Source organism: Equus asinus, chromosome 9 (genome assembly GCF_041296235.1).
Source record: "Equus asinus isolate D_3611 breed Donkey chromosome 9, EquAss-T2T_v2, whole genome shotgun sequence".
NCBI classification, from domain to species: domain Eukaryota; kingdom Metazoa; phylum Chordata; class Mammalia; order Perissodactyla; family Equidae; genus Equus; species Equus asinus.
Window position 1 is genome coordinate 74,727,222 of NC_091798.1, and position 130,301 is coordinate 74,857,522.

The window sequence follows — 130,301 nt, forward strand, 5'->3', positions numbered from 1 at the left end:
CCATGAATATGACACTGTAAATTTATCCTGAAGCTCATGCTCAACCAGGTGGGGACCACAAAGAGACCCACCCGGCATCATACAGGTGTCCATAAAGGCTTTATATTCAGTTACTTGCTAAAAATGGGCAAAGTTCTTTGACTCCTTTGAGGGTTGCCCAACCAAAGTCTGGAGGACAGGACGACCTCAATACATCCCTCTCCTTTGGTTTTTTACCAGTAGGCCCCTTGAGCCAGTCTTTTGACTTAAGACTCTTAGGAGGGAGACAGTTGCCAGGCCCTATATCCCCTAAATTTCCAGTGCCATATGTGAAGTTCTCTAAATGCTTCTTTTCAAGGCCCCATCACTCAACTTGAGGTAGAGGCCAGCACCACTCTCCTCTTCACAGCAAAGGTGGGAGAGGAAACATCATAAAACACTGACATCTGTCTCCCAAGAAATACTCAATACCGGCCTCCATCTTTCAATCCTCAATAATCCCCAGACTTCTTACATAGGAAGAAGGTAAGTGATAGGTTAATCAGAGAAGAACTGAGTTTTGGAAGCCCCCTTTTCCAACCTTGCACAGAAAGGCTAATGCTTAAGTTTAGAATGTAGATACTCTATGTTCTAGCATCTATGAGTGTTGGCCTCTAGAACCTCCTTTGAAATTCCAAGTCATCAGAAAAATATTCACTTAAAATTCTATCTGTATTAGTTAGGGTATGAACCAATCTTTTGTAACAAAAGATCCCTAAATACAGTAGCTCAAATAAGGTAGAGTTTATTGCTCCCTCATGTAACATTCAGAGGTAGGCAGGTGGAGCAAAATGGAAGGCAGCCTGCTCCTTGGGGTCACCCAGAAACCAGGGCCTTTCCATCTTGTTTTTTAGATATCTGCTCAGAGTACTGCCCTCATCTGCATGGTTGAAGCTGGCTCACTGCCACAATGGTCAAGGTCCAGCCCAAGGATAATGGAACAAAATAGAGGGATCTGCACACCCAATTTGTTTAAAGGTAAGACTCAGAAGGTGCATTTATAATTTCTACTCACATGCCATAGGTAAAAACTTAGACATATAACCACATCGAACTCTAACAAGACTGAGAAATATAGTCTCTAACTCAAGGACATGTGCCCAGCTGGAGATTAGCAGCTTCTATCGCTAAAAGGAAAGAATGGACATTGGGGATAATTAGCAGATTCTGCTAACAATCATGTAGAAATAAGTTCAAAACTTAAAGTGAATATTGAAAAAGAAATTACCGAAAAAGTTGAACATGACACGCTACATCAGAATATACTTTTAAAAATAAAAATGGTTTTCTTTAAAATTTTAGTCCTAAAATATCTTAAACATACATAAACTATACTCTATCTTGACATTTAAGAAACTAACATTGTTATCTACTTTCAGTGATCTAGAGAAATAGGGAAAACAATGGGAAAAAAGATCCTTAGATAACCCAGAACCCTCAATCTAATGCCTTCACCCTCTTAAGAAACATTTTATCAGAGCCAATAAAATAAAAACAACAATAAAAACAGCATAGTTTTCATTTCACCTTACTTTCTTTTATCCACTTACCGAGTTAAACAGGTAGGAAAACGCCTAGAGCAGGAACCATGAGGAAAAACCCAAGAAAGGGGTTCAGTTTATTCACAAACTATTCCTCCAGTGACTGGAAAGAGGCCATATATTAAGTACTAGAGGACACCGCCTTTAATATTTTTAGAAATAGTGCAAGTTCTAAAAATTACCAGCCAACAGGTTATTTTTGGCTAAACTACATTGTGTGAGCTTTATTCCACAGGCTTAACATACATTAGGTATGTTCAGAAAAACAAATCAGTTCAACGTGAATATTCAGGCGGCAGATACAGAACAATTAAAGCCAACTTCTAACTTCCTTGACGAGAACTCCCTAGTAGGCTAATAAATGAGTTTGGAGTACCAGAGTATTAGTGAGTATGGTAACCGCAGTCTCTTTTTTAAAAGCTAATTCCAACATTTCCAGATGTCCTCTGACTATAAGATGGCATCTTAACAAAGTTGAGAATTCTAAAAAAAAAACAAACAATCTTATTCTTGGGAGACCTGTTTGAAAAGGGACACCTGCCATAATAAAAGAACCATTGGAACATGTCTCGAGAACAGTGGCTTCCCAGAACCAGGATGAAAGAATCCAGTGTACGAACTGCTCTGTTCAGGTTGGACTTTCAGCAAGCACGTAGAGATATTTATAAATTTACCCGTGGAAAAGAATTTGCTGTATTTGGGGGTCTGGCATGGTTACTCCCTTTCATTAAGCTTAACTAGAACTCATTTTCACAATTTGGATCTTAGAGAATGCGTATTTTTGGACCATCACATACATTTATATGGAAAATAAATTTTTTTCATAGATGATTCTTTATAAGAAAGTTTCAACTGATAAACACAAGTGACCAACTACATTTTCATACGTTTGTTAGTTTATATCAACAGACATTTTTAAGTACTCTTCAGCTACTCACCATTCCACTTTGAACACCTCATTTTTAATATTCTCTATTTATTTGACCATTTCCTACTGAAAGTTTAATACCACATTTTATATAAAGTCTACTTTCATAAGAAGTCCTCGTGAGCAAATAATATTTTCATGTTAAAGAGAAGCACATTAACCATGTTAAAAGGGGAATAAGAAGAACGTTTAACCAAGTTTGGAAGTCAGGCAGTAGCTTAGATTAACAAGGCTGTTCTAACAGAGGGCCAGTTAAATACCCCAGAGGCTGGGGAATATTTTTAAAGCCCAGATTTATTATTCAAAGAAAGAAATCATAAAACTATGTAAAAGTTAATGTGTGGAAACATTTGAATTCCAGCATTTGAAAGAGTAACATGGAATAATATGCCAAGTGTCTTAATTTGTAACCAGGACAATTGCACACACTATTTTAGGCAATTCGAAAGCCCTTATTCAATAAAAATCTCTAACAAAATAATGGGATTATTTTTAACTCTTGTAAACAACAAGTATAACAACAATAACAAAAAGAACAAAGCGAGCACAGGACTAAAATAGGTACATTCATTCATTCAAGTAAGGCCAGGGAGTAGAAGATCAAAAATCTGAAACAAGTTATTTACTCTCTGAATCAAGGCACATACAAAGAAAACATCTCAAAAGAAGACAAACCATAAAGATTCTTACTCAATACCCTGTGCAGATCTAATACGCAGACAAACAGAATCTTAAAGCTCAAAAAACTCTTAAAGATTGTGCCAGTTATTAAGCTACTGTCTCTTAGCTCTAAAACAGACTTGTACACTTCACTTTCTGTTGCAAGGGCTGGGACCCTATAAAGCACATTTCTGCTTTGCCAAGCTGGTTCCATGTTGAACTCTGTGGAAAACGAATCCTAGAAGAAGTAATAATCAGCCTGTTCCTTCTGTCTGCTCCCTGCTTGCTTCCTCCAGGCTTCCTGGGTATGCCATTTTTGTTAGCACTGTCCCAACACTTTTTCAGGCCAGCAGCAGCATTGTCCTTCTATGGCAGCAGCTGATTCTAGTTTGCCGTTTTCCCAACACTTGCCAAACCAATCTTATGTCCTCCTGCCCCAGAGCTATCAGCACCAACGTGACAGTGCCTCCTCCTCAAAGATCTGGGTCTCAGATCTGTGAGGCCTCTTTTCCAAGCTCCTAAATTTTAGTCACTTCAATCTGTTATTTTTGTTGCTCTAACCTTAGTAGTGGCAGTTGTGGTGCCTTAGTATTCTCCTTTCCCCTTCTCAGTCTTCTAGTTAGCTTTATGCCAAATTCCTAATTCTTAATATTAAATTCTCTGTTTAAGCAACTAATATGGTTTCTGTCCCTGACTGGACCCAGCCTGACTGATCACCTGTCCAGTAGTTCCTAAGGTGAACGGTGCTATCAAAATCACCAAGGTCTTGGGGGGTACAGTTTGAAAAGGCATATCTAATACTCTCAATTTTCTATTCGCAAAACGAAAATACTATTTTCAAAAAACAAATCTTAACCAAATATTCTTGGTTCCCAGGGATACACCAGAAGAGCATGATTCTCAACTAGAATGGAATGAAGGTTATGAGGCCTGAGAGGGGACTTAAGTTGACAAAAGATTTAGAAACACCAATTCAAGTCCTACCCTTTCATAGCATAAATAAAGAACTTAAGATCCAAGAGACCTATAAGCTGCTTGAGGAAAGGACTTGAGTTTTGTCTACCAAAATGTGTTGTATAGTAAACATTCAAAATAAAAACTTGTATGAACGAGAGAAGTTAAGAGTTGACCCAAGGTCAAAAAACTGGTGAGTGGCAAAATTAAGCCAACGACCTATCTCTCAGTTGGAGGTCTTATACTGACTATCCCATTTTTACGGCAGGGTCCCATTAACACTAAGTTGAGGGCCCAGAAAAATGTTAATGAAGGCTGAGTTCCCCAGGAAGCAGACCGTGTACCCTATTCGCAGTATTAATTGGGAGTGCTCTTATGGTCAACCCCTGGAGGAAAACAGAGAAAGAAACAGGATTAAGCAAAGAAAGAGGTTGAACTGTGACACAGTAGCAAAGGAGGCCTCAGTTGATTCTAGGGAGTTCTAAAGATAGGATGATCCTTCAGAGTTATGCTGAGTTTGGGCAAAGAGGTTGAGCCATTAGACGTTCATGTCCACTCATTGGATCTGGGCAAACCCAAAAAGGAAGTGTGACCTTGAGTGAGGTGGCTACATTCAGTCTATGCAATCCAAGTGGAGGCTGACAGCCGAGTACTTTCTGCGGGCAGCACTCCCAGTATCTGGAGGAGTAAGGCCTTCATTCTGAAGGGGAATGGCTGGGTGGTACATCACAGTGTCCACCACAGTCCAATCTTTGTGCTGCTTGGAGCCACTTCTTTGTTTAAGGTCTGGAAGCAGCTCCTTCAGGATTCCAGTGAGCCTCTCTTCCTGGGGGAATCTTAGAAGAGGAAGGAAATGGGGAAAACCCCATCATTGCAGCTAGTCTTGGGCTATAAGTGATATTCATCATTACCCTTCATTTACTATCCATTCTGGATTCCTCTCACCCTTAGCTGGCACAAATGCTAATCTCCATGACTTATCTGATGACGGTGTAATTCAGATCCTCATCCCAAGGTCTGTATGCCCTCTTATGTCATGTCTCCTCGAAACAAGTGGTCTGAAGAGCAGGTAGCAGCCACAGTTCATTGCTCAATTGAACTCTGATTGTGACCCTTGGTGGAAATATTTCCTTTGAAAACCAAAATTTCCAAACTCTCAGAGCCCAGAGTTACTGAGACAGAAATTTCATAAGTGGATTATTGAGAACGACAGCAGGTGGAGCGAATACTATTTCCACCCCTTGATTCTTCGACCCATGTATTCTACCTGTTCGGGACCATATATAAGTTATTGATCTCTCAGAGGATGGCCACCCAAAATCACAGGATATTACCTCTGAGCTGACACTTCAGCCGTGCCTCCAACAGCTGTTCCTTCAATAGACTTTCCCATCATTCTATCAATCCAGCAGTTTCTGAATGGTGTGGTATGTGATATGAGCGGGGATCCCACAGTCATCCGCATACTGCTATATCTCCTCTGCAGTAAAGTACAATCCTGTGCTGTTAGAGCAAACATTCTGTAAGCCTTATAATCCTGGTGCAAGCTGAGACCTTGCAGCTAAGAAAGGCAAATCCATGCCCACATCTATTACTATCATATATATCTCTGGCTCTGGCCCTTTTATGGTAGAAGGGGCCCAATGTAGTCAATTTGACAGCAAGTGACTAATTAATCTCTTCAAGTGATGGTATCATACTGGCAACTCAGTCAGCATTGGTGTCTACTGGAGGCCAACTAAGTGTTCAGGAAGCTCGTTTAGCCCTGGAATTTGGAGCCCACGTTGTCAGGCCCATTCATGGCCTCCTCCCTCCCTGCTACTATCACTAATTCATTTGTGTACCAATTGTGGCTTCATTAGGGTGGCAGGTTGCAATGACAAAGGCTGGCTTTTGCCAACTGACAAGGTTTTAGTCTACCCAGTTGTTTAGTGCCTTTTCTGTGTTAGATACTTTCTGGTGGGTATTAATATGCAATCCAAAGATCCTCACACTTCTTATCCACTCCCATATCCATTCTCATACCTCTATCTCAGAATTCCTTGTCCCTAATATAACCATTTTTCTCCTTCCAGGCCCTGGAGCAACCACCCAAGCTATTCATCCCTGCCCCTGAATCCATGTATATTCTAACCTTGGGCTATTTCTCCTGCTGCACAAAGTGGAGGACCAGGTGCACCTCCCAAGGCTCTGCCCATTGGAAGGATATTCTCTGATCACTTCTCTTTCAAGGCCACCCAAGTGGGGGAAGGGTTCAACCACAATACCAAACTGACTCATCATGAACCAAATGTGGGCTTTTTTTCCTTTGCTAGCTGATCATAAGAGATCAACCACGGTAGTACGAGCTGAAGAAGAGGCATCTGGACAGCAGTAGTGAATGACATGGAGTCCAGGGTACCTACTCACGCAGCTTGTTTGTACCCTCTGTTTCTGCTTGTGTTCAGTCCCGAATGCACCACTTGCACATTATGATGGATTGTTGCTAAACTTGTCCAACCTTATAACATGGTTGATCCGACGGAAACCAGTCCACAAAAGACAGTTGTGGCTACAGTACCACTTGGTACCTCAGTGCCTGGTTCTTCATCTCTCTCAGGGATCTGCACCATGCCAGGAGCTGTTTTTCAAAAAGGTGTATCATTTTCTGCTGCATATTCTGCCATGCTCCAGAACTCCACAAGTCTGCATTGTGAGTCTTTCATCGGAACTTGCCATAAACTCCACATATCCTTATAGTCCATATCATGTCTTTTCCCACCACTGATATCTCTAATACTCAAATGTATGGCATTATATGCTATGTACAGTAAAGTCAACTACAATTTTTCCGAGTTTTAGCTGGTATCATATCTTAAACACAAATATATCATTTTTCTTTTTCTTGACTCTAAACTTTTTTATTCAATCTCTTTGTTCAAATTTTTCCATAATTCATCTAATTTATGGGCTAGTGGAGGAGGTTAAAAAGAGGATAGAATCATTAAAGAAAAAGGGCTACAGAAGATTAGAAGAGGGAGAATTTACTTTCCTTTGGGATTGTGATAGGTTGAATAATGTCCCCACCCCCCCCACCCCCGCAAAATATATCCATGTTATAATCCTTAGAACCTATGAATTTACTCTCTAAGGCAAAAGAAAAAAGAAAAAGACTTTGCAGATGTGATCAAGGATCTGGATGAGCCCCAAATGCAATCACATATATTTTTATAAGATAGAGACAGAGGGAGAAACAGACAGAAGTGAGAAAGTCAATGTGACCATGGAGGCAGAGACTGGAGTGACACAACCACAAGTCAAGAAATGCCAGCAGTCACCAAATGCTGGCAGAAGCTGGAAGAGGCAAGAAACAGAATGTCCCTTAGAGCCTCCAGAGGGAGCATGGCCTAGAACTGTGAAAGAACAAATTTCTATTGTTTGAAGCCAGCAAGTTTGTGGTAATTCGTTACAGCAGCCCTAGGAAACCAATACAGGGATAATAAAGGCAAGCTTATGGGGTGCATAGAATTTGAAAAATGGTAAGTTGGATTTACATATATGGTGATTGGAAAGAAGAAAAACGAAAAGGCAAGGTGAGCATTACAGATAGAGGGAAAAGGCAGTGAGGCAGGTAATCAAGGGAGTTGTACGAGCAAAAAACAAAGTAGTTCAATCATCCAAGATTATACACTACTTGAGAACAAGTAATAATACCGATTGTTGAAGATCTTGAATGCCAGCCTAAGAAGTTTGAACTTTAATCTGCAGACAGGCAAGATCCTCTGCAGCTTGTGAGGACAAGCTGTGTGTGTGTGTGAAGGGAGTGAGGGTTTGGGAGGAGGAAATAATAATATGATAAATCTTTTGTGTAACTCTGTCATACTATTCTCTAATTTTTTATTTATCTCCTTCTACCACAAGGCTTAAGGTTTGGGATTGAGTTTCCCCAGGACCAAGTAAAAATTCTGGCATATATGTTTGATAAAAAGTAAATGAGTGAATGAAGAATATTGTGCACGTTTTGTTTTAACCATTATTAAGCATAGTATAACAGAGTAGAACAGAATATTGAACAATATTTGAATCACTTTTCGAGGGTCTGATAGATGATTTTATTAATATATATATTAATATTGAAGTATAAGAGATTTGGGCTCAGTGTGATTAACCCCAGGGAATACGCCAGAACCAAGACAGCAATTCTAGCCAAATCCAATCAATTAGTGGTGGTTGTCTGGAGGAGAGTTGAGAAGTAAAGCAAGGTTTGTGCCATAACAGATTAGCAATGCCTGCTACAGAATTGGGTTAGGAGTAGACACCCAAATGACTGTTTCCCACGCCATTCTTGCTCCAGAAGTTAGTCATTTGGTTTCTTGAAAAACTTTTCATTTTTATGTCTTCTTATGAGAAGTACAGAAAGAAAATTTTCATTTCAATGGAAGTTCCATTAGTTGAGCATGGTTAATCAAAGATTACTGCATTCAAGTGAAAAAGAAGCCAAAGGTCGTAGTGTAAAGGGGATAGGGGGTTCTGCTTTCTGTATTCTGTGATTTCAGAGAACTAGGTATTCTGGCTGGAAAGACAGGGCAGATTTAACTGCCTGCCTTCGAACTCCAGTGCATATTTTATGAAAGGGTTAGCTCCGTGTTTGAACAGAGTTTCAGGGCCATTGTGGCTAGCTCTCCTAAAGCCCTTATCGTGCTTCGGCTCTCCATATCCAACCCGCGTATGTCCGCTCCGAACCACCAAAACGCTCACTTTCTTTGGAAAAGCACAGAAGAACGCAACAGCTCCACTCTCCACACATCACCCTAAACCCCACCCCCACGAAGCGCAGGCGCACTCCGGAGTCTCGAGTACAACCTTAAAGCCGTACTGAGCAGGCGCGGGAGAGTTGCCATTAACCACGCCTTCCCCCCTCCGGAGCAGGCGCAGTTAGGAGAGGGACTGCTTGTGTGACTACGGTTGTTTTTGTCTTTAACGGCTGTGATTGTCGGGAGTCGCGCTCAGGTTCACTTTCCCCCTCTCTTGTTGGAGTTCATATTGCCTAAAGTAGGAGTTGCTGTTTGGGGTTAAAACTTGATCAAAGTTATCACTTCTCAGAGGCGGGTCGCGTCGTTTAAGCAGCCAGTCTTGACAGATACGAAAAATTCAATGACATGTTGTAGCGAATGCTTAGAGTCCGCCAACTCAGTCACACGACAAAATCACTTTACAAAAAAATACTCTGCTTTTTTCTATACTATACGCTTCATAAAACTCACAAGATATTTTATTTTCCCATGGCAGTGAGAATAGCACTTCTGCTTACGACAAGGACCTGCAGTCAGGAGCCGCGCATGCGCGAGCCACCAGCGCTTCTGGGACACGTGAGAGGCTGGGCCGGGACCTGATCTGCGCTCTGGGTGGTGGTGGAGGGGCTTCTGGGCTCCGGGCGCGGCCGCCATGGGGAAGGTGAACGTGGCCAAGTTGCGTTACATGAGTCGGGATGACTTCAGGGTCCTGACCGCGGTGAGTACTTCGTCGCCCCCTCTGTCCTCTGTCCTTTCCCACCGCGCGTCCTCTTCCTGTTTCTCCAAGTTTGCCGGGAGCCGAGCGCGCTCTGGGCCCCGAGCGCGGCCGCCCGAGCCTGGAAGGAGGGGAGCACATGGAGAGTGGGGTTTTTCAGAAGCCTTTGTTCGGAAGCTGTCATCTTCCCCCAGACACAGCAAAGGCCCCTCTTCTGATCATTTCCTCCCCTTGTGCCCCCGTTCCTTGTGCTCCAGAGCGCCGCTCGCATCTCTGCGGCCTGGGCAGCGTCGCAGACCGGGCTCCGAGCCGCTGAGAGGGCGGAGGCTCCCGAGGAGCATTGGTGGCCTTGAATTCCCCACTCACAGACCCAGTCACACAGCATTCCTGCAGTTTCATTCAATCCACACCTTGTCGGGGGTTAGTAGCCGTTTTAGGGACTTGAGCAGGGTACAAGACAGACAAGGCGGGGGAGACATTACCATCAAGTAAACGAGTAAATAAAGAAGATGATGATATCAGGCAGTAAGTACTGTGAAGATGATAAAGAGGAAGAGAAGCGGATAACGAACTAGAAACGATGTGCATGGTGGGGCCGGGGGCATGAATGCTATCTTTAAATTATGTAGTCGGAGAAGATGGCCAGAGTACAAGGATCTTGTCTGTTTACTGTTATAACGAAAATGTTGAGGCCTATTTTAAAGGTTCCTGGCACTTGGTAGGCACTGAATACATATTTGCTAAGTAAAAGACAGAATGGGGGGAGAATAATAGGAGGTAAATGAGAAGGAGCCTGCCCACTGAAGTCCTTGGAAAGAGTTGGAGGCAGAGGAAACAGCAGTAGTAAGTGCAAAGGCCCTGAGACAGGAACAGTTTTTGAAAGAACAGTGTGGCTGGAATACAGTGAGCAAGAAACCAAATGGTTGGAGATGTAACTGGAAAAGGTGAGAACCAGGTCATGTGCAGTACATCCTTGCAGGCTTGGTAAAGAGTTTGAAATGTATTCTAAACACAGGGGAGCCACTGAGTGTTTTTAAGCAGGGAAGTGACAGAAACTAACTTTATGGTCGTAGTCTTATGGCACAAAGATCAACACACAGATTAAGCATTTGTAGAATAAAACTATAAATTGATTTAGGAGCTATTATGTTTTCCTTAAATAGGCAGTACTTAAGGATTAACCTATCAACTGCAAATTCAGCATGAAATTTGGAAGACACTTTTTCTTTCTCCTCTGATTCAGTTCAGCTAGACTTTCTCGAAATACCTACTGTTACTTCTGAAAGGTATCTTTCTTCTCTGCTTCCTCGGCACATTCACTCATCCCTTGATGCCTTTGACAGAAGTAGGGAAGCCAAGAGAAAGAATGGTAGAGGCTGGGAGAGACAGAACAAAGCATGGAAGATGAGTTAAGTTGAAAGTGTGAGGTTTGGGTTGGGACATCAAAAAGATGCCAAAGTTATCTTCCAAACCTTTGTCTCTGAAATATTTAAGTTCTTTTTTGAAACTTACCAAGGAATGACCTACTCATTAAAAAGAGTGTTTCCATCTCAGTTGAGTCTGCCCAGCCTTGGTATCGATGGGCACCTCTCCCTGACCCCTTCTTCCCTTTCCTTCTCTGATGCCTCCCAGATCAATAATCATGCTTTGACCGGCTGCCCTTACCTTTCAGTATGAAGTTCCCCCCAAATTCTGTCTGTCAGCCCTCCTTTTTCTTCCATTACTTCTTGCTTGATGATCACATCCACTTCATGGCTTCATCTCTTCCCTCTATCACATAGCTGACAATTTTTTCTTTCTAATTGTGACTTCATTCCTGAGTATAGATCTGCCTTTCCAGTTTTCCTTAAATGTCTTCATTTGAAGGACCTTCCATCACCTCAGACTCAGTGTGCTCAAGTCGAATTCCCTCGCTCCTTTCCCAAACTCCATTAAGATAATATATGTAATAGAACATATATAATATATATAAAATATATATATAATAGAATAATTATTGTGTATTATTATATATATTATTATTTTAAAACCTGCTCTTCGTCTTCACTTCAGCTTTAACTCTTCACTCTCTCTGCCCTCCCATATCACTGCCAGTCCCTCCCATACTGTTTTCTAAAGATCTTTAATTTCTTCCTCCCGTTACCACCACCTCTTCCCTCTTCTGGTTTCCGTTTCTTCTGGCCTGAACTGTCATCTGCCTCCCCCCACGTCACCTCCAGTTTTTGCCTTCTCTAAACCACTTTGCGTATTCCTGCGAGATTAATGTCCTTAAAACAACCTGTGTTCATATAGCCCCCTTGCCTAAACATCTTCAAGGGTTTTGTACTGTCCTCAGTATAAAATTTAAAACTCATTGGTCTGTATTTCAAGGCCTTCCATATCTTACTCAGAAGCGTTTTCGAGCCTTCTTTTCACGAACTCTGCATGCCATCCCATCTGAGCTACCACTGTACTAGCTGCTCATGTGCTCTGTACTTTCTTACATATGTGCCATGCCCAAATCTTTTTTGGTCTTTCCCTGATCCCTTGTCTACTTTTTCTGTATTCCTCTATCTCTCAGTCAGTCCGAAGTGCCACTCCTTCATTAAAACTGATCCCTCAGCTAGAAGTATTCTTGTTTTGCCCTGAGCCACCTATTTTTTTAGCACCTATTTCTTTTTTTTCTTTTTCCTGTGAGGAAGATTGGCCCTGAGCTAACATCTGTTGCCAGTCTTCCTCTATTTTACATGGGATTTCATGGCTTGACAGGCAGTGCTAGGTCCACGCCCAGAATCTGAACCTGCGAGCTGCTGAAGCAGACTGCACAAACTTAACCACTACACCACCAGGCCAGCCCCTATCATTTCTTATCTTCTACTAGAATTAGATGTGTACATTCTCATTTCCACAATAAGACAGTAAATTCTCCAGAGGTAGAGAGTATTTTTACTTTTTTTTTAAGTCTCCGCAATGCCAACATATAGTACTTTGTCAGTAAATACCTTGTAATAAATACCTAGAGTATCTGTTTTTTAAAGACAAATATTTAGTAGATGTCAATAAATATTTTCGTATGTACCACCTGTCAGTAACTATGTTAAGCACTCACAAGTCTCACCCTTTGAAGTGCATGTAGTTTAGTAGAGAGACAGAATATGAGTATCAAATGTGATTACATATCAAATTGTCATTAAAAATATGTCCAGAGAAGGTAGTAATTATGTCTTAGAATCGGTTGGGCAACTATGTGGTCAGCAAAGTGTGAAGGAGAAGGTAATTTCTTAGCAGGGTCTTATAGACCACAGCTGTGTGTTGATTGTGATTACATAATGATGCCTTTGATTGCAGGTTGAGATGGGCATGAAGAACCATGAGATAGTGCCCTGCAGTTTGGTTGCGTCCATAGCCAGCCTTAAACATGGTGGCTGCAATAAAGTGTTAAGAGAATTAGTGAAACATAAGCTCATAGCTTGGGAGCGTACCAAAAGTAAGTATTTGTGGTATCATTGGTGGGTTTTGATGCAACTGGCAGCCCCCAGAGTCAATTTTCCAGAAGGCAGGAAGTGGAAGTTGCCCGACCAGGAAAGTTCTAGACCTGGAACTGACACAGCAGAGCAGTCACAGAGCCAACGCAGATCACAGAGGTGGGGCAGTGGCCCCCCTCCGCAGAGGGGATTAGCAAGCTCTAACCGCAGAAGAGCAAGTAGGGTAGAGATACCTTTCCTGTGTCTTCGGAAAATACAATCTGCCCCTGGACGCGAGAGCTTTACTTCTCAGGTCACCAGAGGTGAGGGATGAGTTTCTTTTTTTCAACCTATCACAGGTCCATACTTTTATAAAATATCAATAAAAAAGTAATTACTAGAAAAATGAAAAAAACCCTGATAAACAAAATATAGGCAGAAATTCCTTACTATTGGAATAAAGTAACAAAATATAGTTAAAATAACGGGCAAATTGATATAAAAATTTTGTAGTTTAGCCACTTCATTTCAGTTTTTCTGTCTTGTCACAAACTGGTAACAAACATTTATAGACTGGTATTAGTCAGTGGGGTCACACCTCGAGTAACATGCTCTAGGGAAGAAATACAAATTAGAGGAAGAAATGTCAGACTTGTAAGACTGGGTAGCTAGTCTTTTTCCATCTAAGACTTCCCATGACTTGAGCTGATGTGGTTTGGTGGTACAATGTAACTAAGGGTTTTTCTCATTCGTTTTTGTCTAGCTGTCCAGGGCTATCGGTTGACAAATGCAGGCTATGATTACCTGGCTTTGAAAACACTTTCTTCTAGACAGGTAGTTGAGTCTGTCGGAAACCAGATGGGTGTTGGCAAAGAATCTGGTAAGTGCTAACAGTACTATTCAACGCATTTTCTTTCTTTTAGTTTATATTTCCCCTTGAGAAAGCATTCATCGTTTAATTTTTCCAACTATACAGTAAATTGAAAAGTTGCTTGGAAGCAATACATGTTATGAAATTGCCATTTAAGTTTAGGAGATAATTGTTTTTTCGTAAGTCTATCACTGAAAATTCAGTATACTGAGAAATTAATTTCCCTCTGATAGCTGAAAGCTTTGGCAAACTTTTTATTTGCTCTTATTTTACATCTGATAAATTTGACATTAGTAATAGTTAAAATGTCTAATACAAAGAAGTATTAGAAAACACTGAATATCTAAAAACCACAAACACATTTTTCCATCACAGCAGTATGATCAAGTCAAGATTAGATATGTATAGAACACAGGAAAAAACATTGTCAAATAGCATTGAGCAAATAATCTTCTATGTGGAAGACAGAAATAAAGAACAGGACATGATTTTCTCTCTGCCGTGCCCTCTGATACTCTGCTTTTATTTTATATAGTTTATCCTATGTAGTTACATTATTTATCTAAACTGAAGAAGTACAATTAAAATTGGAAGTAATAGAATTATTAGGAAGCCTACCCCAGAGGAGGTTGCTGTGGTCCTTCATATGGTTTGTGTGTCTTTTGTATTAATATCCATTAATATGATGTATATTTAATAACTAATGTAGGAGTGCTAAATACACCTCTCTGTGTGTAAAGTGTATAAAATGAGGGAATGAAATGCCTTTTGAAATATGCTCCCTCTTAATTTTTTTATGTCCAATTTTTTTCAATTTAAAAAAAATGGCTATTTTTATTTTCAAGAACTTCATTGCATGCAAAACGATAAATAGTATAAAAGAGAGTACAGTAAAAAGTAAATCTTACTCCTAACCCAGATGTCAATCTCCTGTTACTACTTCCCAAAGCTATCACTATTTACTGATGTCTTACATATCCTTCTATTCTATGTGAATACAAGTATATCATGTACTGAGGATATATGTATATACATTCACATATTTTTTTAATCACCAGTGAAAGCAAACAGTACTTAGTATTCTACACCTTGATTTTTTTCCCCTTGATGCATCCCTGATACCATTTCATAGGAGCAGGTATGTCTTTCTCATAGTTGCAGAGTATTACATTGTATTGATGCTCTGTAATTGATTTTACCAGTCCCAGTTGTTGTGGACATTTAAGTTACTTCCATTCTGTTTCTGTAAGTAGTGATGAGGTGAACATCCTTGTGCAGATGCCTCTGTGGCAGATGTGCAAAAAGAAAATGATAAATGCATTCTTAGAAATTAAATTATTACAGCAAAAATTGTATGCATTTAAAATTTTGATATTACCAAATTTCCCTCCAAAAAGTTTGCACCAATTTATAATCCCACCAAAGTGAGAGAGAGAGGCTGATTATCAATAGAAATGTAGTGATTAAAATTTCTCATGAATAATTAGAATGTGTTCTCGTGTCAATATTACAAGCAGCAACTTGTTTTGATGGTTGGAATACTGTTTCATTCTGATTATTATCCAACAACTGAGTGTTTTCATTGAGGCCATTGAAGAATTGAACTTCATGTTGTTGGAAAGGAAGATAGTATCAAATCACTTCTCATACGCACAGGACACCAGGGAACAGCTAGATGTTTCCCCACTAAATTGTGTTGAGCATTGCGCACTTTGGGGAGCGATAACCTATATTGCATCCCTAGTTTCTTTTGTAGTAGATATTAATGCATGTCATCCTAACTTTTTGGATTGTAATTAAAATAAAGCATTTTGCTGAATGGTAAGTGTTCCTGGTTATTAGGAAACAAAATTTGATACAAATAAAATCAGACAAAGTTGGAATTGTTTTTCAGTTTTTGGGAATAAAAGTATAATAATGATCCTTTTAAAATCTGGGCTCTAGATATTTACATTGTTGCAAATGAAGAAGGGCAGCAGTTTGCATTGAAGCTTCACAGACTGGGAAGAACCTCCTTTCGAAATCTGAAGAACAAGCGTGATTACCATAAACACAGGCGTAACATGTCGTGGCTTTATTTATCTCGTCTCTCTGCCATGAAAGAATTTGCCTACATGAAGGTATTTTTAAAATAATTCTACATTTTTTAACCAAATAATACAAGTAGCAGAAAGGCTGTAGTGCCAAGCATCAGTCTGTTGCCCCACATCTCCCTACCCCCAATCCCAATCCTTAGACTTTTAACTCTCGATTATTTCTGTTATTTGTTTTTATGGTGATTTCCTTCTATGTGAAGGTTTTTTAATTGTTATAAATAAAGGCAACATGTATTCTGCAATATTAATAAGATAGAGTAGCCTGAAATAATTACTGATGTAATTGCTTTACAAATGTGTATGTGTGAATGTTTATTCAATGTATATAACTATACATATGCCTATCTGTAATTGAAAACAGTAGATAATTACCATCTGTAGAAACTTTAGTGTCTCAGATAAGTTGACTCGTATTTTTCTTTCACATAATGGAAGAAATGTCAGTTTATAAATTTGTATTTATATTAGAAACGGTAAAACTGTTTAGTTTTTGACCATTCACCTTCAAAATTGAGTTCAGCATAGATTTGTTAAATATCTTTAATAGGAACCAAATTAACTTCAATAATATTTAAATTGAACAAAAAATAACATTGCTTTTTTATTCTCTCCATAGGATTTATTTGTTATAACTTCATTTTTTTTTATTTGAATTATTGAAAGTCGCTCCAGTGTATAACCAGTCGTTTCTTGGGAGTTTCAGTGTGGTATTCTTTGAGTAGGTTATTTTAATTCATGTGCTTAACTTTTTAGTGATCATGGGGGAAGAATTCTCGAAGCAGTCCAAATAAGTGATATTGATGCTATGCGTGTTATGTATTTCTTGTCTTATACTGATGGTTTGTATCCTATGATAGTCAGTCAGTAAGAAGGCAGTTTGGTAGGGATTGTTACACATTTTCCCAAAACTGTATCAGGTGTTTTCTCAGGGCATTTATATGAAAGTACAGGAATAGAACCTGGTTGTGCATAAATATGCTCCTTAAATACATTGATATTTTCCTAAGAGAGAATAAGATTGAGCTATAGCTTAAGGGCTAAGCTATGGCACAAGGGCTAGACCACTATGACAGTAGTTAGGGTTATCATATGCTATTGACCTGCCAACGCATGTTCAAAATCACTTACATTGAAAAATATCTTAAAGCCGAGCAAACAGAAATCTTTGGAGAGTGGGAGGTAGTTCAGTTCCTGTCCAAAGAAGATGGGAAGTAGACAGCCTTTTAAAATTAACCCTGTTAGTGAGTATATATTGAGTATCAGCTGTGCATCTACCACTGTATTAAGCACTGGCATAGGGTAGGGTGAAGGGGTGGATACCAGAGGAATGACAATGCAGTCTGTGTCTTAAAGTTGGGAAGATAACACAAGCACACATAAAACAAAGAAGAGTTTAAAAATCAAATTATATGTTGAGTTTAGAGAAATTTCTATAGAGTAGAATGGTTGATGAAGGAGATTTCACCAAGTGAGTGGGAGTAAGTAGAGTCATAAAGTGTGCGTATGATTTGGCTGTGAGAAGAAGACAGTAAGACAGTGTACTTTGCAGGGGAGCCAGTATGGGCAAAGACATGAATCTGGGGGTGAGCCCTGTGTCTATAGGTGACAGTCACCTCAGTACTTATTGGAGAGAGTATTGAGAGAACTAGGAATGGATAAGTGGATTACAGAGTTTTGAAGACTAGGAAAAGTTGTCCAGACTAAAATTAATATTTACGGCCATTGTAGATTTCTTTAAATGGAGCATTGGCATAGCATTTTAGTTTGATATTGTCACACTAATAAAGGGTAATGTGGTGGCAAAAAGCTGGAACTGGTGTTAGAGTACTCAGGTATAAATGACAGTGCCTACTTAGAAATGGTAGCATTCCAAATGGCAGAGGGCATAAATCTAAGATACTTTGAAGGAAGTAATAAGAGGACTTTATAAGCAATAGGGAAGAAAAAGTTAAGCATAGAGAAAAAGATTTATGGATGATCTGAAGTGACATTTGACTCAGGTTACTACAGTGTGTGTATTTGTCACATAATAGATTTATATCATATATTTTAGTTTGAAGAAAAAGCCCAGTGCTCTATAAACCAAAATGCCTAATCTATTGGAATATTTCATTTTCTAATATGGCAGAAGGCAGAGTATTTCTTAAATCACAGTTTATTTCCATTTGAATTTTTTAAGCACACTCCAATAAATGGTGAAACTTAGAACATAGACGAGGATATATCCTGAGAGACTGTAAGCTTCTTGAAGGCAGAGACTTTCTTACACTCATTTTTGTAACCCCAGAACAGTATGTATAACATTTAATAAATATTTAGTAAATGAATGTTTGGTGAAACAAGTGAATTAAACTGGTTTAAAGTTTTGTTTTTGTGTATAGCTCATTCTATGCAGTGCATAAGCCATAATGTAAATAATCATGTATTAACTGTAATTTTGTAAAAGCTTGTATGTTCTTTTTCTGGTTGTGGTCAGGTACATTTACTTTTATTGTTCCCCTAAAAATTAATGACCTTTTCATCAGTTTATACCTGTTTCGCTATATTTTAGGCATTGTATGAGAGGAAATTTCCAGTTCCAAAGCCAATTGATTATAATCGCCATGCAGTAGTCATGGAACTCATAAATGGCTATCCTCTGTAAGTATTTATTATTCTTGAAACCATGGGTCCTAATAAATAAATGAAGGTTCAGTTTTTAAAAGTAAAAATTTTTTTAATTAAATAGAATATTGCTTCTAAGAGGTTCGAAACTAACATAAAGCAGTAGACTCAAAGGCAAATTGAAAATTCAATTTCATTCTGACATCATGGATTTTGTAATCTCTGTGATTCATTCAGCAAATATTTGTTAGCAGTTTAATACCTGCCATGCACTGTTCTAGGCTCAGCAGTAGACAAAACAAAGTCCCTGCCCTCGTAGAGCTTACATTCTGGTGGAAGGAGACGTGCAATAAATAGCTAAACAAGGAAATAGATATCAGATGGCAGTAAATGCTGTGGATAAAAATAACGCAGGGTAAGGGAGACCAGAAGTACTGAGGTGAGTATAGGAGGCTGCTACTTTATATGGGATAGTCAGGACAAGTCACATTTATAAGGTGATTTTTTAGCAGAATCCTGAAAGAAGTGAGAGGAAACCATGCAGATATCTAAGGGAACATTCCAGGCAGAGGGAACAGCAAGTGCATAAATCCTGGGATGGGAGCATGCCCACATGTTCAGAAAACAGTGAGGAGGCCAGTGTGGCTGGAGCTGAGTGAAATAGGGGAGAAATTGTAAGTGAAGTGATCGGAGAGGCAGCAGGGGACCATGTCAGTTAGGGTTTGTAGGCCACTGCAAGGGCTTTTTAATTTTTTTTAATTGAAATATATTTGCCATATAACATTGTGTAAATTTAAGGTGTACAACATGTTGATTGGATACATTTATATATTGTAATGTGATTGCCATTGTAGCAGTAATTAACACAAGGACTTTTTTATTTTGATTGAGATAGGAAGCCATTGGAGGATTTTGAACTAAGAGACATGATCTGACTGATGTTTTAATAGGATCCTTCTGGCTGCTGTATTGAGAATGGACTGAAAGGAGACAAGGACAGAATTAGGGAGGCAAATTAGGAGATTACTGCAATAATCCAGGCAAGAGATGATGATAGTTTAGATCAGAGTGGTAGATGTGAAGATTTTGAAAAGTGGTCAGATTCTAGATATGTACTACAGGTAGAGCCAACATGATTTGTTTGGAATTGGATATTGATATGAAGGAAGGGGCGAATCAAGGATAATGCCGCAGTTTGGGACCTGAATGACGAATTAATTGGCAGGGTAAAGTTGCCATTTACAGAGAGGAAAGTACCACAGGAAGAGCATTTGGAGTTAGAGGGGCAGAATCAGAGGTTCAGTGTGGGACAAGGTAAGTTTGAGTTGCCTAGGGATTTGGAGAAGAAATCTAGATTGAATTCAGTGTATATATGGTCTTTGAAGACATAAGCCTGGATGAGATCACCAAGAATGATTCTAAATAAGACAAGAGGTCCTAGGATTAACCTTTGAGGAGCTCCAAAATTTAAAAGTCAGGAAGAAGATGAAAAACTAGCAAAAAAAACCTAAGAAAGAGTGATCAGTGTGGAAAGAGGATAGCCTGAAGAGTTGGTGTACCAAGAGTCAAGTGAAGGGAGTGTTTTAAGAAGAGGGAAGAAGTTAACTGACAGACCAGAGAGGATGAAGACCAAGAGTTGACCATTGGTTTTAGCAACGTGGAAGTCACTGGTAGTCTTGACAGGAGCTATTTCATTGGAACAAGGTGGCTGGAAGCCTGTTGAAATGGGTTCATTACAGTGGGAGGAAAAAAATTGGAGAAAGCACACGTAGAGGACTTTGGCTGTAAAGAAGATGAAAGAAAGGATGTAGTGGAAAGGATACAGAAGTGAGGCAGGGTGTGGCTTTTTTTTGGTTAGATTTTTAATGAGATGTTACATCGTATCTATATTCTGATGAGTGTGAAGGGAAAACTAGGGAGACAAGGAGTGGAAATAATATATATTTACACACGCTTTCACTAAAATCGTAAGTGGAAATAATATATATTTACACACGCTTTCACTAAAATCGTAAGTGGAAATAATATATATTTACACACACTGTCATTAAAATCGTAAGTGGAAATAATGTATATTTACACACGCTGTCATTAAAATCGTAAGTGGAAATAATGTATATTTACACACGCTTTCATTAAAATCATAAGTGAGTACAAATAACCTATTTTCATACTTAAAATACTTTCAGATGTCAGATACACCATGTTGAAGATCCTGCATCAGTATATGATGAAGCTATGGAACTAATTGTCAGACTTGCAAATCATGGACTGATTCATGGAGATTTCAATGAATTCAATCTCATTTTGGATAAAGATGACCACATCACCATGATTGATTTTCCACAAATGGTTTCAACTTCTCATCCCAATGCCGAATGGTATATGCTGAAATTGATTCTGGATGTGGATGTGTTTATGTGTGATGCAATCATTTTTTACTTATAATTTTTCAATTTTGTGATACTGTCAGTTGGGTCAATAACTGGTTTAAGGCGGCTGATGTTAATAGTCTAAAAATTTGGTTTTTTATTAAAGGATGTCAAACTACTGTTTTCCCCCTAAGAGAATCGTTCTTATTCCTCATTTTTAGAGGGGAAAAAATACTCTTTGATCCAATTTTTGAAACCTATTCATTAAGCTTATTCTGTGTATTAGAAATCTGAAGAAGCTGCTTGCTTTTATAAACCATCAAAAGAATTGGAATTACTCTTGTAATCTGACAGGCTTTCAAAAGTTGAACTTTCATACTCATGGACCCTTTTATTCAAACAAACTTTTAGGCGTGGAGGCTCAATTTTTAAAACACATAAAAGCCTGCTCAGAAGTAGGGACACGGAGATGGAAACCCTAGAACCCCATCCTCTCTGCCTTTCCCTTTTTCTCTCGGCTCCACGGTTGCCTCCAAGAGAGTTTGACCAAGCATAGCTCGATAATCCCTGATGGCCTTAATGAGACGTCCTTTTCTCTTTCATATGAGGAGTGTAAGTGTCATAACAAATAATAAGGATGCTGTCATTGGCTAATAAGGAAAAAGATGAGCAACAAAGGCTACATCAAAACTCATTCTTGTTTTTGCAGGTATTTTGACAGAGATGTTAAATGCATTAGAGATTTCTTCATGAAACGTTTCAGCTATGAAAGTGAGCTTTATCCATCCTTTAGTGATGTCAGGTTTGTATTCTGCCTTGCCTAAAATGATAGAACTCTGTTTAAATACCTAATTTATTTAGTTCTAAGTTAACACTTCCATCTAAAAAGTTTCCAAATAGTGACCTTTGACACATTATTATAATTGCTAAGTATCATTGCTGCGTAGTATATGAATGAAACTTAAAAGCCAGAAAATATCTGCCTTTTATCCATTATGGCAAAGTTACTGAATTTGGGGGAAGAATATACCTAATTTCTTACAAATTCAAGAACTTTTATTCAATATAGGATGCTATGTGAATAACCCATTTGTAAGAAATCAAGCCAAATGTTTATCAGAGTTTGTGTTTTTCCTTTATTCAGAACAAGAGCCATCTTTGATTGATTTATGGAACATAACTATATGTACATTCTCAAAGCCAAATTTTCTCATTTGTTTTATATACTTAGTTAAGGTGTTGTTTTCTGATTTGGGATGATTGGCATAACTCAAAAGAAGTCATCTTTGGCCTTCTTTATTAAATTTATTAAGTCAATAAATATCAACTGAAGTTTTTTAACCTACAAATACATGTTGCTTTTCACAGTCATCATTTGTGAATGACCACCAGCATATATGTCTTTTAAATTTGTATATTTAAGTAATTTGAGTCTTACATTTTAAGCAAAGAAAAATATGTAAAATGTATAAACTATTAAATTTATTTGAGAATCATAATTTATCAGAATAATAAATATTTATTTGTGTCAGATGGATTCTTTCCTCTCTGAATGCTGGCTTTTTTTTGTGCTAGGAGGGAGGACTGTCTTGATGGAGAGGTTTCTGCCAGCGGCTACACCAAGGAGATGCAGGCAGATGATGAACTGCTTCATCCACTAGGTCCGGATGATAAAAATACTGAAACAGAGGAGAGATCTGAATGCTCATCTTCTGATGAAGAGGTGTCAGAAAAAGCAAAGGTTTGCAGATCAGAAAATGAAAGTGAACGGAACTCTGGAGATGAATTAGTTGACTGCTGTTGCAGATCAGCTGGAGACCTTGAACAAATAAAGGAAGACAATTTGTCAGAGGGCAGTGCTGATGCACACAATTTTGAAATGACTGAACTCAGTCAAGCTTTAGAAGAAATAAAAGGGCAGGTTGTTGAAAACAATTCTGTAACTGAGTTTTCTGGGGAGACAAACAGAACTGAAAATGACACCAGGCAAGACAGTAAGACAGGTCGCGGAGGAGTGCCCACAGGCTCTGTAGAGGGTGAAGATGAGTGCCCTCTTCTGATTGCCTTGTCGTCGTTGAACAGAGGCTTCAGGCCTTTCAGGTATGGATTTCTCTTGATTGATTTTTGGCTTTAATCGGGAGACCTATACTTTCTTGGATTCTGGTAAATGAATGTTTTTTTTAAAATGATGTGACAGCTGTATTCTGTACCTTTATGTGTAAAATGAAAGCAGATAACCCTTTTGTGGTATTCAGATTATCCTCTACAATTGACCTGATCCTAGACAGCCTATTGATTCAGTTTTAAGCAGTTCTGCCTTAAAATACAAACTGATTACTTTTAAAGAATTAATACAGATCTCTTGATAAATTGATCAGATTTTAGGTGGATGAATTGTTTGTATATTTTCTTAATTGTACATCTGATGTATGTTTGATTGTGTATAGTCTGGTAAACATGCAGTAAATATGCTCTCTTCATGAAATATCTACTTAAAGTGAATTTTCCCCGGTACTTCGAACCTTCTGTCCTTATTTGTTCATGCACAGTTAAAATTATATAGTGTTATGCTCTTATTTTTCTTTTAAGAATTTTTTTTCTTGCAAATATTAATGAACCAGCCTCAACTTAGATTAGCCAAAGATCTAAAATTTAATTTTTAGATTTTGGATTGTTTATCCAGAATCAAACAACTATGGTTTAATGAAATAATAGTTTTATTTGTTTTGAAATAGTAATATGGCAGTTAAAGCAAATCAACAGTATATTATCAGGCATTTCTCAATACATGTTCAGGCTTACATCCTAAGGCTTCCTTTATAAATCTTTAGAGTTTTATTGTGAAGCAAAACATGAGAATTTTGTTCCTTTTCCATATAACTCTATATTGAGACATAGGGCAATTACCACTTGAATAATAAACCTGTAAAATTAAGGGTGGCAGTGGCTTAGGATTTTGAGTAAGTAATAGAAGAAAATCTACATAGGTTAAATGGTCTTCTAAGCACAGAATTTGTTCTTACTCTGAACACGGGCAAAATTTTTATTATTCAAAGCAGGAACATAAGATAACATGTTGCTAAAAAATATAGATTGTTAGGAATTAATATTGTCTGAGTTTCTTATACATTGTATACGCTAAAACTTTGAGCAATGTGTGAAACAAGTTAGACAGTTTCCATCCTTGCAGTTTTTTCTGCCTTACCAAAGCAGAATTTACAGAGTGTTTTCTCTGTTCCTCTGACAATCTACTTTTGTTTGGGAAGATGACAAGCAAGTATCCCAAGGTTTTAGATTGTAAGAGGCAACTTTCTATATATAGTAAAGTGAAAGTGGAGGAAAGGATTAGTGGAAAAGAGACATGAATTGTGGGGAAGTGATAAATTTTGATGGCCAAAACATTCTACCATTTTGAAATTTTGATAGTGACTATCAGAATGCTGAAAAATGAAAATTGTTGCTATATTGGGCTGAATTACCTTCTCACAAATTTTAAATATAGTGAACTGTCTGAGGTGTTTTATCTCTTTAAGTTTTACTATCATGTAGGGAATGATATAAATTAGTCAAGCGTAACTAACTAAAAAAAATAGCTAAAAATTGTGATTTTCTTTTAATTTTAGAGATGAAGAAAATATTGAAGATATTAAGCAACATAGAACAAGAACACTGAGCGTTACTTCTGCGGGCAGTGTTGTAAGCTGTTCAACAATTCCACCGGTAACTATTTAGTCACCGTTTTCCAAATATTTATTAGGTCAGTCCTGTGGACAGATTCCTGAGCCAAGGCGCTGTGAGGATTACGTGATGTGCGAGATAGCCTCAACCGTTTGGACCTCATGTTCATAGTATAGAATTAGAACAAGTACAGATTTAGTAGTCTAGGAGAGCGGGTTCACTTCAGCTGGAGTTATCAGAGCTTTTGGGAAAGGGCAGCATGTAAACCGGCTTAAACTTGAAGGATAAAATCATGGAAATTTAGGTCTAGGGGGAACTGTAGATTCTCATATGGTCTAGTCTCTGCATTCTAACAATGAGGAAATTGAGGCCCAGATAGGGTACGTGACGCTCAGTTACCTGGCACTGCAGCTGAAGTGTCAAGATGCATCGGCTTCACTAGTCTTATATTTTATAAGAGAAAAATGGGTAATTTCTAAATTTTCTATCTCGGGTTTTTGTGGGACGTTTAGCAGCCATGTCCAAAAGAATTTCAAAGGGGCATTTTCTGGACCGGATAATAGTAGTCCAGTTCCTGCTGAGGAGTTTTTCTGCCTCTTGGCCTTCTCACCATAATGTAGCACACTTTTAGTAGCTCTGGGACCTTTACTTGATAATAGAAACATTTAGAGCTTGTCAGACTAAAATAAAAGAGTGGAATTCTAGAAATGTATTGGTTTTATGTACTCTTTTCTGTTGGCCTCATAATTTACCTGGTTTTTTGAACGTATGATTTTAAATCTATGACATCTTTGAAATATCTATTAATTATATTAAAACATAAAATCTACCTTTAAGTATTATATCACCTGTCTTTATTAAGAATTTCTCACACTTTATGATTGCCTGTCCACTCTTAGCTTTGGTATTTTCTATACTTATTGAGATTTATTACCCTTCTTGCCTGGTTTCTCAGATTCAAAATGTAAGTGCTTTTATATCTAATTACAGTGGTGTAAAATTGGCAGTTGCCTATAAAGAAAAGTTAGATTGATAATTCATGCTACCTCCTTAAATTCTCAGTTATGCTCTCTTCTGTATATAAAGATGATGGCTCTCATGTTGTCTTTAGTTTTTGACTTTATGCCATTTCCCTTATAGCTCACAGCATGAACGTACAGTTCATGGGATCAAGCCTATAGTGAATTGCATCATGAAATACAGATTTGCCTTCTAAGGGGAAAAAAGTTCTCTTTAGCTTAACTTGATTAGCAAAGTTTCCATTACTGGGAACAAATTGATCATCTTAATTCTATATTCTTTTGGAAATCCAGTTACAGTTTTCATTGAGGTCACTTTCATTTTGTTAGAAGGTCAGGAGAAAACAGTTACCTCCATTAATTTGAGGATTGTTGTTTTGGTGTCTGTGCAAAGGTAAAAGATTTTGTTCTTTGAAATTAGAATTGTAAGATTTGTTTTCCTCAAAAGACTTTTTTAGTTCCCTATTTATTGGCAAGTTATTGCCATTTTTGAACCCTGTTCTTTCTAGTATGTCACAGAATGAAATTGTAATTAAACGTTAAGGTGTATTGCTGTTTAATAAATATGTGGCCACCGTCAGTGACAACAAACAACAAAATTGTGATTTTTGTTAATTTTTTTATTATGCCCTGAAATAATGCACACCTATTTTAATTCACTTCATCATTTAAAAAAATTACTAAATGAGATTTTTCTCCCACTTTTTTTAACACGAGTAAAATTAACCTTGTAGGATTTGTAAATTGTCCAAGATTAAGGGGAGGTACATGCATAGTAATCCATTATCTCCTTGTTTTCTTTGGCTACTTGACATGATTTTCTCTCAGTCTCATCAAAGTAAAGAACCAAAGGACAATTCAGTCAGAATATATAAAAGAAATTGATTTTTTTCTTGGAAGCATTCTGGAGGCCTCCGTCTGAACTCCTCTAGTTTAAACGCACTGCGTGCTCTCTGTTGTCTTCCTGGGACTTTTCATCTCTTATCTCTTGGGTGCCATCTCTTCTTACCTAGTTTACTTCTTTCGTTGGCAGTATAGCTTCCACTAGTTATTTGAGTGAATTGGTGGGGGGGCTTTTTGTTACTAAAAATGTCTGGTTATTCTGTCCTCACATTTGATTGGGAGATTAAGTATTAGAGTTGTGGTTTGGAAATAATTTTCCTTCAGAATTCTGAAGGTATTGCTCCATTGATCTTTGTTGTGGTTGAGAAGATGCTGTTTGGATTCAGGATTCTGGTTCTCCTGCTGGAGTGGGGAGGCTGTGATAGTTGCCTGGCTTCCTGGCATAGGGAAGGGCCCTGGAAGCCTTTCATTCTTGTTTTAAGCTTTCAGCCAATCCTACTGCTTTCAGCTCTGAAACTTCTGAAAGACCAGGTCCTTCTAAGTCTCTAGTCTTTCTGGGTGGGGGGCCTGCATCTCACGGGGTGTCAGCCTCTGCAGGAACTTGAGTTCTGATTCTTCCACTCTTTCCCCCTCTCTTCTCTCACCTCTCCTCCCGGTGAGAATGGTGAGACTAAAGAGGGATAACTTGTTAAAGCCTGTTAATTGAATATGGTCTGCTTAACTACGTAAAATAATCCAAAGTTTGATTTAACTCCTCTGATCCAAAGTCTTATATTACACAATACGATCCAGGAAACAGTGTGTCCGGCAGACGAGTTCTTCTAGCCCCTTTTTACCTCTCAAATCCACTATTCTTTCATTTTTTAACTTGACAGATTTTTAGTAAATGGTTCTTTGTGCCTAGCGTAAAGTGGGGCATATTAAGAAGAGACCCTTGCTTCAACCCTTGCAGTGTTTATCTTTTCCAAGGAGACAAGTTAGATGATGCAACGTTATATACGGTTAAATAACAGGCCATATAGTGCTTCAGAGAAAGAAAAGATTATTGTAGACAGAATATTTAGATTTTTTATTCATCTAAGTTATGTGTGACATTGACAGCGTGTGTCTTAAGTGATAAGAAGTAATTTGAATTTATGCTTATTTATTATGAGAAAGCATTCTACATCTCCCAAAAACTGTATGAAGACTTTTCCATGGGTAACTGCGCCATCAGGCCGTTTCTATACCTGAAGCTATGAAGACACCCTTGGATATATTTTGACTAGTAGTGAGTGCTTTCAAACATGAGCTTCCGCCACAAAGCCATACCTGCTTTTACCTAGAAAGCAGAGGAACAAGCAGTTTTTAGCTTGTGGTTTTTCGGGGCGTTTTTTTTTTCAGTTTTCCTGATGGACACTAGGTGGCACTATGGTGACTTGTTATTCAAAGAATTGTGACTATACACTACTTTTTGCTATAATCTGTATTTCTTTTAGGAATTTATTTCTTCTATGTTATAACAATTTGGTGTTTTATTGTTGTTTCATAGAGCACTATCAGTGTTTGGAATTTTAAAAATTCGTGCTCTTAACAGAAATTTGAAAAATATTAGTAATATAAATCTTTGTTTTATTGAATGTTTACTCCTTATCAAAATGGTCAATTATCAGTGATAATAATTCATTAAATCTTTCCAGGAACTGGTGAAGCAGAAGGTGAAACGTCAATTGACAAAACAGCAAAAGTCAGCTGTCAGACGTCGATTGCAGAAAGGAGAAGCAAATATATTTACCAAGCAGCGGAGGGAAAACATGCAAAATATTAAATCCAGCTTGGAAGCAGCCAGCTTGTGGGGAGAGTAATATATTTAAGATCTTGAATGTTTTTCAAAAAGTTACAGTGATCCCTTTTAAGGCCACCTTTAGTCTTCTTCGGACGAAGGCAGATATATAAATAGATAAATAAACCTTTTTTTATCTCTGAATTTGACTCATTCAATGCATGTCTTCTAAAAGATAATTACAGTAATTCTGCTAAAGCACTCCAATTTTTCAGGTAATTTAGATGACTGATAAATCTGCCAAAAGCTATTTTGCAAAATAATTAGGGATATTTAAGTATTTTTTTAAATCTATTACTGCTGCTGTTCTCTACCGAAAACCAGTAGATTGCTTGGTTTCAAATCACAGCTTTTCCACTTACCGGTGGAAACAACCTTAGGCGAGTCGTAGTTCTCTCTCCCTATTTCTCTCCTCCACCTCAGTTTTCTTACTGTTAAAATTGGATTTATAACTACTTTGTAGGGTGGTTTTGAGGATTGCAAGACAGTGCACAGAAAGTACTTAGAAGAATGCCTCACATTTTGTAAGCATTCAGTAAAGTGTAGCTACTAGAGTGATAACTATAGTGATGTTTATCTTTCTGAAATTCTTCTAACAACTTGGTGGCGTTTTATTTAACCACTGGAAGAATTCCCTGCCATCTGTTTTTTTAGTCTTTAGTCTGGTTTTGTGGTCTGTGTTAAGGGTGGTTTTATTTTCTGCTTCTTAAATGGTAATGTGGTCATGGGAACAGAATCTTGAGATAGTCCCACCAGTTTTTAGTGTTGCCAGTTTTTACACAGGCCTGAGCAGAGGTTGAAGAGTTAGGGGTCAGGGGAGGTAGAAGATATGAGTGAAATGTTTTTTGTAATATTCTTAGCTGAGTGGGTCCAGAACATGTTTTCACTTCAACATTAACAAATACTGATTGCAGGGAAGAAAGAAAACACATGAGACATGGTTCCTCCCTCAAAGACTCTGTAATCCAGTGAGACGTGAAAATGGGTGCCTAAGTATATGGACCTGGTGATAGTCAAATCTCCCTCGCTCAATAGGCTGGAAGAGTAAGGATATCACCGCTCCGAGAAATGGCCACTAGATGGCAGTGTCACCCCCCAGTCACCAGATAGGATGTCCTTAAATTACTTGCATTTGTGATTATGATCTATCAAAGGAAATAACCACAGATTCTTTTCCAAGATTAAGACAGCAGATTCCCTTTCACCTTTGCAAAATTAATCTGGCTATTACAAGACTTGTCATTATCTAATTCACTTTAATAATACCGATGCAAGAAAATATCAAAGCCAGTTCTCTTGAAAATTACTAATTTGGGAAGTATTTACATAGCTTTGAATTTTAGGTATGTCTTTAAATTCAGGTATTCATTTTTTATAATCTATCTACTTTAAAGCATTTTAATAGTAAAATGTTGAAGGTAGCTTAATAGAATCATAGAATGTTTATTTTGGGAGAGATTTTCTAAGAGTCTCAAGCAAATTAGGAATGAAACTATATGGCTTCATCCTACTCAGCTTTACTCAGTTGACTCAGTCCTCTTTTGGGTGCCTACTACGTTGAAAACTTACTACTGTTTGAGGAGCTTACAAAGCAAATAAACATAGTTCTTATCCTTAATCACCTAAGATGTCCTATGGGTCACAGAACAAATTAGTCAAATGCACAAATCTGAACAAATTATTCAGGGTTTAATCACAAGAATTGTTTTTAAAAGATGCTTTTGAGTAACGATCAATTAGAAATTAGAAAGTTTACCCTGTCAGACAAGATGTACCCCTCACATTTTAAAACATCAATAGTGAACAATGAGCAAAAAACAAAACTTAAGTTTATTACTAATGTAGTGAAGCTGCGTATTGTGATTGTTAACAAAACACTTTGAGTCTGGGAGTTCCTAATTTAAATCCTGTTCTACCACTTCCCAAACCTTCTGTAGCCTCTCTAACCTCACTTTTTTGTAAAAGTGAGGACATTTAATAGTGCCTGTCTCAGGGTGGTTGTGAAGTTTAAATGAAATAACACCTGAAAGGAGCTTAGCACGGTGCCTGATACACACTGTATGCGTAGTAAATATTGCTCAAATGACTTAAGGTTACCAAAAGGAAGATTACAGAGGAAGTTTTCCTATTGTCGAGATCACTGATAGTTCAGCAGTGTTCCTTTTGGCGCCCTGTTTTTATCAAGATGCACGGATATTTTGCTTCTAGCTTTGGATCCGTCTCCTTGGTGTTCACATTAAATAAGCCTTTCTCACAAGATGTGCAGTTTATAGTTGTGCTAACTCTGCGGTGTTGGTAGCCATTGGTCTGTTCTTTGGCAAACAGCTGCCTATCTTTGAGCTTTCATCAGAACCATAAAGATCTTCAAAGGGTACAAACGGAAGGTTAGTACAGCTCAAGACAATCATTCTTTTAGTCAAGTGCTCAGTAAATTTTCTGACAAAACACATTGTTGACTAATTAAAGAACTCGGCAGGTAAAGCTGCTACCTTGTGGTTTATCAGCCACTTCCACAGGATGGAGGGAGGAGCTCATTAGGTTCTCAGGGAGAGCGCCGCCCTGAGGTCTAGGCTTATTTGAGGTCACAGATTCTGTACTCTGGGTGGGCTGAGGCTCACTGTCTTCCTTGTTCTTCATGCCTTCTCACAACATCTTTGAGAGCTTCAGGCCATATCTTAACTTGACCTTGATTCACTTTATTGAGTACGTGCTGGAACGTCTTTTGCAACTGTATAAGACAGGATGTGGTATAGTTCAGCCATGAGTTACATGGTTGAGTAATAACCAGGAGTGTGGGGATAACTCCAAAGCCTGCCACATTTGCGAAGGCTAATGTTACATTTTAAAGACTGAAAGTTTTTTTACCTTAATTTTGTAAATAATGACATTAATATTAATATTTTATATTACATTTAGAGTCAGATTATTGTAGGCTTAATTCCATAAACAGGAACGTGTCTCATAATACAAATAAAATAATATTATTTGGGACATGTGTCACAATATTATGTGCTTACATTTAAAAAAAAAAAGCACTTGAAATAAATGAATCAAAAAACAAACCATACTTGCTATAACTCTGCTATTGGTAAAAGGGATTTGACCTACATTAGGAAGAAAAATATATATGTTCACACATCAGTTGTCCAGGTGTTTGGTGGTATATAAAGCAATATCAGGGAAGGGAATACACAGATTTTTAAGATACAGTTTTCATGAGCAGAAAGCCTCTGCTGTATTTGGAGAGACGAGGAAACAACAATAACCTGACAGCACGAAGTAAACCATACTGAAGGGCCTGGTCCCGTTGATCTAGTGCTGAGGAAATTCCGAGGACAGTGGATCAGTGACAGGCCAGAGGGATTTGGTGAGTTCTGGGGAAGGGGGATTTGATTGGATAGATAGACTGAAAAGGATTTTGCAAAGAGAAAATCGTGCAGAAAATCCAAAAGACGAATGTACTGTGCTTGCTATACTATAGTGGGGAAAAGGGTGTTGTGCAGCAAAGGACCAAATTATAGATGATTTGGAAATATTTTTCAGCAAGTTTAACTTGATGTGTTAAGCAAAAGAGTGATTATAGGTTTTGGGCAGTGCAATAATTTGATTTTAGAGGGAGGCGGGAGGGGAACTAAGGGAAATTTGTCAGTGTTAGAGAATGGATTGGAAGGGATCTGGAATAGAATCCTATTATATTGTACTAGAGTTATAGAGTTTATGACCTTGTTTTTATTTTAGAGATGAGAAAACATCTTTAGATGTAAAATTACTTGCCCAAAGTCACATAGAGGGAATAAAGTTGGGAGTGAGTGGGAGGAAAAGATGGAGCTGCTACGTCCAGAAAGGTGAATATAGGAAAGCCAGTGTACTCAGGTGGTGTATCCAGCCCAGGGGTCTGTTCTGCAAGGTCACTAAGGACCACGAATGTTGACGTGTCTTCCTGGTGCCGTGGAGGTATGAGAGGAGACAGTCCTCACAACCAGGTCCAGGCTTGGAGTCCTGTCCTCCACAAAGTGTCCTCCCATTTTAGAAAACAAAGGGTTTTTTCCCATAATAAGCATTTTCATCTTCTCACAGGCCCAAGAAAACTTATCTCAATAGACCAGAGCCCTGAGTGGAACATTTCTGGCTTTTCATGGGGAGTGGGAGGGGAGCGGGGTGGTGCCGGGGGAGAGGTTCTTTTTCCTTGAGCTCAGGGCTGCAGAGGTACCTTGAGAGGATCAGAAACATCTATGATTCCCTAACTTGGTCTTTGTCCAGTTTTCAATTTGTGGAAAAGTAGACCCCCTTTCTATGCAGTTTCCTATTCTGCCTTCTTTAAACAAATTCTGAAAAGAAAGAATGTTTCTTCTGTGTCAGCAGCGTGCATGCTAAGGCGCAGTGCTCTGGTGATGACTGCATAGGAAATGAAATGGAAATTACAGTTTACAGTGTGAAATGGATGGCACAAGGCTTTTATCTTAATGTAAGCATATCCGCAAGTGCAGCCTGAATTGAATTGAGTATACTAATGATACAGCCTTTACAGGAAGCTTCATCTAAAATACATGGAGCTGTGAAATTACCGCCTTGCTTGAACCTAACAGCGCCTTCAACTAATCTCAGGTTTAAGTTAGTTGTTTATAACCAATAAATATTCTCCCTAGGTTTGTTTTCATCTAATATTATTAATTTCTTTCATGGTTTAGATTTTCATTTTAATTTGCTCATTATTGTTGCAAAGGTTTAAACATTCCATACAATTCATACCCTCAGAAAACGTGACTTTAAAGAAAAAAAGGTAGCTCCAGCCAGCGCGTGTCAGCCAGGCGTGTGTCCATCCCACAGCACGCCCCTTAGAGAAGACCTCATCTCTTCATTTGAGGAGTGGCTCAGAGATTCAACTGGAGTTCAGATCCCTCTCTTAGGATCAATCTGATCACTTTATAGCCACAACTTGTATAAAGTTTTTTCTGGAACACCCAACAAAACAAACACCTGCCCTGGACAGTTGGATCTGGTGGGGGCGGGGGAGGCGGTCTTGTGAGAAAATGCAAGGCGAGGGAGAGAAACCAATAGGTAGATAAACTTTTATGAAGGAGAAAATATTGTTGTAAAGGACATTGGCAAAATCCATTCCAAAAACAATCCTTTTCAAAATATATATTATGCTGGAAGTCAGCCAGCCACAGTTAAGCTAGTCAGTTCAGTTTTCACAGAACACATATCTTGTGACCCAAGGGCTTGGTGTAAATTTGAACATCCCAATTCTCCCTCCTAACTCTGAGTTTATCTGGAAGGTGTGAGAACTGTGAACTAGCAAAGCCTCCCCCCAGTGATACCTTTGGCCTCTCAAGTGTTTCTTGAAGAATCAATTTTACTTCTCTTTGGAGACCAAATTCCAATCAGGCCTGGGTAACTGGTTACATAAAACAGTCAAGATGACATGGGCTCATTTAGAATCCCAAATATATGCAAAAAAAACAGAAGGCCCAGATAAATGAGGAGTTTACTTTCATTGTGCTTTCTAGTAAGATTGTCCACTCTGACTGCCCTGGCAAGGATAAAGGGCAGCTCACTAGTGGTTTTTTCTGATGGGGAGGGAAGTTATTTCAGGAAAGCATTTTTTATAGGGTTCTATAACAATGATGAAATGTACATTCCTTTAATCTGTAGATGGGATATTAATTACTTTTCTAATTATTTGCTCCTGCAGTTCAACAGATTCATTCTTATTGATGATTTCCTAAATGTAGTGAAATATCGATGAACAAATATCTGAGATAAAGTTCTTTTATGTTGCCTGTGTTTTTAAACTTTTGTCTAGTAATAGGAAGTTGCCTTTCCAACTGACCCGCTCATAAGTACCTCGATTCCAACATCTCATTGGTCCCTTCCCAGCTGAGAGTAAACAAACTAACATTGAGCAGCCATTTCATTCCTGTTCCTTGTTCCTTCACAGTTGAGAGTAAACAAAGTTGATGCTAACCAGCCATTCATTCCTCCTCCTGGTCTCTTCGTAGTTAAGGCTTAAACAAAGCTGACACTGAACAGTCATCAGTCATTACCTCCGCAAAGTCAGTTTCCTCCTGGCCCTTGCCCTTCTTCGCCCTCCCACACACCCCCAGAAACCCTCTTGCACACAGCTCCAACCCTCTTCTGCCAATCCAGCGTTTAGGGCCTTCCAGGTCTCTCCACCCAGCTCCCATCAGAACCTGGAAGGAGCTGCTGTCAGTCATTTCCCATTGTTTTTATAAACCATTTGCTCTGTATTAATTTATTTAACTGCATGTCTCCAATTCTTTTTCATTTTATTTACTTTATCTTAAATTGTAAATTTTTAAGAAGGCATTAGCAGGTAAGTGAGGAAATTATTTCAGGGAAGATAATCTTCCTAAATCTGCATCAGCGTCCTCTCCCTCCCTCAGTCACCTGATTCCCTAGAAATGAGTATTTATAAGTTGGCTCAGGCTCAGTTACTGCAGGTCTAGTCCTTGGAGTCTGCATGCCTTGCACGGAAATCTTTCCGGACGTGGAGTCTGACCAACTTCACTGCAGCCTCACCTACAGGCCCGCTCTCCCCCTTCACCTCCCCAGCCTCCTCCTCCAGGGCAAGGCGGATTATGAAGTGGGGAGGCGAAGAGGGTGGTGGAGCTTCCTTCCTGTTTTCAACTAAAGATGATCCGTTGATGCATTTATGATGTTTTCCAACATTCTGGATGTTACTTCAATTGGTGGCCCCCGCCTCCTTATCATTTTTGTACCTGTAAAGAGCTGTTTAACAACAAAAATAACACTGGAATGCTAGGAATGAATTTCCTTTTCCTTACCAGCAAAATTATTGTTTCCATAGACTGTTTTGTCACTTTGTGCATGAAATGGTGCAAAATATACCACCTTGATTTCTTATCTTCTCCAAGAGTTCTGTGCTCCCTGGGAGCTTGGTATGTGTGCTGTTGGCACTGAGCCTTCCTCTTGTACCATTGGGTGGTAAGTTTTGATCACTGAATATGTCAGTTGGATGCAATTTCTCATATTTCTGAGTTGTACTCTGACAGGATTTGTAAAACATCGTTTTGGTTTCACTATAGTCATCTACCCTTGTTTCCATACTTTGATTTTGCTTTTGGCATGTGCCTACAGATGGTTGAGGTTGACAGTGAAATCTAACGTGTGAACTGTAGAATCTGCACTCAAATAGACACACCGCACCGGGGTTTCTCAGGATCTTCTATCTCCATCAGATGCTTTCTACATCAAAGAGAGAGAGAGTGGTGAGAAACCGCAGAGTTGTTTTTCTAGACTGTCTCACAACAGCTCTTTAAGGTGAGAAGTCTTTATAGGCGGACAAGGGAGAAATGCATAAGCAAAGGTTTCAGAGACCTGCTGAAGGATTGGGCCTAATGAGTAAGAGGAAAGTATACTATGAATCCAACTGGAATGTTGTATAATCCACCTTTCTAGAATTCTTTTTTTCATTTCTTAAAATATAACTCATTAAAGATGATGATTTTTTATGAAATTATCTTTGCAAAGCTGTTTTGGAGTTCTCTGAGCAGATGCTCATAATTTGCCTTCTTTAGAAAAGTCGTGTGTAGGTTGAAGATTAGTTTTCTTAACGAATTCTTACCTTTCATTTTGGTTAGCATTAGTGGTAGCTTTGAATTCACCCTATTAATTTTTCTCTCTCGTATTGATGAATGGATATAAGATTGTGGGAATAGAAGCAGTTTGTTTGAAGACCAGTCCAGCTTACAGGAAATAAATATATGACTTTTCAAAAGGCTAGAAAATGTGTGATAATATTTGTGCCCAATAGCCATAGAATCATAAATGTTAGATATGAAAGAGAGCATCCAGTTCAACCCCCTAGTTTTCTAGATGAGGACTCTGAGCCCAGAGAAGATGAGTGACTTCTTCAAAGTCATACAGATAACAAAACTCAAATCCTAGTTCCTACTAATCCCAAATTCAGTATTCCTTTGACCACATTACACAACCAAAATATTTTTATGTACCACTGGAATTAAATTTAAGCCCATAAAAAGTCCATTTATTGATCCTAGCATCAGATGATTCCATCAGATGGTTCAATCATTTCTAATTTTTCTGTTTTTATATTGAAAATTCCATATTATTTTTCTTGTTTCTTGAATGGGAACTTTAAATATCTTGGTTTCCAATTCAATATCACACTAAAAGTACTTGCATTCATTTCTACTTTGTGCCTAATCAGTGTATAATAGTTTTTTGGTCTACAAAGCATCTAGTTTCTCTTCTAAATTATAAACTCCTGGATGGCAAGGACATTGACGATTTCCTGTTTGGTACAGCCCATGTAAAGTACACTTTGGGACCCTAAATAAGTATCTTAACATGAAGGGCCGCTTCTTTCAAGTCCTTTTTTATAGTAATATCTTTGCATTCTGGGGCAGCCCCACGTCTCTGTTGTGTGCAGCACATACTCTCTGTGGGCATTTTCTAAGTGATAGTCGTTATAATAGGAATTATTATTACAGCCCCATTTCTTCTGTTTCCTTTTATTAATTCCACCATTCTACCAACTAGCTGAAGAAGCTCATCACATGGAAAATATTTTATTTTTATATAGTCTTTAAAGGACTGGTTTTAGTTAATCACATAATACAACATAATTATGGAATCTGACAATTGGAAAGCAACCTCTTGTGCCTACCCTGGAGAAATTTTTAAATAAAAATAAAGAAGTCCTCAACAAGCCTTCAACATCTAATGTAGGTTACAGCCATCGAAATCAGTTCTTTTATATCTGGTATAAATCTTTATGACTGCAGCAGAGTCCGGTGACTTACATTGACGTCTCCTGTGGAAAGGCCATCTAACGTTGCTGTGAGTGCTGTGAGTGCTGTAGGACATAGGTAGGACAAGAATCTCTGTTTTCTTAAGATCTTTTAATAACTCCTTACAGTCTTTTGAAAAATATATTTTTGCTTCTCTTGAAATTTTTAATACAAAGAATTATCATGAAAGCAAAGGAAGTGAATGATAATCAGAATTCATTAAAGTCAATCTTGGGAATGATTTGCCTTGAAGGATAAAAAGCGAAACAAATGTTCCCAGGCGAGGCGAAAGACAGTCTACGAGGTTTGCTTGCCACTGCCCATCAGAAGCGGGGGAAAAGATTTAAAACTTGGCTCCCAAAGAGATGCTCCTGAATCCAAATAGAAGGCACAATCTGATGCCTGGCTACATCCACAATCTTTATAGCACTTCTTTACCAAAGAAGAATTTAAACTATTCTGATTCTGAGCTTGAAACTCCTTTTTCACTAAGGAAATTTCCTTAAGAAATAACCTTCTTGACTTTATATACCCGAAGACAGTACATGTGAAGATGGGAAACCAAAAGAAATATCCAAGTCAAAGAGCAGTGCGCCATTCAGGCAGAATCTGGAGGAGAGGAAAGCTATTCCCTGATTAGCGAGCTTTCCCCGCTAGCCTGTAGGTGGGTGTATTTAACAGAAGAAAGCAATGGGAACCGCCTGTCAGCCAGCCTTTAGAGCTAATTAGCTCAGCATACAACAAAGATAAGTGAGCCGGGGAGGAGGGCCCCCTGAGGGGTCTTCAGATTCTGGGAAATGTCTGATTGGCAGATGTTAAAAGGGATTCTTCAGTAATCCTGTGCATCAATGAGCTGCACAAATTCAGTCCAGGACTGCAAGGATTCAGGCATGAGGACGCTGTGCAGCAGGCTCGCACAGGCAGACCCAAGATGGACAGAACCTTGGAATCCCTGAGACACATCATTGCCCAAGTGTTGCCTCACAGAGACCCGGCTCTAGTCTTCAAAGACTGTAAGTACTGAAGGGGAAAAAGTTTTTTGACTCTTTTAGAAACTAGTGCTAAACGTCTAGTCACATCCTATTTAAGTATGATTTCTCCTAAATCTCTGTAGTCGTGTGCCGCGGTCTAAGTGATATTTAACTTGCTCCTGACTTCAGTCAGGAGAATGATTGCATTTCACCTCCAGGCATTAGTCGCTGGGTTATTTTGTCAGTGATACATCTTGCTAATCGTTTAGAAGTCTCTTAAAATCTAGGACTCGCCCAAAACTTAATGAACTTTTCCAGAAGCTTTCTTAAATAAAGCAAGGTTGATTGGTACTCAGATCAAAACTAAAAGTAACTTGAATATGATAATAAAGTATATCTATGTTTTAACTTGTTTAATCCACCATAACGTATATTAATGTTAAATCAAGTATTGTGTTTGTCTGACAATTTTGGCTGTAAGCAAGTTAACAGTAAATGACCACTGAGCTCTTAAATTTTGATAAATTGTAACACTTTGGTTAAAAGGCCAATAAAATTAGATGTCTTTCACCTCTGCAATACCCTCCCCCACCAAAAATCTAAACAGCTTATGGCAAAAGTTATTTCAAAATCTTTTTTTTAGTGATTATGAAAAATAATTCAATCAGGCTTTCCAATTCTAGCAATACCATTAAACCATTTGTCATGTAACTTCGTTTCTGGAACCAATTTGATTTCCTGCTGCTGCAAAACAGACTATCTTCACGTTGTATCTTATCTACAGTGGGTTTCATATTACAAAGGGCTTCTGAAATAGAACTTTGCGAGGGAACTGCCCAAAAGGTAAAATGCACATGGCATTTTTTTCCACTTCAATAAGTTACAGCTTTCTTCTTTGTGAATCTCGTTATGTTTGTCTCCATCAAAACATCAATGGTTTGGATTTTTGCTTTCTGATTGCTGAATAATGTTAGTTTCCAGATGTCCTTTTAGTTTATATTTCTCATATGTATGATGAAGAAAAAGAAATGTTAGGCCATTTGATTCTATAAAATTTTCTTTATGGAAATTAAATTGTAAGCAATCTGCTCTCTAAGCATAAAATGAAAGCCCTTCTTTCTTTCTTTCTTTCTTTCTTTCAAATACTGTCTTCAAGCATGTGTCAATAACTATGTTAAAACTAATAAAAGTCGCTCCCTCCCCCGTCTGGCCTGGAGTCTATTGAGGTTTGGTATGTTTCTTTAAGTGAAAAGGGAAGGAAAGAATGTCTCTCTCCTACAATAGCGCTGAATTCACTGGTGGAGGGTGAAAGGGCTCCTGACCTCCCCAAGGCTTTGGATAAATTGCATAGGGCCAGGGGTCTTGTGCTGACGCTCTGGAGAGTGGGAGCAGTAAAAAGAAACAGAGGGGAAATTTTTCAGAGTTCATTGTGAATTTAAGAAGTTTAATCTGAAATCACATGGCCCACTCTTTAGGCTGAACTAAATCCCAGCAATTGTTTACAGTCTAGCAGAGAGAATAAAATAGAAAAAGGTTAAAATAAAGCATACATTGTGTTCTATTATCCAGACCTTTGCAGGAACTCTTTCATATGGAAAAACAAAGAGGTGCCAAATTTTATATATTTCATTCATTAACATAGAACCTAAATTTGATCAGATAGTGTTGCCTGCTTACCCCAGAATGGGTCGCCACTCACCAACTGCTTGCACGGCTTCCTAGGTGTGAATATTCAACTGCTGATCCTCTCCCTTCAGATGTTTCTAATCTGAAAAGTGACTAAATGAAAGTAAGCCAAATGGCAAATTTCTGTACCAGGGATTTTTAGAACATCAAAACATCCAATCCCTCACCATCTTCAAGGGGTAAATGGGAACAGGCTTACTTCCTTTCTGGGGCAGGGCATCAAAAGTCTGCCTGGGGGCTACGCCATGCCTTAGCAACCTGTCGTGCACTTGCCAGAGTTTAGCATGTGGACTCATTTTCCTTGGCACACCCATAAGTTGCTGCCACCACTCTCTGTTTTACACAGCCTGTAAAAAGCTGTCACTAGCCTCCTCTACTTTTAGTCACTCCTGGCTCCTCTTTCCCCACCTCAATCCAGTCTCTTCCCGGCACAAGGAAAGGTCTCAGCACTTGGGCACATCACTGCCAATTCCTTAGGAAAAACTGCTGCCTTGCTTTCCCGCAAGGTGAAAAGCCAATTCACGAATTTTTAAAACTCAGCACAGTTGAACAAAGGAAGATTAAAAAAACACTCAAAGTGTTTTTCTAAATTTTTCTTCTATAAATGCAAAGGCAGTTTTTTCTCTCTTCATTCTTTGGAAACCCGTAATACAGCGGATGTCAATAATCATTTGATTAATTTGTTCTCCTCAGTTGGCTTTTGATTTGTTTAAAAAGAAGCAATAGTAAATTGAATTTTTCTCTTCCAGTTGGTCAGGAAAAGCACCCAGAGAGTTTTCTGGTCTGAGACTGATGCGCATGGGGATAGTTACATTCATTTAAGAAAATAAGGTTTGAATGCTTTTCTCAGCCAAGGAGGCCCTCCAAGTGGTGTTTTGCAATGCATTAAATCCCTCATTTGTTTTAGACAAAGGTGTTCATCTGGCAACAGTTGGGATTTGTTTTTTATTTTCTTTCTTGGAGGGAAATGAATTCCATGACAATTTTTTTCCCTATTCCCTATTTCACATTTCAAACGAAAACTAATGGAAAGACATTTTAAGTAGGGTTGGCTCTCAATTTGAAGTTTGCTCATCTAAGCTGACACCGGACTGGTCTCTGCTAGCTAAACATCTCCATTTTGTAACAAGGGGTGCCGGGAGTCTCCACACCACCAGACAGGATCTCTCTGCAGAGAAATGAAGGCGCATCTCATGTGGCCTTCCATTCCTGGCTTTGTGCAGCATCCAATTTCTTCTCATGTGTCATGTGTCACAACCAAAGATGAGCTATCCTAAAAGCAGCCCCTGTCAGCTCTTCTGAGAGTACATGTGTGAGCTTACCATTTGTTTACCACTGTTTGACAGTTTCTCACATGCTTTCTCAAAGGAGATCACCACGTGATTTCAAGATGGCCACATTTCAGATTCCACTCTGAGTGTTAACGCTTCAAATTACAAGAGCATAATATGCTTATCTGCCGTCTTTGGCCTCGTCCTTCGTCCATTCATGGTTATGCAAGGATGCCAAATCCTCATCACGTGATGACAGACACTATGCTAGGAGCATTCATTCTTCACAGTAAGCCAGTAATGCAGGTACCATTGTTATTTACAGGTGAGGGGACCAAGGCTTATGGAGGTTAAGGTGACTTGCCAAGGTCACACAGCTAGTAAGTGATAGAGCCAGGTTTCAAATTCTATCTTCCAACTCCTCACCTTTAGCCACTACAAGACATTGCCTCTCAGAGGCGTTACATTACCATGTCATTCATGCTGTCATGGCAGTATCTGTTAGGAAAACAGAGGGAGATTGAAATTAACCCTTCTGGGAGTGTGGAGGGAACCTGTGAAATAGGCACATTTGAACAGCAGTGTGATAGGAGGGGGAGAGGGGAAGGGCATTTGTGAGGAGAGAGAATAGCTCGTCCAAACGCAGACCAGGCAACACAAGAATAACGCACAGGGGGAGGTGAAGACAAGGCTGAGAAGGCAGGTGGAGTCACGCTGAAGTGCAGGCAAGAGGGAGCCACTGGAGTTAACAGTGATCCTAGATTAGTTCTGGAAGTTTATGGCCTTATGTTGCATTGGGGAAAAGATTATATTGACATCTGTTGGAGGTACATTTCCTGATACTAAGTTGGGGAGAATTGCAGCTTTTTCACAGCAAGAATCCTTTTGCCCATTCAGGCAAGATGCAAGATTTGTGAATGTAAACAAGCCCATAGGGAGAAACCACTTTTGCTAACTGAAGTGCAAGATCAAGGCAAATTTTCTCAAACAGATTGTTAAAAACCTACCTTAGCTGTCACTAAAACCATGAGAATGTGTTGGTTTCTAGCATTGACTTATAAAGTGACATGTTAGATTTCACTAATATGTTCCCTCAAATTTTATAATTAAAAAAAAATATGGAAACTTTACTAAACATTGCATAAATAGAGGTAAATTTCTCACATATGTGAGGTGCATTAACTCTTCCATTTGGGGAAACATTTTTCTGCATCATCAGATAGGTGAATACTTCAAAAAGTACATTTTTACCTGTTGGAAATATTGGACCAGACTATACAGCTATTAAAAATATCTTAGTTATCATGAATGTGGCTGTATGCAATACGAGAGAGCAAAAATCCTCAAGAGTCAAGTATTTTCTCCATGCTTTTTAGTGCGGTTATCTGAAATCAATAAATTTGATGATACATTTATGGTTTTTGCTTTTCACAGAAAGGACTAGAGTAGGATGTAAGGGATGAAGGTACTTGTGCAGTGAAATCACTACACGCGCTGCATTGCAGTCCACCACGGAAAGTGGGCCTGACAGAATATGGTCAAAAAAACCTGCTGCTGCTCGATAGCTCATGTTGGATTAATGATTGCATCTTAATTACAATCATTTTAACTCTGATAATTTTAGCATCTAAACTGTGGATGTCTGCTCTGCTGAAGCCTATTCAAATGCTAATTTTACTTAATTTATCACAGGATACAACTATTTTTATTTGCATTTATACTAGGGGAAAAATGCAGATTTCTGTTCAGCTATCACTGGCATAAGCACTGTTCTCTTGTTTTTTCCAGTAAGTATACATTTGGCAGAGTTTAAATTCTGAAAGGCTCAGCCCCAGGGTAAAATTTTTCAAAATGGAAAAGAATAGATGGCTTCTTTTTTTTCTTTTTCTTTTCTTTCTTTTCTTTTTTTTTTTTTTTTGAGGAAGATTAGTTCTGAACTAACATCTGCCTCCAATCCTCCTCTTTTTGCTGTGGAAGACTGGCCCAGAGCTAACATCCATGCCCATCTTCCTCCACTTCATATGTGGGACGCCTGCCACAGCATGGCTTGACATGCAGTGTGTAGGTCTGCACCCAGGATCCGAACTGGCGAACCCGGGCCACCAAAGCGGAACGTGCAAACTAAACCCCTGAGAAAATAAGTGGCTTCTTGATCACTTAATGGCCATATCTGTCCTAACACGTTTATTCCCTAATGTATAAATAATATTTAAAACATCAAAATAAAATATGATTTATACCCCTCCTGTGATCAAATCTGATGCCTCTTCGTGGTCTGCTGTCTCATCTCACCATAGGCTTTTTTTTGATAGTTAAGATTTGTTAGCCTGAACCCAACTTTAACAACTTCTGAAACTCGTGTGTTAAGTTACAGCCCATAATAGGATACAGCTGCACAAGGGTGAGTTTTTAAGTTATGATTTTTCTGTTTAAATGATACGGTTTTACTGATTATGTGCTACAGATTGATTTAAGAAATATAAGACAACTTTAGAAGCCTTTCATAAAAGAATCTTCTTTATTTAATACATTTCACATTGAAGTTTTAACCCCAAAGGCTCTTCTTTCTTTTCCTCCATGTTCAAATGCTCACATAAGTTTAGTCTATCCAGGTGGTTAAAACAATCCTATTTTAAAAGAAAAAAAAAAAAGAATCCTATGGAAAGTTCAATATTGACAAAATAGGTCATTGTTACACTTCCTGTAGTTCTCTATATTCTCTCTCTGGTGTCCATGGAATGCTGTTTGAATTATGGTTTTGCTTTTTTTTTCCCTGCTGCGTTGATAATCACTTGATCCCCATTTTGATCTCATCTCTTTAGGCAGCTGTGGGAACCCGTCATTTAGTCACCACTCCTTTGGCAAGTATGGCCTGTACTATGTAGTTTACATTTCTCTCATGTGGCTCCACACTATGAATTATGGTTTCGTGGACATGTTTTTGTCCACACCTAAGTTGGAAGTCCCAGGAGGGCAAAGCCATACCTTGCACTTCTACGTAAGCCCCAGGGTGCCCCTGACAGCACCGGGCACCTAGCAGGTACACAACAGACGTTTCTTGATTGCTGATTGGTTGATTTTCTCCCTCACAAAAAGGGGGGAAGATTTTTCTCATTGTTAAGTGTTCTGCTTCAGGATGAAATAACCTGTACCGGGACCTTCTAAGCCATCATCCACTGACACCTTAATCACCACCTAATTGCATGCAGGGTTAAGTTGACAGCCAGATGAGACAGGAGGGAGCTTGGAGGAAGAAGGGGTTCTGAAAATAAACACAGCCCCGCAGGCAACCTCCCCAAAGCACTGCCTCCAGTTGGCCTTGGTGGACCAGCCTGAGTTATCCTGTACACCACTCTGGCACAGTGACTTAGATTGCCAGTCCTTATCCTCAGGTTCTACCCTCGACTCTGGCTCCCCAAAGGCCGTGTACCATGCTCTTTTGGGCCAGACTCTGTCTGTGCCTTGTATGTAAACCCTAGTGAGGTAGCTGTGGCAGGGCGGTGAAGAGCTTTCTTATGTTGACTGTTCCCAGGGACAGTGTGTTACATGCCTAAAGCCACATTGGCACAGATTTGACCCTTTTAAACAAACAGAGCTGGTCAGTAAAGCAACCGGTGTTTGCTTTTTCTTTTCGAATGCTTGGCTGGTTATCTAAAATCAACAGTCCTACAAAGTCTCTTCAATACAGTGCGATGTCTGTGCCCGGTGGAACGTGGGAAAGATACATATTTCCTGATTGGTTAAATAGACTACATCAGGTTTTTCTTTTACGTAGCTTTTGTGATTGGATGACATCGTCTGACCCGTGGTGAACACATATCCCACAGGGGAACTCGGGCGCGATGCTACTGCTGCTGCTGCTGTTTAATTTGGGTATACTTAATGACCCTTTATTTCCTTTTGTCTGTGTGATGCCCTCTTGCTCCTTGTATTCTCTGCCCTCTGCCTTCTTAAAAAAATGACCCTGTACTTCCAAAGATATAAAAAATAAGTGTTATTAAAGTTCTCCCCAAATGATTTACAGTTTAGCAATTTTAAATCGTAAGGGTGAAAATTAAACCAAAAAGCACGATACACTTTTGGCATATTTTGGAGAATCTCCCAAGAGGTAAACTTTGTAAAACAACTCAAAGGATCATAATTCCCTCAGGAAAAGTGTTCAGGGTAGAGGATGGGGACCAGACCCAAAGGGAAAAAAAGCAAACAAAAGAAGAAACGCAACCAGCTTCCCCCAAAAGCTGCTGAAGGAGCTAGACACTGACTCTGGAGCTTTACTAAAAGAAAGTTCCTCTACTGGGAACAAAGCAAGGCTCCAAGCTGTCTCAGGCCTGCTGTGCGGCTGTGGCTACCTTTGACAGAGTGTCTACACAAAAAGAAAAGAGGCCCAAGAGTCCTCCATATTGTACCCTACACACAGGCCATGTCAGCAAGGTTCTTAAATTAGCCTGATCAAAACTTGGCAAAGCCTGAGGATGGTTATAAATAATTAGACAGCTGGTTCTGTTGGTCAATGTCCTGGAGTTCGCCAAGCCAAGCATAAGACCCAAAGGTACCCCACTTTGCAACCCATTTTGCATGAATGGCAAATTGATATCATTCCTTGAGCTTGCCTCTTAAATTATTTGGGGGTCCTTTTCCTCAACAAAATTAGGAAATCACATTGGCAAGAACAAGTTGAACATGATTGAATTGCTAGAACAGAAAATATTAATTAACTTTATTTTAAAATATCACCTGTTAAGGCTAATTTATTTAAAGATTATATTAAAATATTATACAACATAAATCCATCTGTTTGGAGGCAGAGAATCTATTTGAAAATATGTTAATCATCTTGGAAGCCTCTTAATGATTTATTCTTACATGGTAGCCCTTCCAATTTGTCTTTAATTGTTTCTGGCAAAGGAAATTTTACCCAACTAGAATTTTTTTCTCATGTAAGGCATAAAGAAATTGGTTCTTTTTTTGATAGATTTATAACATACTTTTAAGATCTCCTTTGCTGACAAATGTCTCTCTTTCATTCGAGACTTTTCTCATATTAGATAATTGAACTGAGCAATGAACTACAACACTTCTATTTTCCTGAAGCATAAGCAGCCTTTAAACATTGATTTAAAATAAAAGTTAGCTCCTTTCTGTAGTTTTTGCTAGGTCTATTTCCTTTAGTATCCATTAGAAAGTGAAAAATTGGGACAAACATCCATGTTTCCAGATTTTGAGACATGTAGCATCTCATGCATTTATTTTCTGGCTGTTATGAAGCTTTGACTACCAGTGAATGATGTCAAAAGAGCTTTCTCTTTCCCATCACTGAACTCTTCATATATTTTGGAAATAAATTAAATAGCACAATGTGTACAATTAGAGAATTTTCAGATGCAGACTATTTTTAGAATGTTTAATGATATGGTTTCCAATCCAGGAGCAGTTTCAAAGATGCAATAAGCAAGCATATAATCATGCCTTTTCCTTTCTTCCTTCACCCTATCTAACCACAAATAATAGCTGGCACTTTAGTGCTTACTACGTGTGAAGCTCTAGTCTGAGCATTTTCCATTTTAAGCCTTACAGCAACCCTGTGGGGTAAGTGCTGTGTTTCACAGATAGCGCTGGAGCAGTCAGGTATGTATCTTACAGTGGTAGAGACAAGATTCAAACCTAGGCTTTCTGGCTCCAGAGTCCATGTTTTAACCAGTAAGTAAACTGAATGCCTGTTGATAAAATGTGGAGAGACAAGATACAATATACATTTTATTGTGTTTGAACCAGTGCCTGTGTTGGAGGACTCTTCTGTAACATACTATAATCCATGGGGCATTTACATCCTCTCCGTCTCAGAATTCCCATATGAAAACATAGATCACGTGTCCCTATTGGCAGCTCCATCATAGCCAATCTGTGAAAATGACAAGCTCTGACATTTTAGGATAAAAGCCCTCTCAGTGTCTAGGGGTTTTTTTGTTTTGTTTTGTTTTGTTTTGGGGGAGGAAGATTTGCCCTGAGCTAACATCTGTTGCCAATCTTCCTCTATTTTGCATGCGTGGGATGCCACCTCAGCATGGCTTGATGAGAGGTGTGTGAATCCCCAGCCACCAAAGCAGAGCACACAAACTTAACCACTACACCACCGGGCCGGCCCCAAGTATCCAGTTATTGATATCCTTCTCTGAAGGGGCTTAGTGCCACTTCCAGGCTACAGAAGGCGCACTCTCCTACGTGCTGCAGCTCCTACCCCCTTCTCATAGATTTTTCTTCCCCAGTTCCTCCCAAAGAAACATTCTCCTTGGGCTCACCCAGATGCACAAGGGCACCTGCACTTTCCCTCCAAGAGTCTGGGCCCTTCATTTTCATGGATGGAGCTACCACAGGCAGCATGGCACCTTAGGCAAGGACAAAGGATGAGGGGTTCTGAGCTCCTGCCCTTTTTTCCCACTTGGGTAAAGCTGGGGCACCAGGACAATGGGATTGATTTCCAATTATTAAAAGAAGCTCAGTCCCCTTACCCTGTCTCTTGTCAAATCATACTCCCTTCCTAACAGCACCTTTTCCTATGGCTCCCTTACACAATTCCATGGCTGAGGCATTGTCATCTTTCTTAGTCTTTTTGTCAAATGCCACCCTTACTCCTGTGGGAGCACAGCTTCTGTCCTTTCCCCCATCCCAGTCTAAATCTCACTCCTCTGAGGTGGCTCAGCTTAGACCCTTGCTGACTTGCAGATGACTGCCTTATTGCTGTATTCTCACGTGACCGAGAGAAGAAGTTCTGATGCCTCTTTCTGTTCTTATAAGGGCACTGATCCCTTCATGGGGGTCCACTCACATGACCTCAACTAAACCAAATTACCTCCCAAAGGCCCCACCTCCTAATAGCATCATATTGGAGATTAGGGTTTCGACATATGAACAGGGTGAGAGGACGACACAAATATTCAGCCCATAACAGGGTCTATCACTTGTGTTTGAGAAAGCAATCTGAGGCAATGAAATGGACTCAAAACTCTGATATGCAAAGTCAATTCAGAGGTTCAATTGCTTTCTTTACTCTCAGATGTTATAAACTGATAGAAGTCACAAAAATGAACTGGATTTCATGCTATTGTTCCTAGGATCTCGCCAACAGTTCTCTCTCCTTCTACTTCCTCCCACACCCCCAGCCTCAGCCATTTGATATTCTATTTCTTTATAGTAATTTTACCAGTTTAACATCGGTTGCCTTGACAAACGCAAGACCAATAGATGACCTGTGAGTGTTAGACCCTGGAAGGAGGGCTGCTCAGCCTGTCCTGACTCCAGCCTCAGCCAAATTGTTACCCATCTGCCTTCTCTGGGTCTCAAGCTGAGAGTTCACTACCTCTCTCACGTCTGGTGTCCAGATTCACTACAGATGACCAATTTATCTTGTCCTGGCTGTAGATAAAGCCCTTTTCCTTTAGTGTCCATTGAAACAAAGTAGAAACTTTTCAAAGAGGAGTTCACCACACTTTGGGAGAAATAATGCATAGTCAAACAGGATGTGTTCCGGACCATAGCTCCTAACCCTGATGGGGAGGGCACAATCAGGCAGAGAGACTTGACCTTGGCTTTTGCTTGCCCCTCTGCCCAAGAAGCCTGTTCCAAGCCCCTCCTCAGTCTTTTGTTGTTTCTTCTTGTTCCTCTTATGGTCTCTCCTTTAGCCATCTTTCCTTGAAAGAAGGAACTAGAATGGGAGGTCTAGTCAGAGCCCCCTCGGAGGCACACAATTGTTGGATATTACACCATTGCTTGAAACAAGAGCAAGTGTTGGCTAAAGATTGATCATCAGGAAACCTGTTCACATGGACACAGACTGCTCATTCAACATGACAATTCCAAGCTGGAAACGTGTTATATCACTTATCACTTGTATGAAAAAAATACAAATATTGGCCTTTGCTTTATTTGACTTTGTCAAGAGCAAATGTCAGAAAAATCACCTGTAGGAAAAGGTAGGTGAAGGAATCTTAGAGGAGAGCCTCCTACGCCTCCCCTGCCAACAGCCTCACAAATGCAGCGCATCTTCCACACCTGTGATGACATCCAAATGCTCAACTAATAGTTATTGTGCTCCTACTGTGTTCCAGACATTGTGGATAAAATGATATAATTTTTCCTCCAAAGAGCCTGTCTAGAGTAGAGGTAGACACACACATGCAAACAACTTAGATTCCACTGCAGAGAGTGTCTCAGGATGAACAGAGAGCGTAGACCGTGCACTCAGAACGAGGTTAAAATCCCAGGTCTAAGACTTAGTAGCTGTGTGATTGTACGCTGAGCATCTTTTATTTCTTATCTATAAGTTGTGGATGGTAATAGCTGTTCATAGGGGGTGTTGTAAGGACCAAATGAGACAACGCACAGTGCCCGATATATAATAGGTACATGATAAGGGAGTTGAGAAGAGCAACTTCTCCCTACAGCAGAGCTTCTTAAACGTCTTAAACGTGCATCAGATTGCCTGAGAATCTTGTTAAAAATGCATATTCTGGCTCAGTGGTTCCAAGGCAGGGCCTGAGATCCTGCACTGCTAGCAAGTCCCCAAGTGGTATCCATGATGTTTCTCAGAGGACTGCAGTTTCCGTAGCAAGAGTTTATTTTGGTTTTGTCTTTATTTTTAAGGTGCTAATGCTGGAGGTGAATCTTAAAAAATAAGTAAGTGCCATCCAGGAAGACAACAGACAGTGGAAAGAAGGGCATTCCAAGAGAAGGAATGGAAGTATGGGGCCTGCCAGCAGCGTAAGAAGCATGGGAGTGTGAGGGCCCTGGAGGGTGACTTGAGGAGACAAGTTTGGAGTGAGAGAGAGTATCAAGACAAGGAGTCATTGAGCCCGTAGATAATGAAGGACTCACAGAAGGGTTTTAAGAAGATGTGAGTGATTTGATCAGCTATGAGATTCAGAAAGATTATCCTGGAGACAACTGGAAGATAAGTTGGATGGGAGAATGTGGAGTCAGGAGGATATTGTAGTATACTTGGTGTATACTACCAATGCACCAATGAACCAATGCAGGGATGGCGATATGAACTGAGAGGAAGTGATGACTATCGGAGACATCAGGATATGTAACTGACAAATCTTGGGCATTTATTAGATATGGAAAGAGGAAATTAAATTTAAGGTTCCTTCCAGGTTTCTGATTTAGGTGATTGGGTAGAGGATATATCACTTTGTAAGTAATTCAGGAGGAAGAGAAGAGTTTATGGAAAACAAAATGAATTGAGTTTTGGAATATGTTGAATTTATGCGGCAACCAAATGCAAATACCTATTAGCAAAGTTGAAATTACAGGAGAATGGTTTGGGAACTGTCGGCGGCGTATATTATGGTAGATGGAGTCATGGAGGGAGATTCTGTCATTCAGGGAGAACAGCACAGAGAGAAACAAGAAAAGACAAGAACAAGATTCTCATGCAAATCAACATGAGGGGTGAGCAGAGGAAGAGAAACTCGCAAGAGAGACTGAGAAGAAATGATTACAAATAGAGAAGTAGAATCAGGAAGAATATTTTCAGAAAAGCCTAGAGATATGAGAGTTTCTAGAAGAAATTAATCAGCTGTGTCAAATGCAGTTAGAAGTCAAGTAATAAGAATTAGGAAATAAATAAAATTAGGAATTGGTGATATTTACCAGAGTAGTTTCAGTGGAATAATGCACAGGAAAGCCAGATTGTGGAGGGTTGAAAATGAATGGAACATAAGGAAGCAGAGATAGAAATGTAGAATATGCTTTCTAGAAGCTTGGCTATAACGGGAAACTTTTAATAACTAGTAGCCAGCAATAGTCCCAAGGCTGAGAGTTTCATTGAACTGATGATTGATTCATTCATTTATTCATTTGTCTTGAGCATACCTACAGCTGCTAAGAAGTGAGGAAAGAGGAAACATTTAAAAGGAGGAGGTCAAGAGAATCACTAATAGAACACTATCCAGGAGAAGCAATGCACACTCATTCGAGACTGGAGGAAATAAGCTGGAGCTGGGCACTTGTGCAGATGGGTCACTAGACGTAGGGATGCATGCGTTTGGTGGCCCAAGTTGGTTCTGAAATGTGGAAGGCAGGATCATTGGCTGAGCACTAAAAGTGCAACTGCAGCTAGAAACTAAACTGTGTAGTGAGGCCTAAGCTCAAACTTGGGTGGTTTTCTTCGGCAATACTTGATCCTCTGCTTGTATTTTCTTTGACATTGTCCATGAACCTTGTTGTTGCTACTTCAAAAAAATAAAGGAGCGCGTGTTTCATAAATAGAGCATCCTCCGATATGCTGACCTTTCGAATGCCAAACAGCAAGCTGGCCTTCTTCCCTCTGCACTCCATTCATCTGGTTTTCCAGTCGACAAGAGGAGATAGAGATAGAAAGATGGATTGTGTGTGTGCATGTCCATATGTTGCACTCTTTAGAGGTGATGACATGCATAAGACCATCAAAGAAATCTCCAAGGTTGCGGAATGAAGAATTTGAAGACTGCTACTTTTGTTCATGCAGAAATTTTACTTAGTGCATACCTTTGAACTCTTTAATCCATATAGCTTTACATGCCAAAATTCTTGTGTTCGTTTTACCTAGATAATCATGAGTCATCTTCCTACTCCAGTTCTCAGTTGAACATCATTCAACAACAAATTTAAAATAGCAGGCTGATGCGCCTTGTTGACTATCAGAGCAACAGGCCCCTGGCTTTGGTTTTCGGCTTCAGTCTTCAAGACACCTCTGCTGAATTCTGGAGGTCAACTGCAAGTAGAACCACAAATCAGCCAGCTCAAAAATCCTTGTGTTCTTGGAAACGTGAGGGAGGAGAGGATGGGGAGCAGAAATACAGTTCAGGAAATAAAAGCCCTAATTCTATTTTGGGTTACATCAACTGGTAGAAAATATGATTTCAAATATTTTTGAATGATCGCAAAAGCTCTGTAATGACCAATCTCACCTTGACCACTTCAACGTGTATTTTATGGATTAATTCAATTATCCCCTCTCATAGTCTTACATTTTCCCAGTTCCTTCCCCAAAATACTTCTTAAATACTAAACACTGCAGTTTTTAAAGATACACAGGCTTCAAATTCCCTAAGTGTCTCAAGGATTTGCCTGAACTACACACTGTGTGGCTGATGGGTGATCCAGAGAAGAGGTAAAGGAGGCGGGTGCTCCTAGTTAATGGCTTAGAAAGTGGTTGTTCACTGTTGCTGCCTCCAGGTCAAACTCTAAGACTGTCCGGACTCCCTGAAAAATATCAAAGCCTGGAATTTTGAAGCACATCTAGGAATGTATTCAGGAGAATACCAAAGGGCACAGACGCCATGTTACACAAAGAATGTTTGAAAGAACAAAAACTATTTCATCTAGAACGTGAGGAAACCTGAGAGTTGTCTGTATCAGTATGCTTCCATATACAAGTGAGAGATACCCGTTCAAAGTAGTTGAAGGAAAAAGCAGATAGGTTGGTTCAGAGGCTCAAACTATGTCATCAGGACTTCATCTTTCTTTCTCCATCTCTCGGTTCTACTTTCCTCAGTGTTGGCTTTCTTCTCAGCCGTGTTTCGCGTTTGCTTAGGCAACGCCACACTTACCTCCTATCACCGCCAACTATCCTAGTGAAAAAGGAGGAGCTCGTCTTCGACATTTCCAACAAAAGTCCTGGACTCATTGGCTCTGAATCACTCGGCTTTGGTCAAATCCCCACCCCTGAGCCCTGGAGAAGACCTGGTGGAAGGAAAGTGGTTCTTTAGGGAAAACTTTTGTGCTAGTCCCACAAAGAGGGGAAGTACATGCCGGGCAGACAAAAACTATGGATGCCCTGCACCGCCCTCAGGTATATGGTGGACTCTCGTGTGGACAAGGGGATAAAATTTTATGAGCCTCCAGAAATGAGAAGTAGACCACTTGGACAAACCTTACAGGAAAGCAGATTTCTGCTCACTCCCCAAAAGGACCTTTTCACAATTAGAACCATTAGCAGTTGAAACGGGCTGCCTTAAGATGTGCCAAGTGCCAGGTCCTTCCACGTGTTCAGCCGTGGGCCAGATGGGCAGCTGTCAATAGTGTTGTGCAAGGAATTCCTGCATTAGGCAGAGCTTTGCCTACGTGACCTGTAAGGTCTCTTTTGACTCTGCAATTCTATTATCCTTGTTAATTTCCACAATTCAATTTGCTGTACAGGATAAACAAACCAACCTAATTTGATCTGGAACTTCTGCAGGCTATCACAGGTCATTTAATCAAAAACACATGGCTATAGCCATTACTATGTTTTCTGAAGTCATCTAACAGACATGGTCCTTAACAAGGTCTCCACATTATTAGTTTCACTTATGGCTTTTTCCAGCCTTCTGCTTATTACACAATTACCTTTCGTTCTCCTTTAGATTGGAGGGGAGAGGAGCAGGAAAGAGTTTTCTTCTTGCTGCCTTTCTCCTCTTAAATCTTACAATGTAATTAAATTAAATGTAATTGTAATTAAAATTACGTTGCTCACATTTTTACCTCCAAATTTGGCTTTCATTTTTCAGGTTTAAGAATCTATGGGAAATGCAAGTGGGGGCCATAGATAATCATAGATCTGGACAAAGTTTATTAAAGAAAGTTTTCAAAGAAGGGAGAGAGAGATTTTTTAATTTGATATTAAAAATTAATTTGTAAGATAAATTTAATATACTGCAACATTGTTAGAACTGGGGTACTAAACCTGAGCCATACTCATGAAGAAATAAACACATTTTGGAAAGAAACACATTGGCTTCTTTCACAACCGAAGGCACCCCCCCACCCCCCGAGCACATACATACATACTCTGTTCTGCTTAAACTGGAGGTGACAAACTACACAATCCAGCCTGCAAATCAAACTGTTTTTGCTGAAGTATGTCCATCCTTAATAACTGATTGTGTTTCTTGTCTTTTTCAGTGAATGTAGTGTCAATGTTACAGGAATTTTGGGAAAGCAAGCAGGAGAGGGCTGCGTTCCCAAGTGAAGGAGTGGTGGTCTACGAGTCACTGCCATCTCCTGGGCCTCCCTTCGTGAGTTACGTGACCCTCCCAGGAGGAAGCTGCTTTGGCAACTTTCAGGTAAGAAGCAACTGTAGATTAGTCAGTGAATGTTAATTGGGTTAAAATAGAGTAAGCCTTTTTATAAAATGATAATATTATGTTGTCTTAGTTGTAGTGAAAAAAGTTGTGCCGTGTTCCATTATATATACAGAAAAATTTGTCAGACGTTCCGATTTTTTAAAATGAAAGTGTTTTATATTAGGGTATCCCCTCATAGTTCTTTATGGAAAATGAGTTTTATAGCATTTTATTTCCCCGATAGCTGCTGCTATTTCCCTCAACATATTTTGGAATAAAACTTAAAGAACAAGGGAATGTCAGCAAAGTCCTTCCCTCAGGGCCCTTTCATCAGTAGAAAGTCTTCACTTTCATGAATTTTGTAATCAAATACTAATCAATCTATTACACACCAAAGCATGGGCCAACAGCAAAGGCTGAGACTCACAGGGCTGGGGTCAGGCGCCCGTGTTAAGCCTGAGTTCTGCCTCTGAATAACTGAAGATACCCTTGGGAAATTTCTTTAACTTCTTGATTTCCCTGACTTTGAGATGGGGAATAATACCCACAGGGTTAGTTGGGAGTCATATGAAATATACATGCAGTGTGTTTATCTGGTACATAGTAGGTATTCCACGTATTGTTTTGATAATTATTATAAAGACTCTTCCAGTTGGTTAAATCTTTATTATGTTTACGATGGGTGTAAATGATGATACATTTCTAGTTGGACATCTACTCACACAAAAACATTTGCCTATACATTAACCATCAGCATGTGGTTATCCAGTATGTGTAACAAATATGCATTGAGTGCTAGGAAATATCAAGCATTGGGCCAAGTAATGAAGATATGGTCCATACCTTGAGGAAATCAATGTACAAAAAAATTATAGTAATTACATAGAGTTATATTGGAGAGTCAATGAAAGCATAAAGGAGCTTTTCAGTTCACCAGTCACCTTTATAAGTACCCCTTCAGTACAGTAAACTCTCTCTTAATTTTAAATAACTGGCACAAATGCCTTATTTATGGTTTATGAACAATGTGAAACTCACAAGCATTCAAGTGTCCCTCTTAACTTTGACAACTGGGAAGCCCGGAGGCAAATTTTCAGCATATGTCTTTGCAGTGTAAGTCTACAGAACTTAATGTCATGTAATTTTTAGGACTAACCTCATACTTGATATCGTTTATATTTCTACCCTTACTCTCCCTTTGAACTTAGTGTGCCTCACTCATTTATTTTATCCTGTTATTGTGTATCTATTTTCTGTTCTTTCAAATCCTTTGTGGAGTAAGGGGAGGATTTAGTTTAATAAATAGACCCACAAACCTATGTCTGCCTAAGGGAAATCAAAGAAGGATTCACAGGAAATGCAATCACGAGCTGACATGTGCACTTAAGGGTGTCTTTGCCAGCTGGTAAAGGGAAGATGACATTCTCAGCATTAGGAACAGTGTGAGCAAAGGCATGGAGCAAGCACTCCCAGAATTTGGGAAGCCTAACTGTGTCTGTGGCAGGGAAATGGTGAGAAATTATGGTGTGCTCATCAAACCATAAGGGACCTTCATGCCTTGCAAAAGAGAACAGGTTGTATTCTATATATCAGAACCCTGAAGGATTCTGAGCAGGAGAGTGATATATTCAAATCAGAAGGATTACTCTGGCAGGAGCAAGGGGTAATTTTAAAGAACTGCTTTCCAAATGTCTGACCCCCCCCCCCCCAGCCAATGAGGTCTTGCCTTCTCCCACCCTGCACAGTGACCAGCAGTGCATTTTGACCTCTGACTAATGAAAGTGAATTGTCTGATGAGGATGATTAGAAAGTGGGTCTAGAAGCCTCAGAACAGAACTTGATGGAACCCCAGACACTTCGACAAGGACGAGGGGCAGGGAAGGGGTGAGAAAGGCAGCAACAGGGGAAGGGGTCCCCTAATCCACGTGAGACTGCAGGTCCGTCATGGAGCGCTGTGAGGTGAAGGCTGCTCTCACAGAGCACCCATCAGACTCCCACTCAAGGGAGACCTCCCAGGCAAACAGACCCGCCCTGCCACAGAGCAAGGTCTTGCCAGCCACCTGAGCCAATCTGTTTCTCTGTCCATGAGTGCCACTGGACTAAAGATCACCAAACATTTGAGGAAAACCAAAAGCAAAAGAGAAAAAGCCAAGGCAAGCAAAGAAAAGAATAGAAATAATTCAAGCAGCAGAGGACAGAAGAGAGTATTACAGTGAGTTGCCTCAGAAAATTGTGGGAGGATATTTATCCCTAAAACAGCTTTAAAACAAGGAACAAGCAGGGAACAAGAAATTTAAAATTTGATTGCCAAACTGGAACAGAAAAAACAAAGAAAGAAAAGAGGATTAAATGGATGAGTGGACGTAGATCACAGCCAAATTAGTACAGGATAAAAAATAAATAGCAAAGTACATCTTCTGGAACTTAGAGCAAAAAGACAAGGAGGTGGAAAAAGATGGTGCAGGAGACAGGGGTATAAATCCTGGAGGTAAACATTGGTCTAATACAAGCTCTAGAAAGAGACAAAGGAAATAAAGGAGAGGAAACAAATAACAGAAGCAATTTTCTTTGAGTTGGAGAAAAGCACAAATTTTCATATTGAAATAGCCCACCATATGCCAAGCAGGATCAAGACAAAAGAATCACACAGCTCCGTGGCGGTGCGGGACTTAGGGACAGCACTCTGCTTAAAAGATGGATCAAGGGGCTCTTTTGACACTGCATTTGTACATTAATCTTGCTGGTTTGTTTTCTTTTTAATGTAGATTGAATTTATATGTGGGATAGCTTTGGGGGAGCCGATGAAACAGGGCAAAAACTGGCAAACCTGGTGAACAAAACCAAAACTATTTCTTTGAAAAGATAAATCTTTGGCATTTCTGAATCAGAAAAAACCAAGACATATTCTACAACAAGCATGAGAAAGGGAATACAATCATAGGAGTGTAATATAAGAATACTGCATAAACAATTATATTAAAAAACATGGGGACCAGCCCCGTGGCTGAGTGGTTAAGTTCACACACTCCACTTCTGCGGCCAGGGGCTCACCAGTTTGGATCCTGGGTGCAGACCTACACACTGCTCATCAAGCCATGCTGTGGTGGCGTCCCACATAGAAGAACTAGAATGAGCTACAACTAGGATATACAACTATGTACTGGGGCTTTGGGAAAAAAAGAAAAAAAAAGAGGAAGATTGGCAACAGGTGTTAGCTCAGGACGAAACTTCCTCACACACAAAAAAGCATACCTCAAAAGAAAAAAAAAAAGGAATTCATCTCCTTATTTAAAAAAATATGAAAATGTAGATGATATTGACTACTTTCTGGGAACTCTCTGTATTATCTTTGCAAGTCCTCTATAAGTCTAAAATTATTTCAAAATAAAAAGTAAAAAAAATAAATAAAAACCTTCCATGACTCCCTATTACCTTCTTGTTAAAGTCTAAATTCTTTATTCTAGTGATAAAATCTCTAGAACTAGCCCCAACTTTTCCTCCCAGCTTTATGTCCCTGAATTTCTCTTCTGACACCACGTGCTTCAGCCTAGCTGTTCCTTCTCACGCCTTGACTTCTTCCAGCCACTCTCACATTCACCCTGGGACCTACTCATGAAGTGCTGTTGCCACCCTCTCTTCGTGTGCAAACTCTGCCCATCTTCCAGGACTCCGCTCAAATGTCACATTCTCCACAAATTTTCTCTGAATCTCCCTGCTAGAAATACCTACCTCCCCTGATTTCCCAAAGCAGGTTTCTCTGTTTCTTCTCTAGTTTTTAATGTTTTGTACCTTATACTCTCACTACTTATGTGCGTGTTCTGTCTCTGTAATAAAATCTAAGGGCCTCAGGGACAGGGTCTGTGTCCTTATATGGCTATGACTCCAAGCACTGTGTTTGCATATAGTAAGTGCCTAATAAGTGTTGTTGAATGAATAACTAAGTGAATGAATAACAAATCCCAAGAATCAATGAAGTTTCTATTTGTCCATTTTTTTATATAATCACTGTTAATTGATATATAAAACAGCAGATACTATTATATAAATATATCAACTAAAGTGTTTCATCTAACTCTACGACATGGCAGGCTAGGAAGGAAAAGTCAGTAACATTAAAATCAGCCGATATTATGTTCATATCTGTGGTTAACGTTCTAAAGTGGATTGATTTGAAACTATTGATTTAAAAAACCTTCTAATTCTCTCTGAATTTAATTTATGCAGAGTAACTTTCCCTCCACCCTATATCCCTGACCTCAAATAACTAAGACTTGGCCATATTCACACCCAGGTATGCATTACGTTTGTTCATGTGTAACAAATACACTCATTATAATCAATCTAGAATATAATGCATTTGACAGATCAGTGAATGAATCTGGAGGATATGAGTCTAGGAAATTCTAACATTCTTGTTCTTGTTTTTATTTTTGCTACCTTGAGAATTATGAATTTCCCAATCATCTCATAAATTTTTGCCCCAAATGATAGGCCTTCCCTCAGGTAGTACCTTCAACAACCTCCTTGTGGTCTTTAAGAAACAGAAAACAAAGTGAAAAAGCTGAACTCTTCAGTGGGGAGGCCTCTTGGTAATCTCTGATCACTTTAGGGTTTCCTTTCCCTTATGTTTAAATCATCATATTTTAAGTTTCTCAGGAGGATTGTTAACATCCTTGCTTTAAAAGATCCAGAATTTCCTGAATCAAGTATGTTTTTAAAATGTGTTTGGGTGGTTGGCTGCCAAATCTGGCCTCTTAACCTATTTGGCTCTCCAAAATATGACTTGAGAAAGGAAAATCAGGAAGGAAAAAAAAAGCAAGAAAATTTCTACTGAAGCAATGTCCTTACACTTTTCTTTGTCAGTTCAGAAACCATCTTAAATGCTATTTTCACCATATAACATTTCATCACGTTTTTGCCAGCAGTTGGCCTGTAAGAGCCTACATGCTCATTCCTGCAATGCCTTTCACATAATCAAATGTCACCCTTGTGCATTGCAAATCATTTCACGATGGATTATTAATGCCAATACCATGTGCTGAGACATGGAGAAACCATTATGCCAGCAGAAGCCTTCTTACTGAGCCGTGGACGTCACCTCCAATGGTGCCAAGTAATTGAAAATACTTGAAGTGGAGTATGGGACTGGGTTGTGGGATTAAACCCTCTGGTTTCATGAAAGCTGTAAGAGATTAGGCTCATTCATTCTTTAGAAAAGTGGTATTCAGACTGAGCTTTAGTTTTCTGATTAATCAAAGGAAAGCAGCCAAAAGGCTCTGATGGACACAAACCACTGGTTTTATGCAAAGAAACCTCCCACTGAAGTAAATGGGAGGCTGGTGTCCAAGAGGACTAATTAAAGAATTTTCAGTTCGTCTTGACACCACAACTGCAAAAAACAAGAGAGCCAGAGGGAAAGAAAGCAGCCGCAAGCCTGTCTTTAAAGCATGTCTTCATAAACTACTGCAGTATAGAAAAAGAGAAGTGAAAGGATGATTCTGCTTTGAATTTCTAAACAGTAAACAAAATGATCTATTGATACTAAATTATCATATTGATAGATAAATTATTTCTAAATAAACTTAATTATAACTTTCAGAAAGTTATATTGAAACACATTAGTACTTCTTGTCTCTTTTATAAAAGAAACCATCTTCTAATGTTACAGGCATTAAGTAGGAATTCATGCTCTTCGGATGGTTTTTTTTACGCCATTTTTGTCTAGGCAGTTAATCCTTCCCCAGCCACATATCATGACCATGAAAACTGGCAGCAATTTCCATTTTTTACAATAAAAGCAACACAAGGGCCATCAGATCAACGTCTGATCCCCCTCTTGATCATCTCAGACAGAAAGCCATTCATTTCAGCAGCTGCTTTTGTTTCCAAATCTAAAAGGGGACATTAATTGAATATTTTATCTTATTTTATATTTTGATCAAAAGGTTTGTGATTCAAGTTTTGTTTTCAAACCAGTGACGTGGTCTTCCATATAGTCTGCTAGAATGATTCGGATTAATGAATTTCATTCCTATTTGGAATAAAAAGCAAAAATTCCTTTGCATATAGTCCTAGGCCATGCAATTATTATGTGTATAAATTACTAAAAAATGTATCCCCCTGGCTAAAACATTGATGTGATAGCTCGATTTATTTGAAGTGTAGGACACTAATTCGTTGGAGTATCCTATCTTTTTCACATAAATATTTTGTTGTTCCTGTTAAAATTGCTTCACAGAAAATACATACAAGTGTTGAACACTGGAGTGGGGAACTTTGCTGTTTGCGTAATGCCAGGCACCACATGAAATCGAGACATTTAATATTTCCATAGGCAAGCTGTTGGTTGTTTTTTTTTTATTTTCAAACAACATTTGGTGTTGCATAACAGGCTACACAGTTGGGAGAGGTAAGATGGAACATGCGGAGGAGATGAGCTCCTTGCAAAGATCTCTTTCTAAAAGGCCTTTCATTTTGTGCCACTTACTTTTCAAACTAAAGCCTTTGCCTATGAAGATATCTAGAAAAACTACTTTTGCAAAGCGCATACTGCCCAAAAGAAGGGTAAGGGTGTTTAATTTTGTTTTGTTTTAGTTACTTAAGACAGTAAGCACTCTTCATCTGGATTATCAGATATAAAACACAGGTTTCATACTTTCAGGCATTGAATGATTCCTCTCAAAGTTCAGGGAATTAAAAGTATATTTAAATCACAATAAACTATGTTTATAAAATTAATTTTTCCCAGGAGAGAAGAACTAAAAGAAAATGTGATTAATTCTTGACTTGACTAAATGGAATGGTAATGCTCTCTTTTTGCTGAGCGTTAAATAAGGCCTAGCCCTAACATTCCATGCCCCAAAGAGAGATTTAGTTCCTGCCATAAAATCAAGACTATTGCCCTGCACTAATGCGGTTTTAATGCCAAATATTTCAATTTGAAATCAGCCGTGACCTCTTCTGTCTCTAGAGTTGTCTACCTTGACCCAGATGCACAACACACTATGCAATGTAACTTAACTTCTAAAGGAAGTATTTCCTGGTAGAAATCTCCACAGGAAAGCATCTTGTTTTGCAACTAATGAGACCCAAAGATAGGAAGGTCAGTTATAACCCCTTCCTATTTGACAGTCGTATGTCAGCTAATGATCCAACTTTAATGACTTGCTCATGAAACTGAGAGTGCATATTGTTTTAATGAGAGCTTTTATTTATTCCCAGGCCCCTTCCCTAACTTTAATCTGTGTCTTTTCTTATCCTGCAAAGTGAATAGAGATGCTTGACCTCCAAATAGAACAGCAGAGTGCAGTGAGGGCAATGCTTGGGAAAAAGCTCCCTGGTCAATGAAGACTTGAGGCCATCTCCACAGGATTCTGCCAGCCCCTCGTTGATAAACTTCAGGAAGATGCTCACTGTCTCACCAGTTGCTGAGCGAGGAAGAAAAGCTGGCTGCACCTTTCCCCTCCATCCCTCTCAGTGCAATCAGACCCAAGTCCTTTCACATCAAAGCAACTATAAAAATAAACCCAAACTTTGAGCCCTGATCAATTCATCTTGTCTTCACCTTAACTTGAAAAAACAAAAAGAAAAAAAGAAAAAAGGGAAAAGAAAAAAACCTGAAGCAGCAAAACACAACATGGTTTTGTAATAGTTACCAGGGACCTTGGTCTGGGGATGTGTGTAGAATACCATTTGCAGCAGAGGTAAACGAGGAGGAGGCCAGGTGGTTTGTATTAGAAAAATAACATTCTGACCCACCATGTGCATAAAACGTTTCTTTCAGTTGACAGGAACTGGTGAGTTTTCTCTGAAAATTGGACTCCCAGACCAGTCCCCTCCCCCATACCTAGCAAAGACCCCCCATTCCCAGTGCACACAGAGCTCCAAATTGTTCCCAACGAATTTGCAGCCAGCCTGACCTACGGAGAAAGAGACACGATATTAACTTGGGTGACTGAGTTTCAACGGTTGCCCTCTTTCACATCACCATCTGGAAGGGGGGAAAAATGCTAATATATCCACAATTAGATAAATTGGAACACATGCAAATGTTCATGCTTAGAACAGGGCAGTCGAGGTCTTAAAGAACTGAAAGGGGGACAATTAGCAGCAGGGCCTGGTTTATGGCATTCTTTGTGCTGATGGCTTGCTGTCAGGATGAAACTGAGGTGTTGGTGACACTGACCAGAGCTGGCAGGCCAAACACATAAACTCTGCAAGTCACTGCCTGAGACTTGGACTCTGAGGCACAAAAGCAAAATGTTCCAACCACTTGAATGACAGACTTGACAGCCGAAAGGATTTGAGCAAGAATTCTCACTTCTCACAGAGTCGGTTTATTTGATTTTGCCACCTGCACCATCCCAGCTTGGGGTGATCCCCTTGGGTACGATGTGCTATTGATCGAATGCCACCTAAATAACACTGACCTGCCCTTGACCCCAGGGGGGACAGCACCTTCAGCTTTGAGCGTGCATGTAGATCCAGTCTATCACATGTGCTCTCACATTGCTGTTCTTATTCAAAAACCTTGCTCCTCACAGACTCCTTTTCAAGTCCTTGGCTATCATTGGTACATCCTGAGTAAAGTATGCCTACTTTGGTTTTATACACTTTGGATGTGCAGACCTTTTTTTTCTTGGATGTCTTTAAAATACAAATATGAAAAATTCTTAAGTCTGACGTTTAATATGGAGAGAAGTTAGTTATATCGATGTCTTTCCATACGCTTCCCTAAAGAAGGCACTGTAGTTGGGATGTCTGTACAGAAAAATTTTGGGATTCAGAAACAGCTATTCAACACACGTATCCTACCTATTTTCTAAAATAAATCATGAGAAAAAAATTATTAATCAAATGAGGGCTTCCAGGGAGGTAACCGTTCAGAGTATAAATTATGTCAACCTGGCTAGAAGGTGTTCCTATGAACAATAACATACTTATCAATAATTTTTAAGTATTTAATAAAGAATTAACAATAAAACTAGTTTCTTATTAGGCATTTCTGTTTTTATAACAGGTGCATGACTACCACAATTTTATTTCAATTAAGTTAGGAACTTACGTATATCCTAAAAAATTGGCTAGCCACTATTTTATATTGGGACAGCCTACTGGCCCAGAAATTAATCTTGGTTGATTAATCTTCCATCGCATAGTGTGACACTTTAGAAAACCATCACAGAAGAAATAAAAACTGCTGAGCAAAAAAGGAAAATTGAAACCTCACTTAGTTAGGTCCGTAGTGCTTATAGTCTTCCTATGGGCCTGGTTTTAGAAAAATTATCCTAAAGGATTATTTTTTCAACCTGAACGCTGCTTTCCTTGCCTCTTGGGTAGAAGCAATTTCTCTAGTGAGAAATTAGCATTTTTGTTGTTAGCAGAAGGGGATTTGCCATTGTGATACTGTGATTTATAATAAGAAATATATATTGGGTCTTCATCTTCGTTCCTAGCACAGAGCTCCTGAAAACCTGGGAATTCCATAAGTGAGAAGAGTGATAAGGGTATTTTTTAATTCATAAAAACGCCTTTTTACCACACCTGAGTTTATGTTAATGAGTTGACTTTCAGAAGGCCCCTAAAGATGGCGGCTGCTGCCAGGGGAACGAAGCATGTGATTAGGAGGTTCAGCCCCAGCGTCTGATCTCCTGGGAGGGGAGAGGGGCTGAAGATTGACTTAATCACCAGTGGTCAAAGATTTAATCAATCATGTCTAAGTTATGAAGCCTCCTTAAAAATCCTAAATGGTGGGATTTGGGGAGCTTCTAGGTTGGCATATATTTGGAAGTACTGGGAGGGTGGTGCACCCAGAGAAGGCATGGAAGCCCTGAGCCTCTTGCCGCATACCTTGCCGTGTGCATCTCTTCCTCTGGCTGTTCCTGAGTTGTATCCTTTTATAAGAAACGAGCAATCTAGTAAGTAAACTGTTCACCTGAGTTCTGTGAGCCATTCTAGCAAATGATGGAATCAAAGGAGGGGGTTATGGGGGCCTCTCATTTGCAGCTGGTTGGTCAGAAATATAAGTAACAACTTGGCCTTGCAATTAGCATCTGAAGTGGGACCAGTTTATAAGACAGAGTCATTAATCTCTGAGATCTGGTGCTACCTTCAAGTAGACAGTTTCAGAATTGAGTTAAATTGTAGGACAGCCAGCTGGTATCAGAGAATTAGTTGGTGTGGGGGGAAAACCCCATAAATTTGGTGACCAGAGTATGGAAGTGTAGAATGTTGTAGTATAGTAGAGGAGAGAGTTTTCCTTTTCAACCATGAAGCCTATGAAGCTTCCACATAGGCTCCTTCTAAATCATAATGCCAATTTTTCTTATTTGGAATTTCATATTGTTTTTCTTAAACAAGATCTCCCCAATTGTGCAAGCTTCAGGCCCCACAAAACCTGGTTCTGCCCTTGCCAATTAGTAATGAGACACAGAAAGGACAGAACCTAGGGCAACATTCCTCTAAGGATAGTCCTGGATCTACCTGCCTCAGAGTGACCTGAAAAACTTGTTAAAATGCAGACCCCTCATCGCAATCCATCTGACAAAACTCAGTAGGTCAGATTGGGGCCTGGGAGTGTGCATATTTAGCAAGTTTCCCAGGTGTTCTCACTATGAACAGTAAACGTTTTTTTTTGTTGTTGTTTTGTTTTGTTTTGTTTTTTAAGAAGATTAGCCCTGAGCTAACTGCTGCCAATCCTCCTCTTTTTGCTGAGGAAGACTGGCCCTGAGCTAACATCCGTGCCCATCTTTCTCTACTTTATATGTGGGACGCCTACCACAGCATGGCATGCCAAGTGGTGCCATGTCCGCACCTGGGATTCGAACCAGTGCACCCCAGGCCACTGAAGCAGAATGTGCGCACTTAACCACTGCACCCCTGGGTCAGCCCCAACACTAAAGTGTTTGAACTATTGCTTTGGACTCCTGACCTAGCCTTAGTGATGATCTTCATAGTGTACCCTGTGTGTTCCTAGCAGCTTATTGGTGATTTAACATCCAAAATAAAATACAAGGCCAGAATGAGCTGGTCTTGGGAGAATTTCTTATCCATTGGAGCTGGGGAGTTTAATTTAAATGACTTTTGCTCTTGAAGAGTTACCAAACACTTCTTAAAATTGTCAGACAAGCTTATGTGGTGAAATCTCAAATTCTCTTGGCCCCGTTCTTAATCAAGGAGTCACTTCCAGCCAGCACAAGAAACTTTCTACGGGGAGTGACATTTGATCTTCTGGTCTAGCGAAAGCTGGCCTTTCTCTCTCCATTTTCCTTCTCCCACAGTCCAGGTAGAGGAAAGCGTTGAAAGGACAATAGGAAGGAAGTGGATGTTGAGACATCTGTCAGCACGTTCCCCTCCTCACTGAGCACAGTTTCTTGCCACAGTGTACTGCTTCCTCCATGGCCTTCTCTTCTAAATGAAGTTGAGTTTGTCACGTGGCCATGGGAGGAGATTCTCTTAGAGTCTTGTGTCAGAAGGACCCATGGAGTATTAAGGTTGGAGCTTTGGCTGATGTACTGTACTGATTTGAGGAAATGCTGTGAAACTTTAGCCAAAGTATGTGTTGTCTCTATTCTAGGTGAGTGACCATTTCTGTGACAAGCAGAATAGCGTAGTGGTCAAAACCCTGGGCTCTCAAGTCAGCCAGACCCGGGGTTGGATCTTGTTTGGCCACTTTTTAGGTTATTGGACCTTGGGATATGTAACCTGTTTTCTTATCTACAAAATAAGGATAACAACAAAACCAACCTCATAGGATTGTGGTAATGACTACATGTGCCAGTAAACATAAAGTGCTGAGCTCAGTGCCCAGCATATAGTGTCAGCAATGGAGGTTACTATTATTGAGCTCTCCCTCAAAGGTGACTGAGAGAGTTCCTAATTACCAGAGATGAGCAAAGCCTTTGTATTAGTTATCAATGGCTGTGTAACAAATTGCCTCAAAACTTATACTCATTGTCTCACACTGTTTCTGAGGGTCAGAAATTTGGAAGCAGCTTAGCTGGGTCATTCTGGCCCAGGGTCTCCCAGGGGCTGCAGTCAAGCTGTCAGCAGAGCTGCCATCCTCTGAAGGCTTGATCCGGGCTGGAGGATCAGCTTCCAGTGTCACTCAGGTGGCTGTTGTCAGGCCTTAGTTCCTTACCGTGTGCCTTTCTGTAGGACTGTTCACAAGATGGCAGCTGACTTTTCCTGGAGCAAGTGATCCAAGAGAGAAAACATGTGTGACCAAGATGGAAGCCACGGTGTCTTTATAACCTAACAGCGAAAGTGACATTTCATGACTTCTGCCATATTCTGTTGGCTACACAGACAAACCGTGGTGCCGTGTGGGAGAGGACTGCACAAGGGTGTGAATGCCAGGGGGCAGAGGGCCCTGGGGGCTAAGGCAGAGGCTGGCCACCACTGTCTTTAAGTAGTTTTCCTGAGCAGTGCCACAGACGCACTTATTTTTTTGCTTTAATTTTAGATTAGAGTCAGGAGGCTTTGAAATGATTATAGTGGTTTATAATCTACCAGCAAATGAAAGGCATCTGAGCATCAAGATAAATGTCTGAGTGGGGTCTGCTAGCCACTTGAAAAGCATGTGGCTCCACATGCCTAGGAAATCCACAGCTGACTTTAGTAAAATCTCGACTATTAAATATTCTGGCCCTGCACTTTCACAAAGTGCAAAGGACAAAAGTTGTCTCTCTGTATTAACAAGGAAGAATGGTTGGCGGATAAGGCACGGTTTACAAATCTGTATTTATGATTGGGGTCTGGCTGAAAAACAGCAAGAATAAACCATACAACCTGGGAAGTCTAATTCTAGCAGGAAGTTGCTTTGAAATAACATCATACTTCATTCACTCCCCAACTGATGTCTTTGACGACCAGTTTGGACACATCAATAAAATGTCCTGTCACTTACCATATTTTATTTTCTTGCAGAGTTTCCCACTGTTTGATGGTAATTCTAACAGCGCCTGTTCTTACAGCAGAATCACACTCTGATTTCGATTTGCCAAGTAGATTGCTTTTGGCTAAATTTCTTGCCCAAGCACCGGTCCTTATAGTTTGAGAGGGCCCATTAAGAAATCCCTAAAGAAAAATATGCAGCTTTTACTGGCTTGGATTTGTAGCTCCAAAATTTAGAAAAAGGCGGCTGGTTAACATTATAGACATTTTGAAGTACTTGTCTTTCAGAAATGCAAAGAACAAGGGCAAGAAAAGCCCTTTGATGGCTCAGAATTTATTTTATTTTATGTACTTATTAATTGGTACACTTTCTCCCCCATTTTATCCGAAGATTCTGTACACTGAAACAATAAAATAAGTAAAGACATGTGTCTGCTCTAAAATCTCAATATTGGTTAAGTCTCCACGGTCCCTTTTCCTGCTTTCTGGGGAAAGGCTCTTGCTGTTCCCTCAGCCCCCCGGCACTTTGATCTCAGAAGCGATGCCGTTTGGTTGTAAATGTACGTGGCGCCTTTGATCTAGTACTTAGCTGGTCTTATTTAAAATAGATAGCTTCTTTTATCTAAGCAGTGTTTACGAGGTCTCTCTCTGTGAAAGATGGTTTAAATTGCTATTATTTAGATAGAAAGTTACATAAAGTTTCTTAAGAGTGCCCAGATCTGAATCTAATTCTCTAAATTCTAAACCCCCAGTGGCACGATTATAGATTTCATGAAGCAAATTCCTATTAAAATGAGCCACTCCTACAGATGTCGGGTAATATTTGCAAAAACTTTGCTTTTTAATGGGGAAGTGATTTTCCAAAGAATAATAAACGTATCCTACACAGAGGCAAAATGGTAGTCTCAGAGTAACTGAACTTGAAGGCCAATTATCCCTTTGAAATTCATGTATTAATATATTTTTATATTACTGAGTTATGCCTGCGATACAGGGTATATTGAAGTGGGACTTTTTAAAAATAATAAGTGTATATCCTTAATTCTCTTCTTTAAGAGAATTTCTTGAGCATCTTGTCAGGTGCTTTAGTGACTTGTGTTGGAAATTCCTAAGCTGTGTTCTAGTATTCTTTCCACAAACTATGCTGCAGGTGCAGAGACACAAAGATGACTGAGTCACAGACTCTGCCCTTAGGTTGCTCACAGTCTGGGGTTAGGGGGCAGAGCACTAGTAGACAATTACACGGTAATGTGGCAAGTGCCTCTCGTGGACAGTGGCCCTCCCAGCGTGGCCTTGGGAGTGGTCAGGGAAAGCTTCCTGGAAGAGGTGGCACCCAAGCTTCAGGAAAAGACTGCTGACTAAGAATTCAGTGTCCTGTAAATTCCCAGCCAAGTCCATAATGCAAAGCCAACCTATACGCCCAGGCCCCCTGGTTTACTACAGATGCCCGAGACCTTGGGAAAGGTCTAAACTTGGAATGGCTTTGCTGTGAGAAGCTACCCCAAAGCCTTCTTGCTAGTCCTTCCACACTCAGGAGAAAAACTCCAGACTACTTTTCACATAGATTTTAGAACTTCAGCTCCATTCTTCATTTAAAGGCGATGTGGGAAATCTCTTTGTGCTGTAAGTGAAAATAGCTGCCTTTAATTGTTCTGTTTTGGTAGGTTCCAGACATATGTTTTTTCCATCCTCCATGCTGTTATGTCCCTACCATTTCAAAAGTCTTGTCATTATTTTATCCACGTATTAACCATGTGCGAGGACATCCAAGAGCTGACCGTGGGAGTCTGGAGGATGCTCAAGAAGTATTCAAGGGACCCTTCCCAGGCCTGGAGGTTGGGAGAGAGGCAGGAAGAAGTAATCTGTGGTCAAGCCCAGGATCATCACAATAGTAGTCACAGCTGTTCTAGGAGGGAGGTCTCAGGGGGAAAGTGAGAGGGGGCTGGGGGGCCTGACCTTAGGGGGCTCAGCCTTGGTTTGTGCAGACGGAGATGGAGCCAAGAGGCCAGCCTCTGGAGGATACAGAGCACGAATCTGGGATGTTCCTGGATCCGTGCAGGCATGGCGAGCATGGCACAGATGAGGTAGGGGCAACGATGTGCTGAAAGTAAACTGAACGGGTTTGGCTTTTCCCAGTGGTGCTACCAAGCCCTTGAGGCAAAATGAAACTGCAAGATGCAGTGGGATCTTTGGTACTTGCCCTGTTCTTTCACATCGGTCACCAAGCACTACTGATTCTGAGAACCATGCATCTTAGGTCGTAGGAGCCATGGAGCTCAGAGAGCCTGGCCTCCCCATCTGTCCAGTGAGGAAACAAGCCCCAAAGTTCAGGGAACCCAGGTCTCAGTCACTGAGTGGCAGAGCCAGGGGTGCCTGGCCACCCTGTTGACCAGGACCCTGGCCTGGTCTTCCCTTTGTGGGGTTTCTTTCCCACTTGGAGTCCTAGAGCAGAGTCTAGGACCCGAGACAGTTGCCAGGAGCCTATGGGAGAGAGACCATCACACCCGGGGTTCCTCCAATAGGTGTGGTTCCAGGGCCAGTGCGGTTCGCATAGGGCTTCATCCCTCCATCTGGACCCCCAGGGTCCACACCAAGTCAGAACTTGAATAAGAACATTGTAGTTCATGAGAAAAGAGATGGAAAAGAATCAGGATACCCTGAGCAGACCCGTGTGAGCCACGGGAAAGCCAGGCTAGAAGGATGGAGAGCAATATTACATTTGGGAGAAATGAAATGCTTTTTATGAGTTACTGATCATAGGCTGCCTATGGCCCTTAACTTCAGGAAGGCCAAATGGAGCGTGTCCCATGCAAGCTGCGTGGACTGAGAGCAAGTTGGAAAGGGTGGTCCTCAAGAAAATCAGGGGACTTTTATTAGAGGAAGGGGGATAAATGCTGGAAAAGGGAAAACAACAGATTTTGACAGCAGCACCCTTGTCCTAACCTGGAGGTAAAAAAGTATAAGACTGAGATGTTCTCGTAGAGTGTTACCGTGTGCCAGGTTTTCGTAGTACTTCTTGTCTATTACCTAATTGAGCCTACCCACAGTCCTAGGATTCCTATTTACAGAGGAGGAAATTGAGGCACAGAAAGACTAACTTGCCCAAGGTCTTTCAGCTCTAAGTGCCAGAGCTGGGTTCTGAAGCCAAGCAGTCTGACTCCAGAGCCTGGGTTCTTAATTATTGTGTTAAAAGTATCTCCCATTTTCCGTCTTTCCTTACATTTTTTGTTCTCTGAAATAAGGATTTGAGGACTCTGATAAGGAATGCAATCACCTAGCACACAACAGTAGCTATGATTACTTTTATTATTATTTATTAACAGAGAACACAAAGCCTCTGGTGCATAGTAGATATTCAATGACTGAAATAAGACACAAAGCATTGGAAGACCAACCAGGACATTTGCGTGGGCTCTAGGGCTGCAAGAAAATCTGCATGATCTTCAGCGGATTAGCAGTGGGTATGAGAATAGGTGCAGACAGCAAATGCATGAATAGAAATATCCAGAGACCCACTGAGGCAGGGACGAAATGGTAAGATGCTGAATCCTTTAATGACTCCTTTTCTCCATCCCTTCTCAAGTGCTGCTTAAGTAGAGCTGAGGCCAGACGGGATGCAGCGAAAGTGGCCCTAATCAACTCCCTCTTCAATGAGCTGCCCTCTCGCAGGATCACCAAGGAATTCATAATGGAGAGTGTGCAGGAAGCGGTTGCCTCCACCAGCGTGAGTACCCACCAGGGCAGGGAGGAGCTGGCTGCACTGAGAGGACTGAAGCATTGGAATCTTGGGAGGTGCTAAAATGAGCAAATTTTTAAAGAATTTTGCAAGTTTAATTTCTACTCATTAAATCGTTAATTTTCAGAAAAAGAACACTCGGGGTAGAAATCACAAAATTGGAGTTGGCTCTCTATTCCACATCTCAGTAATATTCTTAGCCTCCCTGGATCACAGTTAACCAAGCTTTAAATCAAGGTGGATAATTTGATCCCCCTTGATTTGTTCATTTGAATGTTTACTGTTTGAGGAACATTGTTTCTTTTAGGGCTTGAGAACACATGAAATTGAATACAGCTTTAATTTAGAGATAAAATCATTCATTTTCTCCCGAACTTGACTAATCCCAAAAATTATCTGAAGTGTTCATTAAAAATGCCAATTCCCCAGGGGCCAGCCCAGTGGCATGGTGGTTGAGTTCCCACACTCCACTTCTGTGGCCCAGGGTTCCCAGGTTCAAATCCCAGGCACAGACCCATGCACCACTCATCAGGCCATGCTGTGGTAGCAGCCCCCTTACAAAACGGAGGAGGATTGCCACGGATGTTGCAATTGCTCAGCGGCAATCTTCCTCAAGCAAAAAGAGGAAGATTGACAATAGATGTCAGCTCAGGGCCAATCTTCCTCACTTAAAAAAAAAACAAAAACAAAAACAAAGAAAAGTGCCAATTCCCCAGCCAGCACAGGGTCCTGCAATCTGTATTTTTAAGGAAAAACTGACTGCTTAGATATGGGAAAAGCCATATGCTCAGTATTTGTTAGCTTTTAGAATTGTCATGCTTAGTATCAACTACTTCTTTCAGAGAGCTTTGAAAATTTCTGTAATGGACGTAATTAAATGCAAAGTGCTTTAAGAACAAAAAACTATGGCTTAGAAATTTAGGTTGACGTTTTCTCAGCAATCCAGAAGTAGATGATGTGCCCCGTGAATTATCTAGAGCTCCTGATCCTTGTTACCTCCTAACTATAAACCCTGGAGGAAGCCTTGGGTCCTCACTGTGGCAGGTGTCTCCCTGGTGTGTAGGCCAAGGGCAGGAACTTTGAATTACCAAAGAGATTAGCCATCTCCTGGCTTCACTCTTAGCAAGGATAAACCCCATCTGAGGTTTTCATTCTCTGAGTCCCTTAATCCGACGAGAAAGGGTCTGTCACTCTGGAAAAACTGCTGATAATGAAAGAGACATTATCACACTAGCAGTGGCCTTTTTGCCCCTTTTCCCCTCATAAACGCTCTTATCACCCAGAGGAGAGATAAGGAAAGGGGCAACGGACAGAGTGGTTGACCTGGCAGGGAGACGGCAAGGAGGCCTGTTCTGTATCTGCTCTGAGGATGAAAGGAAGCCTTTCTTTTCTTCCCCTGTAAATTTCAAGTGCCTTTGAGGAAGAGAAGCTAGGAAAATGATGCCTGATTTATATGTGTGGAATTTACTCAGGAGCAGGGAGGGACCCTCTGTGTAAATGTAATTTATCATTTCTTCATGGAAATTTCTAAGGAAAGAGAATATATATGGTTTGCAGGCTTCTGGATGGATTTCCTCTGGGATATTTAAAAAGCCAACATAAATATTTCAGCAGCAGTGTGTTAATGTTATTGCATTCAAAAGCCATAAATTTGCTGCTATCTGATGCTGGCAGTTGTTTGTGCAGTCTCACGAAGACATTGCCCACCTTCCCAGGAATCCAAGGCCATGGGATATTGCAGGGCAGGCCCCAGTGCCATTCCAGAGCTCGCGTTAGCTTTTTTACTGCTGTCCCCCCTAACCAACTTGAACAGGAATTTCATTTCTACCCAGCACCCACCCACCTTGTTTCCTAAAGACTAAGTGGTCCAGAAGTGAAAAAATATAAACCACGATCCATGTCTCCAGGCCGAACACCAGCATACGATGAAAAGCTCCCATTAAGAGTCATGGTAGTAAAATATGAATGCTCCATACCACCAGGGAATTCTTTCCGTCAGTTACATAATCTTGCCTGGTTATCACTGGAATCAGATGGAGCAAGGTAGGCCGTTTCAAGATTTCAGTAACACACGAAGGGAGCCTCTGAGGGCAACCACTCAAACACTAATGCCACGACTAACAAAAACAGGAATCTCTGCTTTGGGATAATTCTTCTTTTAGCAAGTACAGAATCAGCCAACATTCTAATCAAAAGCTAGATTCAGATTGATTACAAAATCCTCTTCACTCCGAGTCATGGTGAGCTTAAGGATTTTACTCCAAATCAGCTGGAGACTCCGTTGTAGAATGCACACCCGAAGGGTTAGCACAACAGAAGGCTCTCTGTGGGGCACAGGATCAATTCAGGAACACTCAAAGAAGAGGAGGAAAAATCCGTAATATTTTCCTTTTTTGCTTCCTTCCCAAGGGCACACTGGACGACGCAGACGACCCCAGCACCAGCATCGGGGCCTATCACTACATGCTGGAGTCGAACATGGGGAAGACCATGCTGGAATTTCAGGTACCCGGCTTCCTGTCATTTGTTTATTTTGCTTCACAATCCAGGAGCCCGGGAGTATGCCACTCTTATCACGAGCATCTCCTGTCCCGAGAATCCACTCTTTTTTTGTTTTGGTCATTTTAATTTAACCCTCTTAGAATCCAGCACGTAGCTCTCTCTTAGGCTAAACAAACACAAGTCCCAGTCATTGCTTTCTTAAGGGAAGGGAAAGACTTGAGTCTAAGAAGCAGGTGGGAAACACCACTGTCTTAGGACCCTGTAACATTTCACCAGCTTCTCAGTACAAAATTCCCCCTTAAACCAAATCAAACCATTGGAAGTGTTGATTGTGACCATTTGGTTCTTAATTTTCAGAAGTCATAGATGAAGGTGCCTGCAACGTATCTTAAACAATGCCCCCTCAGTTCTGGTATTTCTGTTAAATAAGACCTGCCACCTCCTATCGTTAACTAACACCAAAAATTTAGCAAGCTGTGAGCCCTTTTCCATCTGCTGCTGACAAGGAATAGTACAGCTGAGGAACTATATTACCTATTTTTTGCAAATAAAATAATTGCATTAATAACAATAAGAATGATAATAGCTGGTCCTTACCAAGTGCTTACTTTCTCTTGCCCTGTGCTAAGCATTTAGCAAATATTTGCATAACTTAACCCTCACAATAAACATATGAGTATTTATGATCCCCATGTCATCATTGAAGGAAGTGTGCCATGTAGCTTAGCAAATGGTGGAGCCATGGTTCAGACCCAGCAGACTGATTTCTGAGCTCACACCCCCCGCTATTATTCTATATTGGGCCAGACAGATGAAAATTCAGAAGTGATTGGGCATGAAATGTGTGCCCTCTGAAAAAACTAAATGGGATGCAGTTGAATATCCACATACATGCAATGATAGTAGGAATCAGTATGCAGTGTTAGAATGAGGAGTCTTTACCCCTAGTATTTCAATTTTTTTAGGTTAGATTCCAAGAAGTAACCAGAGATTAGAGAGTTAGATTCCAAGAAGCAATCAGAGACATAAAGTTTTATGGACAAACATGTTCATCATGGTATAATTTACAACAGTGTTACAGCCGAGGCCTGAAGCCACCAGCTTTCAAATACCTTCCTTGGTAACTTTCAGACTCTTTTCCTGACTACAGAGGCATAGCCACTTCTTAGGTGGCTATGTCTCTCCTGCCCATTTTTAAAAATCAATACTTTTTCTCATCAACCCCTTGAGTGTTTGAAGCAAAAACACTCTTTCTTCGCCCTGTCCTGGGAAGATCTGGGTCATCTGTTTTCTCCGTAAGCAGCCGGGGTCTCGCTGACCCTTGATGTTGCTGGTCTCGGTTTGGAAGAGACCAGGTACCCTTAACACCTCCCCCAGGGAGAGGACGGGGTGGCCTCAGCTCAGCCTTTGGAGCGGGCTGGCCAGCCTGGCTCTGCTCCTCACCTCTCAACCCATTTCCTCATTTGTCGGTAAGCCAGGAAGAAGAATAGTAGTGGCGCCACCTCACAGTGCTGTTGTGAGGATTAGATGGGACAACATAGAAAGAGTCCAAAACAGTTCCTGGCATGTGGTAAACGCTCACTGAAGGTTCACAACTGTGATGATCTATATTTCTGAAGAAGGGCTGCTTTCCTGGAAATGCCAGAAGCTACCGGCTGGGTTCCCTGGACAACTGTATCTAACCTAAGGGTTCAGATGAGGACGGGGTGGCTACCCCCCACTAAATGCTTCAGGGCTATTGCTGTAGAAGAAAAGAGTGGAAGTGTAAAGGTCCTGTATTTATTTATTCATTCTCTAAAGTCAGGGAAAATAAACAAACGGGAAGAGCACGACGTGAGAGAAAGAACACAAACTCTTAAAATTCATCCAGACCTGAGTGTGGAGCCTGCTCTACCAACTGCCCCCGGTTACTGTAGCCATTCGGAGACTCTGTTTTCCCATCTGTAAAATAAGATTCAGAATGCCCATGCTGTAGGACTTTTGTGGGACCATAATATGACATTCATAAAGCATCTCGCACAGTGATTATTCCAGGAAAGAGCCTCATATATATTTTAACCCCTCCCCTCTCAACCCTAACCAGAGAATATCATACTTCATTTACTATAGAATGAATGTTGCCAGCCGCTGTACACGTAGTAGCTCGTGTGTGATTTAGTAGCTATTTTCAGAAAATTAAAAATGATCTTTGAATGCAGTTGGGTTAGTCTGCCAAAGATGAGGAGGACAAGACTCTTTTTTTAAATTCTTAAAATTCCATTCAAGTCCTATGAAAGGCTGTACTCAACCACCTTTGGGTGGTGCATTAATTGCCTTGCTAAGGGCTGTGTTTTCTGTGTGGTCTATGTAGTAAGGTATTTAAATATGTGAAATAATAATCTGCATCATACCGTGGAAATGCTTCATAAATTCTCATACAGGAGGCTGAGTGCAGGATGGTGGACAAAGGAAGAGGAAGATGTGAGGGCAACTCCAAACTCCTTCCCCGCAGTAGGGATGCTGGCAACCCAGGAGGAGGGCCGTGGAGCACATCCCTTTTCCTTCCGCCAGCTCTAGGTTGCCTGCTGGGTCTGGGCACATTCCTTGGTGGCCTGGGTTAAATGCATCAGCCTGTTTTTGCACATAATGGGAATTGACCACACACCTGGGCTGTTTGCAGCCGACACAGCAATTCAGTACCCCTGGTGGGTAATAGATGTGTGTCTGCATCTAGCTATGGATGACTGTTCCATATGAAAACAAGGCTGGTGTCTCCTGACTGCCCGCAGGCTTTCCAGGGGGGCCGGCGAGGAGGCAGTGCTCAGAGGAAATGTGATCGCCCTCTGCTTACCTTCACTTCGTGGGAGGCGAGCTCGGGTGCCATGCAGAAAACTGCCCGATGTTTGGGGGAGGGACGGCGACGGCACCAGCCACTGGGTCTTGTCAAGGTCAGATTTGAGGCAGACTTTGACTGAAGCTGGTTAATATATTTATTCTGAAGCCTAATGCAATCCAAGAAAGAGTTGTTTATTTACATCTTTGCTAAATTCTCCAGGTCGCCTTTTAAAATCTGGTCCCATAAACAAATTTCCTCTTAAATCCATTCTCTTGGGTGGGGAGATGGTGCCCACCTGTTTTTCAAGTTCTCCGTTTACAGTGTTTGTTTTTCTTATTTCTGATGAATCACAGAACCAAGCCAGTCTCCCAGACAGAGTTCCAGAGAGAAGCAGTACGCATTTTCTCCCCACAAAGTAGCTGAAAGGCCAAACATTGTTTCTAATAGGAGGCAACACCAGGAAGCCCTGAGAGAGCCCAGTTGTTAGTTTAAATTGAATGAATGACAAAATGAACCAAGGAAGCTGTAGAAGAAAAGCTACAACTGCTCTTTTTCCTGAAGAGAAAGCAAGCACAGGGCTCCCTCAATTCTCCATTCAATTTTAAATTGACTTTGCTGATGGGGACTGGCCACAAAATTGGGTGCAAAGTGAAAATGCAGGGCCTGTTGTTCAAAAATTACTAAAGATTTCAAGACAGGGGAGCATTAAACGCAGCATGGGCCCTGTGTGACTGCACAGGTCACACGCTCACGCAGCCACCTCGTCCTGAGACGGACCCACGAGAAGGGCCCAGACCAGGGTGAGCAGAGTTAGGGGGTCGCCTCAGGCACAACGTTTAAAGGAGCTCCAGAAACTCAGTAATCAAGACAAACAATATTATAATGCGATATTTTTAAAACTCTAATGTGCAAAAATTCATGGCGATCAAAATACTGAATTTTTAAATGACAGAATTTTAAATAAAAGACCCTGAACTTGTGTGATTCACCTTAAATCTTGCCTCACCCATCTCACCCTAGTCCTGGCCCAACCTACAAGGCCAGCTTCTTGTTTTTCTGTCAGCCCAGCCAGACTCCCCAAGGCTTTGAGACCAGCCCAGAGAACAGCGCAGCACAAGGACTTCTGTGAGAGCAGGACAGAGAGCTCCCTAGACTGCCTTAAAGTGACAGGGTTTCAACAAGGAGAAAACAGGACTGTAAAGACCAGGCCGCAAGGAATCATGGTGAAACTAGGAGGCGAATCTTCACAGAAGTCCAGTCTCCAACACAAGGATTTCCAGTGGAATCTGCGAGAACCATACAGGAGTTCCGGGGGCAGAGCCGAGGGTTCACTCAGCTTCAGGAAGATCTGAAGATAGGGAATTTGTTCTTATGAACGGAAATAAAGTGGGACAGGAAGAAGGTGAAAATATTTCCATGCACTTTACATAATGATGGCAAGATCAATCTCTCTTGAGAGGAAAGCAAGAACTAGATAGGGACATAATGTAAGAAGGCAGAAAGGTCGTCTTCCCTAGGAGATTTTAGGAACAAAAGCAACACTGGGGAAGAGGCAATTGTGTTACTTTAGAGAAAAACACTACTTGGTGATGGAATAGAAAGTTAGACAAATCAGAGGAGGGAGGAAAATGACCCTCCTCCTACAGGCCAAAACGGTTCCAGTCTCTTTGGGGATGTTTTTGAGAGATTCAGTTACAGAGAGATGAAACTTACATGAGATGAGATGAGATGAGATGAGAAAGGTTTCTATTCTGTTCACAGCGTAATTGTGAGTCCTACAGTCTTAGAGCGATTGCTGGGTGGAAGGACAGCACTTCATCTGGAAGAGGGGGTTGGAGTTAAAACGAGAGCCTAGACCTTGGAGGAAGAAGACTGTGTTACTAAGGTGTTAGAGGATGGAATTGAGAGCCCTGTTAGCAAGAGGCTATTTCTCAAACTGGACCACAAGGACACAAGGACAATGACAAGAAGAATTTTGGCAGCCACACAATAAATTCAGTATGTCTCTCTGAGTTTGCATGAAGATTGGGGGGAGAAAGGACGAGGTGGGAGTGGGGTTCGTATTTATTTTCTTTCTTTAAAAAATGAGCATGGGGCTGGCCCCTTGGCTTAGTGGTTAAGTTCAGCACGCTCCACTTCAGCAGCCTGGGTTCAGTTCCTGGGTGTGGAGGTACAACACTCTTTGGTGGCCACGCTGTGGTGGTGACCCACATACAAAATAGAGGAAGATTAGCACAGATGTTAGCTCAGAGTGAATCCTCCTCAAGCAAAAAGAGGAAGATTGGCAGCAGACGTTAGCTCAGGATGAATCTTCCTCAGCGAAAAAAAAAAAAGTAAAAAATGGGCATATACAATAGAATACAAAATTCAAGTGGAGTCTTAAGATAAAACATGAAATGAAAAGAAATGTCTTATTTGTAAGTATTGGCCCTAACATCATAGAGACTGTTTCATATCAGGATATAAAGAGTGTTTCTATTTATTTCTATGGCTGCAAAGTGTTCATTGAGTAGGTTTGAGGGTATAGTGAGAAGGGTAGCACAAATTTACCTTCCTAGGCCACTGTGGTTGCGCTGATGAGAAGCACAGTGGTGAGAGACCATTTGTTATAGAACAAACCACTCCCACTTTTCTAAATTAGCATAGAGATGTGACAGAGTGAAAATGAGGGGGGAGCAGTCAAGAAGTGGAGGAGAGAGGGCATGAGAGGGGCTGCTTCCCTGGGCACTGGACCCAGGACGCTTGGCAGATGGTGGGGTCTCCATTTGGGGCAGCAGGAGTAATTCAGCTGATATCCATTTTAATTAATGGAAACCAATGGTTTTGCATTTACTGAGGTCCCTGTGGGCTCTCAGGGCACTTACTGTGCAGTAGAACACGGACAAAATCTCAAAGTGGATCCCAAACTGAAAAAAAGAAAACCATTACATTCTAATGGCAATTTTAGACATGAGAAGAACCCTATTTGTTCTTCTGATAATCTCATAGCTTTAAAATTTACCTAATAATTTTAAGATGTCTGAAATCTCAGGGTGACTTTGTGTCTTCTGATTTTCATAATGAAAACTTTTTCCTGAGCAAGCAGAGTAAAGACAGTTAATAAAAGTCAGCTTTTTTGAATGGGTAGTAGGACATTTGTCTAAATGTTTTCATAACCAGCTTCATGACCAGGAAGTTCCTTAGTTGTATTGAGTTATTTTCTGATAATTATATAGTTGTGGTTTTTGCTATTAATCCACAATAGATGTCTCCCTCAACAACAAAGAAAATAAAAAGAAAGGCAGCTAACGTCAGTTGAAGACTGCTAGTTCTAATTATAGTAGGAAAATTAAATCTTCAGTGTGTCTGCACACTTGAGCATGCTCTTGTGATCACGCGAGGAAGGTTGGAGCTGATGGAAAGGCTTAAGGCTGTGCCCAGCCCTGACCATTGGACGGGGAGGCTATGGGTGGGTTTTAATGTCATTTCAACCTTATTCTCCACATTTTAAGACATTTTCTTAACTGAATTTATAAATTTAGGAGTACTTTACATTTTTTGTAGTTTGTCCCATGTTTTATATTTATATATTTACCTTTTGGCTTAATTTTTTTAATTTAAATTGTTTTCTTTAATATGTAATATTGTCACATATTGAAAACCCAAAAGGTTCAAAAGACTGTCAGAGGAAGGTCTCCCTCCCACTCCTGCCCCGAGGATTTCCTTTTCTGTCCCCAGAGGCAACTAACCTTATGGATTCTTTTTTTCTTTCCAGAACTCTCCTATGCATTTGCAAGCAAATATTTATAGAGATCTCTCCTTTTTTAATCTAATAGTAACACACAGCATACACTGTTGTGCACCTTGCTTTCATTTTCTTTTAACAACACATCTTAGAGATTCTTTCTAGTAGAACCTAGAGAGCCCTCCGTCCTTTCTTTCTGGCTGCAAAGCATTCTGTAGTGGGAATGTGTTGTAGGGGAGGAAAAATAATTTTCCCGCTACCCTTCTGAGTTCTTAGCTGAGGCCCCTGTGATAAAAGACAGATTAACAAGGGAAAAACAGAAGTTTATTGACATGGATACTTCATGTATACATGAGAGATACCCAGAGGAAAATGAGTAACTCCAGGGGTGGCTTAGAATTCAGGATTAAATGCCATCTTAATCGGGAAAGGGGAGGGAGGCTGTAGGCCTCTTAGGGGAGGGTAAATGATTTTTAGATGAGTGAGTCCTTAGAAGAACAGATGGGAGGTGTGACAGTTTGGGACAAGTGTGTCCGGGTGTGGTGTGGACTTCTAGTCTCCTCTCCTGTGATGAGAGTCAATCTTCCCTGGGTGATGAAATTCCTCAGGAGGGGATTTAGGACAATTGAGTTCCTTTTGGAGGGTCTGCTTTAGGCAGATAAAGGGGAGTTCAGAGAAAGCCTCTCTCTGCATTTGTTTTTTTCAAGTACCTACAGCTCAAAATAATCAATATCCCCAAGTGGCATATTTGGAAGTGGCATGTCCAGAACTTCTACAGTCATATTTTGTGGTGTAGTATTCTGCTGCTCTTCAGTATCAGACTTTATTTAAGCATTCCTTAAAAAGTGAGCATTTAAAATATTCCCAGTCTTGAGCAATTTCAAAAAATGATACAATGAATAACCTTGCCTAAACATTATTTTCAGATGTGCTGGTATATTTAGATTACTTGTTGGGTGTAGAATTGTTAAAGCACCTGTGTTTTTAGTGTTGAAATATATTTGTCAATTATTTAGTCATTTTATTGTGCAAGTATGGACATAGCAGGGGAGAGAAGGAAGAATGTTCCAGAAGCCTGGGGGCTCTGGCCTTAGAAGAGTCTCAAAGTGCTCTGACAATGTGGTATATTCTATTCCTCTGATATATTGGGGGATCAGAGTTATGCCCTGCTCGGCCCTCACTGATGCTCTTTCACGTTTCTGCTTTGAGACGAATGACAGGCATTTGGGTTTTGTAGGAGCTGATGACCATTTTCCAACTACTGCACTGGAACGGGAGCCTGAAAGCCCTTCGTGAAACCAAGTGTTCCCGACAGGTGAGATTTCCCAATCAAGAATGGGTTTGTGTTGTATGGACTGAGCGGATGCCTCGTCACCATCGTAGGAGATTTCCTTCATTGGATTTTTCTCTGTTTAAATTTGGTATCATGCTTACTGAATCAGAACAAAGGATACATGAAAAAATGTGTCTAACGGTCCAGTTGAGTCGAGGCCTGAGCAGTATGCACACTACGAAGAATGCTGGCTGCATGTAGGACTGGTTTAGATACTCCCTGTACTGAATGCCAGAAGGGAGGCATCACTAAGACAGACTTCGTTTCTAAGGCAAATGCTGACTCTGCTCTCTGCACCTGCCCTGCCTGCTCAGAATTTGTGGCCTTTCCCGCGCTCCCATGCAGAAAGAAACTGGGCATGCATTGCTTCTGACCCTCCTCACTGAGGTGAGGGTGCAGTTGGTTGTGGTGGGGGGATTCTTCTCACCTGCACCAAAAGTGCCCAACGGACAACAGAAATGACATAAAGGTGGGCAAGCTGGCATTCAATCACCCCGATTTTTCGGTTTGGAAGTTTCGTCTTTACTTTTCAGAGACAGTGTCTCGCTGTTTCTTTGTTATCTATGAGAAGCACCTTTCTCCCTGTTTAGCGGCAAAGGGAAACCCTCTCCTGTGTAGTTAATGGTTTTCGCCTACTACCCTTCACAATTTATCCTTCCTTTACCCAGTGAGACTCTGAAAGATGGTGGTGTATTTTTGAGTATTTGCTAACGGGGATTTGCATGAGGAGCAAAGCCTCTACTAGTCAGACAGATGAGGTGGATGTTCGAGTCTTCCATGCATTGCAGACCCAGGAATTTTAAGTTGTTCTTTGCTGAGAAAGTCTGGCTTTCAAAATGTCGGAGACGGAAGAGAAATGAGTAGCTGACAATGGCTTTGGCTATTTTTTTTCTTTTCCTTTGATTTTATAAAAGGCCTTTGAAATATGCCGGGTTGGTTATAAACACTTTTCCATGATTGTTTTTAATTTGTTAAGGTCATAAATAAATACCATATGTTCTTGAAAATAAAAGTAAGCAATGCATCCATTCCACATGATCGTCTTAAAGCGTATCCATTAAACCTATACATGACGTTATAGTGTATTGGCAAATTTTTCACATGAAAATTGACAGGTAGTGACTAATTTTTAATTGTTTGCAGAAGTAAAAGACAATGTACCATGAAGGTACTATAATGATATCAAAAATGGTAATCACTACATTCCATAATACATTTTTAAAGTTCTTTCTGTAGTTTCTGTGAGCCATTTGGACTGTGATTTTGCTTATGTTAACAACACAACAGTTGGGAAGTTGACTGTCTTGGTTTCTACGTCTTGCCCTGAGGTACCCTTGACTCCCAGCTTCCTACTTTCTGCAATGGGTGTGATCAAACCCACTTCTGCCCAAATACTTCCATATGGCTGTTTCCATCTCTGTCTTGCCAAAGGAGATAAAGCTGGGCAGAAGAGTTCAATGAATAAGTGAGGTAATGTTCAGAGTAATTGTTAGAGGAATGCATTTTTCTAGAAGACATTTTCTAGTGAGGTCAGAGCTCTGCTTTGTGAACATTATTGAGTCATTCCTGGTGGTACTGTTTTGACTCAACCATCGTTTGGTGAACCAGCTTAGCCCTTCATTTTCTTTAAGAAGTATGTCATAGGAGTTGGCTTCAGTTTGTGAACATCGGAGAGGTTTGGTTGTTGGTAAAATCCCCATGCACATTGTTGGGGGGTGGAGAATGGAGGCAAAGGAAATGAGGCGTTGAAAGGCCATGAGCACAGATGCCTTTGCTGCCCTTGACTGACACTCTGGACTTTGTTTCTTGGTTCCCAGGAAGTCATCTCCTACTATTCCCAGTATTCCCTAGATGAAAAGATGCGCAGCCACATGGCCCTGGACTGGATCATGAAGGAGCGGGAATCGCCAGGAATTCTCTCTCAAGAACTACGAATGGCCCTGAGGGAGTTGGAGGAAGCCAGGAAAGCAGGACAAGAACTACGGTTTTACAAAGAAAAGAAAGAAATCCTGAGTTTAGCCCTGACTCAGATCTACAGTGAGTCTGACACTTCCTCACCCAGTGATGATCAGCTGAGCCTCACGGCCCTTTGTGGCTATCACTAGCAAGCCCTGGTCCCAGCTGCCCCCGAGGTTGGCAGAGGCTGGACTCTAACATTAGGAAGCTCACTGAAGGAGGTCATCGGAGGCTTTAGCACTGATAGCTACTAGCTGAAGGCTGTTCTAATCCTCCCACCCCCCTATTCACAGCATCTGAGAGTAGTAGAACCTTACAGGACCCAACATCCCACTCAATGCAATTTTCCTATCATGCTCTCAATGGTTCCACTTGAGACTGAAAGGACAGAGACAGGATTATTGAAAAATATTTTCCAGGCGTGGCTCCAGCCTAAAGCCCAGTTGACATGTGCCTGGCTAGATTATATAGTTGTTTCAAAGAATTGGCAGGTGTAGTATCCCCTAGAAAAACATGAGCCAGGACTGCCAAAAGTAGCATGATAGCAATTTTTTAAAACACTTGGGATTGAATAAACAATACAGATTGTTTTTAAAATATCCAAAAGTCAGAGTTTATTCCTAAACTTTGTAAGCTTAGAGATAGCTTACCCTCTACTAGGTATGACCCAAAACTATAGTGAAAATTTTATCTGGACACCTGACTATCAAAGATCTTAAAGGGGTAATAATATGAAAATACTAGATAAATTTAATGTGGCTTAAAATGCCATTGTAATAATAATTTTTAAAAATCCATGCTCTTCTATATGGGGATAAATGTCATCTAGAATAGTACCCTCACTCATACTGTTACAAAGAATTAATATCCTATGTTTGGAATCTTGTGATCAGTCATGTTCATTTTTAATTTGCAAATAGATAACTTGATTTGTTTTTATTTTTGCCCCTGCTGTCATACATCTGTAAGGGGGAAATTACTGGCAATTTAAGGGTTAAAACATTTTGAGAAATCGATAGCATTTAACAGTGCTTGCATCTGATTCATTTCTCATGCATGAGAGAGAAGGGATCTTTAGCTGTCTTTGTTATTGTTCAAGAACCTGGGCCACCAGTAGCTCAAATGTGGTGTCACTTTAAAGTTTAAATTACCGGAATCTTCTTTAAAGATGAGATAAGATATTGCCATCTCTCTTTGAAAATGGCTTGGATCAATTAACTGGTTAGAAAACAAAAAGCAAATACAAACCAATTTTTAGATGGTTCCTGTTCACTCAAATTTAAGAATGGCAGTAGTGTCAATTTTCAACGCTTGCAGGTATTTCCATATCTGTAACATGAAAAGGATTATCCTACACTTAGTCCAATAATTCAAATTAAAGAAAACAGTTTTCTCAATTTTAAATAAGGTTTCGTTTTCTTCTTGTTTAGGCAAATGCAGACTAACTTTCCTGAAAGCTAAAACCATTATAATTAATCAAAGTTTACAAAAACATTATAGTTTAGCCTCATATCTAAATAGGTTCAAAGGTAATTGTCACTCCTTAAATCCCTATGAAAACTACTTATAATTTGGAATTAGCCTTGATAATAAAAAATTAACTTCATGCATCATATTTCTCATATCAGGGGAAAATTTAGCTACATATCTGCCCTACTCTAATGTCTTGAAAAGGTAACATTATATAATATTAGATAAATTTTATTTAAAAATATTGTTTTAACAAAAATCACCTTCCTCCCCATAATGAGGCTAAACGTCACCTAGAAGAAAACTTTATTCTCTTATATTCCTGAAAAGGAATTAGAATCAATACATGTAAGTTGAATAAATTTTAAAATTAATAAAACTATTTAAAGTAATTTTTTCATAAAGTCACTACCTTTTATCACTTCAAAAAAGCCACAATTCTCATGTCCAGTGTGATTAAAGGTAGGTACAGCTTTACTGCATTTGCAGCCTTTGACAATGACCACTGCAAGCTGACACCATCTAATTAGATGCAGGAACAGGAATCAGCTATAAAAATATTAAATTTACTCTCTGCCCTACAATTAGAAAACTGTACCCATTCTGTAAATTAAAAGCCGAGGTTCCCCCTTGGCCACTATCAGTTTTTCCCAGCTGGTCAAAACTGCCTGATCTTCTTGGAATTGTGGAAGCTACAGCAAAAAACACTAAAGTCAGAATCTTTACCACTGTTGGTCCCTTTGATGCTCATTTATAGCAAATCTCTTTCAGCTAAGACATAATGGCTGTCAGTACCTCATATAAACATCTATAATCCTGGCCCAGAGAAGAGCAGGGTTGAAGAGCAAAGTAGATTATTATTATTTTTCCTTTTCTATATCTTGTTTTCAATAACACACTGTGTTGAAGGGGACTAGAGTGGAGAATTCTCTGTTTAAATATATGGAGCTCTGGGTCTTAACCTTTTGTGGTTATAAACCCTTTGAGAGCCTGATAAAAGCTATGGATCTTCTCCTAGGAAAATAGAATGCAGCATACACATTCAAAATAGTTTCAGAGTACGTGGATCTCCCCAAAGACTATGGATTGCTCTGTACGAGGACCCCCAGTTGGAACTCTTAATTTTGAGCACATAGTTACAGTCTCAAGCTTTTCAGCAAGGATCCAACCTAGCTCAGACATAGCCCCACGTAGCCTATTTAAGATAAATCTCATCATCCTTAAATACAGAATAGCACTATATTTTGACAAAAGATAGTTTAATTTTCTCAAAATCCAAATACACCAGATTGTTATGAAAAAACAGCTTAAAGCAAACAAGTCACTAAACTTGTGTGAACATATCAGAATATTACAGATTTAATAAAGTCATCGTTCCTCTAATGATCGGAATTCGGTTGTCCATTTGTTCAAAACCTATAGTCCACTGATATGTTTGCTATTAAATTCATTCACCTATTTCCAGAAGAGGAAAAGAATGAAACTATTGATATTCCTGAAATGCTGTACTTACCTCAACCATGAATCTGATCCGCTTGGTCTCAGGAAAAAGAGAAAGAAAGCAGAAAGACTTAACACTTTCCTGTTTCTTTAGGAAAGCTTTTGAAGACAGAAGAATTGTTGTACTTGAGCATTCACCTTTGAAGTGCTTTAGAGAATTCTAAGTTATATCAGGCCATCCCTTTCTTTCTTGCCAAAGGACAAAAGAAGCCAGACTAAGAGTATTTGCATTATCCTTGACTATGTTTACAAGTAAACACTGTTCGAGATATTCTCTTTCATATATTGTTAATATTTTTTTTTGTTTTGCCTTGCAGAAATGCAAATATAAGATTTCTTCTATGGTGTCCATCGTGTTCAAAAGCAAATATTAGGATTGCTTTTAGCCGGGGCTCCAGGAAAATGAAAATCATTTTCCCTACCACCGTGTTTCTCAACTTTGGCTGCACATTAGAAATACCCAAGAAGCTTTAAAAATCCTAAATGCCCAGACTGTACCCAGACCAATGAAATCAGATTCTCTGGAAGTGGGGCCAAGTATTAGTATCTTTTAAAGTTCCCCAGGTAGTCCCAAAGTGCAACAACCACTGCTCTGCCCAGGAAATTCTGCCTCAGAGGTGTATGGCCTAACTGGTAGGAGCCGTTACTCTGCTTGGCCTTGACCTCAAATTCGAATGTTGAGCTCTTCTGAGCTAGGTGTGAAGGAGCAAATCCTTTGGCTTGGCCAAGAGGCTCTCCTAGAGCCCAGGACTAAAGCAGGGCAAGTGCGCGCACACACACAGACACACACACACACACACACACACACACACACATTTATCTTAGCGAGGGAGCCAGATTCTGCCTCTGGGCCCAGGCTTTCTTCCTCAAATATGATACGTGAACTCCGTGCCAGAATCACCTGGGGTACTCATTTAAAAATACACATTCCCGGGCCACACCCAGACCTGCTGACCGAATTCCAGGAGAAGGTCTGGATCATTTACCACTTGACCAGGTGTTTCTGATCACACATAAATTTGAGCTCTTTTGGCCTAAAGCTACCTAACACATTCTTTACTAGGCAGCATAGCCCTGGTCCTTCTGCCATAACCAGCCTCTTGGGGGAGAACAGAGAAGGAATTAAGGAGAGAGGGGGAGGTCGCCTCTCTGCCCCTCCTGGAAGCTGGAGAGAAGCAGAGAAGCAGAGAGATATGGCTGCCTTCTCTCTCCTGAAAGAGCGGCTCCTGCTCTTTTATCACTTTCAGTCCAAAATCTGGAATTACTTTTAATCTCTTTACCAGAAACCATGGAAATCTCTATTAGCTCATGGTTACACTCACTTCTTTAAAGCTGACTAAACCCTGATAGCACTTTCTTCCTTGGAGCAAAGTCGGTTGTGGGAAAGGCGAGCGGAAGTGTCTTCCTGAGTTGTTGACGCTCTAGCAATTATTGGTTCTCAAGTAAAAGTCCCAGATTGCTATGTTTTTATAGGCAGTTCCCAATTTTAGCAGCAATTATGTCCCACAAGTCCATTTGTAAGTCAGGCAGTTGTTCAACCCTGAGGAGGCATTTTTCTACAGCAGCCAGGTCATAAATTGTGGCGAGTTTCCCAGACTAGCCTATATCAGCAATAGGGTGCCTAAAATATTATCTCTGAGACCTATTATGGCTCTGGATTGTGAGTGGGCACAGGAGGGTAGACCTAGACCCTAGACCTCGTCTTCCTGCTTCTTTGGTGTTCTCCTTTGGCTCCACACGATATCACCCCATCCCAATCTCAGCTGCCCCATAGCTAGCTAGTGATTCCGGGCAACCTGGCTTGAAACTATAAACTAGACTAATCAGTCTGTCCCCCTCAAACAGGTGAACTAAGAAACCTGGAAGGAATTTGCCAGTTGGAGTTGGAAGCTGAAGTTGGAAGAGTCAGGTTCATGAGAGCTGTGGTCTGTGCAGGCTAAGTGATAAGGAAGTAGGAACATGAGTCAGCAGCGGAAGCTGGTCCACAAAAAGAGGAGAGGCTGGTTGGTGTAGAGAGCAGGTGCAGAGAGAGGCAGAGACACCAGGAGCAGGAGAGAGCATGAGGCCCATGAGGGGTGGTGAGAGCTGCTGGCCAAGTGCCCTGCAATGAATTAGCTTATTCTTTTTCTGAGTGGATCACACACCTTGCAACCAAAGAAATCTCACCTTACTCATTTCAGAGCAAAATCACACTGGATTATTCTGAACTTTTCATCCAAAGAATAGATCAGAAAAGCTGACATGAGGAAGAACCTCTTCAAGGGATAGAAATGCTGCTGAGAAAACTAGATTTAGGACTGGTGGCAGAGTTCACTTTTTCCCCACTCACTGCCCCTCCCACTCCAATGTAAGGTCTCACACCAGTCAGGAGTCCCTCCCAGGCCCCAAATAAATGTGTGTGGTATTATGTGCTAACCCTCCTGTCCTGGGTTCCCTACATAGAAATCCATGTGTTCTCATGTTCCACAGGAGGTGTGACCACAGAGGGAAAATAGAATTCTATTTTTATAATGATAGAATTCATGGCCTCAAATAATTGTTGTCTTCTTAAAAAGCTAGTCCCCTTGGGAAACTAATAACATGCTCTGACAATGCTCAAGAGTGTGCTGTCTTTGCCAAAAACACTCCTGTCAGGAACTCCTCCTTGGGAATGGCCCTCTGGGTCTGTGTGAGCAAAGGAGGAAAAGCAGTCTCTTTCGTCGGCTGGAAGCACCTTGCCATCCTGAACTGACTAGTTTATTATAGCATCTCATCTATTAAGCCTAACACTTAGCAGGCACTCAGTGAATGTTTCTTGAGTATAAATTTGTCATCAGTGTCTTGGTGCCTTCCTTACTCCTTGCTTGATGAGTTAATTCCTTCACCAGACCTGGCTCTGTTCTACTGGAATTGTCAGGACTCACTTGATTGTAAGGTAGAAACCCAGACCAAACCTACCAGGCAAAAGGGGGAGTTTATTAGCTTGTGACACAAAAGAAGCCCAAGATAGTTTTTGCTCCAAGTACATCTGGATCCAGGACTTGAGCTCTCGTTATATAGATATGCCTACGTGCACATACATGTGTCATTGCTCATTTCTCAAATCTGCGTTCTTCTGCCTTGGCTCCATTCTTAGGCAGGCTCTCCCCTTGGAGCAGCAAGATGGTGGCCAGTAGTTTCATGCTTATGTCATAGCAGAATGAGAAATTCTCCTCCCAACAGTTCAAATCCAAATTCCAGAAGTGAGTGCCACAGTGGTGTCTTAGTTGAATCAATTGCTGTGCCAGGCCTGAGTCCCGTGTCTGTCCCTCTGGAAGTGGTCGTCAAGGCATCCCACCTAAACGACTTAGACTTAGTCTGGAAGGACTAGTCATTCGAGGTAAATATGGGTTCAGTTACCAAAATGGGGAAAATGTGGCCATTTCTCAAGACGTTTTTGAAATGATTTCTCCTCAAGAGCCTTCAGAGACAGAATGAACAACAGAAGAAATGCAACCTCTCGAACCCTTCCTTGGGGAAAAGAATTCTGAGTAGACAAAAAACCAACAGACGTCCACTATGAATACATTGTACCATTTCCAAAAATCAAATCCACCCTCAAAGGACAAATTTTGTCACCATTAAGGATGTTCAAAAGAAGATTCTCCCCTGAAGGGAAATCCAAAAGTGTTTCCAGAGCAATCACCCCGCTGGAATAAGCTCACTGGTTCTCCGGGGACTAGCCCGAGGGGGACAGCACTCATCTACATGTAAGAGCTCTGTCAGGGGGAAGCCTAATGGCTCACATCACTCGCAGTCACACTTCATATATCTTCAGTGCTGATGAATTGTTGCCATGCAAGTGAGTCAGGAAATTTCCTCCGCTCTATTTCTGGTGGGCCCTGGCTTTCATTATCAGTGGCTGCTAATGCTCCTTAATAGAAAAGAAAACAGTTGATCCCAACAATTGAAAACAGTTGTGGCAAAACTGGACCATTCAGTAGCCTGGCTAGTTTATTTATCCCTACTTAGGCCTTAACGACTTGCAAGCCTTAAGTACGGCTCCGCTCTGACCCGTGAGTCGAGTCGTGACACAGTCATAAAATGATTTGGGGAAACAATTTATTGTGAGGCATTCCATTGTGTATCTCCCAGATATTTCTGTTTCCACGTAGTGATTGGTGAGATGATGTCTGGAAGGAAATAGCCAGTACTTAGTGCAGGCAGGTTTTCATAGTGGAATTTTGAAAATGCAAGTGACCCAATGAAATACCAGACTGCCAGGAGAGTTGAAAAGTCAACCTGAAACCATAAAGTTTCAGTGGGAGCTATGTTACCCAGTTAGATAATCTTCTCTCAAAAGGTCTGGGAATTTTATTTATTTATCCATTGTGAATACTTGGATTTTTTGGTCACAAGGCCACCAAAGCAAATAAATCCAAAAAATAGGGCAGGGGACGACAATTGTCTTAAAGGCCGAAACAGATCGTTTTATCTTAAACGATGGCTCACATAAAAATGTTTGTTAAAGATTGGGTTCCCTAAAGGAGTGAATTAAATTAGGAAGTTTCCTTCCTACTGTCTTCATCCAGAGCGTTCTTATTGGCAACATATTTTGCATCTTTTTTATTTTCTTCCTAGAATGCATGGACAGCCGTGGCTCCTCGCCCAATTTACCAGTTGTTTGTGAAAAGCCAGGGGGGCTCAGCTCTCACTCTGCTGAAAAGAGGCTTCAAGAGGCTGCATCTCGCCACGTGGGCAACTTCGTCCCAGGCGTTGCAGGTGTCACACACGTTGACAGTAGGATTTACAGGGTCTAAAATGAACGGCCTAAAAAGAACAAAAACCCAAAACAATCCATTTCTAAACCCCGTTTCAATTTGCTGTATAGTTCGAAGAAGCCAATTCAGAATTAAAGAAGGAACTCAGTTAAGAAAAGGACTCTCTGGGATGGTGGGAGCAAGTGCACGGAGCACGAATCAGCTGTATTGGACAACGGCAGCTTGCTCCTGCCCCTCCCACTCTGCCTCCCTCTCATTTTTCCTCTTCACCTGAGGAGGTGTTTTCTCCCTGCGTTCAGCCGTCAATTTCCTCCTCATTTGTTGTCTGTATCCACATTCAATCATTTTACTCAAATTACTCTTAATTCACACTTGAGAATTAAAGTTCTGTGGGAAGTAATGGAAGGGAATTGACTGTGGTAATTAAGGCCTTCTCGTGCACATTGAATCCCGACAAAGCTACTCTGCTCCAGACTTTCTTGGTGGCAAACAAACTTCTTACATCCTAAGGGAATAGAAAAATAAGTAGTTACCTTGTGTGTTTCTGGTTAACCTTTACAAAAACGGGAAACTTGCGATGGTAGTGTCTGTGCCAAACAATGTCGATTTCTGTATATTGAACCAGAAGTTTGAGGACGGCCCTCAGGCCCTGCACCAGGCTGAAGAGCAGGGGCTTTCCCGCCAGTTCCCAGACGTAAATTGTGAGGAGCTCCACCGTGTAAGAGGAGGGAAGTCTCCGGAATCTAGACACAGAATAAAGCGTTGTACCTACTTCCATTAACCCACAAAATGAAGACAGGTTTTTTCAGTTATGAGAAAAATAAGCTCAACAGGCAATTTACAAAAGAAGAAATTCAATTTCCAATCGCACTACTTACCAAACAATAATATTTCTACCAATCAGACGGCCAAAACATAATTATAATATCCAACGTTGGTGAGTTTGTGAGGAAATGAACCCTCTCACACTCTATTGGTGAGAAGGTAAATTAACACAGTCTTTTTTGGAGTCAACTCTATTAAAATTTGATATCTTCCATCCCTTTCACCCCGCATTTCTCAATTCTACGAATTCATTCTGTAGAAACATTTCTACAAATGTTCAAAGATATGTGCAAAAGGATGTTCTTTGTCTCATTGTTTCTAATAGTAAACTGAAATGTTCATCAAGAGAAGACTGGTTAGACAGTTTCATGATACATCTCTTACTGTGCTGTCCAACACAGTAGCCACTAGCCACACGTGGCTATGCAGCACTTGACATGTAGCTAATCTGACTTGAGGACACAATGGATTTTTCAGACATATTAAAAAAAGTAAAATATCTCGTTAATAAGTTTTATATTGATTGCATGTTGAAATGATGACATTTTGGATATATTGGGTAAATACATTATTAAAATTAATTTCACCTACTACTTTTTACCTTTTTAATGTGGGCACTAGAATACAGAATATTGCATATGTGGCTCATATTTGAACCTCACATCCTATTTCTCTTAGACAGTATTGACCTGCACTAGGTAGTCATTAAAAGAAGTAAGGTAGGTCTCTATGTACCAATATTAAAAGGTACAATATATATTAATTGAAAAACAATTTCAAAGCAATAAGCTGTAAATATATTTTTTTTAAATTAAGCATATGTAAAAAATAAATTTGGAGGAATATGGTCTAAGCGTGGTTGGGGAGGTAGACACTGAGAATGAAGAAGGAAACTTTTTTACATTGTCTTTTAAATTACAGTTTATGTACATCAGAAAAAAATTAAAGCTGAAGATTAAAAATAAACTCAAAGGAGAAAAAACTAACACAACAGTTCCAGGATTCCACGTTGGTTGATAGCCAAAAAGGAGTTTCTGCGGCCTTGGCATTCATTCGCCATGGAAATCTCTCATGATTTGGCAAAATCATGCAATTTTTTTCCCTAATAGAATAGTAACATCTTCTTACTATTACATTAGTCATTTGCTTTTACCTCAATAAAGGAAATAGAAAAAACTATAAGTAGACAAAATTTCTTATCCTAGTAGTGAACAGCAAACTAGATTTCAGTTGGTCAGTAACTCAGTTCTTGTGATTTTCCCTCAGGGGTGACAACAACGGACACAAGACTCAAAATCCATCTCCACTTTATCTGGTGCTCCCAAGTGCCAAAGGAAGCCACGGTTGAAATTGCGCAAGCAGGAGATGCTCTTCACATTTCATGAAAGTAAATTTAGAGGGAGAAAAGACTTAGTAAACACTACACTATTTACCTCACATTTCATAGCATGTTGACATACATATTTATATAGTTCTGATATATGTTCATATTATTTTATGTTCTTTTTTGGCCATTTAACATTGTTTCATGTAAATCTTTCCATGTATTACCGTGTTTCCCAAACTTGTCTCGAATAGTATTTCATCAGATTTAAATGACAAGTTTATTTGCTCTTCAGAGGAATTTTTGTTATTCCCAATTTTCATTATCTTTAGTGGTACTATTCTGAACATACTTATATAAATTACTTTTTTTTAGTGTGATTTATTTTTTCCAAGGGTAGTTCCTGTAAGTTCTTCTGAACTTTCTTTTCAAATCTTTATTTTTTGTGTGTGTGAGGAAGATTCGCCCTGAGCTAACATCCATTGACAATCCTTCTCTCTCTCTCTTTTTTTTTTCACTTGAGGAAGATTAGCCCTGAGCTAACATCTGTGCCAGTCTTCCTCTACTTTGTATATGGGATGGCTCCACAGCATGGCTGATGAGTGGAATATTTCCACACCTGGGATCCGAACCTGTGAACCTGGGCTGCCGAAGTGGAGCATATGGAACTTTAACCACTCGGCCACAGGGCCGGCCCTCTTAAATCTTTATTTTGAGTACTCTCTTTTATGACATATTTTTAATATAAATAGCCTCAATTCTTTTTTTGAAAGCAAATAACAAGTAAACAGTTTTTACTTTTACTGTTTCTTTTACTTAGAGGGGAATTAACTTGACAAATGGTTTGAATATTTTAAAATCCTTAACACATAATAAATACTTAATACACATCACCAGATTACTTTCCCAAAATAGAAAACCAATTACGGTACTGTAACATATGTGGTCCAGTTCCCCCACAATGCCACCTTTTTAAGTCTTAGAATTATTATTCTGCCATGTTAATAGATAAATTTCTTCTTGCAGACCTATAAAAGCTCTCCACTACCAAAAAAAAATGTGCTAGATTTTAAAAGCAGGCCTTTCATCTGACCAAGAATCTACTCAGGCAAGAAGCTTTATTTCTTTGTTCTTCTGTTTTTCTATTTTCACTCACAAATTTCTACTCAACCAAATGAGAAAAAGCCTATAGAATGTTTGGAGATGCTTTGAGATGGGTAGTTATGTAGAAGTAATGTATGTTTTTGTGAAGTGACTAATGTTATCATCAATGTCAAACACAAAAATATACAAAGAGTAAACAGTGTGTGATTCAGATGAACAAATCAAGATTATTAGCAACTGCATACAAAGGTAAAGAAGACATACTCCTTGCAGAAAGCGGCCCTACATAAATGTGCTATAGTAAATCCTCCTGCCTCTGCTATTCCTGCCAAGTGGAGAATTCATACAAATATGTTCTAGGTCTCTTTATCAAAAGTTTATCTTCAAATACTCAAACCAGTCGCTGAGTCCCCCTCACATCCCCTCACCCCACGCCAGAGCTGGCTGCTATCAAAGGGAAGGAGAGATTCTAAAACGTGCACACATCGACTCTTGAGGCTCCCCTCCTTGGAGGACCTCTCGGCCTCTGCTGGAACTGCCTCCAGCAGAAGGAAAGCTGGAAACTCAAACATTAAACGTCCCATTCGAATCATGTTAGTAGTTTCTGTTTTCCTTTTTCTGTGCCTTCCTTCCCTGCACCAAACATTTTGCCACTGAACATTTTTCTTTCTATTCTTTGGTTCCTACCAAACCATTATACTATATTTTGGAGTAACGGAATATAGAAGTTCCATATCCTGTAACAGCCCTTGGACTCTCTCCCTCCTCTCTCTCTCTCTCTCTTTTGCTACACATCCCCTCTGCCTACCAAGGAAAGAGGCGGGGCCTGAAAGAGTAAAGGAAGTGGACCGAAAAGAGAGAGGCTCGCATGGTGCCCTTGTGCTGGTTACATACTTATTTTCCTCGGTGGGGTTGGCAAATGATGTCTTGAACCAATGTATCACTAAACGAACCAGCTCCTTCACCCTGCCGACAGATGCCTTGACGAAATCCACTTGGTACGGCAGGAGGGCCAAGGCGCACAGCTGTGCCTCGTCACTGTCCTTGCAGAGATACAGTTTGCGGTAAAGGTGAAGTTTTAAATCTGTTAACACCAAGGAACAAAGACAACTGTGAGAATTTCCTCCCCCTCTCCTCTCTTGGTTTCGCCTGGGACAAATGAGTTATGTTACTCTGATTAATTAGAACTTGGGCATTTAAAACAACACAGTTTTCTCTCTTTAGGAGAGTTATGTCAGTTTGCCCAAGTAATTAAAACAGAAAGCTTCAACGTTACAATGCTGGGCAGTTCAAATAGACCAAACTCTGGTACAAGAAAACCTGTCTGATGAGAAAGATGTTCTCTCTATGGGCAGAGGAAGTTTATTTCCCAGAAGCAGCTTTCATTACCTTATGCAAATATCATCTAGCATGTAAACTAAATATCATTATGCTCTCTGTACAATAACCTATAAAATCCCCCGTTTAATATCTAAATTGTTGTTATCTGTATATATACTTGCAGAAGAGATTCTATCAATGGAACACTTGAAGGAATTATGTTTATAAAGATGGAGGTGACTTTATTTTTATTTTTTTGAGGAAGATTAGCCGTGAGCTAACATCTGCTGCAAGTCCTCCTCTTTTTGCTGAGGAAGACTGGCCCTGAGCTAACATTCGTGCCCATCTTCCTCTACTTTATATGTGGGACGCCTACCACAGCATGGCTTGACAAGCGGTGCCATGTCCGCACCGGGGATCCGAACCGGGGAACCCCGGGCCGCTGAGACAGAATGTGCGCACTTAACCACTGTGCCACCGGGCCGGCCCCAAGATGGAGGTGACTTTAAAAGACGTGTTTAGGTCAAAGTGAAAACAATCTACTTCAGTTAATGATACATTAACGAGGGAGAAAAACTAGATTAAATAGTAAGAATGATCAAATAATCATCTATAGCTTAATGATTATGAGTAAAACATCACTAACTCGGATTGTGTTCATTGTATGACATATAAATATTTAGTATCTTTTATCATAATCTACTTGAATTTTCCCAATTCAACACAATTAGAAGTCCTAATATGAATCTGTTTTTACACCCTTTATATGTCCTTCTGCCCAACTAAATTGTCACAAAATGACACACTTAATCCTGGCAAATATAGACTCTGCAATACACATTTTAAAGTTAATCGGTTAGTACCTTTATTTTACTTGTAAAATACATTTTACAAAAAAAAAATAATACTTATATGCCTTTGTCTAGAGTATCAGGACAGTCCTTTTATACTTGTCCAGATGTTTAGGGCCAAATCAGAGATATAACAGTAGGCTGATTATCAACAGGCTGGAGAATCAAATTGCCATGATAAACATCGGTGAACAAACAGAGTTGTCTATGGCAAAGAGTCTCATCAATGCTGTTATAATAAACAGATTCTAGTCCCAAACTTACAGGGCAACAGTCATTACAACTATTAAACTAGAACTTACAATTTTAGTGGGAGGCTCTCTGCCTTTCTTAGCAAACAGACTTGGAAAGAAACTCAGGTTTACAATGATGAAAGATAGACGAAACATTAATTTAACTTAAATTTTGGTATGCAATGAGTATGTCAGATATTTGAGGATCTTGTCCTCTCTATCTGATGTGTCACGGCTGACTCAGAGATTCTCTCCCCGAAGCCAGTACTGTTTCAACATTTCCCCTCCTTCAAGGTTCTTCACTGACAGAAAACTAAGTAGTCTCTAACTTAAATTATTTTTTGAGGCTTGTGATTGTTGTTTCTGCTCTAACTGTGTGACTTTATTAAGCTTTATTTTATCATCATGATCACCATCTATAAAACAGGAATGCTTAGCTTTCTTGTTATGAAGCAAGTACTATTTTAAGTGCTGTATATTTATTAACACATTTACTCTTTAACAACTGTAATATAGGAACTATGATTACCTCCAGTTTACAAATGAGGATATAGAGTCAGAGAGGTTAAGCAGGTTGCCCAAACTCACACAGCTAGGAAGTTCAACCATCTATTGCCACCCTTCTGCCCTGCATTGCAGGTTAGATCTGAGCCCATGTGCTTCCTAAGCAGGGGCTAATTCAGTATTCTCAGACTTCCATGAGCTCAAGAATCTCCTGGGGAATCTTTTGGAATGCAGTTTCCGATTCTGTATTTCTAACAAGTTCCCAAGTGATGCTGATCCTACTGGTCTGAGAATCATATTTGAAGCGGGCATGTTGTCAACCACGCCCTCATCAAATCTCATGACTCCGGGCTGCGTTGTGCACACAGGCTATGCTATTGGTGGTCCAGCACACATGTAAGATGTGCAGGGAAGAACGTTAGGATGCCTCTGAAGATTCGACGTGATCATCTAAGTCTTGCTCTGACGGTTATTAGCAACATTTAGTTGCCCGCTAAAATTCCTTGAAATCCTAAAACTGGTTTGAGCGCTGGTCTCCCGCCAAGCTCATTCCCCATCTTCAGCGGAGATGAGCAGGGTTACGTAAGAACTTCCGTCTCTTTCCATTCATTTCACACAGCTGCGCTCAAGAACTTCAGGGACTTAAACCCAGTGCAAAAATATGCTTCTGCTCCTCTGGGAGACATTTTAGCTCGAAAGCTGCTGCTATAACCTCAAATCCTCAAGACAATTACCCAGGAGCTGCTGTAGCCTAACCACCGTGCTTTCGAAGTCTGCACACAAGAGACAGAGAGCATTTTGCACAAATGCAAGAGCTTCATTGGCCTATGGTGAGATATAAGGAGATGGAATTATCTTTTCTTAATAAATATTCATTGAGCTAAGCACTTCACTACATGATTTCAAATTAAATCTCATATTTTAATTCTCACAGCTATCCTATGAGGTCATTTTCTCCTCTCTGTTTTATAGATGGAAAAAAGCGAGACTTCAGAGTGTCACATGACTTAGCCCAGGGCACGTAGATACTATGAAATAGGCCTGGGATTTGGCTTCAGGCCCAGTGTGTTCTCTGCACCACGTGACTTTGGTGTTATGTCTGTCTACACAGGACCTACACGGTCAGATGAACCTGGATTTGCATCCCAGCTCTTGCACTTACTAGTTACATAGTTGCGGGCAAGTCGCTTAAATTTTCTAAGGCTTAGTTTCTTAATATTCAAACTGAGGATAGCATCTTCCTTTCAGGTTTGTCATGCAGATCAAATGGGATTCATTTAATGAGATTAATTTTAGGTCAATGAGAATTATCTACGGCACATAAATAGGTGCTAGATAAATCACAGCATTTTTTTTTTTTTAATCTTATAGGCTCAGCAAGATTGTCAGAGCCAAGACTTACTAACACCTCAGGTTAAGCAGAGTCCATACTCTCCTTCCCAGTACTCTATCTTATCTCCGAGTTCCCCACACCTCTGTCTTAATACAGATGATGTTATATTAAAATGACCTAAGTATGTGTCTGTTTTCCCTTCCAGACTGTAAACCCCACCATGTCTTACTCATGTTTGTATTTGTTCTGACAGAGTTCTTAGAACATGGTAGGCATGCCATACTCGCGTGCTAACAAATTATCGCATAAGAGAAGAGAATTTTGATGTGAGCAGCACACTGTCCAACAGTGCTGATAAGTGAAAGAACCAGCTCAAGAAAGTCAACAGGCTGCTCTGGAGTCTGGCTGAGTAGGACCAATGTTATGTCCATTCATTCCATTTACTCAATAAATATTTATTGAATAATGCAGTGCTAGGCACAAAGACAATCCTTATGCTCAAGGAGCTCAAAATACAATGGGAAGCCAAACCTGTGCCCAGTGACAACACAAGAGGATTGTGCTACAGCAGAGATACAGGGAGGATCCTGTGGGAAAGCAGAAGAGGTTGATCTAGGAAGGATTAGGGACGGAAGTTCAGCTGAAGCTGAGCTGAGTCTTGAAGTGTAAGCAGGCCCTTTCAGAGCAGAACATAGGATGGGGCAGGTTAAGAAAAATATATTAACAGAAACATTGGGCAAAGACCTAGAGCATGGAGCTTTAGGAGATAACAAATATTTCAGGGTTACTGGCTCATGAATCTCTCCTCTACCAAATGTGAGGCCCAAAAGAGCAAAACTCTTGATCTCCTACCTAATCCATTGTAAGTATTTAATGGCACATGCTAGGTATTCCAGAAATATTGGTTGAATGAAATAAATAAATGAATAGATTCAATGAAAATATTTAATACTTACTGCTGAGCTGGAGCAGGACTGCTGGTCATGTATTGGCTTACAAGTTGCTATGGCATTTTCAGTTCCACCATTTTGTCACATAGAGAATATGTAAGTTAAGTCAAGCAGAAGTCTAGACTAAGTTCTAGAGCCCCAAGTTCTCTGGAGAATACATTTGGGCCTCTGCTCAGACTAAGATAACAAAACGCCGTAGGCTGAGTGGCTTCAAAAACAGACATTTGTTCCTCACGGTTCTGAGGCCTGGGAAGTCCGGGATCACGGTGCTCGTAGGTTGGTTCCTGGTGAGGGCCCGCTTCCTGCCATGAAGATGGCTGCCCTCTCACTGTATCCTCACATGGCCAAGACAGAGAGCTCTGGTGTCTCTTCCTCTTCTTATAAGGGCACTAACCCCATCACGGGAGTCCCACCCCCATGACTTTATCTAAGCGTAATCACCTTCCAAAGGCCTCATCTCCTAATACCATCACATTAGGGGGTTAGGGCTTCAATATATGAATTTGGGGGGGACATAAACTTTCAGTCCACAACAAGGCCTTCATCTTCTTGCCCAAAATGCAGATACTTTATCCCCTCTTTTATGAATATGATTAGATTTTGTATTTCCTATCTCACTCCAGATACCATATCTTAGGGATAAAAATAACATCCCAGTACCATACGATGTCGTTCCATGACTCCGTCCTTATTACTTCCCGCTTCTTTTAGGAATTCCAACTCCCTCAAATTGCTCCTGTTCTTCAGACACCCCAGGGACTGTCTCACATCTGCTTGCAGGGTCTTTCTTTCTGTGCCACATGGTGGCTGCCAGTATCCTCTTCTCCCGCTCTTTTGTGCTGTGTTTGATGTCTTCTGAGGCTGCTGCTATCAAAAACATTGATGGTCCCAGCAAAAATAGTAATGCCACCAGCGGTAGCCATGCCTGCCAAAGGCACAACTGCTCCTGCCTTACCAGGGAACTAAGACCATGAGAGAGAGAGGCCCACTCCTGCATCTTTTCACTTTAGAGTGAGGGTGGTCCTCTGAGCTGCTCAGGCCTTCTGGGCCCCTTCCTCGCTCAAGCAGAGCCGCTCTCTACCATTCAGACTACAAGCTATGCTGACGAGCTCTGGCTGCCTTGGTAGACAGCCAGGAAACAGCTCTTCTGGTTTTTACTCAATTTTTTTGAAGTCTTTCTCCCAAAGACAGAGACATGAGTCCGTTAGAGCTGAGTATTAAACACGCTCTCTTCGACACTGCTCTGTTGACTTTGAACAGAGACTCTGTTCCTCACCTGTCTTTTCCATGAGAGGAGACTCAGCTACCGTCTGGAGTCAGATTGTAGCCAAATCCTGGTGCAAACACCACTTAGGTTCAAGTTGGGATTCCTGCTACAAGAAGCAGCTCCTTGCAGGCCAAATCCATATTTCTTTTGTGCCCTTCCTCCACCCCATTATACAGGACAAATAGTTAATACTTGACCATACTTCTTAAATTAAAAACTGGTAGCATAAGGATGCAGGGTGTTTATGCACTGCAGAAAAAACCTGACTCCTAAAGACACTTGAGTGTTCCAGTTCTACTGCAAGCAGCCTGGTTCCATATGCCCAGCTCATTACTGCGTCCGGATGTGGTGGGTCCTCTACAAATATGTATTGAATGAGCAGCCATTTGAAAGGCTTCCTGTGAAACAAAACAAATAAGTCTTACCTGCGGAGGGTGTAGGCCCCAGGACATCATAGTAGGCCATGATCTCAAAAGAATGACTATGAAGACTTCCAGTACATAAGAAATTGAATCTTAAAGACAGTGGTGCTCTCTTCCCCATTAGAATCCTTAGAAAAGGAACATGACATGTCATGAGAGAGAATAGAAATGAGAAAACACTAGATGATTTCCCACCATCCTTCCCTTTACTCCAGCCCTGCTGCTCTCTTAACTGTTTCTGGAACACTCCAGGAGTGCTCCCTTCTCACTAGTGGCAGTTGCTGTTCCTGCGCCCAGGATACCCTTGTCTCAGATAATTCACATGGTTTGGTGCCTGGCTTCCTGCAGGTCTCTGCTGCACCTTTGGCCTTTGCTGGCCTCCCTTTAAAACAGGAGCTCCCTCCCTATTCTTTGTCCCCTGACCCTGCTCCATGTTCATTCACAGCATTTAATTAGCACTTGGCATTACGTTATTTGCTTATTATCTCTCACTCCAGGGTGTTAGGTACACAAGGGTGGGAACTGTGTTTGTTCTGTTCACTGCTCTGCCCCTAGTACCTGACATGTAGTAGGTGATTAAGAAATAATTTTAAATGAATTATTATATGACTATAGATTGGGGCACAAGGTATTGTTAATCATGAATATGATTAAGTAAAATATTTTAAAAGTAGTGCGATTTCTACTTCTGGGTATAGTGGGGTAGTTTACAGCAGATCAATGCTCACTGAGAACTACTAGAAAACTGGGTTTAAAAAATCATCTGTACATGTATTTTAGAAGCACTGGAGCGTTGCTGAAGCTAGAAAGGTCAAGATTTAGTGAGGGGTGGGGGCAGCAGATCATGGAGAAGTAGACAGACAGGCTACTGCTTTTTCCCTGGGGACATATGCCAATTTGGGGCATAGACAAGAGGCTAAAAATATGGACTTTGGGCAAAGGGAAGCTTCTGGGGTTACAGAAACTAGCAGAACTTTGTCAAACTCATGGGACTGAAGCAATGGAAGAGACTTGGAGGACACGATCTGTTGAAAAGGGAAGGGTGGAGAACGGAACCTGAAATATGACCTGCTTTTCCCTCCAAACATTCGCTGAATTCTGAAGATGCTTAAGACAGGTTTGGTTAAGAAATGAAGCAGAGAAATGAAGTCTTGGGGAGTTGAGTGGAATTGTTGACAGTCTTGCCACGCTGAGACAACATGGATTAGGGTTCAGTCTCGGGGGCTGAGGAGGCAAAGATTAGGGGAAAGTCCGTGGTGAACATGCTAGGCTGTAACAGTGCCTTCTCAGCTTTGCTTATATTGGAATCACCTGGGGATCCTTAAGAGTATTGATGCCTTGCTCTCCCCTCCAGACATTTTTATTTAATGGCTATGGGGTGTGACCTGGGTCATCAGCTCTAATTCTATCCATTCAGTGAGGAAAGGGCAAACCCTCTCTAGAAAAAGATAACATCAGCTGAAGCATCTAAGATTTTTTATGCACAGGGTCCTGGATTTAATCTCAAAGAATCACTAGGAATTCCAAGAAACAGGGCTATAAGATTTAAAACTAAGAAAAAGCAAACTGTAGAAACAGACCCCATAGGTGATCTAAATACTGGCATAAGCAGATAAGGATTTTAACTGATTAATATGTTCAACAGCATAGAGGAATAGATGGTAAAAGTAGACAAAAAGATGGAAAATTAAACCAGAGTTGGATTTTACTTACATAAAAAAGAATTGAATGGAAATTCTAGAACCAAAAAATATAATAATTGAACTTAAGAACTTTATAGATTAATTTAACTTTGTAGATAAATTTAGAAGATTAGATATAACAGAAAAGAGAATTGGTAAACTGTCAGACAGGTCAATAGACAACATCCAGAGTGAAAAAAATATGTCTTTCTTTATATATTACGTCCAATCTTTCATTTAAACTGGACAGAGATTTCTGAAAATGTATAACTCTGCAATACTTTTTTTAAATGTCAAGACTGTAAAGTTCTTATTGGCTCCATGTACCACAAAGGGAATACCTTCGATCATTATTAGATTCCCTCACCTAACTTTTCTCATGAATATATCCTTCTGTTTCAGTCAGGGAGAGAGAGAAGGAGTTCAGTAAATCAGTAGCTTACCATTCCTGTCACGATTTAGAGGCAGATCTTGCTACGTTCAACATGGTAACTGTGTGTTTGGGAGACACCAGCCTAGGGAGGTGAAGCTCACTCTTGTGTATACCAGAGGGCTTGAATGAGGTATTGAATCACTCGTGGAGTTCAGGTCACTTCCAGAATGAGTCAAGGTTAATGAGAACGTCAGTACCATCCTAGGCTAACTTACATGAACCTTACTGTCCAATGAGTGCCCAAAAGATTTTTGCTGTTATTATAGGAGGAAGTGGGGCATGGGTCCTAGCAGTACTTGGTCATGAGTCCTTAGGTGATGTTATGTGCAACTTACTATTTCTTATCAGCCCAGTCCATGGACATGTCTTCTCAGGACAATTCCATGTCCTGCAATGTGGCTTTAAAAGGACTATTTATCAAAGGAGAACCTTAAGACTATAATACAAAGAAAAAAAAGGGAGATTCTTGTTTTCAAGACCTCTAAATCAAAGCAATAAGAAGAAGGAGATAACAGGCAAAAATCCCAATCTTAACAGTAACTGTCATAGGCGTGACACATATTTTATAACACTGTCTCCTTAAAAGCTCAGAATATGTTTCCCCACTGTGGTTTTCAATAATAAACACGCTGGGATGTAAAGAGAGGAGCACAGAGCTGCTGGCGTGTAAATGGTTTCCAGTCCCTGGGACTTACTGGGCAAGTCTCCTGAGATTTCATTCATGAGCAGGGCCCCGAAAATGACTGACACAGAACAGTTGCTGTTCCTGGTAGGTTAAGACATGGACTAGTTCCAAAGGAAAAGAAAGCCTTTTCTCACACCCATCTTTCAAAATAAAGTAACCGAATAGCTTTAAAAATAACAGCAACAAACAATATATCACTAAAAACCAGGTATCAACTGAAACAATAAACTTCTTTACTCTCTCACTGGGTGGGAGTCAAAACCAACTGTCAGACTCACATATCTGCTTCTTTTCCATTTTTAATTCAATTTTCCCTTCAAATGACTCATGGTATGGTCTTGGTTGCTCTGAGTAGCAGAGAAGAAAGCCAGAAAAAATGACTGTTCGAACAGCTATGAGGACAAGGAAACAGCCTTGGATGATCTGCCTCCTTTCCTGACTTCACATCCTCTGCCCTCAGTCTGCCTTGAAGGCTCATTCTTCTGCAAATATGCTCCTTTTTTGCCACAGGAATTGTTTAACAAAACAAAATATGGGACAAAATATATTCTGGGCTGAATTAAAACCATGAGCCCCTTGAAAAATCCCCCTGAGGAAGGGAAGAAGAACAGGCGTTTACTAGACGCACAGGAAAGGATGGGCTACCTGGCGACTGGGTTCACCCTGAAAGGCTTCACAAATTAAATCATTTAATGAGTTGAATGAATAGAACGAAAGAGGTTAGAAAATGAGTTTGTTTGTGTTTAGTCAGGAACAATTAAAGCAAATGAACCACGGTTTTCAGGGCTATTATTTTTCATGGGTTCTACTTCTAAATTCATTCTGGAAATCTAATAACATAAAAACTTCAAGCACTGCTTTGTCCAGGAGAAGGGGGCCTGAGAGATAGAGGAGGGCAAAGAGGTTAGGGAGAGCGCATCTAGAAGAGTCTTTGAGGGGCTGGCCCAGTGGCACAGTGGTTAAGTGCGCACATTCCACTTCAGTGGCCCGGGGTTCGCCAGTTAGGATCCTGGGTGTGGACATGGCACTGCGTGTCAAGCCATGCTGTGGTAGGCGTCCCACATATAAAGTGGAGGAAGATGGGCATGGATTTTAGCTCAGGGCCAGTCTTCCTCAGCAAAAAGAAGAGGACTGGCAGCAGATGTTAGCTCAGGGCTAATTTTCCTCAAAAAAAAAAAAAAACATAAAACAACTAATGAAGAGTCTTTGAAGTTAGTGGGCAGGGAGTATAGAAAAAGGACATAATAATGAAGGACAAAGATTTTGATTCCAAATAAGGTCATCATGGAAAGGGTACACACGAACTCTTATTTTTAATGTGCCTTTAGGGTACATTAACTGTCTTGTTTTGATAAATAATAATAACAATGGTATAATATACCCTATAGTTTACAAATTTAATGGGAAAAACTTGGAAGAAGCAATGGGTAAAAATGAAAAACACATTCTCCCATTTCTTCTTTTTTTCCTTTTTTCTTAAAGGTGGTCTTTGCCTGTCCAAAGTGTAATCGTATGTGAAACTCCGTCATTTCCCTTTCTGCCTTTCCAACCCCAACGCGCTCCGTTACAGTCACCACCATGCCATTCAGCTGACGTCTTTTGCTAACTACCACAATTTAGTAGGTGTTTGGTATTCCTGAAGGTAGTGTTTTTCATTAAAAGACACATTCATGCTCGTTCTCTATACTCAGCTGAGGCCAGGGCTTGGTAATGAATCTATTATTTAAATTAATAAACAGTTCTGGGACATTGTTTGAAAACATCGATCTTATTTTAGAATTCAAGTGGCACACAGCCTGGGCTGTTTCTCTCAAGAAAAATATTTCATTCGCTTTACATCATAGTTATTTGCATTTTTCTTCATCCACAATTCATATAGACTGAAAAAAATAGCAAGAGATGTAAAACTGAAATAGACAAATAAATAACAACATGTCAGGGCCTTTTCTTTTCTTTGTTTTTGGAACTCACCAAAAAACCAGGCCTGATTAGTTCAACATTTGGGGCAAAGAGACATTGTGTATAATGTCAGCAAAGCCACACAAGCAAGAGACCCCAGGACATGGCTGAAGGGGATGTTTGTCAGGCAAATGTGTCTCCAAGATTCTTCGGTTTTTAGAGGCACCTGTCCCACCCCTTCCTGTTTGCATTCCTCAGAGTCAGATTTCAGCTAAAGGGATGGAAATTAAATAAAGGTGCATTGGAGAGGACATAATTAGTCCTTAAATCACGGGGTCTCAAATTCAAAAAATTTCATCGAAAGTTTCGCTAGAAGTCTTTTTAAAAAACGCCTCTGGGGCAATCTCTCCCAGTTTTCTCCCAAGAATTTAGCCTTAGCATACACAAGAAATTATGACTCCATAATGCTCTTTTGTGCCGAGCTAAGAGTTTTCTTGAGCAGTCTTTCCCACCTGTGGAATAAAATAATTCACAGAAACACGTTCACCCAGACCTGTTCCCGTACGAAGTTTGCTTCAGGTTTTTTCTCAGAGCATCCAACCCTTCTCTCAATTGTTTCTTGCAATGGTTCGCATTGGCAAATACGTCACTGAACAACACAATGTCAATCTCAGAGCATCCTCTGGTGTCAGTCCCCTTTATGTAAGAACCAGCCTGTGAAGACAAAGGACAGGATGTGGGGGAAATCCCAGCTAACCTTGAAGGAAGCGCAGATTTCCAGTTGTAGCACTTTTGGGGTCAATTAACATTGTGGGGTAACTTATCTATGGGCTAGTTATCCCCTCTCCCCCTGCAGAAAAAAGATAGGAGAAGGAGAAAGTAATCTATCACGTTCCACTGAGAATTTAGGTTCAGTTGTGGAAAAGAAAGCATAATTTGCAGAATAGTCCTGAAAATCCTTATGAAAGTTTAGAGCTAGAAGTTCTCAGACTCTTTCTGCTCAAAAGCCACTAGATATGTGAGGAATCCACGAGGACAGGAATGAAATTCACCACTGTACACCCAGAATCCAGCCCGAGCCTCCCATATGGCAGCCCTCACTGACCACCTGGACGGACGACCCTGGACGTAGGTGTCCTGACGCAAACTGTGCCTGTGAAAGTTAGGACCACAGGTCACCAATGTTTCTGGTGGATGTTCGTGTGCTATTTCTAAATACATCATGAATGATTTTAATGAAGCATTCTGTAATTATAATTAACAAGAATTTACATCAAATCTTTTGCTAAATGTGATTTTATAAAAGTTAAAACTTTTAGCAATTGAAGGCATATCTTTGCCTTCCATAGCACTGAAGGAACGCTTTAGGCTACAAGTTCCCAAAGGAGGCTCTTTAGTAGTAAAAGAAACTGTTACCTATGATTTGGGAGCCATCATGTCCATGAGGGAAAAGTCATCTGTCAAAGGTGGAATGTGGCACACGCAGTTTCACATAAGCTTAGGAACCATTCCAAAGCTTTGAACCCTCTCCTCCCTCATTTCTCCTGTGCTCATCTCTTAAGGATTTCCAACAGCCCGTTCCGTCAGGCTCTGTGTGGAGCCTGAGGTGAGCAAGAATGTGCCAATTGTATTTTCGGCACTGCCCTCCCTGCCCTGGGAGGAGGATGAGCTATCACAGAGACACAGCAGCTTAGTCAGAGGGGAGAGTTCACGGATTGTGAAAATGTTTACTACTAGAGAAAATAGGGGAACAAATACCACCTACCAACGAGAGCGGGGCGGGGTGAAGGGGCGAGGGAGTGTGTAGATCTCCCACCTCATAGGATCATGAAAAATACTTGAGCAACATTTTCAAAGGGGAGAGCCACAGTGTACCAATAAGGGTTTGCAGATAAGAAAAACCATTCCAGTTACGTTAAGCAGAAAGGGACTTAATTCAGGGAATCATCGGAATAGCTCTAGCTCGGCTTTTAGGAATGACTTTCAGAATGACACTGTAGAACTCACCTGATAAGGGACCTGTTGCCCCAGCTGCAGTCAGAGAGCTGGGAATCTGAAAGCTGTTATGGCAACTGCTGGCTCCAGGCCCATACCGCCTTAGTCAAGATCTAGAAATCAACAAGCTGCCTCTGCCATTGTGCATCCCAGAAATACCTGCCCTACTGGAAATCCAGGAACTAGAGGTCATCACCAGAACTCTTGGCTCCAAAATCATTCTGTATCCACTACATCCAGACTGGCTAACACGGGTGCCTCGTGCCCCACTGCCCTTGCCCTGACTTAACTCAGTTCTGGACTCAGTCCTGCACTAGTAGAACTAATTGACAAACTGATTCCCATTAGAAATCATAGTGGCAAGGGAATATGGAAAATGTAGTTTTTAGTGCTTCCTTAACCTGAGAGTTCTTAATACACTAACATGTACTGTCAGCCTACAAGAATGGAATACAGGGCACAGCAATTTCAGAACGTCATTGATCATTGGCCCTTGCTTTTGGCAAGCATCTTGCAGGACTGGAATAGAACTCTGGCTCCCAATTTCAAGCTCTGTGCCATACCTCATCTCTGTAGAAGAGAATATGTTGTTTCATATTCAGGCTTTTACCGTAGCTATCTTAGCTAGAATTCAATCATACTTATAAATCATAATTATGATTGCTATTGAGTTATGTGAAAAGATAATTTTTGCTTTTGAATAAATTTATGACTTAAAATGATTTTATAACAATTATGTGTACATTTTAAAATGAAGGAATGGAAAAATTATCAGAATAAAATGCCCTCTGAACTATATCCTGTATTTTTTTTCCTAAACATTGATTAGATAGTATGTAGTCATTGCATTAACATTAAAAGTACTAATAATAGGAGGGAAATCACACCATTATTGCTGTTTGGATCTCTTCCCTGTGTTCGGGCTATGTTCCCTCAAGGATATTTTACAGAATGACTCTGCACTCTGTGGACAACCATTCCTGGACCCAGTGAATTGTCTTTAAGTTGACAAGGAGCCATCATCACGGCACCTAATTACTTCCACAGGCAGGTTGCTCAGGCATGAAACAGGGCCCTGGGGGACAGGCTCACCTCCTTTGCCTGAAATTCCCTTAAGCATTTATAAACATCGGTCAAGTGTGAGCCAAGTCCCTGGCCCTGCCAATGTAAAGGCACTTGCATCCCTGGGGCAAAGTTGCCAACCCTAATGGGTTGCAGCTGTTGTATGGTTGAGTGCCTGGTCCGCCAGGCTGCAGCCTGCCCGGGCATTTCAAAGGGCTCCTAGCAGACCTGTGTCCCCACGTGCGGAAGGCGAAGCTGGCCTTTGAACACGTGGGCCTGCTCGGTTGCTGTGCGTTACCTCCAGGAGAAAGGAATGGCTTCCTTATGGCTGTGTGGCCTGGCCAGAGGGCTGGAGGCTCAGATTACCTGGATCACTCGGGGGTCCCGCACCGGAAAGCAATCCTGGATCCGCTGGACCAGCACAGCAATTTCAGCCACACAAGCCGCGCGCAGAGGACCCGAGGCAGGGTGGATTTTTTCGTCTGCAAATCTCTGTAGCTCTTGGGGACTTTTGCACTCCAACATATTATGAAGTGAAAATCCTGCAGACATTTGGGCTGCATAGAGAAATGATCAGTCTGTGATATTCACTGCATAGAAATAGACGCGCACATGTCTAAGGGAAGAATCTAATTTTGTATGAGAATTGTGTTTAGTTAATCGCCAAGACAGCCTTGTGACAACAGAGAGATGGACTCTCTCTGCTGGTGGAGCATCCGTTAAACCAGCAGACTTGCCCTCCAGACTTAGCTGACATTGTAACCTAAGTCTTTACAGAGAAATGGTTACATTTCTTAGAAAACAGAAATATTTAGACACTCTATGTCAGAAAAAAATTGTTACCTCAATTTACTACGTCATTTTAAGTTTCTAAATGAAAAACACTTATATTAACAAATTTCAATAAAATGATCCCAGGGTAAAGAATTCCAAGTTAGGGGCCAGCCTGGTGACATTGTGGTTGAGTTTGCACACTCTGCTTCAGCAGCCCAGGGTTCACAGGTTCAGATCCCAGGAGTAAACCTATGCACTGCTCATCAGGCCTTGCTGTGGTGGCATCCCACATACAAAATAGAGGAAGATTGCCACAGATGTTAGCTCAGAGACAATCTTCCTCAAGCAAAAAGAAGAAGATTGGCAACAGATGTTAGCACATGGCCAATCTTCTTCACCAAAAAAAGAGAGAGAGAGAGAGAGAATTCCAAGTTAAACCTCCTACTCTAAAGGTCTCAATCTCTCCGCCCACAGCCATATTCTGCAGAATGTTTGGTTTATCCTGCACGGTGCTTTTGAAAAAAGAAAATGAGCCAACATCTAGAAAACAGGAGATAGTACATTTTTTAAATGGGGACATCAGAGATGCGCATGTGTGTTTGCTTGTTTTAAGCCAGAAGAGCTGACAAGACTGACCACACCCTTCATAGGAAGGAACCGAATAACTGACTTGGTGGGTTCAGTGAATAGGGCATGTGAACTAAACTGACAATAGACAGATAAACAGGAGAAAAAAACAAACAAATTTTATTGATGTTAATATTTTTTTATGTGCACAGGGTCAATTATGGAAAAGAAATGGAAACCTAAAGAAGCAGTTAGACTCAGGGGCTTATTAACCATTTTAACAAAGGACAATAAATTGTGGAGAAAACTAGACAAAAGAAAGAGGGTTTGGGGCTTCCAGGGCCCAAGAAATTGTGGGAAAGTGACTAGGAAATATCTAGGGGAACCAATGGAAGATAAAGGTTACCTTAGTAAGGTTCGTTTATACAGAGTCATGTGCTGGCTCCTACCCCCAGTGGTAAGGGGCGCTCTCCTCATCCTGGTACAGGAGAGAGGGAGAATTTATGGCCTGCTTTTAGGCAGAAAAGAGGAGACCAGAGGGTTCTTCTTGTATCTACTAGTTCTCAATACTCTTCAGCTCAAAATTATCCATATGCCAAATTGGCATATTTTTGAGTGGCATAGACTGATCCCCTTCAACAGCAAAGAAACTTCCATAACTTTTATGCTGGATAGATCACACACACAAAAATCCCTGAGAATCTGCCATCACAAAGTTAGCCCTCATTTGGGTTTAGAGAGCAAATTCCACATTATCACTGAGAATTGATTTCAGAGTGGCCTCGGGCTAGAAGAGGGCCCGGGCGCCTGGAAGAGGAGTTCACTAGTCTCTCTGGGAACGAACTTTCAACCAGACCTTCCTGTTCAAGCATGTCTGGAACACTCACAAGAACTGAGTATATACTCGGCTGTAGATGAAACTCAACACGCGTCAGAGAACTGAGAGCGCACAAGTTATAGCCTCTGACCACCACGCCCTCAAATGAGAAATCAGTAAGAAAATAACGAAAAATGTCCCGTGCTTTTAGAAATTTAAAAAACATACTTCAAATAAGTCATGGGTCACAGAAGAAATCCTAGTGGAAATCAGAACATACTCAGGACTAAACAGTAACAAGAAACTTTATACCAACTCTCAGAGGACGCTCAGCCCCTTGTTTAAGTTTCATCAAGGCCGAACTAACAGATTGGGGTTTTTTTCTTTTTGACACTTTCATTCTTTTGCTAAAAACATAATAGCCAATTTATATATTACTCTCTTTAGGGACACTTCATCAAAAACTGCTCACTTTTCAGTGACATACTTTGTATCCAGAGACAATTATTATTTCCTGGAGAAATTTTTAATGTATTAAAAGATTTCACAGAGCAGCAACCAACAGTTAGTTTAGAGGACAGACCATAAATATGAGAGCAAAAGATAATACATTAGTTCTGTGGTTATTTTTGACGTGACGGAGCATAACCCGATCCCGCCTGGATTCCTAATACTGTCCGTCTTCTGACTGGAAGTCCCTGGATTTGTGCTTCTAACTGTGTTGTCTCTTTGAACGATGCCTCGGTGTCCCAGCTTCCGCCTTAATGTGGCTCCAGCAGAATTATCCTCCGCCCTGTGCCACCCCAAGAATGTGTAGCCTCAGGCCACATTCTCGTTCCATCTTCTTCCTTCTCTGCTTCCTGTTCCTGAAACAACCCATAATACCTTGCCCTGGTTTCTGTATTGTGTGAGCCTCCAAAGAGAGAAAGCGGGGGGCATCTCCTTTACCTCTTTTACTGGCTGTGAAGTGGTGCTCTTGTATTTCGTGGTTCTCCCGGCTAAGGACCGTTCCAAAGCACCTAGAACACATCCTACAGGTTTTTGATATCTTTGTAGCCTTATGCTTTATATTTCTTTCTTCTAGATTTTCCCAGTTTAGCTTGTGTGTCTCCATGGTTGACCTGTCATGTACAGACTGAGAAAAAGTAAATGCTTAACACAGGAATTGGAAGAGATATTTGAAAGATCTGCTGGTCTTCGTTCGGCTTCTCATTAAATGCTCCCACTCATGGCACAGCGAATTCTCATTCAACATTCTCAAAACATAGCACAGTCCATGAGTTCTTTCAATAAAGATGGAAAACTGCTGTAGATTAATAAAGCAATGAACCACAGGAACCACAATGCTGAAAAAAGATATCTTTTAAAAAGCACTTGGTTTAGTTTGATAAAATCAGAAGAATGAGATCCTAGTTCTTTTTCCGACATCTACTTTTTACGAAGCCCTGGGCAAATCATTGAACCTAACCGGCTCTTTGTTGCCTCGTGTGTAAAGTGGGGAACAGAAAGGAGGGAAGTACCTTAATGTATCTCTAAGGTCACTTTGAAAGTTAAAAATTCTAGGATTGTGAGAATCCCAACACTACACGAAGCACTTTGGAAGCATAATTACAATAATTGCACCTCCCCGGAGATGACACTGTGTCCAGGGGATTCCGCTAGGCGTCCTTCCCAGCAGCCCTGTGAGATGAGACACGCACCTTTAACCACAGCATCCCACCACCTGCGTTATGGCCACAAGTTTTGTTTTAATTTTTAGTTTTCTGTTAATAAATCTCCATGAGAATTAAAAACCAAAACCAACAAACAAAAAGCAGGAGTGTTTTTAAAAAGCAGGGAAAACCCCCACATCCTCACTCACTTGCACCGACTTGTACCTTACTGTGATCTTGGAGCTTCTCCCTCAGGACTTCTTGGCCACAGTTTTCACAGTGAACTTTCCCCAGATGCCTCCGGCGAAAGTGATACTTGAGAGCCATGCAGCTGACAAAATCGCTCCCACAGCGCTCACAGTGATAGGATTCAACAGCCAACATCCTTTCCCAATGAAGTATTGGATTTAGATCCTAATGATGACAAAAGCAAAAAGCATAAGGCCTGGTCCCTCATAGTTAACTATAATAAAGAGAATATTATTTCCAGCGTGCTAATTTGTACACCATCACATGAATGTTTCCTAAGAAATTTATCCCTCACTAAAATCAAGCATGACATCATGAAAATATCCATTTAGATCAGCTGCTTGTAACTTGGGTTTATAAACATTAGGGAAGCTATAAAACCAATAAAAGCAAATACAAAATTGTGTGCGTAGGTGTGTCTGTACATTTTTCTAGAAAGAGTTTCAAACGGGTCTGTGACCCAAGAGATGTTACTAACTTGTTGATTTAGATATTATCTCTAGTCAGGACTCTGTGAGAGCCATTGTTTCTTCAATTTTTATCACCCAATAACTTCCCATATTTGAGAAAATTATCATGAGTGATGATTTCTACATACCTTTCGAATTACTCCCTGGATTTTTTTTTAAGTAAAGTAGCGAAAGACAAAAAAGAAGGCAGAAGTTTGTACCAAGAGACACAGTCTGGAAGAAGTTGTTGGCGATTCTAATCTCTGGCTGCTGCTGAAACTGTTTCTTTTTCTTGTTGCCAAGTAACTTGCATTTGTAATAACGTGTCTGAAGCTTACAGCTCCTTCCTCAGAGGAAAGAATTATGGGATTTGTAGTTACTAGTGTTCTGGCAAGTGGTTAGATCCAATTTTTCTAACTGCACTCACAGGTTATTTTGCATCTGCTGCTGTAACCAATCACCATCAACTTGAGTGCTTAAACACACAAAATCACTATCTTATAGTTCTGTAGGCCAGCAGTTGGACACAGGTCTCACTGAGCTAAAATCACAGCATTGGCAGGGCTGCGTTCCTTTCTGCAAGCTCTGCGTAAGATCCACTTCCTTGCTTTTTCCAGCTTCTAGAGGCGGCCGCATTCCTCGGCTGGTGGCCCCCTGTCTCCATCTTCAAAGCCAGCAAAAGCAACGGAGTTCCGCTCACATCGCATCGTTCTGACCTTCTCTTCTGTCTGCCTCTTCCACTTTTAAGGACCTTTGTGACTCCATTGGGCCCAACTAGATAATCCAGGGTAATCTCCCAATTTTAAGGTCAGCTATTAATAACCTTAATGCTATCCGCAAACTTAATTCTCCTTTGCCATGCAAGGTAACAAATTCACAGGTTCCAGAAATTAGGACGTGGACATCTTTGGAGGATCATTTTTTTACCTACCACACTGTAGTTCTAAACTTCAACCAGAAAGAAATGAATCCAAAATGTATCTGTGTAAAATGGAAGAGAGGCAAACTGTTTCCACTCCTTGCAAAACTTCTGTGCTTAATTGGTTTTGGGGTCTTTGTCAGACAAATTGAGAGCTGCTGGATGATCTGCTGCTGAGCACGTGCACTGTTCCCTGAGGTCTAGCGCAGTTCTCCAGCTGTAGGTCCTGCCACACGAGGAAGATGTGAAAGCAATTTAGCACGTTGTAATCAGCACTTTAAAAAAGTCAAATAGAACACAATTAGAGAATATTGAACATAGTTAAGGTAAATAATGATTTGTGAAACATTTGTTACAACTAAACCTATACCTGTGTACTGGGTTGCAAGGTAAAATGCATTTTTTTTAATAAATTTTTTTTTTTTAAAGATTGGCACCTGAGCTAACAACTGTTGCCAATCTTTTTTTTTTTTTTTTTAATGCTTTATCTCCCCAAATCCCCCTGGTACATAGGTGTATATCTTAGTTGCAGGTCCTTCTAGTTGTGGCATGTGGGAAGCCACCTCAATATGGCCCGATGAGCGGTGCTATGTCCGCACCCAGGATCCGAACCAGCGAAAGCCTGGGCCACTGCATTGGAGTGCGCTAACTTAACCACTCGGCCGCAGGGCCGGCCCCTAAAATACATTTTTAAAAATATATCAATTACACTAATGAGTTTATTCCATATCTTCTCAGTAGTCAGCATGAGTTCCTTCTCTCATCTCCCTTTTCTCCCTATCCTCCACTTCCGTGCAACCATTATAATGTGTTTAATGTGTTATCCTTTTTGTTATATGTATGTTCTTGCAAAATATACCTTACTTTGAGTGCATGTTTTCATAATTTATATAAAATTAAACAAATTAAAAAGATGTTATTTATATTCTATTCCTTTTAATTGCTATAAAGTAATCCATGGTGATGTCTACTACATTTACTGCATGTCTTTCTCTGGGTAGAAGTCAAAAATGTTTGAAAGCCACTGGTCTAGTGTGTACATGCAGGATTCATTGGAGAACTCTTGGAACAACACTGGAGATTTTCTTCATCCAAGGCACAGGTCTAAAATATCTGCTTAAGCTTCCAGTTCCCAGCCACTAAGTTCCACGGATGTCACTGTTGCCAAACTTGGCCCCACAGGAGGATACAAGCTGACATATACCATGTACAGGAGAGTCCTTTATTCACTGACTCAGAGAGTCGTGAAATTTTTAAGCTGAAACACCTTCTGCTTGCCCTCTTCTCTGTCCCCTCCATCATTTTAAGAGACAAGTATTTAAAGGATGGTTTGGCTGCAAGGAAGACAGACCACTGAACACAAAATGGGATTTGTTGGAAGGGTTTCAGGTATCTGGGAAATTTCAAGGCCTCAAGGCCATCCCTGTCCCTACCAAACTGCTTGAAACAAGGTGAGTGTTCACTAAGCTTTGGTCTAATAAATGGATGAGTGGATGGGTAGAAGAATGAACTGGAAAATCATCAGGAATCAAGGCAGCTGCTCTCACTGACTCTACGCTTGGCCCCATAATCTCAAATCTCTGCTTACAAGTGTCTGCTCCCCTTGTCTTTTCTGCATGGACAAGTGTACTTGCTCCACAATGGTGCCCATTTAGGGTGACCAGCCACCCAGTTTGCCTGAGACTGAGGGAGTTCCTGTGATGCAGGACTTTCAGTGCTAAAACCAGGGAAGTCTCAGGCTAACCAGATGAGCTGGTCACCCTACCATTGCCTCAGAGGGCATGTTAAAAGTCAGCTTCGTGAATCCATCCCTGAAGTCCTCTTGAATAAACAGACTTAGTCCCTCCAAAACCCAATGTCAAGAAGTTTAGTGAATGTGATTGGATCCGCCCAAATTGTGATTTGTTCTCCCTGCACCAAGTATTCATCTCTGGTCCAATCAACCTTGACTGAGACATACAGTGAAAGGAGTAAGCAGGCACATAACTCATCCACAAACCTATGTACCAAGTTCTCTGAGAGAGGGGTGCAGGGGCAATGTTGGACATTTGCAGTTCATAGAAATGACCTAGCACATCATTTAGAGGTTCCTAGCATGAGCTGTGCATCTGGGGATCAGAAGGGTGAAGGAACATGGAAAATGGTGGGACTGTTAGGTTTTCTCAATGAGACCTCTCCTCCCTTCTTTAGCATAGAGTTTTCAAGGTAACATCCATGTCGCAGCATGTGTCCATACTTCATTTCCTTTTACAGCTGAATAGCACTCTATCGTGTGGATATACCACTTTTTTTTTTAATCCATGCATTAGTTAATGGACATCTAAGTTGTTTCTACTTTTTAGCTATTATGAATAATGCTCTATGAACATTCATGCACTCATCTGCAAGTTTTTGTATGAACATATGTTTTGAATTCTTGGGTGCCTGAGAGTGAAATTGCTGGGCCCCATGGTAACTTGTATGTTTAACCCCTTGAAGAACTGCCAAACTGTTCTCCACATTTCACAATTCCCACCAGCCAATGTATGAGGGCACCAATCTCTCCAGATCCTCAGCAACACTCACTATTTTCCATTTTTTTGATTATAGCTATGGTAATGAGTGTGAAGGGAAAATCATTGAGTTTTGATTTGCGTTTCCTAATGACTAATGATGCTGAGTATCTTTACTTGTGCTTATTGACTATTTGTACATCTTCTTTGGAGAAACGTCTATTCAGATCCTTTGCCCATTTTTTTTAATAGGGTTGTCTTTTCATTGTTGAGTTGTATGAGTTCTTTATATATTCTGGATACTAAACCCTTATCACATATATGATTTGAAAATACATTGCCTCATTCTGTAGTGTGTCCTCTTATTTTCTTTGATGCACAAGAGTTTTTAATTCTGATGAACTCAAATTTATCTAATTTTACATTTGTTACTTCTGCTTTTGGTGTCACACCTTAATAAAGCACTGCCTAATCCAAAATTATGAAGACTTATACCTATGTTTCTTCTAAGGGTTTAATAGTTTTAGCCCTTACATTTAGCCTTTGATATATTTTAATTAATTATTAATTTTTGTATATGGTGTGAGGTAGTGGTCTAAATTCATTCTTTTGCTTGTGGAAATCCACTTGTCCCAGCGCCTCTTTTTGAAGAGACTTTTTTCCCCCAATGAATTGTCTTGGCTTCCTTGTCAAAAATCAATTGGCCACAAATGTATGGGTTATTTCTGGACTTGCCAGTCTATTTCATTGATTTATATGTCTGCCCTTTTGCCTGTACCACGTTGTCTTGACTACTAGAGCTTTGTAGTAGATTTGAAATTGTGTTGTGTGAGTCCTCCAACTTTATTCTCCTTTCAGGATTGTTTTGGCTATTCTGAGTTCCTTGAGTTTCCATGGAATTTTAGGATCAGCTTATAAATTTCTATAAAGAAGCCAGCTGGGATTCTGGCTTGTGTTGAATCTCTAGATCAATTTTTGGAATACTGGCATCTCAACTGTATTAAGTGTTCTAATCCATGAATATGGGGTGTCATTCCATTTATTAAAGGTCTTTATTTTTTCCAGCAATGTTTTATAGTTTTCAGTGTACAAATCTTGCACTTCTTTGGTTAAATCTATTCCTAAGTATTTTTATTTTTTGATGCTATTGTATATTGAATTGATTTTTTAATTTCTTTTTTGGGTTGTTTATTGTTAGTGTTTAGAAACACAACTGACTTTTGTATATTGATCTTGTCTTCCTCAACCTTCTTAAACTCACTTATTAGCTCTACTAGGTTTTTTTTTTTTAATACTTTAGGGTTTTCTACACATAAATCATGTTCTCTGAAAGTAGTTTTATATGTGGGACGCCTGCTACATCATGGCTTGATAAGCAGTGCATAGGTCACCACCCAGGATCTGAACCGGTGGACTCAAGGCCGCTATAGCGGAATGAGTGAACTTAACTGCTGCGCCACCAGGCTGGTCCCTTTATTTATTCGTTTTTTAATTTACTTTTTGCCAAATTGTCCTGTCTAGAACCTCCAGTACAATGTTGCATGGAAGCAGTGAGAGTGGACATCTTTGTCTTGCTCTTGATCTTAGGATAAAATCTTTCAATCTTTCACCATTAAGTGTGATATTAGCTATGGATTCTTTGTAAATGCCCCTTATCAGGTTGAGAAAGTTTTCTTCTATTCCTAGTGTTGTGTGTTTTATCATGAAAGTATGCTGGGTTTTGTCAAGTGTTTTTTTCTGCATCTGGTTAGATGATCGTGTTGTTTTTGTTTTTTATTCTATGATGTGTTATTGATATGATGTGATACATCAACTGATTTTTGGATGTTAAACCAACCTTGCATCCCTGGGGTAAATCCCACTTGGTCATGATGTATAATCATTTATATGTGCTGTTGAATTCAGTTTGCTAGTATTTAGTTGAAGATTTTTGCATCAATATTTTAAAGAATATTGGTTTGTAGTTTTCTTTGCTTGCGATGTTATCTGCCTCTACCACTTTGCTAGGGCCAAAAATTATTTATCAACATTAGGCAAAGAGATAAGAGTGATATACAAGGATTTGAGTAACTGAGCAACGCCATACACTTGAGATGTTAGAAGCCTTGATTTACCTGCTTCTTTCCAGTGCATCCCCAGCCACTGGCCGGCCTGCATGAAGCAAGAGGGAGGCTCCACTGCCCCGGGAATGCTTCTTGTTCTCCCAGGAGGGTCTGCGCAAGTGGATCATTAATGGGTATGGAGCATCATAAGCTTAGTATTCTGAGTCATGAAACACCTGTCTCGAAATATCATCACCTTGAAAACAACTTGTGGAGACTGGAGCTACAAAAATCCCATGGGGCATGTTTGCCAGACTGCCTTCTCCCACAGAAGTTCAGTGCCCAACATCCTCAAATACCCATCCCTCTTATTAGATAGTCTGGTCTGAATGCACCTTCTATGTTTTTTTGCCAACTATTTGCAGAACTGGCCTGTAGGGTGTGAAAGAGGAGATTTTCCTGGGGCAGCTGTAACTGAGGAGCCGGAGCTGCAGTTCTCTTCTGTACACTCAGGGGGATGTCACTCGGAATCACATTGCATGGCAAAGCAGCACTCAGGACTTCAGCCCCATATGGGTTGAGCAGGGCCATGGGCTAACTTAGGACAACCATCTGCAAGGCAACCAAGGAACACCTTTGAGAAACAGCACTCTTCTTGCCTACGCCATGAAGACCCTTGTCCCACAGATCCCAGGGAAGATTCCTTGCCTATTGGGACCTGGCAGCTCTTTCCCACTCTTGGGATGAGATGGCCTCCAACCAAGCTCATGCACTGTCTCCTCCTGCAGAGGATTCTGGCTTCCAGAGTTCCTGCTGGAACCAGTATTGCTCAAGACAGCTCAGTTCCCCTCCTGGTCAGTGGAGATCTCTGGACGGCCTAAGTTAGACCAGAGTTCTGCCCACTCTCCTTACAGGAAAGTGTGGGATATCCTTCAGAGCTCATTAACTATCTCTTTCAAAATGAAGAGGGAAATACTTCCATTTTTGGCCACTTTACCTGAAACTAGTTTTCTTTAGTGTCCTCTCACATTTCCCAGGATTCCTTCAACTTCATCCAAATTTCCCCTAGTCTTCTTATGGGTCTGGGGTCCCTTCCATGAGGGCTGTGTGGACTCTAAGCCAGCTCAGGACAGGCAAGTCTTCTTGGCTGTTCTTGGTCACTCCTTGTGAGCACTGGGCAAGGGCAGAAGCCACCAGAATTTTTCTCCCGCTCTCCAGTCCTGCTGAAACTGCATCCCAAGCACATTCTAGAAGACTTCCAAAGACCGCTTTTAATTTAAGGCAGGGGCCTTGGAAAGGTCAAAGATCAGAACTCCTGCTCTGATACTGAGGCTAGCCGGCAGTAATTGAAGTTCCTGAGGTGGGTGCCTGTCATCTAGAAGCCAACCAAACAGTGGATTTCCTGTGCAGCACATTTAATTGGTCGTGCTTAAGGACTTCGCCTGTGGGTTTTCACCTACAGGCCCTCTACCTTTGATTGAGCTGAGTTATAAGTCAAGACTGCCTGCTTTATAAATCTGTCTTGAAATGCTCTCCTGATTCTTGCTTAGCCACAAGGAGAAACTCAGACAAGAAAGCACTCTCACAACTCAGGTTGAGGTGAGCCAAGCTGGTTTATTGCTAATTAGAATTTAGGGGAAACCTGGAGTGAAACCGAAACAGGCAATTAACTTCCCGCCTCTTATCATTCACTCGGAACACCCTTTGGAATGAATACCTTTGCGGTTACTGAGTGCAGATCAAAAGCGCCTCTGGTTCCCAGTCAGGGACACAAGGCATTAAATGTGGGCACTTAAGCCGCATCTGGTGAGAGGCCTCCACTTCTCACATTGCTCTGCACACCCAAGTGAGCAGAGCAAGAATTCTGGCTGGCGAATGAGTGTCCCCCAACCCCACCCCACTCAGGCAGTTGCTGTTATTGAAGTGGCTGCAGCGCCACCAGCCTCATGGCTTAAAACCTCCCACTGTGACACTTTCACCTCTGTTCCTCATGAACCCAAGTGCCCTCAACTATCTACCACTCACCATGCAGGAGTGTTTATAAAACCCAGGTGGTATTCTCCCAGCTGGAGCCAGCTGCCCACATCACAGCATCAAGCCTCATGTACCCACCTAGCACAGGGCCCAGTGCATAGTAGATGATTACAAATGTTTACTGAATGAGTGACCAAGGAAAGACATTCTTAGAGTATGGCCTGGCTTCCTTCTTCTACCAGATCAATTTATGGCTTCTTTCTCTTACCCAAAGTCAGGATGTGCTCAGATATTACAAGCCGATTTTCATATTAGCCTAGAAAAACGTAGTTAGGAAGGAATCAGTTGCCAATCTAAAGAGGTAAAGTTTTCTTTTACGAGATCAATGTGTTTGTTTGAAATAAGCAGTTGATAAACTGCTTGGAGTAAGGGGTGAGACTGCAAGGAGTATGTCCAAATAGCAAAAGGCCACAGACCCTTCCTCTAAATCGTCAGGCCAGCTGCTAACTACAGGCCATTAGTCTCACTGAGCTCCTGATGAACTTGTCGCTGTGCATCGGGTGTAGACACTGAGGCACAATGCCATAGAGGAGACGGAGATTTCAAGGGCAGGGGGATGTCTAGGAGCAAGAAAGAGTACTCAGCAAGGCCTGTGTGCACGCGCACTTTGAATAAAGAAGGTGGGTGAAAAGATCCCCTAGAAATGGCAAGGTAAAGGAGAGGCTCCGGAGAAGAGCAATACTGAGTGACGATGAAGATGCTCTTGTGGCACGTGAGAGTAGCTGGCCTCTCAGACTGTCCCCTACGGAATCTGGGGGGGAACCTACATTGCTCAGGAATGCTTTGGCTGTCATGGGTTTTGTGGGAAAAGGTGCTAGGTTGTGAGTCTAGGTTTGCTCAAGGCAGACAAGAGACTGCAGGCATGGATGCAGGGCAGAAGAGGTCAACTGACATCCAGGTTATGTCCCCTGCAACGAAGATGAAATATGTGAAATAGGTGATTTGAAAATTCTTTCCTTTAATATTGTCTCTTTTCCCACAACTGTAAACTTCTTAAAGTTCCTGTCCTTCTGACAACAGAAGGAGGTCTGTTGAAAAGTAGGAAAGGACAGCAGGATGCAGCCAGGGTCTGGGACTCTCCGGCCCACCTGAGGATAGCAGGCCCGTCTCAGGCTCGCGGTACACGGCTTTAGGATAGTGGCTCATTTGCACTTTCTACTTGTAGTTGGTGAAGCTAATATTCGTGTTCCTTCCATCCAGGCCATCAACCATTATGGCACTTGGCACCTCACCATTGTTGAACAGCCCTCCTTCCTCTCTGATCTTCTTTTGTCGGGGAGAGAAGTCTGTCTGAACCTCCCTGACATTAGTATCTTCTGCCTGAGAGCGGAGACTTCAATGCAACCCACTTAGTTCAAACATATGAAAAAGGGGCCACTCTTTTGAGATCGTGATATATGGATCATTCACAACATCAAGCCTAAAAGATAAAATATTAGGATAGTTTAATTTAGCTCCACACTCCACTTTAATAAAACACCACTTTCAATAGCAAATTCTAATACTCTTATCTGCAAGGAAACAGTACCCTGCAGGCAACTGCACATCATTTGTCTCAAAGGTGATACAAACTGTTTCTAATACTACAAGCATATATACGAATTTAACATATAATGTTATATGATAGGCGTCTTCGCTAAGGCATAACCTCTGGTGCCCTGACTTTCTCTGTAAAGTGAGGGAGTTAGACTAGGTCATACCGAAGGTTCCTTTCAGCACTAACAGAGATCCTAAAACATTTGGCCAATTTCTGTGTCATGCCCTCAATCGTATACAATGTTTTCTAGCTAGAATTGAGACTTGAGCATGCTTGATTCTTTTGCATTCTTGAGGCAAATAAATTGAAAGGAAAGAAAAGGAATATTTATTGAGCACTTAGGAAGCACTAGGTCTGCTTTCCCATGTGTCTGTGCCTCACCTTATTACTGAAAAGTAGATGTTATTACCTCCATTGCAGATTTGTCAACAGTCAGGATTTTATTTTGTACTTATTTATAATTAAGCAAATTCAGTGACAGGATATTATTTTCTATAGGTGTGAAACCTATATAACTCCATGCTTTTTCTAATATACTAAAATGCCTCTCAAACAAATGAAATCTTTGCAAATTTAAAGCTTAATTTTATAAAAAGCGGACTAGACTGAAATTGTTTCTCTAATTTCCTAATTGGCAAGCTATAGAATCTTACTCATTTAAAAACTCATTTCCATCTGTAAGTGAGGGTATTAACAGCCATAGACCTCAGATGCAGCTGTCAGTTTTAACAGTAGCAGTTGATATTGACTCTGTCTGTACCAGGCACTGTACAAGGCACCTTATAGGTATTTTATTTAATGCCAACAACCCTGCAAGGTAGGTAGTATCCTTGTTTTATTAATGGAGAAAACTGAGGCTAATAGGAAATAAGTAACAAGTGGAAAATGATTGAACCAGGAATTAAGTGCCGTCCTAACTGATGTCAGTCTAAGCCCCAAAGCCTTTCAAGAACTTTAAAATTTCTAGAAAATGTCACCTTTATAACATGTAATAATAGTACCATTCCAATAATTTTTCTCAAATTAAAAATTACAAAAGCTGAGAGGTAAAGAAAATGAAGATATAAATAGCCACTAAACCCATCGGACAGCGAATGTGCCATCCTGATGAAACACCCGAGGATCTCTTCAGCTCCACTCACATAGAAGAGCGACAGCATGAGAAAACATCCAACAAAAGGGCTGCCGATTTCGCCCACTTGGCTTGTGTACCCATGGCACTTGAATATGTAGCACACTGACTGCCCTAAATAGCCTTTCCTAAGCGGACCTGGCCTCTTGGATGTCCCGTGGCTTCCTTTAAAACTATTGCCTCCTGGTGCCGCCTGCTATCAACAGTTCAACTTTGGCAGCATCGACTTTGATAACTCTATTAGGTCTATTGTTATGTTATTACATTATGTTCTCCCTTTATAAAAATGGGTGGGAAAGTAGAAAGTTGCTATGCGTGTAAGCAAAGTCCTGTTTATAATTCAGTTCAGCCAACAAGAGAAATCACAGGGGTCTCAGAAACGCATTATCCTCAACTGGACTTTGACCAGTTGACTGGACGTCCATCCATGAAGAAGAATAAAAGTGAGAACAAGCACAAAGCATTGGAAACATGTTACCAATTACTGGATCTAGAGGGTGAGCTGTAATGATAATTTAAAAGTGTCTTCCCTCTGGTAATAATCCTCCTGTACAGCACGTAAGTCAACTGTTCAACCCGTGCACGTGTTTTCGTAAGCACTGGATGCTTTTGTGTGTGTGTTGGTGGGGAAGGGCTTTACGGTAAGAATTGAAGGCGTAAAGCAAAAAGAAAATATAACCAAATCAAATTCTTCTGTGCCATGAATTATAAAAATTATTTTGAAAGAGAGAAAATGGTTTATTACTCTCCATCCCAAAAGTCCACTGGAATCAGTGGAATAAAAACACATTTATAACGGGTTTTTAATTTATAATGGATTTTACTTCAGTTGTTTACTGCAATATCCAGGAATTAAAAAGAATCAAAAATTTAAGCAGAAGCTTTTCATCAAAACCTTTGCAATTCCTAAGAGCATTGCCCCAATATATCATTAATGATCACTATAAGAGATTTTAAGAGTATGGCTTCAAGGCTGTTTTGTGTCCCCAGAAATAGGGTTTTGGGTAAGGGGATTCAGAGGCACTCTATTTGCTCTAAAAACGTCCAACTTTAAGCCCTAACAGTTACTATAAAAGAATACTGGTTCTAGTTTCCATGGCTGGAAGTCTAAGAAATTCTCAATTCTCCCTCACGACCGCTCATGGGGATAGAAGCAGCTCCTTTTGTGGACCTGCCCAGGACTGTACCTGTGGCAGTGTCCCTCTAAGAAGCTGTGCACTTACACTCCAGTTATATGTGAACCAAGGCAAGCGGTGTTCCCTGATACCATCCAATGTCCTTTCACCTTCAAATTAAGATAATGAGTGCTCCCTGGTTTCACTGGCATAAGAAGTTGTATGTCTTACACTGAGTTAGGTAATGAATTATTACTGTATCAACTGGCTACTCAGGTGACCTGAGTGTTTACAAGAATCACTTCAGTCTAAAAAGTACATCATTACCCTAGATGGAGTTCATGTAACTGTTACTGAGCCCACTGCTCCATGAGTCTGCTGAAAGTTTTAATGCTCAGCTCCACCCCAGAGGACATTTGGCAATGTGTGAAGACAGTTTTGGTTGTCACGCTGAGGGTGAGGGAGTTGCTACTGGCATCTAGTTGCTATTTGCATTAATACTAATCATCATACAATGCACAAGACAGCACCCAATGTCAAGTGTGAGTCCGAGAAACCTTGAGTTACATGCAGTAAGGATCCTGGGGTCCTGAGGAGGTAGGAAACAAGTTATGAAAGACAATGAATATGGCTGCTGTCCTGGTAGAGCCTGTAATCTGAGAAAATATACCACTTTATATGTAATTTTTTTCAACCAAACAGTCCACACAATATTTATATTTAAATACTTTTATTTTCATTTCACAAAAAAAAAAGCAACAGTGTTTGCAGTTACACATGCCTTTCAGTCAGTGCTGGTCATATGCAAAACAAGTTATTAGAAGTATAAAGAAAAATAAGCCTTTTCCCTTTACAAGCGACACAACACAACTTGCATATATAATATTATATATATACATAACTATTTTCAAAACCTTCCACAAAAGACAGATTATGATACAAATTTAGAATTCCACCCATAAGCTCAGATTCAAGGAACTGGAGATCTCTATAGGTGTTTAAATACGAAAATGTAATACCTTACAAGTACCCAAGTAACTATTTTTCAAAGTTTTTGAAAGACTCTTCTTCACAGCAACATGGAACACTTGGCTTTAATCAAGACAGCTGTAAGACTGAGTTTTGTCTCAATGTGAGCTTGCTGATTAACGCAAATGCTCCAATTTATGCTGTAATTCTCATTTTATATACACACACACATGAGTGTATTACTGTACTTCTGGAGCATTTCATTCAGCTAAGCCATGACCTTTACTTCCTTTGAAGTACTTCAAATGAAGAACTGTCAGAAATATCACTAATGACGACCATGACTAACTCCAAAAAGGTGCCTCCTTCTCTTTTATTTATGATCAAAGTTAAATGTGTCATGAATAAACTTTTGTTTTTTCTACAGCAGCAGGTATAAGTAACAGTAAAGTATAGGCTAATTTTTCAACACTAGAACCTGAGAGTTTTATAAGGTAAATAACATCTCTTTGCAAATTTTCTAGGAGTCCTATCACTCAATGTTTCTAAAATAATAATAATAATAATAATATGGCAAATCTTCAGCATTATATTCATTATAAACTGCAGAACGAACAAGAAATGCTCAGAAGATCGAATGAAGGGAGCAGGGCAGAGAGAGAGGGAGGAATTTTACACATGCATTTTCTTTGATACAGACAAATGTGGAGTCATAACAGTTACCATGTGGTGGATGAAGAGCTGATGTGAAATATGATTCGAAATGCTGAAAGGGAACATACAGGTCTGGATGCATGAAATGCATGCAAAACACACAGCTAATGAGGCGACACTGGCTTACATTTTTGAGTGTACTTGAAGATAACATCTAACAATGCAGGGACTGAAGACAAAAAGGAAAAAGAACAGGAATGGTCCAGCTAATGGAGAACTGAGGAGAGAGACGCAGCCACACAGAGGAGTTCCGGGTAGGAAAGGGCCAGCTTGCCCTACCATACGTGGGTGCTGAAAAATAGAAGAGGCCTGTCACTCAAATTCTTTTTGCATTAGTTTTTGGGCCCATGCAGCCATTCACTAGAACCATGGCAATAACTCAAAAGGATCATTCCAAAAATAAAAAAAATTTCTAACGACTACACAAGAATATGCTATTGATGGAATTGCAACAGACTTCTATAGACGAATCAGAATTCTAGGCCTCAAAAAAGAAGCTGCTCTCTAGGGTCTTCAAATGAGTTCTAGGCAGCACTTCTGTGGCTTACCAGTCACTGAAAGATTAGTCAGCACTGATCTTTAAACACAATTTTACTTAGTATTGCCTCCTTGTCTTTCCGGAATTTCCAAAGAACAGGTCCCTTCTTACATTTCATTTAGTTTGAATCAACACAAGAAATGCTGGATCTGATTAGCTTTCACAACTCAACCATATCCAAGTGTCTTCTCCCATCTTATTTGCTACATGTCTGTTGCCATTAGTTATACCACCACAATGCCACACCTTCACATCAGGTGGCAGGGATTTAGTGGGACTTTATTTTTATTAGATACATTCAGAGCCCTGCAAGGGACTAAGTACTGAAGGAAAATAATGGCGGGGGGGAGAAGGAAATTACATATGTGTATATATTTTTTTAGATCTTTAAAAGCTATATGCTAGAGAATTAAACAAAATAAACACAAAAAAACTGTGCTAGCTACTGCTAAATGAAGAAATATGCGGGAAATGAAAAAGTGATGTGTCAACTTATGAAACACAATTTTCATTAGGTCCCTACAAAGCCATGCAAAGGACTAAAGACAGAATGAAATAACAAAGAAATAAAAACATATTTATATGTATTAAGAATATTCCCTTGCCAAAAATACAAATCCCTTCAAAACAAACAAGTAAGTAAACAACACACAACTCTTCTAATCGCTGTTGCCCACACAGGCAACCAGGGGAAGGGGGGGAGATCTGTCACATGCTGACCCTCCATTTGCATTCGGTACCCACACTGGACACAAAGGACTAGGTACAACATCAGTAACAGGAAGACATTTACATACATTTTTTAAAAGTTCATACCCTGTCCTTTTCCCCTAACCGCTACCCACCCAAATAATCCCTCCTGAAAAAAAAAACCCAGATTATAAAACTATTGCCTGCACAGGCAGTGAGGGAAGGGGAGCAGAGGAGATTTATCATACGTCTGGACCTCCATGTTTCATTATGTACCTACAAGTCCCAGCAAAGGACTGGGTACTAAATGAAATAATACACAAAATGTAGCAAACATTTATCTACATTAAAAAAAAAAAAAATATATATATATATATATATATATATATACCCAAACCTTCCCCACCCCCATCCCTCAAAAAAAAAAAACCCAAACATCTATTGTTCTACTATTGCCCACCAGGCAATGAGGGAAGGGGAGAAGGGGGGATTTTTCATAGAATCAATCTCAACTTTCATCACCTAAATACCTAAGTACCTAAATAACCATGCAAAGGACTAGACTCAAAATGAAGTGAACATCAAAAAGAGGCAAAAACATTTACATATATTTAAAAAACTACATATCTTGCCTAAGTCTATTCCCCATTAAAAACCTCAAAAACAAAAAACCAAGCCCTATATAGCATTCTCATACTATTGCCCATGTACACAGGCTACGGGGGAAGGAAGAAAAGATTGACGACACCTCTGGATCTGGGCCTCTGCATTACAGTTGATATCTACAAGTCCAAACAAAAAACTAAGTTTGGAGTGAAAGAACAAAAAAAAGCAGCAAACATTTACATACATTTAAAAAATGCAAACCCAGAAATCCCCCACTACCCTGCCAAAAAAAAAAAATCATCTCTAAACAACTATGCTACTAGCCATTGCCCAGCCAGGCAATAAGGAAAGGGAGATGAGGAGATTTTTTTCATAGAATGAACCTTAATTTTCATCAGGTACCTAAGTATCCATGGAAAGGTCTAGGTACAAAACAGATAAAAGGAGCAAAAACATTTATATACATTTTAGAAAGTACATATCCCCACCCTCCCAGGGGAGGCAGTGGTAGAGTTTAAAAAAAATAATCTAGGCTACGCTAAAACTATTGCCCACAGAGGCAATGTGGAAAGGGGAAAAGAGGAGATTTTCATACATCCGGACCTCCACGTCTTGTTAGGTATCTACACGTCCAAGCTTGGGACGGGTACAAAATGGAAAAACACAATATAGTAACAAACACTGTATATACAGTTTCCAAAAGTATATATCCTGCCCCCCAAAACTTCAAAAAACCCAACTACTTTAAAATTATTGCCTACACAGATAAAAAAGGAAAGGGAGAAGAGGAGAGTGCTGTACATTCAGAACTCCATGGTTCATTAGGAACCTACATGTCCAAGTGAAGGACTGGGTACCCAATGAAAGACCATAATAAGGAAGTAAAAACCTGTATGTATATTTAAAAAGTATTTACCCAATACCCACAAAAGAGTCCCTGAAACTAATCAACTACTCTACTAGCCATTGCCCACACAGGCAATAGGGAAGGGGACAAGAGGAGATTGTTATATATCTGGACCTCTATGGTTCATGAGATACCACCCTCTGGGCACCCAATGAAATAATATGACACAGTAGTAAAAACAGGTATATACAGCAGGTACACATCCCCTCCCCCCGCAAACCCCACTCCAATAACTACGCTACTAGCCATTGCCCACACAGGCAATAAGGGAAGGGGACAAGAGGAAATTGTCATACATCCGGACCTCCACGTCTCATTAGGTACTTCCATGTCCTATGAGGACAGAGTACAAAATGAATTAGTAATACAAAGTAGTAGCAAATTTATTTATATACATTGAGTACATACCCCATTCTCTCCCACCCCCAAAACAAACTACTCAAGCTATTGCCCAAAGGGGCAAGAGGAAAAGGGAAAAGAGGAGATTTATCATACTCTGAACCTCAATTTTCATTAAATGATATCCATGCAAAGGAGCACGTATACAATGAAATATAAAAAAGTAGCATAATATTTATATACACTTGCAACAATGATATACAACCCCCTGCCCTCAAGACTAGACCAAAATACAACTCCTCCATTAGTTTCTGTCCATGCAGGCAATGAGGACGGGGTAACAGGACAGTGTCATACTTCTGGACCTCCACAGTTCATCAGATAGCTACATACCCATGAGAAGGATGAGGAACTACAAAATGAAACAACACCCACAAAATAGCAGCAAAAACACGTGTATGTAATTTTTAAAAGAACATACTTCACCTTCCTCCCAATATCACCATCTCCTTCCAAAAAAGAAAATCAAATAATTACTCTAGCTGTTGCTCACACAGGCAATATGGGAAGGGTAGACAAGGTTTTCATAGGAAAATATTTCTCTTTTCATCAGGACAAAATAGACAAAATGAAAGAATATAAAAACATATCTGTACATTTTTAAAGCACATACCCCCAAAAAGTCACTCAAAGAAATCAATCAACTCCTCTATGAGCTGTTGCCCATGCAGACAATAAGGGGAAGGGAGGGGAGAGTGATCACACTTTCAGACCTTCACTTTTCATTTGGTACTTACTTGCCAATGCAGAGAAGGAAATATAAAATAAAAGAATGCAAAAAACAGCAAAAATATATACCTTAGTTTTCAAAAGTACAAACAGAGGTGTTGTGCGAGGGGAAGAAAGTTTAAAAAGAGAGTTAATTCCAATAAAAACAAAAATAACAAAGGCAAAGGGGACAAGCAGCTACATCACACCTATGGAATTCGGGTCCAGTTTTGCAAACTCGGCCCAGGAATTGCTGTCCTTGGTGACAACACATGTCCTGAGACACCTA

The 130,301-nt window shown here is 40.4% G+C and overlaps 3 protein-coding genes across 3 annotated transcripts; 2 read left to right on the forward strand and 1 right to left on the reverse strand.

Moving 5' to 3' along the window:
* The first annotated feature begins 8,966 nt into the window (after positions 1-8,966).
* RIOK2 (RIO kinase 2) lies at positions 8,967-28,480 on the forward strand. Its single transcript, XM_014867195.3, has 11 exons — positions 8,967-9,090; positions 9,370-9,591; positions 12,916-13,054; positions 13,795-13,911; positions 15,847-16,022; positions 18,550-18,638; positions 20,792-20,983; positions 21,684-21,776; positions 22,550-23,074; positions 24,598-24,694; positions 28,194-28,480. Exons 2-11 carry the CDS (start codon positions 9,526-9,528, stop codon positions 28,356-28,358), a joined length of 1,659 nt encoding a protein of 552 aa, XP_014722681.3. The 5' UTR covers positions 8,967-9,090; positions 9,370-9,525; the 3' UTR covers positions 28,359-28,480.
* Positions 28,481-36,507: 8,027 nt separating this feature from the next.
* On the forward strand, positions 36,508-85,854 carry LIX1 (limb and CNS expressed 1). The gene is made up of 6 exons (XM_014867208.3): positions 36,508-38,147; positions 53,984-54,144; positions 70,622-70,762; positions 73,184-73,279; positions 81,053-81,130; positions 82,966-85,854. Exons 1-6 carry the CDS (start codon positions 38,066-38,068, stop codon positions 83,251-83,253), a joined length of 846 nt encoding a protein of 281 aa, XP_014722694.2. The 5' UTR covers positions 36,508-38,065; the 3' UTR covers positions 83,254-85,854.
* Positions 85,855-86,413: 559 nt separating this feature from the next.
* LOC106847744 (2'-5'-oligoadenylate synthase 1-like) lies at positions 86,414-120,308 on the reverse strand. Its single transcript, XM_070517701.1, has 11 exons — positions 118,736-120,308; positions 113,360-114,355; positions 112,738-112,926; positions 111,809-111,995; positions 109,069-109,259; positions 106,199-106,359; positions 100,950-101,074; positions 94,961-95,150; positions 91,347-91,556; positions 90,710-90,862; positions 86,414-90,225 (listed from the first exon to the last, which is right to left on the reverse strand). Coding segments are annotated over exons 3-11 (1,377 nt in total). The 5' UTR covers positions 112,897-112,926; positions 113,360-114,355; positions 118,736-120,308; the 3' UTR covers positions 86,414-90,224.
* Between the last annotated feature and the right edge of the window lie 9,993 nt (positions 120,309-130,301).

What these genes read in the sequence shown, in the direction of transcription:
- RIOK2 (XM_014867195.3), top strand. Translation starts at nt 9,526, where the DNA reads ATGGGGAAGGTGAACGTGGCCAAGTTGCGTTACATGAGTCGGGATGAC. An exon ending in CTCATAAATGGCTATCCTCT is followed by an intron (nt 18,639 to 20,791) that starts GTAAGTATTTAT and finishes AAATACTTTCAG; the next exon opens with ATGTCAGATACACCATGTTG. An exon ending in AGAGGCTTCAGGCCTTTCAG is followed by an intron (nt 23,075 to 24,597) that starts GTATGGATTTCT and finishes TTTTAATTTTAG; the next exon opens with AGATGAAGAAAATATTGAAG.
- LIX1 (XM_014867208.3), top strand. Translation starts at nt 38,066, where the DNA reads ATGGACAGAACCTTGGAATCCCTGAGACACATCATTGCCCAAGTGTTG. An exon ending in GGCTCTAGTCTTCAAAGACT is followed by an intron (nt 38,148 to 53,983) that starts GTAAGTACTGAA and finishes TGTCTTTTTCAG; the next exon opens with TGAATGTAGTGTCAATGTTA. An exon ending in GCTGCTTTGGCAACTTTCAG is followed by an intron (nt 54,145 to 70,621) that starts GTAAGAAGCAAC and finishes TCCCTTCTCAAG; the next exon opens with TGCTGCTTAAGTAGAGCTGA.
- LOC106847744 (XM_070517701.1), bottom strand. Translation starts at nt 112,896, where the DNA reads ATGTTGGCTGTTGAATCCTATCACTGTGAGCGCTGTGGGAGCGATTTT. An exon ending in CAAACTTCGTACGGGAACAG is followed by an intron (nt 101,075 to 106,198) that starts GTCTGGGTGAAC and finishes TCCTTTTCTAAG; the next exon opens with GATTCTAATGGGGAAGAGAG. An exon ending in GTTAACCAGAAACACACAAG is followed by an intron (nt 90,863 to 91,346) that starts GTAACTACTTAT and finishes TGTTCTTTTTAG; the next exon opens with GCCGTTCATTTTAGACCCTG.